The sequence below is a fragment of the Phoca vitulina genome, unplaced genomic scaffold (genome assembly GCF_004348235.1).
Source record: "Phoca vitulina isolate PV1807 unplaced genomic scaffold, GSC_HSeal_1.0 scaffold3, whole genome shotgun sequence".
Taxonomy (NCBI): Eukaryota; Metazoa; Chordata; class Mammalia; order Carnivora; family Phocidae; genus Phoca; species Phoca vitulina.
Window position 1 is genome coordinate 15407438 of NW_022589706.1, and position 143222 is coordinate 15550659.

At 40.5% G+C, this 143222-nt stretch overlaps 3 protein-coding genes across 7 annotated transcripts; all 3 read left to right on the forward strand.

The window, feature by feature from the left end:
* Positions 1-421: 421 nt before the first annotated feature.
* PI4K2B (phosphatidylinositol 4-kinase type 2 beta) lies at positions 422-30479 on the forward strand. Of its 2 annotated transcripts, none has more exons than XM_032400115.1 (10): positions 422-900; positions 8417-8553; positions 10214-10414; positions 11034-11165; positions 12796-12949; positions 14711-14772; positions 16339-16438; positions 20425-20558; positions 21119-21178; positions 27621-30479. In XM_032400115.1, the coding sequence occupies exons 1-10, from the start codon at positions 591-593 to the stop codon at positions 27792-27794; spliced, it is 1464 nt and encodes a 487-aa protein (XP_032256006.1). In that variant the 5' UTR covers positions 422-590; the 3' UTR covers positions 27795-30479. The 2 variants fall into 2 exon arrangements, with proteins under 2 accessions (XP_032256006.1, XP_032256007.1); XM_032400116.1 differs by lacking the exon at positions 422-900 and adding an exon at positions 6036-6722.
* A 13760-nt stretch (positions 30480-44239) lies between these two features.
* Positions 44240-88777, forward strand: ZCCHC4 (zinc finger CCHC-type containing 4). Of its 2 annotated transcripts, XM_032400117.1 has the most exons (13): positions 44240-44370; positions 45150-45268; positions 46047-46129; positions 58726-59001; positions 59459-59539; positions 68882-68954; positions 72922-73072; positions 74286-74386; positions 81761-81882; positions 82118-82193; positions 83770-83821; positions 84337-84481; positions 88115-88777. In XM_032400117.1, exons 1-13 carry the CDS (start codon positions 44244-44246, stop codon positions 88248-88250), a joined length of 1542 nt encoding a protein of 513 aa, XP_032256008.1. In that variant the 5' UTR covers positions 44240-44243; the 3' UTR covers positions 88251-88777. The 2 variants fall into 2 exon arrangements, with proteins under 2 accessions (XP_032256008.1, XP_032256009.1); XM_032400118.1 differs by lacking the exons at positions 44240-44370; positions 46047-46129 and having other exon boundaries at positions 45189-45268.
* Positions 88778-97273: 8496 nt separating this feature from the next.
* On the forward strand, positions 97274-135141 carry ANAPC4 (anaphase promoting complex subunit 4). 3 transcript variants are annotated; one of them, XM_032400120.1, is made up of 30 exons: positions 97274-97379; positions 97471-97609; positions 100446-100551; positions 102219-102351; positions 104785-104859; positions 104994-105020; positions 105110-105154; positions 105815-105899; positions 106574-106678; positions 108539-108622; positions 109741-109827; positions 110240-110304; positions 111017-111059; positions 111174-111250; positions 112913-113013; positions 113094-113145; positions 118911-118966; positions 121469-121515; positions 122364-122420; positions 122762-122818; positions 124950-125043; positions 128476-128573; positions 129155-129216; positions 129295-129333; positions 129432-129533; positions 130363-130437; positions 131300-131473; positions 132115-132238; positions 132733-132983; positions 134331-135126. In XM_032400120.1, exons 2-29 carry the CDS (start codon positions 97481-97483, stop codon positions 132958-132960), a joined length of 2427 nt encoding a protein of 808 aa, XP_032256011.1. In that variant the 5' UTR covers positions 97274-97379; positions 97471-97480; the 3' UTR covers positions 132961-132983; positions 134331-135126. The 3 variants fall into 3 exon arrangements, with proteins under 3 accessions (XP_032256011.1, XP_032256010.1, XP_032256012.1); XM_032400119.1 differs by having other exon boundaries at positions 132733-135136; XM_032400121.1 differs by lacking the exons at positions 97274-97379; positions 97471-97609; positions 100446-100551; positions 102219-102351 and having other exon boundaries at positions 104446-104859; positions 106609-106678; positions 132733-135141.
* The last annotated feature ends 8081 nt before the right edge of the window (positions 135142-143222 follow it).

Here is a 143222-nt window from a genome sequence, read left to right on the forward strand (position 1 = left end):
AGACAGCTTTTTGAAAAAAAAATTTTTAATGATAAACTTCTTGCTAAATTAGTCAGGGGAAAAAAGAGACAGTATACAAACAACCAATGTCCAGGATGTCTGAACAAAAGACAAGGTCTCTACTCTCGTGGGCTTATAGTGGGGGTAACAAATGTTAGTCACAGAAATAAATGTGTAGGTATGAATTGTGGTAAACTCGACGAAGGAATTCTGCGGTGGAGGAGAAACTGATTTAGATTGGACGGGGGCTCCTGGGCTGAGGTAAATTAATGCTAACCCAGGCGCTCCTCCTGGACATCCACCCCACCTCGCGCCTCCCCGCTCCTGCCGCTGCAGGTGACGGCCCCGCCCCGCGCCGCGCCCACCACCGCCCCCGCCCTTCCGCGCAGGCGCAGGGTTGGCGCGAGGTGGGGCGCGACTGGCGGCTGCGCGGGGACAACCGCCCGGCTGGCGCTGAGCGGGGTGGTACGCCTGTGAGGTGTCCTCGACCTGACCCAGCGGCTGCGGTCCCCCGCGATGCCGAGGCCAGAGGCGGGCAGCTCGCCTCTCTGAGCCGGTCTCAACGCGGAAGGCACAGAGGGAGGCAGGCCATGGCGGAGTCCTCCGAGCCCGGGCGGCTGGCGTCGGCGGACGGCGGCGGGAGCCTGGAAGAGGAGGACGACGAGGAGCGGGAGCCACTGCTGCCTCGGATCGCCTGGGCCCAGCCACCTAAGGGCGCCCCGGGGAGCGCCGTCAGGCTCGTGGAGGCTGCGGGCGAGGAGGGCGCGGCCTCCCCTCGCGAGGCTGGAGACAAGGAACTGCTGCTCCCGTCCTGGGACGCGCCCAGCGGGCCCTCCGGGAGCGTGAGTGGCCTCCGGAGCTCGCCCACCCGCCCGAAACGGAAACGCCCCCGAGGTGCAGGTGCGACCCGGCCCTTACCACCACCCCGCAGTCCTCCACGCGCGCGCGTTGCCGTCGCCGCCCAGCCCCTCCGGGGTCCCATCTCTGTCCCACACCAGCACTTGCCTGGGAGGAAAGGCAGCCAGCCAGGCAACCCTCCCCTCCGGAGCACCGGCCAGGGGGCGCGTCGCCGGTCGAACCTCGGAGCCCTCGCCTTTCTCTCTGCTCCCCTGTTTCCTCGCACCTTTTCCAGGGGGCACTGGCCACGTCACCTAAGGCCTGTGGTTGTCACGGAACTGATCCTTGGGGCCTCCCCTAAGAGTAAGCCTAAACTTTTGAAATCAGACCCTGAGAAAAACTTAGCACGATAAAATGACGTAAGTTGTTGGCTCAAGTTTGGACTTGAGGTTTGGATTAAGAACCCTGAACTATCAGGAAAGTTCCCCGGGTTGTGAATTTGCAAGGCACATGGATGACAGCAGAGAGATGCACAGCAAGAATATCTAGGTGCCATTGGGACGCGTTTTCAAAACTTTTTCTGGTTAGTGTTATTGTGACGTTAGCCAGAGGGGGCAGAGGCAGTTGAATTTCTCTAGCTGCCAACTCTCTTGCAAAGTTTTCTTTCTTGAGTCATTTCTATTCTTATACTAAGAGGTGGACTGGTAGCCTCAGATGGAAAAGAGGGTAATTGATATGATGTTGAAAACTAGTAAAAGTGTAGGCATGCTCTTGCAAGCATGGGTATTTGTTGATAAAGTAAGTTTTTTGGCAAGTTGAGTCGAGGTAGGCTACTTTGATAGTAAAATAGGGTGGAATTGTATGAATCGTAGCTGGAGATGAGACGGGCTAGTCTGTAAACTTATGATAACATCTGTTTGTTGGTGGTTGGGATGGTTTAAGTGAGATGGTGTGTGCACTGTGCCTGTAGTAGAAGTCCATATGTGATGGCTTAAAGAAAAGCCACAGACAATGTCACTTTAATTAATGCTGCTTAGTTTTCCTGGAGTTTTTAGATTGTACATGTCCTGCTACCAGTACAGTAATGGAGCTCCTACAATTTAAGGAATTTGGGATAGAATAGATTATTCAAGCTGTAGTTGAACTTACATTCAAACATCCTCTCAGGCAGGTAAATCGAAGAGGCCCCAGACAACCAAACTTTCCCCTTCAAGTGTTTCATGAATAAAGCTTTAGCAGACTGGTCTGACATGCATTATGCCATTATGTTAGCTAACAGGTGCATGGACAGTACAACACTGAACAGAACAAACATGATGATCACAAATGGACCCACATTCACCTAGCTGCGTAATTTGTTTCTGTATTACCTAGAATCGCTTCTGTAAAGTAACTAAGATCTGTGTGGCTAGCTTGCTTTTTTCTACCCTCAAGTTACCTGTGTAGCTAGATTTTAAAAGACCCTAAAACCTTGAGTGTGTTTATTCTGTGAAAGTGAGGTTTTGTAAAAAAAAAAAAAAAAAGTATTAAGGCTAGAAAAAGTAACAGTGGAATAGAATATAGTACTCAGAATACAAATGGGTTACTAAAGAGAATTCCTCCCTTTTTAAATGGTAATAATTTATTTGTATCACAGTTTACAGTTTGCTAAGATCTCTTTTTGTATAGTTCATTAATTCTCACAGCAACACGACAGGTTGTTATTCACCCTCATCCATGTTGTGAGGATTGAAAATGAATAAAACTGTAATGACTAGTCGGTCATAGAACTTCTGCGGTGAGCCAAAGTCAAGTACACAGGAAGTGGTAAAGCCAGAACTGAGCCTAGTTCTTCTTCTTATGTCCTGCACTTTTCCATTTTGCTGTAGATCACAAGTATTATAAAATAACTGTTACTTGTGGTTATTAATGGATTTAAAATGGATTTTTAATGGATTTAAAAATAGTTTTTGAATTGTAAAAAGTTTTTACAGTCTCCAAATAGTTTTTGAGTAATATAACTAGATTTTTAAGTTATTTTTTAATGAGTCCATTAACTTTCTTTGCCCTTTACCACCCAATTTCCATGAAGCCACCTCTCTAGTTCTAAGAAATTCCTACCTTTAGATTGATATTAACATCATTTATCTTATGCTTAATGCAAATGCATTTATGCTTAACTATTTTGTTTATGTAAATAGGAGCTTTATGTACTCTAGCCAGTGGAAGAATGTCTGTAACCTTCACTTGAGCAAGACACTGACAAAGTCTAGAACCAGCATAAACATGGTGGTGTTGGGTCATTATCAAAGTGGAAAGATTAGTGGCATTCCTTGTTCTAGTTGTCATTTTAATCAGTGAGCTGGAGAGTAATAAAGATGATAATAGTTAATACCTAGGTAGCAGTATGTGTAGGGCATAGTTCTATGAGCTTCACTTATATTAATTCATAGCTAACCCCATGAAGTGACTACTATTTGTTATTCTCATTTTAAGGAAGCACAGAGAAATGAAGTGACTTCTCAAGGTCCCAGTTAATACAAACCAGGAGCACTTAACAGTTTTGTTGGAGAACCTACAATTAGAGAATGGTGTTAGAACACACAAAGAACTACCAAAGTAAAAGGAAGTGTGTATTTATAAGCCTTTTAATGATTCATGGTGCCTTATAAATGTATGAACAAAATAACATCATTTAAAAGTAAGGAAGAGAGAGGTGAGTGGGAAATAAGGTGATGAAATAAATAAGATGGAGGTTGGAATAAGAGTACACAAAATGCACGAGACGCTTGACGCAGGCAGCCCAAAAATCTGTTCTTTGAAGTTCCCGAGGAGGCAGCTTGAGAGGAGCACAATCAATGTGCCCATAAAGTTAAACTAATTATTTGAATCAAAACAGACGAAGGAAAACCTGTCATGTGTCTTTTGGAGAAGAGACTATATGATGAATAGTATCTTTGTAATAAAAGTGATGAGTTTCATAGGAACATTTCTTGTAACTTCCCTGAAGCCCATTTTAATAGAAGAAAATTCTAATGGGTGGTGCTATCAGTATTGCTGGATCCGTATTCTAGACACTGATAAGCTGGCTGAATTTAGAGGAAGATATGAGAAGAGTAGATGCCCTGTGTGTCTTGACAGTTCTCCATAGCTGAGCTTTTGAAAGATAGTGAGCAGCCACTTCTCCCTGTCAAGAGGTCATTCTTCAACCAGTAATGAGAAGATACCTACTCTTTGTTTTCCATTTATTGCCGAGATACATCATTCTCACATGCTTGAGTGCCTGCTGGGTGCCCGTGGAAATTGAGGCCTTGGGGAAACAGTAGTGACCAGATATCAGATGCATGTTCAGTCACTAGCCTTGTCCCCACATAGCTTTATAGCCTAATAGTGGAAATGGTCAATTAAAACAGTTCCAACAGCCGGTATATTTGGATGGGGAAAACTGAGGGTTCCATTGAACTGTGCCCTGGATTTAGGGACCAAGGAACACTTAGCAGAGGAAATAGTATCCAATTTGATACCTGAAAAATGGTTGGCCCTGGAACTCGCAAGGGCAGGGTTCCGATCACCAAACTAGTGAGCTAACCACTTTTCTTTTTAGAGAATATTCCGGTCAGTGGGTAAGATAGAATCCCAACCCCTCAAGTGAGTAGGGGCTCATTTTGGCTTATTTATTAAAATGAGAACTTGATAATTATCACCCATACCTATATAAAAGGTTTATAAAATGGATTCTCTTATTCTGTTTTTAAGTCTGGTTACTAAAGGACCAGTGATAACCCTTATGTGTGGTCAAGGGGATAGTTTGTTAATAAATAATTGTCAGATTTATCGAGGGCCCACTATGTACCAGGCACTGTTTTTAAGCACTTGGAGTATACCAGAGAGCAAAACAAAGATCTGTGCCCTTCTGGAACTTAGATCTTTTTTTTTTTTTTTTTTTTTTTTTTTAGTGTTACAAGTGAGGAGATGGAGTTCAAGGATCAATAAGAATTAGCCCTGGGGAGGAAGCTTGGAATATACATGGGGAATAGCATAGGCAAATGTTGAGAGGATGTGCTGGATATCTTAGGAAAAGTGAGGAGCTCATGTAGGACTGGAACTTGAGTAGAAGATCACCACATCTTAGAGGAGACCGAAAGGGAGTACATAAACAATACTGCATTTATTCAATTAAATATATATTAAGTACCCACTAAATGCTGATCCCTCATCCAGGTGCCAGGGATATACAGTGAATAAAGAAAGATAAAGTTCCTCCATTCTTAATTACTTTCATGGGGTAAATGAGAATGATTAGGAATTAGCATATCAATTGTATTGACATAACTACAATACTTGGATTATTTATTCGTCTTTTAAGTAAGTTAAATATGCCCAATTGCCCTTTTTGTAGTATTTTTCTTAGCACATACTTTTTTTTTTAAAAAAGATTTTATTTATTGAATTGACAGAGACACAGCGAGAGAGGGAACACAAGCAGGGGTAGTGGGAGAGGGAGAAGCAGGCTTCTCACCAAGCAGCGAGCCCGACGCGGGGCTCGATCCCAGACCCAAGCTGAAGGCAGACCTTCAAGACTGAGCCACCCAGGTGCCCCATTAGCACATACTTTTAAAAATAAATAACAGTTTTATTTCTGCCTAAATTAAGGCAAATCTTAAATTAAGGTAAATTTATGTTTTGAATTTTCATAATGTTGAATGCATGTAATAGCCTTTAAATACCTTCCAAAGTATGAATAATTTTTGCCTTGTGTGTCACTTTAAATGATTAATTGTTAATTCATTCTGCAAGTGTGTATTGAGTGCCTGTTATGTGCCAAGAACTATAAAAGTTCTGGGCATACAGCAGTGAAAGAAATCCTTGTCTTCTTATAACTCACAAAGTAAATTATGTATTAGGTGATAAGTGCTAAACAGGAAAATAAAGTGGAAGTTGGGGAAGATTATATAGGGCCTTGGGGCCATTATAAGGACTGGACTTTTAGTGAGGTGGGAAACCGTTGGGCTGTTTTATACAGAAGAGTGACACGATCTGACATTGGGGTTTTTTTAAAGATTTTATTTATTTGAGAGAGTGAGCATGAGCCAGGGGATGGGGGCGGGGGGGCAGAGGGAGAGGGAGAAGCAGACTCCCCGCTGAGCAGGGAGCCCAACTGGGTCTCAATCCCAGGACCCTGAGATCATGACCTGAGCGGAGGCAGGCGCTTAACCAACTGAGCCACGCAGGTGCCCCAAATCTGACAAGTTTTAAAAGGATTACTGCTATAGCTTCTCTGTCGAGTATAGAGAAGGCATGGGTGAAAGACGGAGAGTGGTTAGACTTATAATTATCCAGGTGAGAGTTGATGGTCACTTGAATCACATTCTCCAGGAGAATGGAGATGGTTGGATTCTGGGTGTTTATGTAAGGTAGAGCCAGGCAACCTGCTGATGGCTTGGATGTTGGAGGTGAGAGTATAAGATCATGGATGATTCCAAGGTTTTTGGCCTGAGCAGCTGAAAGATTTGGAGTTGCCAACAACTGAAATAGGGAAACCTGGGAGGGAAGCAGTCAGGAGGGGTGACGAAGATAAGAATTGAGTTTTGGGCAGTAAAGTTTGAGCTGTCCATTAAACGTCCAAGTAGAGATGTTGAGTATAGTAGTCTGGAGTTCAGGGCAGAAGTCCAGGCTTGAAATATAAATTTGGGAGTCATCAGTGTTGATGAAGAAGAGAAGAGGACCATGAACTGAATCTGAGGCGTTGCAAAGTCAACCTGTCAGGGAGATAAAAATGAGCCAGCAAAGAGACTGAAAAAGAGGAGCCAATGAAGTGGGAAAACCTGGAGAAGGGGGATCCTGGAAGCCAAGTGAAGGAGGAGGGAGTGACCAACAGGGTCATATGTTGGAGTTGGGCAAGGAAGGTAAGTTCTAAGGTTAGATTTAGCAATATGGATGACTACATACCCCAACAAAAGTTTTATCAATGGAATGGTTGGGACAGAAGCCTGATTTAAATGGGTTTAAGAGAAAATCAGGGAAGAAAATTTGGAAATGGTAAATATAAATAACTATAGAGGCCTTCTGCTATACAGAGGGTCAAAGAAAGTGAGGAAACATCTAGGAGTATTGTGGGAGTTAGATTTAGGATGAGAAGAATTACAGCATGGTTTGTATGGTGATGGAAATGATCCAATAAAGAGGGAAATATTGATGTAGGGAAGAACTGCTGAAGAAATGCCCAGGAGTCATCAGGAAGAGATAGGGTCTGGTACACAAAGTGAATGAGCTAATCTTGGAGCTTAGGTGGTTCATCTATAGTAATAGGTGGAAGGCAGAGGATGTCGTGGGCAGATGTGGTGCAGAGGGCTGATGATAGTTTTTTCTGATTGCATCTCATAAGGCTCATCTGAGAGAGAGGAGGTGTTGGAAATTTGAGAAGAGGGGAGGGTGTGAGAGTTGCCCAGAACAGTGGGAGAGACTATGTACCGCGAGTTGTGCTAGTTCAGACTGCTAGAACAAAATATCATAGATGAAGTGGTTTAAACAACTTATTTCTAACAGTTCCAGAGACTGAGAAGTCCAAGATGAGAGTGCTGGCATGATCAGGGCTGGCTTCCTGGCTTGCAGATGGCCACCTTCTCGCTGTGTCCTCATGTGACACAGGGCGAGAGAGAGCATGCCCTTGGCACTAATCCTGTCGTGGGGGCCCTACCCTCATGACCTCATCTAAACATAATTACCTCCCAAAGACTCCGTCTCCCAATGCAATTCCATTGGGAATTAGGGCTTCAACATATTTTGGGAGGACAGTCTGTCCATAACAGGAATGTGGTATGCTTCCCAGGCACCATGAAGGGCCCACCTGAGATTTCTGGTGATGAATTTAAATTAAAGTGAGCCATCGGGCATTGTGTTTGTGTATGTTTGTCTAGTCGAGTTTAGCTCTCCGGGCCTAGGCATACTTAGCAGACAGTTGAGTTTAACCAGGACTGATATTTTTCCAGGTGACCATGATGAGGGGAGGGAGGAAAGGAAGAGTGATTATGTGATGACTGACCATAATTTAAGCTGGCCAAGGAGGGACATAAGAACAAAGATCAGTTGACAACATGGTAGATCAGTGCTTTGTAGGCCCTAGGGGGGGTGGAAGAATTTTTGGATTCAGGGTACCAGAGGGAATGAACTAGGAGATAGAAGGTGCTTGAAATTGAGAGGTATGGAGAGGTTGCAGATATTAGTAATGACAGATCTGAGGTATGACTGTGCAGTTGGAAGTTGAGATAGGCTGGAGAACAAAATCACTGGAAGAGAGGAATTCAGAGTAATGTGAGATATTCATTAGTGTGATTATTTCAACAAATAGGGATTTTGTTTTTCATGTGTTATTACTTGAAGTTTAAAGAGAAGTAGGGTTAGGGGAAAAAAAGGAAGGATCCAAGCAACCCATACAATGTTTGATTACATTTTTTTTCTGTACCTTAATATCCTAATGCTAATAACCTAACCCAGTATTACAGGTCCCTGTCATGAGCATTCTCATAGCTGGCCTTTCTGTTTTCTTCATGTTCTATATTAACATTGATTTTTTTTAATGCAATAATTGTTGATTCTTCAGCATTGAATACATTCTTGGATGATCCTGAATTTGCTGATATTGTGTTGAAAGCAGAGCAAGCAATAGAATTTGGAGTTTTTCCAGAAAGAATCTCTCAAGGTTCAAGTGGAAGTTACTTTGTGAAGGATCCTAAGAGGGTGAGAATTTCACAGATCTGTAGTATACATAACAGAAATTTTGGAAAACACTAATTTGAATGTGAAATCACTGTGAGCTTCTGAAGATATTTTCCTAATAAATCTGATTGCACCCTTTTCAAAAATAAAGATCAGGTTTTTGTTATTTTTAACTAAAGCACTCTACTATTTAGAAATAAAGCTCTTCATTTTAAGTCATAGTTTGCTGTCCTACTATTTTAATACTTGGTTTCAAGCATTTATGGAATACTCATATTCAGCAAAGGATTTGTTGAGTTTATATTCATAAGTCCTTACTTTACAGTAACTATATTAGCCAACCAAAGTAGAAATTTAAACTTTCAGAACGTATTTAATGTCATTTCCAGATCTTTTTCAAAGGCTTATTTTGCCCTAGGAGTATTTTTTCCTGCATTATGCCAGAGGAGCCTGGGCAGTCTGAAGATTGAAGGCATTGGAATGTGACATAGTGAAATGAACCAAAGTATAATTCTAGGGCGGAAGAGAGAAGTTGATATGGGACTTTGTTCCACTTAGTCTAGAATTTTTCAGAAATCTATATTATTATCTCTAAAAGCTTTCTGAATGTTACATAGCCAGCAGTTCTTTTTTCAGGAGTAAAAAAGATTATGATTTCATCCTAATATTTTTTGCAAAGATCAAAGATGTATTTTAAAAAACAAAGTCTTTTTTGAGTTTTAAATGTATATGTAGGTAATGTCAATCTATCAGCCTAATTCCAAGTATGATTTTGTAATTTGTTCTTGTTGACTTTTTTACTAGTGACTTAGACTTTATTACATTATATAGCAATTATATACTTAAAATTATAAAGCAATTATATACTTAAAATTTTAAATCTTGTCTAAGGATAATTCACCCTCTAAATTTAATATGAATATATTTTATCAGACCAGTAATAAAGATTATAGACTTTAGACATCCATGAGCAATTTTTTTAAGAGGAGAGAATTTATTTAAAATTGATTCATAAAAAAAATGGAGAACGATTAGGGTAGGAGAGTCTCACAGCATACATATTCACATATAGCTATCATTACCTTTGTATTTTAGAGACTACTTTTTATCATGGGATTTATTAGATCATTTAACAAATGCTTGAACTCCTACTGTGTACCAGGCACTGTTCTGAGTACTTGGGATACAGCCCTAAAAGGAAAGTCTCTGTCCTTTAGAATGTACATCTAATGAGAAAGTAGATGATAAACAAATAAACATATAATTTTGATATTTAATAGATAATGAATAATAACATCGTTTGACCTAGAGCAGTGGGTTTTCAAACATTGTAAATCAGTGTAACCCTTTCATAACTTGGAAGTCCAGTAACAAAACAGATGAAGTCAGAGTTGATCTAGTTAAGTGGCATGGGGTCTTAGAGCCCTCTCTCATCTCCACTCTCACCTTCCCTAGTGTTTCTCAGAGCACAGTTTGAAAACTACTAGCCCAAGGGATTATTGATTTTAGATTGTTGGATGAGAATGAATATAAAAATATAATTAAAACTGAACCTCTTAATATGTAAGGGTAATGCCCAAATCTGGTGGGAAGAAATACAAAAAGATTTCTCAAAATGCATTTTATGGATTATTGTCTCTCTATATTAAAAATCTAACAAAATTTCTACTTTTTTATATAGAAAATTATTGGTGTGTTTAAACCCAAATCAGAAGAGCCTTATGGCCAACTGAATCCGAAATGGACCAAGTATGTTCATAAGGTCTGCTGCCCTTGCTGCTTTGGTAGAGGCTGCCTGCTTCCTAATCAGGGATACCTTTCTGAAGCTGGCGCCTCCCTTGTGGATGAAAAGCTTCATCTGGGCATTGTACCTAAAACAAAGGTAAAGGAGTAATTGTTTTTAATTATGTACTTCTAATTTATAATCTACTTCTCTGTGAACACTTTAGTAATATTTCTAACGACAGAGCCTAAAGTTGAGCCCTTGTTTTGGTAATCCAGAGTCATGAGTAACTAATAAATTGATTCTAGTGGAGATCCACAAAGTGTCCAAGGGGAATATCCCTTGCTCATACAAGCTTCGGTGGTGCTGACAAGAGGGAAAAAAACTAACATTTAGAGAGCAGAAAAATATCGAGGTTCTAGATACTCTCTTGAAGGTAGAGATAACTAATGCGCTCAAAAGACTATTTTTTTTCTTTTTAGCCTTTATAAATTTTTACTTGAAGACTTCCTCAGAATATTCATTCCTAATTCTACATCTCTGGACGATTACTTCTTGCTTCCACTGGCCAGTTTTAGGCTGTCCCTCCCAGAAATATATGCCATTTAACTGAGTTTGCAAAATCCCTAAGCCTTTCTATTTTAGATTCTCTGAGACATTTAGTATAGGGTTAAACTCTGTTAATTTACAGTTTTAGAGTACATTTCATGTAGTATATGAGTAGAAATACTATAATGCAAATTCTGATAACCATTTTTCTAAAACTGTATGTTTCCAGGTGGTTTGGCTTGTCAGTGAGACATTTAACTACAGTGCAATTGACCGTGCAAAATCTAGAGGCAAAAAGTATGCTTTAGAGAAAGTGCCAAAAGTAGGTAGAAAATTCCATCGGATAGGACTCCCTCCTAAGGTAAATTACTGTGCTAAGTTTTATTTTGGGGGGCAATTCAGCATGTATTACCTGAGCACTATGTGCTGTAGGCGCAGATATAATAGTAAATAAAATGGGTTTTTCATACTCAAAGAGCTTATAGTGAATAAGCCATCTCAGTGCAGTATGATAAAGCTGTTAGGATGGTTAAATGCAGGAAGGTTGGAGATTTTGGGTTGTCTAACTCGGTTTAGATGGCTAGGGAGTGTTTTCAAGAGGAGTTTGCACCTATGGCTTTTTAAAGTAAAGGCTAAATGCACAGGTCAAGAACCAGACCTGGGTTTCCCTCCCAGCCTCTCTACCAGTTAGCTCTGAGACCTTGAGCAAGTCCCCTACTCTCTAAGCCCTAGGCTCTATAAAACGGGGGTGAGAAAAACTACCTCCTGGGGCTGTGAGATTAAATGAAGAAATTCATGTCAAGTCCTTGGTATGGTACCCGGCACACAGTGTAGTAAGTGGTAGTAATTATGTTACTGGCTACATACTAGATTTTATTCTTTCTTACCACTTTTAAATAAACCTCAGGAATGATTAGCAGCTAGCTAAGCAAGAGTGGGGAGGATTAATGGGAAAGCATTCTAGAAAAACTTTAGGCTTTTTTTTTTTTTTTAATATATTTGTGATTTTCTTTTGTGGTTGCAATGCATTTGTCTAGATAAAAGAATTTGAATAAAAATTCATGGTTAACATAAATTGTTTTTATAATTGTACTCCAGGTAAGCAGGAAGTTTGAAAATTTTTACAAGGCCTGTTATTCCTTGGATATGCTGAGATTAAGTGTGACTAAAGAAGGATATTATTATTTCCATATTTATGACTACTAGGACTTAATTATAAGTGCTTTAAAGAAAACCTTTTAGAAATAGTTAAAATTTCATGCCAACAACAAGAACATAGTATTAAGATAAGAAATAGATTTTCTTTGTGGTAGTTTGTATTTATGAGACCAACTAGGTGACCTGTATGTCCTGTGCTGTACATACATGCATGTAGTAATTTTAGTGACAGAAATGCATTTTAAAATGGACATATTTTCAGGGAAAGGATTTTCTTAAAAACCACTCTAGAGTTTATGGTTGATTGATTAGTTATTTAAAATTTATGACAGGATCTGTAATCTGCAAAGTCAAAGAATGCATTCTTTTGTAAAATAAGGCTATATTCTGTATTTTATGTTGTAAAGAAAAAATCCTGAAGTATTTCTTCAGTAAGATAAAATTGCACTGTTATTAAATGACCAGGAGAGGTGTACTATTTGGCTTCCATAATTAAAGTCATTTTAATGAATATTTTTAGAAAACAGCTTTCTGAGTTGAGATTATCACCTTGAGAGGCATTTTCTTTTTTAATTATCCTAAAATAGTCTCTATGCTCCTTAAAAGCCTAGGGTTGAGCATTTTTAATTTGCTATGTATTCTTTGTGTGATTATTTAAAATCAGTGTATAAAAATGGTTTTGATAAATGTGGCTTATCTAAATTAGTGTTAACTCTTTTGTTTTTCTTACCATGTTTATATAGCATATTTTATGATGATACTACTGAGAAATTGAAAAAGTAATCCCTTTTTTCTTGTACTTTCTTTTCTAACTATAGTTCTTAAAATTATAGATTGGTTCCTTTCAGTTATTTGTTGAAGGTTACAAGGAGGCTGAATATTGGCTTAGGAAATTTGAAGCTGACCCTTTGCCTGAGAATATTAGAAAAGAATTTCAGTCACAATTTGAAAGATTAGTTATTTTGGATTACATCATCAGAAATACAGGTATTGAAGTTCTCTTATTCGTTCACTCAAATCTTGTTAGCTTGCAAATTGTATTCAACTCTTTATTTTTTTTAATTTTATTTATTTATTTGAGGGAGAGAAAGAGCAAAGCAGGGGAAAGGGCAGAGGGAGAGGGGAAGCACACTCTCCCCCGCTGAGCAGGGAGCCTGATTCTGGGCTGGATCCCAGGACACTTGAGATCATGACCTGAGCTGAAGGCAGCCGCCCAACTGACTAAGCCACCCAGGTGTCCCCATATTCAACTCTTGATGCAGAAGTCTTGAGGCTACTTTTTCTCTACCTGCCTTGGAAAAGAGATGTAGTACTAACTCCCCTGGGCAAAAAGTTAATCCTGTACCGGAGATCCTAACTCCTAGCAGGCTCCTGCCCCGGTGATAGAAGTCAGTTCCTGTCCCTACTGGGGAATTTCTGGGCAGTAGGACAAAGCCAGAAACATTATCTGTGTAATATGAATAATTAAAACTTGATTGTGTAAATTACTTTAGATGCTTATTTTGATGTTAGGTAACTGTTGGTATAGTCTATAAATACATTATACTCTTAATTTTTTCTGTTCTAGAAGGGAGCAATGATGTAGATAATCTGAAACAGTGGTTCCCAAATGTGGTTCCCTGGACCGACTGGGTCAGCATTATATGGGGACTTGTTACATTTACATCTTCTCAGAGGAGTGCACCCCAGCCCTACTAAAGCAGAAACTCTGCAAATGGCAGCCACCAGTCTGTTTTAACATGTCCTCCAGATAATTCTGATGCACTCTGAAGTTTGAGAACCCCTGGCTCAAAATGCTTGCTCATTTATATTGGTTTCTGAAAAAGCATTATTATACTTTTCCAGAGTTACCTTTTTAATTAATATGGTCCTGGATTAATGTTAAAATTGATGTCGAGACTAGAGAACTTCTATATAGACATTAGGTGAGAATCTACCCAGAAATTTTGCCTGGCAATAGAGGTAGATGTTTTTTCTTACTAAGATGAAGAGAAGTTATCCTTGATTTTAACAAACTTGATTTAATAGTTCTTTTTTTTTTTTTTTAAGATTTATTTATTTGAGAGAGAGAGAGAGAGCAGGCACTGAGCAAGGGAGAGGAGCAGAGGGAGAGGGAGAAGCAGATTCTCCACTGAGCTGAGAGCCCGATGTGGGGCTCAATCCCAGGGCCCTGAGATCATGACCTGAGCAGAAGGCAGACACTTAACCGACTGAGCCACCCAGGCACCCTGATTTGATAGTTCTTGATAATAATTATACATACCTCACAAAGTGGTTGTGAGGATTAAATGAATTAGTACATGTTAAGTACTTACAACAACGCCTGGCACAGAGTAAACTCTCAAAAAGTGCTAGCTAACATTTGTAAGTATTTTTTAGTTTGTATGTGTTAAATTAGAGCTTTTAATATGTAAACATAGGCCACAGATAACCAGTCATGGTCTTAAATATCAAAAGGCGACTAGAGGGCGCCTGGGTGGCTCAGTTGGTTAAGCAACTGCCTTCGGCTCAGGTCATGATCCTGGAGTGCCAGGATCGAGTCCCGCATCGGGCTCCCTGCTCAGCAGGGAGTCTGCTTCTCCCTCTGACCCTCCCCCCTCTCATGCTCTCTCTCTATCTCATTCTCTCTCTCAAATAAATAAATAAAATCTTTAAAAAAAAAAAAAAAAGGCGACTAGATTATTCCTTTTTCTGTTAAGCTCTGATACCCATAAAAAATGAAGTAACAAATTTGTTTTGTCTTGAAAGACAGGGGAAATGATAATTGGTTAATCAAATATGAAAAGCAGAAACAGGGAAAGGAAACTAAGGTAAGGAAATTTCAAAATTATACACATACACACACAATCAATTTCTGTAAAAGATTCCTTAAATTTTGTTATTCTTCATTTCCTTCACTTAGATCCTTGATTTTATCTCCTTTTTCCGTTTTTCTCATCTTTTTTTCTTCCTCTGTTTACATTGTATTTTTTAAATTCTATTTTTCTAAATCTCTATGTAGCTTTTATGTTGTATTTTTTTAAAACTTTTTTTTTTAGAACTTGTGAAATTTGTTGTAGAACCACTAGATTTATTTTGCCTTTATGTAATAAAAATAAAGGCTTCTGGTATTTTTGGTCAGCATGTTTACATTTTAGTAATTCGCTTCTTTCTGAGTCTTAAGACTACTCAATAATGTGGATGAATCTCAAAATCCTGCTGGGTGAAAGAAGCTACACACAAAGGGAACACACTGTCTGATTCCACTTATATAAAAATCTAGAAACTGCAAACTAATCCCTGGTGACAGAAAGCAGACCGTGGTTGCCTGCAGGTGGGGCAGAGGGAGGGAGGGACTGCAAAGGACACCAGGAAACTTTTGGTGAAGGTTTCACATCTGCAAATGCTTATCAAATTGAATACTTTAATATGTGAAGTTTATTGTGTGTAAATTATACCTCAGTGACATTGTAAATAGAAAAAAAAGAAATGGCAATTGTAGCAGAAATGGGTTTAAAATACATAAATATACACATTCAAAATAGTTTCTAAATATATTTTATTGGTATATCTTAAGCAATTAGATTTTACTGAAAACTTCATTCTTTTAAGTATTTTGTGCATTTTCATTGAGGTCAGATATTTGATATAAACTAAAAGAAACAAACCAGACATATATCAAACAGACTTTCATGCTAATACTTTTAATTTTATCTTTTTCACCTTTTGTTTTTATGTTGGCCACTTAATAATGGCAGCCATCTATCTTTACATACTCCTTAACATGAAAACCCTCTTGCTCTCAAGGTCTTTGTTTCAGCTATGGAAAAATGTAGAAGAAGTTAGGAATGGCCTACATTCTGTAATGAATAGCATCTTGAGATTCCTTCTACTGGACCTTATTATATTTGGTCTTTGGGTAATTTTATTTAGAAACATTTTGTATTTGGACTATTTCTAGGGGACCCTAGGAAAGACTAAATTTTTAATAAGGTAGCTTTGTTAAGTTCTCTTAAAAATATCAGTATTTTGCAAATGTCATACATTTAAGCAGTGCATATAGCAATAAATTACCTGGAACAACATATTGTTAAGTCTTAGCATTTCCAGGTCCTCTTCCCCAAAGAGGAAAAAAAATGAAACCATTACTATCTAAATTTATAATAACAAATTTAAAAAAAAAACAGTGATTATGAAATTCTTACTGATTTATAAGACAGTTTCTTCCTTTTGAAGGTAAAAATTTATATTTTCTGGCAACCTATTTTTTATTTTTATAGGTTCTTCCAATGAAATGTCTTTAAACCTTAGTAATTTTTAAAAATTTATTTAATACTTGATCTTTTGGAAATACTCATACAAATTTTTTATCAGCAGACCATTTTTTTCTTCTTTAGGAAACGCAATGGATTGATAATAAAGAATCACTTATTAAAATAGCTGCAATTGATAATGGTCTGGCATTTCCTTTTAAGCATCCTGATGAATGGAGAACATGTGAGTATTTAGAACCACCTATAGATTCTGTAATTACCCTTTTCCAGAATAAGAAGGGAACAAAAATTACAGATATCAAAAAAGGAGAAGAAAACCTGGGTGAAGGATAACCATTGATTAGGGCTGTGGTCTAGAGTCTGGGGATGCAGAAATGTGTATTGCGTGGGCCTTGCCATGTATTGTTTGCTTAGCTTTGAATGACTGGGTCTGGTCTTGGTTTTTTGGCTTGTGTTAGTCTTCTAGAATAAGTTTTTAAATATTAACAAATTGGGAATCATCTATTTTAATATTTGGGTAGAATTTAACTTTAATGTGTTGGGTAGTATTCACTTACAAACCAGTTTAGACTTACCTACCCCCTTCCAAGTGAGTAGTGTTTTATCTACCTTTTCATTCTCCTCTGGTTACTGGTCTGGTTTGCTACATCTTCTTGAGCTAATTTTTGACATTTTTATTTTGCTTAAAATTGTTCATGACAGGGCGCCTGGGTGGCTCAGTTGGTTAAGCGACTGCCTTCGGCTCAGGTCATGATCCTGGAGTCCCTGGATCGAGTCCCGCATCGGGCTCCCTGCTCGGCAGGGAGTCTGCTTCTCCCTCTGACCCTCCCCCCTCTCATGTGCTCTCTCTCATTCTCTCTCTCTCAAATAAATAAATAAAATCTTTAAAAAAAAAAAAAAAATTGTTCATGACATCTTGAGATCTAGATTTATGGGTACAAAGTTTTTTATAGAATTGTCTTATAATTAAAAAAAAAATCCCCTCTATGTATATTAAGTATTCAGGTGTGAAAGGAAATGGTATCTAATTTGCCTTAAAATATTTAGGGGGAGGGAAAACAGGGATAGGTGAAACACGTTTTGTAAAAATTTGGGAATAGTTAGATTATTCAAAATATAAGAGTTATTGTACTAGTTTTTAAATTTTTTTATATTTCTGAAATATATGTAATATATTTTTAAAATAATCTCTTTATCGAGGCACCTGGGTGGCTCAGTTGATTTAAGCATTCAACTCTTGACCTTAGCTCAGGTTTTGATCTCAGGGTCGTGAGTTTGAGTCCTGCATTGGGCTCCACGCTGGGTGTGGAGCTTACTTTAAAAAATAAGTAAAAAATAAATAATCTCTGTATCTATGACTGTGCCTTTTTAAATTCCTACTGTTTATTAGTGGGCTTTTTTTTTTTTTATCATTAGGCTTGCCACAGACTTGTAAAGCATTGGCCTTTTTACACTTATTTATTTTCTACTTTTTTTTTTAAGATAATTGGCCTTGTTTTTTTTTTTTTATTTTATTATGTTATGTTAGTCACCATACAGTACATCATTAGTTTTTGATGTAGTGATCCACGATTCATTGTTTTCGTATAATTGGCCTTGTATTGATCAGGTTTTCATTTTGTTTGCTTTTTGTCTTTCATTGATTTGTGTTTTCCATCGTTATTCTTTTCTTCTGTTGTGTTCATCCTATTTTGCTTGCCTATGTATTTTTCTGTAGGTATCCTTTTGGCTAAGCCATAGATTAGATAGGGGCTGCTCTGTTGTTCTGCTCTGCATATTCATACTATCAGATTTACCCTTTGGCGGGAGTAACTTAGGAAGATTTTGTTTGGTTTTAGATTTTCTATGTCAATTGATTTAAAAAAAAAGAATCGCCCATTGTCATTTTCAAGTTTTATTGCTTTGTGATCTGTGAATGCAGCTGCGTGAATTCTCTTTGAAATTTGTTAGTAATTCCTTTATAATCTTGTAGATGGCCAGTTTGAAGGCACTTGAAAAGAATGTGTTTGGACACAAAGTTCTGCATCTGTCTATTAATTAAAGTGTGTTAGTTGTTAGTCAAATCATAATTTTTTTTGATCTGTTAATTTTTGAGAGTTAGAGTTGAAGTTCACTGTGACTGATTCTGGCAATTTCTTATTGCATTTCTATACGTTTTTTGCTGTGTATTCACATACATAAAGGCTCAGCATTTTATCTTGCTGGTGGCTTGTTCTTTTATTAGTGTGAAATATATCCCACTTTATCCCTCAGTGTTTTTTGCTTTTCTTATTTTATCTGTTGTTACATTGCTACACCTCATTTCTTTTTATTAGCATTTACCTGGTATTATTCTATACTTTTATTTTTTACTTCCATCATTTTGTTTTAAGTATATGACTTATAAACAACACTTAACTGGATATTTTTTTTACCCAATCTGAGATTCTTTTAATAGGTATACTCAACCCTAGTTAAAGTCTCAATAAATTACTGATGTGTTTGAACTTTTCCTGCCATCTTGTTTTTTTCTATCGACCATAAATTCCAGTTGTTTTTTTTTCCTTTCCTATCTTTTGTTGAACTGACTTAAGATGTCTTTGTTTCGTTGTTTTTTTTCCTCTAATAGTTTGGAATTTATATGCAAATCGTATTTTAAAAGTGTTAAGTTTAAGGTGCCTACAATACATCTGGGAAATTTTGCCAAGTATGCAGATGAGAATTAAGGATCTGGAATTTAAATAAGGAATTGATATTGAGGATATAGTTTTTAAACTGTCACCGTGGTAGTGGAAGCTGTGGTGGTGGTTACTGCCCAGGGAGGTCATGGTGAACAAATACCATCACTAGGACAATATGAGATACACAAATACTCAGTAAATGTTTCATGAATGTTTAGCAAATGAAGGAGAGAAAGGGGGAATGGTGGCATTGAAGACGAGAGGAAAAGCCAGCAAACAAGAGAAGTGGCTTAAAAGATAGAAGGTACACTTTGAGAGAGTAGTATTTCCAAAGCCACACAGAGAATTTTACAGAGGGAGATGATCAAGAACAGTACTACTTGATAAGTAGCATGAGAACAAATGGGCCTTTGGAGAGACTCTTATGAAATGACTGGTGGTCTTAGGGGAGAGAGGTTTTTTGTTTGTTTTGTTTTTTATTTAAGGAAAGAGTGCACTTGAGCAGGGGAGGGGCAGAGGGAAAGGGAAAGCCGACTCTGCGCTGAGTGCAGAGCCTGATGCATGGCTTAATCCCACAACCCTGAGGTCATGACCTGCGCTGAAATCACGAGTCAGATGCTCAACCAACTAAGCCACCCAGGTGCCCCTAAATGAGAGAGTTTGAATGGTGATAATAGAAATTGAGGGATAGGGATTGGAAGTAAAAGCAGGCTTGGAATAGGGCTTTTATGTGATTGGTCAGGGAAAAGGAAATTGGATATAGCTTCAGGGAGATGTGGGCCAGAGGAATGGACAGTGTACTTCCCACAGTGTACAAGGATATAGTAAAAGAGAAGTAAGAAGGAATGACTGTAGATACAGATTTTTTTCCTTAGGGCTTTCTAAGTGGTAGGAGCCATCAAAGCTGGAGGTTGTCATCATATGAACCCACAGTGGTTTTGTGGGTGATCATATTGTTACAAGCCTTGCACTTTCTTGCAGGAATCTGAAAATGCACCCTCTCTAGAAGATTCTACTGCTTTACAAATCTTTCTAATCCTAGTACTGCATATATTTAACGGTCTTCTTAGGAGAAAACTAGAATTAGCCTGAGTAATGGATCTTTGATCCCTTAAAGCCACTTACCTATTTACCTACTAATGACTTAAAATTTTGGAACATCATATGTTTACGTGCATATGCAAGTGGTCAATTCCTGATGATTTGTGAGTAAGAGGGCAGGGAAACGTCAGCCATGGTATTTGATCTGGGGCTGTGAATAAATTATAGGTGTCCCGTAATTTCCAAACTCAGGAACCAGAGATTCAGATATATTTTTGATGTAGGGCTGTTTGAGATAGACTCATTATTGAAATTCTTACCCTTTACCCTTAACAGGAACCTAATTAATTAGTTCCAGTAATACCTTCCTGTGCTTTACCATCTACACTTGATCTTAGCCAAAAGGCTAAGAAGTGATTGTGCTTTACCGTCTAAATTAACCAACCAAACTTGGAATCAGGATGATCATTCTCTGATAACTTCTTTCTCTCTCTCTCTCTTTTGTTAGATCCATTTCACTGGGCTTGGCTTCCTCAAGCAAAAGTTCCTTTTTCTGAAGAAATAAGAAACTTAATTCTACCATATATTTCTGACATGAACTTTGTGCAAGATTTATGTGAAGATCTTCATGAACTTTTTAAGGTAAATTTTTAGTTAATTGCGGAAAATGAAATAAATCTTAGAGGAGATTTTCTTAATAGAGCTAATTTGCAATTTACTGCTTCTGGTATCACTACTTGCACTAGAACCTGACTTAAAAAGGAATTAACAGTTTTACCTTACAGGAGCATAAATTTGTGAAGTTACACTGATTATGAGTGTTCTCTGAAGTGAGATTGTATTAAAACTTGACAAGTTGTTTTCTTCAAAAGTTGATTTTTTACAGAAGTACTCTATAATTTATAATAAATGCTTGGTGAGCTGCTAAGATTGAATCCTCTCAAAAAAGCCTAAACCCATTGGCTGGAAGGTCATTTTAAATCCTTTTGGAACCAGTTGGGAGTATAAATATTCTTGTCATTCTAGAGGCATCCAAAAATAAATCAAAGAAAAATACTCTTTAAAACATTATTTTATCTGTTAGGAAGGCTTCAAAATGGCCTTACGTGCTAAGTTGAAGAGTACATTTCTTTTCAAATGTTTGTTTCAAAGATCTTGATTTTTGGAATTATAATGTGGGGTTTTTTTCTGTTCCATGAAAGACCGACAGAAGATTTAACAAAGCCACTTTTGAAAGTCAGATGTCTGTGATGAGGGGTCAGGTAAGTTAACCTTTTTATGATCTTGTTCATTAAGAAAAAAATCTCTTTGAAACAGTTGTTAACATTTTTCTCCATGGTGACCCAAAGATGCAGTTCTTTTATGCTGAACCAAAATAGCTCATGTGATTAAAAATGAAGTGGATTTCAGTAGCGGCTTTCCTTGTGTTCTAAATTAGATATTTTTTTACCTTTTTGTTTATTGTTTGTTAGCCAGTTTCCCCTCCTGTGAATTCTTTGTCCTCATTTTGATAACTGTTTTCCCGAGTGTTACTATATTTTTCCTCCTCAAATCTACTTGCTTGGATGTTTCAATACCAAGTTCCGTTGCCTGTTGATTGTCTTTCTCATAGAATGTGTTTGGCCTTTCCTGGAGCAGTCAGTGAATCATCACATCACCAAGGTTGAGCACTGATTGAGGCATAAAAGTACTGATTGTAACTCAGTCCTGTCACTCCTTACCTCCTTTACTTAGGGATATAAGGTGTTAGGTCTGCTGGTGTGGACCTGTAGGCTGGCTGACCTACCGATAATGTCTGGTCCTTCCACTCTATTAGTAGTATTTAGATTCCAAAAGGAAGACTTGACATGAAAATAAATTAATGTAAATAATTTTGTAAATATTGTAAACAAATAAATTACTGTAAACATTGTCTTTTAGTGACTTACTAATTAACTTTTTCTTCCTAAAGTACGCATTTAAGGTAGCTGTTTGCTGCATGCATACCTGGGGCAAAGAAGTCTAGTTTTTGTACTAATTATTACATTATATAACTTTAACAAATATATATAATTAAATTAGAAAATCATTCATTCACCAAACATTTATTGACAGAACTAGTGCCAGAAAGTGTTCTAGTGATTGAAATAAAACCATGAGCAAAACCCAGTTCCTTCTTTCCTGGAGCATGTGCTGTGATGACAAGGCCAGGAGTCAGGGAAAAGAGATGGATTATTACTTCATACACCTCTCTGTGCTCCACTGTATGTATGCAGTCCTTTGCTGGAATCATAAGTTTTAAATAGTAAGCGAAATGGCTGGAGAAGTAGGCTATAGCCAGATCTTGGAGGCCGTAAGTGCCAGAATACAGATTCCATGTGGAAGGGATTAGAGCCGTGAGAGATTACCATTCAGAAACGTTGTGTGATGAGACAATATTTCTAGAGAGGACACCTCCTGGATTGCTTTTGTGAACTACCTGAACTTCTGCTAAATTCTGTTTATATGTGCATTTTAGGGTGGGGGATAGGCAATAGGATTTATATGTCAGCAAAAGGAGTCTGTAACCCAAACAGAGATTAAGGATCACTGCAGAAGGTGGGGCTGGACAGTGAGGTGTAGATTTGCTCAGCAGAGGAGGCGGCTGAAGCCAGGGAGCCTTGCAGGGAGGTGAGTGAGGTAATTCAGGCATGTATGAAGGGCTCAAGTGATCGGTGGTTATGATTATGTTGAAGAGTGTTACCATCCCAAACTATAGTTGAGCTAAGTTTTCTGGCATAGATAATTATCCCCTAAGTTGACCCTTTCGCTTGAAACAAAATTGATTTATCAGTATGCTCCATCTCCAAGAATTCTCTTATCCCTAAAGATATATCTTAGGAATTCTTTTTAAGGAAAAGCTGTAAATAATTGTGTCAGCTTTAATTATAGATTAAAGTCAGTACCTGAGGAATTTAAATATAAATTTTAAAATGCTTGTCTGACAAGATATGGGGGCATTCCAGTTCTGAGGTCTGTCACAAAGCTAGACCAGAGGCTACCTGCTATTTTAAGTTTATTTATTCATGTCCTGTCTCATTCACAAATGAGTTAAGGTATTACACAAATGTGTATAATATGTAAAAATGACAAGCTCAAGATCTGGGGAAAGAAAAAGATAAAATGATACCTTGGCTATATGTTTTAATTTGATTTTGTTTTGGTTTTTTAAAATTTTAATTTGGTTTTGTCTTTCTGATAGCCAAAAAGAATAAGGTACCCTGACCATGTACATGATTATATATATATAGCTTTTTGGTTTTAGCTGTTTTTTAAAAAAAGGTTGTTTGAAAAGTTAGATAGTATTTTATGTCCTAAAGTAAATCAGTGTTTTGAAACAGAAGCCTAACAAACAAAAACAAATAACAGCAACCTATGTTCCCAGCAACAAAATCATTATTCAGCTGGTTCCTTAAATAAGTCAAAATACTTATTTTATTTCTATTGTTTGTAATTTTCTTTAAACCTCTTTGCCCTCCAGTTTTCCACTTAACTTCAGATTTGTGCTTTGGTACAACCAAATCTTTTGCCCTAGTTTATGGTAAGTTTTTAGTTTTGCACACATAATCAGTGACATGTTCTAATTCTTCTCATAAAGATGTGGACTGGAACTAAGAACTTATATGAAGGCTTTTTTTTTTTTTTAAGTCTGGGACTGGTAATGTTTATTAAAGTTAAAGATTTTGAATGTTACTTTAAATACAGTAGGTCATGGGGCACCTGGGTGGCTCAGTCGGTTAAGCCGCTGCCTTCGGCTCGGGTCATGGTCCCAGGGTCCTGGGATCGAGCCCCGCATCGGGCTCCCTGCTCGGCGGGGAGCCTGCTTCTCCCTCTCCCTCTGCCTGCCTCTCTGCCTACTTGTTCTCTCTCTCTCTCTGTCAAATAAATAAATAAAATCTTTAAAAAAAAAAAATACAGTAGGTCATGATCAGGGTCAGTAAGATCGTTCATTTTGTTTTATTATTTTTTATGTTTCAAGTTTTTATTTAAATTCTAGTTAGTTAACATGTAGTGCAATATTAGTTTCAGGAATAGAGTGTGGTGATTCATCACTGACAGACAACACCCAGTGCTCGTCACAAGTGTGCACCTTCGTACCCATCCCCCATCTAGCCCATTCCCCACCCACCTCCCTCCATCAACCCTCAGTTTGTTCTCTGTCTTTAAGAGTCTAAGGTCATTCATTTTGTGTTCTATCTATGCCAGGCATATTACTATTACTGCGCCTGTTGGGAACACTGGACTTCGGGACATATTTATGTGAAATGTATTTTACATGTGGTCTGAAAAAATGGCAGAAATAATAAATAAAACTGCCCTAGGAATACACAGTGAACACCTATTCAGTGACTTTTAAACCAGAAGCTCATTTGCAGATTCAGTAATAAATGATGTTGAAGAAAAGAAAACGAACACTTGAGTAGCTCCTGAGTACTTTACCCCTGTGATGTTTGGTATCACTTATCCTTACAGCAGCTCTTCATAGTTCTCTGCGTTTTATGTGGAGGAAACTTGGCTCAACGGGGTTAAGTAACATGTTGAGTCTGTAAAATAAGGAGCTCTTCGTCTGGCACATCAGCTGCATTTAGGCATTGCCTCTGCCTGCGATCCTTCCCATCTCTTCTCTGGATTTAATGATCTTGTAAGTCGTATCCTGACCTCTTCTCCTGTCTTTCACAGTAGTCCAGAACCATCTCTCTAGAAGCACATCTGATCACGTCTCCTGTGACTTACGACTCCATGACTCCTGGGTGTGCATTGGTTCCAGTGCTGACTTAGAGCACAGGCCACGGGACCTTTGGCACTCTTCCTGCATCCATCCCATGCACCTGCCTTATCTCTGGGCAGTGGTGGCTTCCCCTAAGCCTGACCACTCCTAGCCATCCTTCCCTCCCGTTTCCCATTTCCCAGTGGCGCCCTCATGTGCCTTCTTACCACTCCTCAGTTGCCTTTTCTTCTTCCTCTGGAGGACGGTTTTCCTTCAAGCTCCAGCCCTATCTTCCTAGGCTCAGAGTTCTGTTTTCTGCAGCACTCCCTGGAAATACACTGGTGTCAGCCTTGACTCAAAAATCCGATGTTGAAACAGCATGTTGTGCATATTACTATTGCTTACTATCACTTAAAATCAACCAGAAAATAGGTGTGGTTTTACATAGTGCAGTAATTCTTATACCCACTAAAATTTGAGGACCAGTGAACTAGTCTAAAGGAGAGCAAAGTCTGTATGTGGAAGTCTGTGAGTTTATATCATCTGCCTTTGGCCTAACCATCACATCCCTACCCAGTTCTCAAATGTGGCATCGATGGAGACTAGAGTGTTTCTCCTTGCCTGCAGTGCTTAGTCTATTTCTAAAAATAGTCTTCTCTGATTAAATGTATAATAATATATTTGTTTGTTCTTTCAGAAATGAAAAAATGGGTGATATCTAGGGGTGGGGGTCAGATTTTAAGTCAGGGCATAGGTCCACTGTTGTTAAAGTGTTCATTGCTTTTTATTCTAGTTATTTGTTCATATGGCTGTTTGTTTCTAGAATGTGTGTACTTTAAGGGCTCATATGGGTTTTTTTCTCCTGTTCAGTCTTCTCTCTGCCCCAACACAGTGCATGCACCATAGATGTTTCTTTAATAAGTAAATCCAAGATCATCAAGTGTCTTCTCAACTTTCAAAGAAACATTAATATTTAGGATAGGTTTAGGATTGAGTAATTTTTGCTATTATATATTTAAAAATTGTTAAGCTTGTAGAATGACTTTCATTTTCTTTATACCATTCTATTTTCCAGATTCTCTACAACAATCATGTCTTTAGAGTCAGGAAAATATTAGATATTACTTAAATTAGTGTGTTTAGACTAACGTTTTTAGAATAGAATTTTTAAAACCAGAAGAAGAAACTAACCAGAAGAAGAAACTAATAAATGTGCCCACATTTATTTTCATGATAAAAACAATGCTTATAACTGTGAATTTCATGAATTCTTTGTGTCTTGTTATCCAAGTATAGCCAGCCTAGAAGATTTTAAGGGAAGAACTTAAAAGGGATCCTAAATACAGTGAGTAACTACTGTAGCTAGTAAAGATTTATTTCCCTGAGGTGTTAAATACTTCAGATTTTCTAGGATCTAAACCGTCCAGTTTTATACTATTCAAAGTATTTGAATTTTATTTATTAGTATGGCTTTATGTTGAAACCTTTATGCTATCACTATTAAATAATCTTTACAGGAACCATTAAAATATATACTATCTGTATATTAAATATTTTCAAATACCTGAAGGAGACATCTTTGTTTCTAAAGTACATAACAAAGGGAGTTTTTTACCTGATATGCAGGAAAAAAAGAAATGAATTATTAAAATTTTATTTTATTTGAACAGAGGAGAATAGGCTGTAAGCTATGCATTGAGTTTCATAACCTTATTTATGTGGTCAAGTAGCAATTCTGAGAGTATGTTTAAACATGGAATGTAATATATTTTACTCTTCCTAGTTTTATCTTTTCTATTTAAGAGTAAACTCTTAAATGAAACTTTATTTTAAATGGCTACCTTCCCTAAATCTTTAACCCCCGGCCTTGCCTCATGCTTTCCCATCACACTTTTACCCTGTAATACTTGGTATAATTTACTGATTCATGCTTCATGACTCCTCCCCCTGCTAAAATGTAAGCCTTATGGAAGCAGGGGTTTTATTTGGTTTTTTCCTGTTGTAGCCCCAGCGCTTAGAGCCTAGCACGTAGTAGGCATGCAATAATTTTTTTATTGGATGAGTGGATAAGGCAAGTATGTAGTTAAAAGCAGACTATTTTTTCTTTAAGTTTTTATTAAATTCCAGCTAACATACAGTGTAATATTTGTTTCAGGTATACGATTGAGTGATTCAACACTTCCATACAACACTTGGTGCTCATCACAAGTGCCCTCTTTAATCCCATCCCCTATTTCCCTCGTCCCCCCACCCACTTCCCCTCTGGTAACTATCAGTTCTCTATAGTTAAGAGTCTGTTTCTTGGTTTGCCTCTCTCTTTTTTTCCCCTATGATAGTTTGTTTTGTTTCATGAATTCCACATATGAGTGAAATCATATGGTATTTATCTTTCTCTGACTTATTTTGCTTAGCATAATACTCTCTAGCTCCATCCACATCATTGAAAATGGCAAATTTCATTTTTTCTTGTGGCTGAGTAATAATCCATTGTATATTTTATATATACATATATATATATGTTCCACATCTTCTTTACCCATTCATCAGTGGTGGCCGTTTGGGCTCCTTCCATACACTGCTGGTGGGAATGCAAGCTGGTGCAGCCACTCTGGAAAACAGTACGGAGGTTCCTCAAAAAGTTAAAAATAGAGCTACCCTACGACCCAGCAATTGCACTAATAGGAATTTACACAAAGAATACAAAAATACTGATTTGAAGGGTTACATGCCCCCTGATGTCTATAGCAGCACTATCAACAATAGCCAAATTATGGAACAAGCAGACAACTTAGACCCGTCTTCGTTTAGCTTCTATGTCAAATGGAGAATGTGGAGCCATTTACTTTACTCGGTCTGTTGGGCATAAATGGATGAAATAAAAATTGTAGTTCTGAATAAATGGTTAAAATCACGTCAGTGAACTGAAGGAAGGTTTTTTATCTTACTTGAACTAGTGAAAATCTCTCTTCTTCGCACAGATCTTAAATCTTACGCAGGCGCTGAAAGACGGGAAGAGTCCTGTGCAGCTGGTGCAGATGCCGTGTGTGCTTGTGGAGCGCAGTCAGGGTGGAAGTCAGGGTCGGGTCGTCCATCTGAGCAGTGCCTTCACCCAGACCGTCCACTGCAGGAAGCCGTTCTTTTCCTCCTGGTAGCAGACGTAAGAGTAAAAGAAACAAACCGTTTGGCACAATGTCGTTAAAACAATACAGTAATGCAAATCTGCTGTTCAGAGCTCCCATTGCCAAAACCTCAAATAATGTAATTCTTTTTAAAAGGTTATCTTTTGAATGTAATCAAAAGTTTACAGTTTTTTTTTGTCCAAATATTAAATTTCTATTTCAGGGAAGCAGTGATAAATCTTCTATATTGTATTTTTGTAGAAAAATTGTATTTTATGTTGTTGATGTTAGTTTAAAAGGTAATTTCATGGTTTATACGTTCTGAAATGACTGTAACTACTTTAGAATTCCAAGTAGAAAAATAAGGTATTTGTTGACTTTGAATAACTTTTTATATTCTTTTTTAAACATTGAGAAGGATGTTCATGTTCACTCTTCTTACATTATAAAAGGCCTTCGAGGGTGAAACTGCTCTTACAAACTTTAATAAGCGGTTAATAGAAAAACAGGTAAGAATAGAGCAATGTTGCCTTAATTGAAAAAGCTGCTATTTTAGAATTTGAATAAGTCCCTAAAGTGACCATTGTTAGGGACCAGAAAGTTATATTTTGGTTGAGTAAAAAGTGACCATTTTATTTTCTGTACTTCAGAATATTTTTGGTCAATTATTTTGTTATAGTAAGGAAACAAATCTAAAGATATTCCCCCTTCTTTTAAAAAAAAAAAAATGGAAACACTCAACTGAGACTGGAGGGGACTAACATGAAATTAAGGCAGATCTCCAATATTTTGAAATTCCAAAATAGCATTAAAAGTCCCTTTTGTTTCTTGCATGGGATCAGTTACTTAATCAGTTAGTACTTTAGAGTACTGATATTACTCAGTTTAGTAGTTCAGTTGGTATTAACTTCACTGAAAAGTAAACCATACCTCAAAGTGTATATTGGATTGCATTTTGGGGTTCTAGGGCATAAGTCCTTAAAAATAACAGTCATGTTGTAGGGTACTTGAAATTACCAGTGTTAGTTTAATTAACAGTCAACTTTAAAATATCAGCCCTAACTAACGGGGAACATGACAAAGATAACCGTAAAGTCATTTATATTTGATTTTGAAAATCAGTATACCAGACATCCTAGGACTTTGTAGCACCTTTAACTCACCAAGTGATTTAAATTGAGACGAGCCCAGTCCAAAGATTTGATTACAAGGAACCAGAAGCTTCATTCTTTTCTTCAGGCCCAAACAAGTAACATTACCACTCAAACTAAACTGGCAGTTTGAGTTCTGGGCCTTTTGGTTTTTTAGCTTTCTGTCTTGTGATTTTTTTTTTAATTAAATATTTTCGTGTAAAAAATATTTCATGAAGGTTAAATTAGGACAGAAGACAGGTCTGCAGATCCCCCTTCCTTCACCTCTTTCTCCTGGTCTCTGTGGATGTGGCGAATAAGAACACTGCTGTCTCAGTACACGCCCCCTAGACACCGTGGTCCCCTGCCTCCCCCGACCTCCTGCCGTCTTCATGCTGAGAGCATGGGAAACTGACTGGAAATTCAAAACTCAACTACCATCTTCAGATAAATACTAGTGATTAAAATGTGCCTTTTGAAGATGTGTTCTTAAAGAAATAAGTTGTTACAATGTGAGTACTGCTTTCATAAAATGGTTTTTTTAGTATTTTGAGAATTGCTATATTAATTTTTATAATGGAAAACTTAGTAAATTCCTACTGTTTTATATCCTGAAGTTAAAAATAGTGTGGAACTATTTTTTAAATGGCCTCATCAGGCTAGAAGAGTAAAGTTGAAATATTTAAGATATGATCATAAGTCAGAGTATCAGAGTACATTGGTTATATTTTGTAAATTTTCATGAACTTGATTCTTATTTAAATATTGTGTTAATTTTTTTCAATGAGTATATTTATAGTGTCAAACTTGGTAGACTAATCATTGCTTAAGGTCACGGTTCTCCTGAAGTACGTATATTGAATATTTAGAATATTTGTGAACACATTTATGTTTATGAATGATGGCAAACCACCATTTCCCTCGTATATTAGTGGTATAGTTTAATTCTTTAAAATTCTAAAAGCCATATTTAACTGGAACCTTTATAATTGGAGACATTTTACTTTTGTTTAATTATATGCTTTCTTATTCTCCTCCGAATTTGTCAGCAGTTGGAGGCTGTGGAAAACCTGTGGAAGGTTTTTTGCAGACTTGAAAACAGTTTGAGTCACAATTTTTTTTTTTTATTTAAAGTTCTGTACTGATGGAATTAAAGCCTTATTAAAAACAGATAGCGAGTGTTCTTTAATCACATTACATCCGAAATCCTCTTACAGACGCATGAAGAGCTAGGCAGGGTCTTACGTCTGATAGTCCGTCTTTTCTCCCAAGGTGCTTGGGCAACGGTACAGAGTTGTGGCAAAGATTGACAGAGTGTCGCTCTGCCTCTGCCCAGCCTCTGTTGCAGTTCGTCCAGGGCCAGTGACACGTGGGGACGAGTGATTGACGTGACTTCTGATCTGGCAGTAAAACTCACTGCCTTCACCTGCAGTGGCCATGATTGACCACCTCTTCTCTTCCTGTGGGCATATATACAAAGAATTCACAGAATGCACACGGCCGGGGCCTGTTGGTCACGGCTTAGGGAACCACCAGGAGAGCGCGCCGACTGACGTGAGCAAGAAACAAGCGCTTGTGTTGAGTCACGGAAGTCTGGAATTTATGTGTTGCTGTAGCATAGTCTGCCCTATTCTGGGCATCATAATAGAAAAATACAAATCATTTTAATATAAAAAATCACTTTTAGGAGGCGCCATGGTAGCAACAGCAGGTGGTTTTTTAATCTCCCCAAACCCCCAGGTGCTATGTTATAGCAAAAGAAGAAAACACCGTGACACCATCTTCACTAAAATTAGGTGGTAAGTAACCCTGTGAATCCCAGAATCTGAGCAGTTTGGGCTAAAACCATCAATAGCAGTAAGATCACAGGGGAACAGAGGTTTTAGAGGAGTGAGCAGAAGCAAAGGGGACTAGTGGTGGGGAAACAGACAGGTCTGTTGAGCATTCGGCTGGCAGCTGGGAATAGGAGCCCACAGAAAGGTACGAGAGTGCTAGGGCGACCTGGTCTGCAGAGTTCTCAGAAGTAGCCCCGGGGAGCACGTGGGCCTGGCCTGAGGGAAATGATGGGTGTGGAGCACACATTGGCAAAGGAAGGACTGCGCGGGAACAGGTAAAGGAGAGAAGGTTCGGACGCGGGTGGAAGAGGGGACCCAAGGAGACCGAATATGGAAAGTACTAACGCGGTACACAGAAAACCATGTTCTCCAACCCTGCGTAGTAACTGCAGCAGAGAGAAGCCTCGAACCACAATTAGGAGTCTACGGCCATCCCACCCTGAACGCGCCCGATCTCGTCTGATCTCGGAAGCTAAGCAGGGTCGGGCCTGGTTAGTACTTGGATGGGAGAACCACAATTAGGAAACTATTCTGGCCCACCTCACCTCCTACACAGGAATCTTCTAAAAAGACAGGGAAATCCGTCTCACTTAAACACAACCCACATCTTACACTGTGCTCTAAGAGAAGGATAACGACCTGTGTAACATACCCACAGGAAGCGAAGATACCCAAAAACATTTGCAAAGCAGAGGAAATAAGTGATCTAATATTTTTAAAAATTATGAAGAAATTCAAGGAATGATAGAAGCTTAAGAAAGAAGGCTGTAACATCAATATTGGAAAAGCTCAGATTAGATAGCAAGCAACAGGAGGAAATAAAATGAGAGCTGACAGGGCTCAGAGCAAATATTAGAGTTAAAAATACACTTCAGAAATAAACTGTAAGGAATACAAGAGCAAACAGACAACAAATCCACAAAAACCCTACGGCAAACATCATACTGTTGGAAAGTCTCAAGGATCTGTGTTTGTTAGATTGCTGCTGTAATAAATGGCCACAAACTTTAGTGACAAAACCAATACAGATCCGTTATTTTAAAAGTTCTGCAGGTTTGAAGTCTGATGCAGGTTTCACGGGGCTAGAATCACGGGGTGAGCAGGACCGCATTCCTTTCTGGAGGCTCTAGGGGAGAGTCTGTTTTCCTACCATTGCCGGTTTCTAGAGGCCTCACACATTCCTTGACTTGAAGCCCTCTTCCTCCCATCTACAAAGCCAGCGACAAGAGGTTGAATTCTTTTCCCATCACATAGCTCTGACACTGACTTCTGCATCCGTCTTGCATTTTTAAGGACCCTTGTGATTACATTGGGTCCACCCAGATGACCTAGGTTTTCTCCGTATTTTAAGGCCTGCTGATACACAACCTTAATTCCATCAGCAGCGTTAACCTCCCTTGGCCATACAACATGTTCACAAGTTCTGGAGAGCAGGACATGGGCATTTCGGGGGCGCTATTATTCTGCCTTCTGTACTTTCCCTCAGAGATTGGTTACGTGGTAAGGATGCCTGCTTTCGTTGCTCTTGCTCAATATTGTACTGGAGAGCCTATAACCAGCGCAGTCAAGGCAGGCAAGAGGCAAAAGGCAGGAGGATCAGAAATTAAGAAATGAAACAAGGAAACAGATTTCCTTGAGTTGGGATCCAGTCAAATTTTATTCATTGCATTTGTTTGTTCCATCTTCTAATCTAGAACAGTTCTTTCACTTTCCCCACAACAGTAACTTTTGGAACATCCTCCCTTCTGAATTTGTGTAATTATTTCCTCTTACTGTTTAGCTTGATCTTCTATTCCCTACATTTTCTGTAAACTGGAGGTGAGATCTGAAAGCTTGACTCAGTTCAGGTTAAACATTTTTGACAAGAATATTTCATAGATGACTCTGCACATTTCATACTGCATTTACATCAAGAGTTAGATAAAAGAGATCTCATTTTTATTGAAGAATTCATCATGGTAGGGGAGGAAGTCCCAAAGGAGCCAGAGAGCTATGGCGGTAGGAACTCTGTTCACAAATCAAATCATCTTGTCTGTGTAGAGGATGGTTAGATTCCCCCCGCCCATTTCTTTGAAAACTTAATTTTTGTCCCATCTTCTTTATCAATGACTTTTTCTAAGTTAGCTCTCTTTTCGATGATGATGATGATGATGATGAAGGATGGATGATAAAGATGAGTTGGTTTTCATCAAGCAAATGTACTAATCTGTCACAATATCAAAAGAATATTGTCATGAGTGATATTCATTAAGCCTAAAATCTCAAGAATAAAATTCATAACTTAAAACAAAGCTGTATTTCACTTCTGTGAGCTTTCATTCTTTGCTGTGAGCTATTTTGCTATTTACTCGGTGCTTTTCATAGGAAGATCCCTAAATATTAAGTGGGCTCATGGATTGAACAGTGTAAGTACATAACAAAAATGAATTTATCTAAGCAAACTGCATTATTAATCAGAATCATTTTATTCAGTAAGTTTTTAGCCTGTTTCAAAATCCATGTAAAGAGTTTTTTGAGAAAGTAAATCCTAACCTTTAGAGTTTTTATTCTAACACCAAATAATGCAATAGATTTGACTTTTGTCATTTCAAAATACTGTAAACTTACTTATGTTCTAATGTTGCGTATCTTCAATAAATGGAAAGTCTGCCACGATTCTCTTTTGACTAAGAATTTTAAATTGGAATAGACCTGTATTTAAGTCCTGGTTCTGCCCCTTATTAGCTCTGTGTCCTTGGACAGAACTTGCAAATCTCCCAAACCAGCTTTCTCGCCACATGTAAAATACACAAGCTAATGGTAACTTCAAAGGTTTGTAACAAGGACATTTAAGACACATTTTGTGAAAAGTGTGGTACAAATTCTGGTAGTTAGCGGCGCCTGGGTGGCTCAGTTGGTTAAGCAGCTGCCTTCAGCTCAGGTCATGATCTCTGGGTCCTGGGATCGAGCCCCACGTCGGGCTCCCTGCTCAGCTTGGATCCTGCTTCTCCCTCTCCCTCTGCCTCTCCTCTGCTTGTGTGCTTTTTCTCTCTCTCTCTGTCAAATAAATAAATAAAATCTTAAAAAAAATTCTGATAGTTACGGATTGGGTTTCTATCCAAGCATCTGCCTGTATGCATTAATGGCATTTTTGGATTTTCGGCTTTAGATGATGAAATAAGGCTATTTCTGTGTTTATGGGTTTGGATTATTGCATAAAGAGCGTATGTGCACGTGCAAATATATGGATTTGAAAAACATCTTTCCTGGAGCATTGGCCACAGATTTGGAATGAAAAGGCTATCTTCAAGCTCTCCGTGGTGTGTGAGAGGGAAAGGCACCTGAGGTCACTGGATAAAAGTAAGCGATTTCTCCAAACCTGATCCTCTGAGAAACTAAATGACATCTCAAAAGGTATTTGTTTCAAATCCTGACGCCAAGTTCCAGCCAGTGAAATGCTCACGTGGCCGTCGATGGCTGTACTTCTGCCTGTGGGTTTTTTAGACCTAAAAATTGAAAGCATGTGAAATCAAAAAGAAGCAGCGAGTCTACTCTGTATACAAAGAGGTGTTCATTTTTCCTTTGACTCTGAGAAGCCTGGCTGCTCCTCGGCTCTGTTACACAGTTCCCACCTGACAGTTCAGGCCTCTGAAACTACAGAGGCTTGCGGAAAGAGTGGGAAAAGCAGATAGCCCTGCCTTTCCCAAGAGTCAGACAGTCGTCCACACATTCAAGGCTGATCCCTTGGCTGCCAGGGAACTGGTTTAACCGGATTCAGAGATGCTCATGCCTGAATGCCTGTCATGACAAATACGACGGCCTTTTATCTCAATGGGGCTTTGGGACCAATCCAGAAAGCTATTCTATCCTTCAAGTGCTTGTTTTAAATTGCACTACTTAAAGGTAATCAGGAACTGTATTTAAACCAAGGTACTGGTTTAATCCAAGGTCGCCACTGCCCTAGCATAGGTTGTTTGTTTTTTTTTTAAGATGTTTATTTATTAGAGAGAGAGAGAGAGAGAGAGCATGAGCAGGGGGAGGGGCAGAGGGAGAGGGAGAAGCAGGCTCCCGGCTGAGCAGGGAGCGCAATGCCGAGCTGATCCCCGGACCCTGAGATCATGACCTGAGCTGAAGGCAGACGCTTAACCGACTGAGCCCCCCAGGCGCCCCCCAGCATAGTTTCTAAGCGAGTTAACATCTATAGCTACACTTGCTATCCGTGCTGCGCGAGAGGAGTTGGAAATGCCGAATTCCCGGAATCACTAGCTAAAATGCTGCTCGTTTTTCTGGATGGCATCCCCCTTGATATGTTTCAAGGGTAAATATTATGAAGTTTCAAACATCTGTGGTTCAGAGAGGGCAAGTTTCATTGTTGATACAGAAATTTAGCATAATCTGTAGAAGAATGCAGTTAAAAAAAAAAAGTCTTTTGACTTGGACTTGGAAACGTGTTTCATATGTAAATGCTTAGCATGACCTCATTGTTACATTATAACAAAGTAGTCAGATGCACATGCTTTCTTATAATGAGTACACTTAGATTTAAGATAAGTAAGGTTGAAAGGTAGCAGAATAGGCCACTCCCAAATATGTCACTTTGGCATAAGGATGATCTTGAGCTGAAGGCAATTGAGAGGATGCAGATCTAAGAAGAGCCCTCTGCCTTCCCCCTATATTTGCCTAAAAGCAGGACATATGTAAAGATGCCACCCCCTCCCTCCCCCACACACACCTACAAGGACAGAACTTAATCAATGCAGACAATTCTAGACCCTTACCATTGTTTCCCCATATCCTTGCTTTCCCCCAGTTTGGAAAGCTCAAAGTCCTTTTCCTTTGTTTTGTCATGTCTCTAAAAATACACTGTTCTTTTGTGAAGGCGCTGTCTAAGCCCCATTTCTAACCAGCCCTTTGAGATACTCATCTCTGAGCTCCCCTGTGTATGCTGGACACACCTGCTAATGAACTTCCGCTTGCTTTTTCTCTTGTTAATCTGTCTTTTGTTAGTCTAATGTATGGGGCCTCAGCCAGAGAACCCAAGATGGGTAGAAGAAAAAGATTTTTTTCCTTCCCCTCCAAGGTCAACTAGATTCTAGTGGAGGTTCTATTCATAATTTGGGGTGGTATTTGAGTTTCCCATGCATGTATGTATGTGTGTACGTGTGAGTGTTTATCTAACAGCGCTACCACTTATAAAGTCCTTACTTTGCCATGGGCTGTGTGGAGTGTTTTTCATGCTGGACATCTTCTAATTGCCCATCCAGATCTGCTTTCCACTTTTCCCCTCCTGCTCTGTGCTCTGGCAGGCTGACCTCCACGGACGCCGTCAACAGGCACCCCCACATCTCATCTCTGTTGGTTTTTGCCAGTAGGAACCACTGACAGATGAAAGCTCTGGGGTCCGAAGGGGGAGAGTGAGGTTGGAGTATTTACCCCTGAGCTGCTTCCCTGTGGGCTTGTCATGGTTGACCGAGGTCCTGTGCTGAAGGTCATGGCTCTTGTAGGCCTGCCCCTTCCATGTCTCCCCTCGGCCCTGGAGACCCAGGGGTGGGAACGGCACTCTGCTGCTGATAGCCCTAAGAGAATGCCCAGTCCCTGGGGAGCTGAACAGAACTTAGCCCCTAAGCTGGTGAACAGCCCCCTTATAAAACACCCCTCCACTTCCCCACTGGAGCATGTCCTCTGTTTCCTGCCAGGATCCTGAATGTCCCACACATGATCTCATTCCATTCTTCTGGCAAGCAGAAGATTTGTATTATTACCCCATAGTATGCCGGAGAAAGTCTCGGAGATGTTAAACAGCCTGTCTGAACTTACATAATTCGTTTGTAGGTGACGGGGCAGGATTCGAAGGAAGGTCTGTGTGACTCAGTCGTGCTGCCTGCCCCTCACCCACCTGCACGATATTGCATTACCGCTGTGGTCCCAACCTTTTCCCTTTGTCCTCTTTCTGTAAAGAACGCTTTGTAGACCCCCTTGATTGTCGTAAAATGAAGTCATACATAATAGATCTACCTCAAGGCCTAATTTTAAATAAAATACATAAAATTTTTTTCTTTTGTTCTTTTCTTTTTTTAAGTAGGCTCCACACCCAGTGCAGAGCCCAACATGGGACTTGAATTCACGACCCTGAGATCAAGACCTGAGCTGAAATCAAGAGTCAGACGCCTAACCAACTGGGCCACTGAGGCACCCCTGTAAAATATTTTAAAATAAGAGGACAGTTACTCTTATTTTAAACACATATGAAAACATGTGTTTCATATGTAAATGCTTAGCATGACCTCATTGTTACATTGTAACAAAGTTAGATGCACATGCTTTCTTATAATGAGTATACTTAGATTTAAGATAAGTAAGACAAAACTGAATTTTTTACTTATACAGGACATTTTTTTTAAGACTTTATTTATGTGAGACAGAGTGTGTGAGAGAAAGAGAGCATGAGTGGAGGGTTGGGGTGGGAGTAGGGGCAGAGGGAGAGGAAGAAGCAGGCTCTCCGCTGTGCAGGGAGCCCGATGCGGGACTCAATCCCAGAACCCTGGGATCAGGGCCCAAGCCGAAGGCAGGCGCCCGACCGACTGAGCCACCCAGGTGCCCCTATATAGGACATTTTAAAATCAGAGCTAAATTAGGAGATTCGTGTAGGATCACTCCTAAGCTGGACTCAATTTTTTTGCTCAAAAATATTCACTCTATCCCTCCACCTCCAAGGCAGGAGAATACTTTTATTTTTCCAACCCTTGATTTTTGGGCTTGCCAATGTGGCCTGCTTTGACCAAGTGGCATAATAGCAGGCAAGACTGGAATAAGGCTTGAAAGGTGCTGTGCAGTGGGACTTGCCCTCTTGTACCTCTGCCCTGATCGTGAGAGGAGCTCCTCCCAGCTATCTGCTGGCCCTGCAGCCTGGGCCCATGGTGAGACACGTGGGGCAGACCTGAGCCCGACCCAAGTGCGGAGCCAAGCACAGCAGACTGAGTCTGAAGCAGAACCACCCAGCTGAGCCCAGCCTAGATCGGCCAACCCCCAGCCAACCCAAGATGCATGGGGGAGAATGACTGCTCTTTTTAGCCACTTTGCTTTGGACTGGCTTGTTCCCCAGAAGTTGCGGACAGATATAATATGGTGACTGTAACAGCTATAAAGGCAGGTACAGAGGGATTGTTTGGGGGGCACTCAGATAACATGAGCCATGTGGCTATCGTTCATGCGAGTTTTCCACAAGGGTGAACGATTCTTTTTTTTCTATCTGGACAAAAGCAAAGTATAATTTCCCCCTTGATATGCACAGCAGTTGCATTCCTGGCATATTCAGGTATGTTAAAATGGTACAAAAATATTTTGTGTTTGTGTAAATCAAAGTTAGATTCTAGGTTCAAGTAAGTAGCAATATATTATTTGCCTACATACATGTCTTTCCAGATTCTAAAAAAAAGTTGTGCAAGACTTAGTGGCATGGGACTGTCCCAACTGTTACAAATCATTTGGCACCTAACCCCTAACCTTCCAAATTCCAGTAGGGCCCCCCCAAACCCTGTGACGACCAAAAACACCTCTGCACATTTCCAAAATGCTCCCTGGGAGGTGGCATGGCCCTTTTTGGAATCACTAGATGAAGAGACTCAGTGGTCCCTTCTGAGTCTGATTTTAGTTGTCATTTAATCAGTAAATATGTATTAAATGTCTGTTAGGTGTCAGCACCGCGGATAGAAGAATATACAACCATTGCTGTCAAAGGGCTTACAGCGTAGAGGGAAACACAAGCCAGCAATCAGACAATTGTAATGTGGAGTAATAATTAAAACCACTGAGGTACATTCGGGCTGCGGCAGGAGCACCTAGGAGGAGCACCCAACCTGATCTTGGGGGCTCGGGGCTAAATAAAATCCTAAAAAAAACCAAAACACGCAAGTAGCTTAAATAGATGAGGGTTTATTCTCACATAAAAGAATTGTAGTCAGACCAGTTCCTCCTATCTTTTTGCCTTCTTTCTCTTGGTTACCTCAAGGTCCAAAATGGCTGCTGGAGCTTCAGTCATCACAACTGCATTCCACCAGAAGGAAGGCAAAGGGGCAAAGAATAAGGAGATAAATCTCCCAGTGGAGTCAGTTCCTTTAAGGGTCTTACAGGGGACGTCTTCGTAGTCTGGGGTTGGGATTGACTGATGGTGGGGTACAGTAGGGCTCCCCTGAAAGCAGGCAACGCCATGGGGCTGGTCACACACCAGAGCTCCCTGTGCATCAGGCTGAGGATCAACTCCGGCTGCAACGACATCTCTGCCTCGGCTCTACCCTTGCCTTTCCAGCTCCCCTCACTTCTTTACAGGGTTTTTCCTTCCAAAGGCCACTTGCGAAAGAATCTACATCCCAGGGTCTGCATGCAGGAACTCCATGTTCATTTTTAGCCTAAATCTGCCTTCTTATAATCTCACCTGGGATCTGGAATACATGGAATTCTCTTCCTTATAGGGGCTCCCTCAAACATTTGAGCACAGCCATAAAACAATAGTGTAATAACTAATGTGTACATATCACTGGGCTGTTGACAGAGTGCTCCGCGTTCTTTCTGTCATGTCCTCCAATGCGCCCAGTCCTTGATGGTAGTCATGGTTATTTCTACAGGTGAGGACACTGACGTTCAGATAGCGACCTCCCCAAGGACACTTGGAAGATAAACGGCAGAGCTGGGCTCTCTGGGAGGAGGACTTAAAGCACCCGACAAGGTATATTACTTTGCTAGGGCTACTGTCACAAAGTGCCACAAACTGGGGGGCTTTAAACAACAGAAATGTATTCTCTCAAAGCTCTAGGGCTGTCAGCCATGCCATGCTCCCTCCCAAGGCTCGGGGGGACGATCCTTCCCTGCCTCTTCCTAGATTCTTGCCACCCCAGGCGTCACCTGGCTGGTGGCCGCAGGACTCCCATCTGTGCCTCCCTCTGTCTTCATGTGGCTTTCTCTGCGTGTCTCTCTGTGTCCTTTCCGCTCCTCAAAAGGTCACTCTTGTCAGATTTAGGGCTCACCGGAATCCAGTAGGATCTCACCTCTATCCTTAACCCATTACATCTGCAAAGACCCTATTTCAAGGTCACATTCTGAGGTTCTGGGTGGGTACAAATCTTTGGGGGAACACTACTTAACCCACCACCCATGGAGCTTTGCTTTTCATAGATTTATTTATTTTTAAGTTTCATTTCTTTTCTTTTCTTTTTTTTTAAGATTTTATTTATTTAAGAGAGAGAGAGAGGGTGAGCGAGAGAGCACAAGCAAGGGGAGCAGCAGAGGGAGAGGGAGAAGCAGGCTCCCCACTGAGCAGGGAGCCGGACATAGGGCTCGATCCCAGGACCCTGAGATCATGACCTGAGCTGAAGGCAGTCGCTTAACCAACTGAGCCACCCAGGTGCCCCTTAAGTTTCATTTCTCTGTGTTCCCAGGACCAGTCACTGTCTCGCACGTAAGCACACATTCTCTCCCGCCCCTTGTTCTCAGCTCTCATGCTAGAGGGGCGAGCGCAGGCAGGAAGAGACGGGTTGGTACAGCCCCTTCTGAGCTCGGAGTGCTTCCCAGGGGCTCCTTGTCTCTGCTGTTCTCTGAGGCCCCTTCCCCCGGGGGCTCCTGTCTGTCTGGCCCCAGGATGCTGGCCAAGCCCGCATCTCAGAAATGACCAGTGAGGCTCAGTAGCTTATCCAAGTGTCCTTACCTTCAGGGTGTTTGGTTCAGCGTGTCCTTGCTGTTTTTCAAAGATCTGAGGAAAACCGCACAAAGTCCCTTTGGATCCAAGTCCTTCCCCAACCAGGTTGTCAGAGTTCATGCTTTCCAGGGGTGGGGAGAGGTTTGGTGAGCTTTTCCCTCAGAAATCAAAGCAGAGAGGGAAAGTCAAGGGGATGCATGACTCTCTTGGTCAAGGGGTTGCCACAACAATACCACAGACCCGTGGCTTAAGCAGCAGAAAGTTACTTCTCACAGTTCTAGAGGCTGAGAAGCCCAAGATCAAGGTGCTGGGAGATTCAGTCCCTGCTGAGAGCCTGCTTCCTGGCCTGTGGGTGGTCTGCTCCTTCCTGTGTTCTCACAGGGCAGGGGGAGAGAGAGAGCCAGAGAGAGAGAGAAAGAGGGAGGGAAGAAGAGGGAGGGGGAGAGGTATGGAGGGCGAGCAAACTCTGGTGTCTCATCCTCTTCTTATAAGGGCATCAGTCCTATTTGGGGGCTCACCCTCATGACTTCATCTAAACCTAATTATATTCCAAAGGCCCCACACCATAACATTGGTGGTTAGAGTTTCAACATATGAGTTTGGCGGGGTTTGGGGTGGGGGGGACACAATTCAATCCATAGCAATGACCCTGTGAGCAGGGAAGCTAGGATCCATAACCGGAGAGCAGAGACAGCCACGGTGAAGTCTTTGTAGATTTCCTTCGTTTTTGATGGTCTCCCCCGACAGTTTTCCCTTTAAAAAGAACTAGGTCTGTGGGGTGCCTGGCTGGCTCAGGCTGTAGAGCATGCGACTCTTGATACCAGGTTCGTGAATTGGTGTAGAACTTTAATAATAATAATAATAAAGTAGGTCTGTGTACTTGCTTTGGGGCAGCAAGAAAAAGGGCAGGTGGGGAGACAGGGTCCCATGACAAGGGCCAGAAAACATAGCTGGGGAGAAGGACAGGCAGACTGACAGGGGGTGTGGCAGGGAGAATGGAGAGCAGGGTTGGCTGGTCTTGACTGGCAAAGGGTTTCGAGGCATATTAATACACAGATACATCCATCCCATATAATGGCTACAGCCATAGAGCCATAGATTTGGCGTTCTTGGGTGGTGATTGATAGAACCAACCCCATCTCAAACTGGCTTAAAGAGACAAAGGAATTTATGACCCATATAAGGGAAAATTTCAGGCATGGCTGGATCTAGGTGCTCACATGGTATCCTCACACGTTCCTATTTCCTAGTTCTGCTCTGGCTTTTCTGCCAAGGCAGGTGCTCCTTAAGTGGTGGGAAACCACAACAACCGTAACTACCACAAAGACAACAGCCACGTGGTTGCTGCAGTGAAAGGTGCTTCAGGGACGGACTGTACCACTGGCCTCACCTCTTCACCCCCTTCTGACCCACGCCCTTTGCCAGGCTTGCAGCGCTTGCCCATGTGACTTGCTTGACCCAAAAGCATATGGCGGAAGTGACAGGGGCAGCTCCAAGCCTAGGCCTCCCGATTCTTGTCCCTTTCTCTTAACTCTTGTGCTCTGGCCATTCCCATGAGAAAGACGTTTCCAGGCTGGCCCACTGGTTCCAGGAGGGGGATGAGAGACACATGGGGCAGAGACGACTTACCCCTGCCAAGGCAACCCTAGACAAGCCAGTCACCTGGCCCAGCCAAGATGGGAAGGCTGAACCTGTGTGACACGTGACCAATCAACATGACAGATGCCACTAAGATGACAAAATTTAACTATTGTAATTTCTTTCCTAACCATTCCAGCAGAGGCCCCCAGTCATCTGCCCAAACCCAAGCCAGCCCCTCTGGCCCTTTGTATTTCTCCCACTACATGGGCTAAAACTGGGGAGGGTTGGATTTCCAAAGGTAAACTGGGGGTTGGTTATAGAATGCAGAGAAGTCGCTCAGCTGTGACTTACCAAATGCTCCTCGGGATTGAACCATTTTCTCTGCAGTAGCTTTGGAGGTGGGAGTGCTTCTACCCCACTAACCAAGTAAGGAGTGAGTCTTCCTCCTGTCCTGTGGGAAGCTCAGGGGTTTGTCCACATCCTCCAGAGGGGGAGTCGCTGAATCCGAGCTCATTTTAGTGGCTTCAGGGATTCTGCTCTGTGAGATGGCGCGTACCCAGGGTCTGTCTCTGCGCTCCAGCCTCAGGGGACCCGTTTCCAGCTCTGCCACTGGTTTCCTTTGAACCTCCCGCTGATGTCCCTCAGCTTTCCTCTGCTCAAGGATTTTCCTGTACAAGTAGACAATAAAAAGAAACATTCCCAACTTACTGTTGTGAGCTCCTATTTATGCCCCTCTCAGCAAATATTCAGCGTACATGACTTTTACCGTATATGTCTGAATTATGAGGTGAGGTGGTGTTTGTTTGGTTTTTTTTCTTCCCAAAATTATGCCCCAGAAAAGAGGGAACTGCCTTATTTTTGAAACCTTCACATTCTCTCACACTAAGGGGTACTCTCTCATTTGCCTTATTTGGGTCAACTCTTGTTGTACTTTTACTGTTTGGGGAAGGTTACCTGTAAAGCCTGCAAATCCATCCTGGTTTGGCCTGCTTCTATAGGTCACCCCACAGAATCAGAGTTATTTCAGAAAGATTCAGAAAATACAGATTCAGTGACTATTTTTGGTGGTATGATTTTATGAACTCAACCACAAATTTTGTAAAGAAGTCTTTCAATGACCACAAATCTGTACCTACAAGAAATTTTTTTTAAAGATTTTATTTATTTGAAAGAGAGCAAGAGTGAGAGTGATCACAGAGGGAGAGGGAGAAGCAGACTTCCCACCGAGCAGGGAGCCCAATGCGGGGCTCCGTTCCAGGACCCCGAGATCATGCATGACCTGTGCTGAAGGCAGAAGCTTAACCAACTGAGCCACAGGCACCCCGGAAATTGTATTAAACTTGTACATGCACTAAACCTGGGGAGAACTGACATCTTCACTATGTTGAGTATTCTTAACGTAGTGACACAGTCTCTACATTTATTTAGATCGTTGATTTTTTTCATTAACATTTTGTTGTGTTCTGCATACAAGTCCTGTACATATTTTGTTAGATTTACACCTAAGTACTTCATTTATCTGAGCAGTTGTAAGTGGTGTTTTATTTCCAGTTTGGGTGTTCATTGCATCATTCCTAGTACATAGAAGTATGATTGGGTTTTGTGTTTGTTTACCTGGTATCTTGCAACCTTGCTGAACTCAATTTCAGCTGGAATTAGTTTTGCAGATTCCTTGGCATTTTCTAAGTAGACAATCATGTCATATGCAAAGAGGGAGTTTTATTTCTCTCTCTCTCTGATGTATAAATGTTGATGGATATGCAACTATAACGTGCAACAGGTAGCGTTGCCCAAGAGGTAGAAGAGAACAGTGTGACTCTGACTTTGGGGAAAAAAAGAAGAGGACGTTTTCCGCAAACGCGGTTGCTGCAGCCATCTCTATTGTCAGGTGCTGGTGGTGGTGATGCTGCCTTTTGGTCTTAAAACCCTACCAAATCTTTTCTCCGAAGAGTCATCTCATCTTCTGGCTGTATTCTTAGGAGAGGAGGGTACTTGCGGTGCTGAGGGTAAAGCAGAAAATAGGTGAGCTTATTGCACAGATCCAGTAAATTGCCTGCAAACACCCCCAATCCTGTCCCCCACTCCCAAAACCCCTACCCCTGCCCGCCCGCCAGGGATCCCATAGGGGCAGCCAGGGCAGAAGGGACGGCTTTTCGGGACTCAGTTCCTCCTAGGCGCGCGGGGGCGCTGTGAGTTCTCTCCCGGCGCGGCGGCACTCTTTCTCAGCCTCCTCGGTATGCACTGAGGCTTTCGGGACGGTGGCGGGAAGATGGCGGCATCCAGGGATTGGCTGGGAACAGTGGAGGCAGAGGGAAGCGCGGGGCGCCAGGCGAGCTCAGGAGTGGAGGTGGTATTTCCTTCCGATCCCGCCACCCCCGCCCCGCTGTGTCCTCACGGTGGGTGTGCGTCTGGGCTCAGCCGAGCTATCGGGCGCGAGGGGCGGAGGTTAGCCTGAAGATGCCTTGGGCTTCTTAGGGCTCCCAGATTTGTATCTTCCTCGGTTTCACCATGTGTGATGCCAAAAAACGCCCTTTCCTGGGGACGTAGTGTTTTCAGTTTACTTAAGAAACTGTCATAGAAAGTCCTCACTGTGGTGGTTTTTGCTCCGTGGCTGTTACATTTTTCCCCCCCCTCAAGGGAAGAGGCAGAGTCTAGGCAAAGGGGATGCATGTTACTGAGTAAATCCATTGCCGAGTACTTGGGGATTTCATTGGTTGTTTTGCTGTCTTTTTATTTTAAAAAGTTAGGGGGAAGGATAGCATGAATTATTGCTCAGAGACCAGACCTAGTTTTTCTCTAATCTGTGGAGAGAGGATGTGCCCACATCCGACTCCAAAAGCTCAGATTTTCACTGAAAGGATAACTGGGTGGAGGTGGCAAAGTGCTCCGTTCTCTGGATCCCTTCCGTATTTTTCGTCTCAGGACCCAGATCATTCACCATGTAGACAGCAACTGACAATGGCATTTTCTTTCTGCAGAGACTAGTTTTCAAGAGTTACGCCTCAAGTAATCAGTGCCTAAATGTGATGGGGGGGAAAAAAGTAAACAGAGTGGGCTTAATTATGACAAATTGTGCATAAAACCAAATCAAGTTTTATTTAAGGGCAGTGAAAACTAGGAACTTGATGTAGATGACTATTGTTTGACATGTTTTTTTTCCCCATTCTGGAACTAGGACCTACTCTTCTGTTTGTAAAGGTGAACCAAGGGAAAGAAGAAACACGGAGATTTTATGCCTGCTCGGCCTGTAGAGATAGAAAAGACTGTAATTTTTTTCAGTGGGAAGATGAAAAGGTATATCAACTTTTTAGACATTTTTTAAAATTTTTGATGTATGTGACAATTTGAGAATGTCTAAACCAATAAAAACATGCAACTTGAGCATTAAATGAGGTAAATCTCTTCAGATAGATGAAGATACTATGCTTTTTGATTCGACAGACTGGAGTTTATACTTACTCTAAACTTACTCTGAGTGCTGATGTTGTAAACGACTGTCTCAAAGACCGTTCCCTTTTAAGACTCTGAGGTGTCAGTACTGGGTGGCTGATCTTTTATTTGCAAATACAGATTTCTCCCTAAAGAGTTTAGGTTATGATCATTCCAGGCAGTGTTTTAGAAAAACATTTTTTTTTTTTTAAACATTTGCATTGAGCATCCATTACAGCTGCTGTATAACGGATGAAGGCACTTAGAGATATAGTTATGAGCTTGGTATCCTCTTGGTATCTAACTCAGCTCCAGTTAAAGTTTCTGAAAGTTTTGTTTAGAAAAATTTCAGCTTTGTTAGGTTTATTAGAAAACCGTCTTGTTTACAACTCTTCTGCACACCTGTTAAAATCACCATGTGTAAGATAATCTCTCAGTGCTTTAATATGTTAGGTATTGCTTCATGCTCCTCTAGAACTTTCCCAGTTTAATGTGTTTTGTTTTTGTTTTCCCCTGAAACAGATGCTTGTTTACAACATGGAGCTGCTTTAATTGGCTTCTTGATGTCAGAATATGATACCAGTTTTTCTAGGATGATAGCAAGTTTGATAGTTTATTAAATGGTGCTTTTATTCCTTTTCAGTTGTCAGGAGCTAGACTTGCTGCCCGAGAAGCTCATAACCGAAAATGTCAGCCTCCTCTGTCCCGAGCGCAGTGTGTGGAAAGGTGCTGATGTGTTGTCATTTTTATTTATTATTTTTGTTTTGTTTTGTTTTTCCCTGTGCCTTTGCACTTACTTTCATTTAAAAAAAAATTTATTGTGGTAAAATATATGTAACATAAAATTTGCCATTTTAATATTAAGTATACAGTTCGGTGGCGTTAATTATATCCACAGTGTTGTGCCATTTCCACCATTACCTATTTCCAAAACCTTTTCATCACCCCAAAGAGAAACTCTGTTACTATTAAGCAATGACTCCCCATTCCAATTCTTCCCAAACCCTGGTAACCTCTACTATACTCTATGGATTTGACTATTCTAGCTACCTCATGTAAGTGGAATCATATATTTGTCCTTTTATGCCTGGCTTATTTTACTTACCATGTTTTTAAGGTTCATCCATGTTGTAGTATGTGTCAGAACCTCCTCCTTTTTATGGCTGAATAATATTCCATTATACACACACACCCATCTTGTTGATCTCTTCATCCATCAGTGAACACTTGGGTTGTTTTCCCCTTTTGGCTGTTGTGAATAATGCTCCAGTGAACATTGGCATACAAATATCTGTTTGAGTCTCTGTTTTCATTTCTTCTGCGTATATACTTAGGAGTGGAATTATTGGATCATATTGTAATTCTGTGTGTAGTTTTTCGAGGAACCACCAAACTCTTTTCCACAGTGGCTGCACCATTTTACATTTCCCGCCAGCAATGTACGAGGGTTCCACTTTTTCCACATCCTTGTCAACACTTACTATTTTCTGTTTTTTTGGTTATCTTAGTAGTTGTGAAGTGATGTGTCATTGTGGTGTTGAATTTTGGGTCCACAGTGAGTAATGATGTTGATTATCTTCGTGTGCTTATTGGCCATTTGTGTATGTTCTTTGGAGAAATGTCTGTTCAAGTCCTTTGTTAATTTTTTTTTTTTTTTTAAAGATTTTACATTATTTGAGACAGAGAGTGAGAGAGCACAAGCAGGGGGAGCGGCAGGCAGAGGGAGAAGCACGCTCCTTGCTGAGCAAGGAGCCCGATGCCAGACTCGATCCCAGGACGCTGGGATCACGACCCGAGCCAAAGGCAGACGTTTAACTGACTGAGCCACCCAGGCATCCCCCTTTGTTCATTTTTAATAGGATTGTAATTTTTGTTGATGAATCATAGGAGTTCTTTATATGTTAAGGGATGTTACACCCTTAACAGATACACGATTTGTACAAGCTCTCTCCTGTTCTGTAGATTGCCTTTTCACTTTCTTGATGATGTCCTTTGATGCACCAGAGTTTTTAAATTTGATGAAGTCCAATTTATCAGATTTTTGCTTTTGTTTTCTTTGCTTTTGATGATATAGCTAGGAATCCATTGTCATATCCACTGTTAGGAAGATTTACCATAATGTTTCTTTTTTGAAATACTAAAAGAACTAAAACATTTTTTGGAAGTTGTGAACATCTCTTTTTAAAAAAGCTACATTGTTGAAATGCTTTATTGGGTGACTGGGAATTGAATCCTAGATTTAATTCTTTGGAGACCTGTGAAAAGCCACCTTCTCCTGTGTCATAGGCCTTGTTCGTAAATGCTGGGAGAAGCTCCTTAAGAAGGCCCTGGTCTGGGTTGCTGGTAACGAATAGGTTTTTACTCTCAAGGCAACTCCTTTAGTTACCTGGGCTGCTGTGTTCAGGAGGATTCTGAGGTCTTATCTATGTTAAGTGGAAAGGAGAACTGGGCTCTATTAAAAATACCTTTCTAACTTGTTACATTGTGAAGTCTTTTGATAGAGGAGGCTGTTTCTTAAGATAACTTGATCACTCCTAACTAAAGTACTTAATCAGTGATAACTACTTGCTATATGGAAATTCAGTCAACAACAAAAAATATTTACAAGGGAATTAATGTAAATTGAGCACTACTGTGAGCCAGCTAGTGTGCTGTGTTTGACAGGAGAATTATGTAATCTTGCTAAGGTGGGTCACTTAGATGAGAAAATTGAGGCCTGGAGAAGTTGAGTGACTTCATTAAGCTATCACTATTAGAATGACTTAGCAGTGACTCCGACTTATGCCTCTGATTTTAAAATGTTGTTTTTAGACATAAAAGCAGATAGTAGTTAACATATGGTGCATAATGATTTAAGGAGATTTAAGAAGATAAAACATGAGTTACATAGAGATACAATGAGATTATCATAATGACATAAAATAGAATATCAAAGTTGCAGAAAGTAGAAAGTAGAAAAACATCACCCATTGTTTCTCCCTTTGAACCCATCACCTTGTTCATTTTGTAGTATTTTCTCCTGGCCTTTTTTTTTTTTTTTTTTACCTGTGCCAAAGTTTGTTTTACAAGATCGTAGCCATAATGTATACATAGTTTCTTGTACTTTGCCTTATGGATTTTATCTGATAAGCCTTTTTTTTATGTTATGACATAAGGATATTGGTAATTCAGTTAAACTCTATAAGAAACTCTAGGTGATCTTGTTTCCTTGTGTAATAAAATTTTAGTCGGGAGCTAAACCACTGTTCTTTGTACTGCCAGGGTGTGTTTTTTTGATAATAATTTTGGAAATTCATATTTCATGTTAATTAGAAAATAAAAACACTGGCTAAAATGTGAAGTATTAAAGAATTTTCAAAAGGTCATTTCTTGGAGGTCATACTTTCATCTGTAATCTAGTACTGATTCTTGAGAGCAGGTCTTAATAAAATAATCCTCCACATTTTAAATCATCTGTAACCCATAACCTTGGATTTTGTTGCCCAAGCTTGCTTGCTTACTTGCTTCCTTCTTTCCTTCCATCCATGTATTCATTCTTTATTGAGGGCTCAAAAAGAACTTAAAATGCTGGTAGTGGAGTTGAGATATGCAAAGATAATGCAATGCTAAGAAGATTGTGCTAAATGTAGAAAATATTGATAGGAAAAACTGAGTGCTCTGGAAAGTCAGCAACGACGCAGCTACCTCGTGCTGTCGCCAATCAATACAGTTTAAGGACTGGAGCAGGTTTTGAAGGGTGGGGAGAAGTTGACGCTTTTTGAAATGTATCATTGATTTCGCTGCCTCACTTTGGGATTGATGCGGTCATGCTTGCTTAGGGGCCTTCTGTGGAGAAAAACATTTGAAAGCAGGCATTCCTCTAAAAATTTAAACTTTTGGCTTTTTAAAATCAAAAGTTTACTAACTTACTTATTCCGTGTTCCTAAGTTCCCTCTTCTCTTAGATGAGAAAATGGAGACTAGCCGTTCATCGTTGTGTGTAAATGAACCTAAGGATGATGTACTATTACTTGAGATTGTAACAGTTTTCAAAGTTAACTTTCTACAGCTCATTTATAAATTATCTTATGAAATAAGTAGTCCATTTGAAAGTATTAAAATGCATTTAAACATGATTCCTGTTCTAAAATGCAAACCTTCATCTGTCGCTGTTGAAGTCACAATAGCTTTTCATTGATAATTCCTTCTCCAAATTGTTAGAAAGGAATTGTGGTAGCTAGCAAGATAAATTGGCCCGTGTTACTTGATTTTTATGGAGCTGGCAGTGCTCCGCAGACGTCTGCGTGCTACAGAACAGGATTTGATATTCGTTTTTTAATCTCACTCTTTGAACCATGCTTTATATTTCATGTGTTCAGTTGACAGATTTACATCTTGTGTCTGAGATTTGACTTCCTGATAGTTTTTAGCTGCCTCTTAACGCCCTGAAATGTCATTCTGTTATGTAGTATGTTGGCACCTTATTGTGACCTATGAAGTCTTAGGGAAGATATATTTTAATGCTAAAATAAGCATTAATTTATGTGCATCCGTATAGTTTTGTTTAGTTGATATTTCATTTGGTTATGTTTTTTCAGAGCTCATTTAAACTCAGATTTTCAAGGTCTGCTATTAGGGAAATGCCATAAACATAATTCGTCTACTCCAAGAAAGGCAAATGGAACATCAAACGGAGATCAATAAAAATGACATTTCAAAATGCTAGCCTGCAAATTGTGAATCATGCTGAGCCATGCAGTGGAATGAATTTCCTCTGCCCCTCGGGTATGTGTAGAAAGTACAATGAGGAGAGAGCGCTGAGTAAGCCTCAGCCCTTACGCTCTCATGTTCTTCCTACCATACTTCTAAAAAACCTTGTTTCTGAATGTTAAATTTAAAGCAGTATACTTGAATGATTATGATGTGCTTTTGAGTAGAAAGAAGTATGCATGAGATCTCCGTTTATCTTTTGTCAAGAAAAGGTTAATAAACTAGCAGGAAAGCTTTCTGAGAAACGGTTTTGACAAGGCACAAAGATATATAAGTGGAGGTTCATTTAACAGTATTCTTCTTTTCCTTTGTTTCAAAGTAATTAAACTTGGTGTCCTAAGCACCGTCAGAGAGTCCTGTGTATGAGCGAATTGTACCCCAGTCCTTCATGGTTTCAAACCGTCTTTCATCTCTTCCTGGTGATTTGGCAGCTTCCCCTGCCCTCAGTGGGCATCACTTGGTGAGGGATAGGCAGTCCTTCTGATTGTGTTTAAGTAACAGAACCTGACACAGCTTTACCTGTGGGGATCTTCCTTCTCTTTTTTCCTTTAAGGCCCTTGATTGTTGTTGTCATTCTTTGAAGGATGAGTGTTTGCTTCCCTAATATGAAACGTACGCTCTGTTGCTCCGTTTTAGTTCTGACTACATGTATAATACTTTTGCGTTTTGGGGACTGAAATTGTAGGTGATGGCAGTGACCCTCGCGTGTAGTTCCAACAGTGCACTGTGCCGAGTTGAAGAGATGACAGCATGAAGGCCTGGGACAGGTTTGCACGTGGGGGGACCATCCCAGCTACGTCATGACCTCTGTCTGGCTGATGGCATTACATATCATATCTCAGTGTCATAGATGCTAAAATGTGAAAGCATATGCGTCTTAGAAGCGATGAAATGGAGGGACTCCTGGGTGGCTCAGTTGGTTAAGCGGCTGCCTTTGGCTCAGGTCATGATCCTAGGGCCCTGGGATCGAGTTCCGCATTGGGCTCCCTGCTTGGCAGGAAGCCTGCTTCTCCCTCTGCCTGCAGCTCCCACTGCTTGTACTCTCGCTCACTCTCTCTCACCCATGCTCTCTCTCTCTAGCAAATAAATAAATAAATAAATCTTAAAAAAAAAAAAAAAAGAAGCAGCGATGAAATGGGATGGTTGGATTTTGCTTTGTGATCCAGTCTGATAGGCTTTCTTTTCGTGGGTAGATTTAGCTCATTTGCAGAGTGGCTATAACAGACATGCTTGATCTTGGTTTTGCTGTATTATTTTATGCTTTCTGGTTTTTTGCTTCTCTGCTCTCTTTCACTATGTGGCATATGTTTTCTTTTTTTAATGTGTATTTCTTCTATTTTTTTGTTCTTATGGTTGCCTTTGTAGCTTTTTATGCTATATTTAATCCTTCTGTTTTTTTTTTAGATTGTCTTCATACATCTAAAAATGAGAAATGATGAACTTGTATATTTCATCTTCTCATCTCTTTCTCTACAGTCACTATCCAGTTTTGGTTGATTATTTTTAGGGATAACCTTTATGCCTTTCAATATTGCTTACAGCTTTTACTTGATCTTTCAGTTTTAAATGTTATCTTTTGGCCTCTGACTCTTAACACATGAGAAAATCAGTATACTTACATGATCTCCCACTTTCTCTGGGACTTCCCCCACCTCTTATATTTGGATTTATATTATTTACATTTTATACTGTAACTGTTATACTCATATTGTTCTGTTTTTATTCTGTGGTTAAATGGATTCGGTGCTTACTGACAGCCCCTTTGCTGTAGTTCCTTCATTTATCTCCTATTTGGCTAAAATTCATCCTCTAGTGTTTTTTTCTTTTTAAATAAAAGTCTTACGGTAATCAGAAGTTTTATTTATTTATTTATTTATTTTTAAAGATTTTATTTATTTTTTGACAGAGAGAGATAGCAAGAGAGGGAACACAAGCAGGGGGAGTGGAAGAGGAAGAAGCAGGCTTCTCGCTGAACAGGGAGCCCGACGTGGGGCTCGATCCCAGGACTCTGGGATCATCACCTGAGCCGAAGGCAGACGCTTAACAACTGAGCCACCCAGGCGCTCATAATCAGAAATTTTAAATCAAAATCCCTATGTGGCTATTGTATGGTTCCGTTTACATGAAATATCCTAAACAGGCAAATCTATTAAGACAGAAAGTAGATTCGTGGTTGCTAGAGGCTGGGGGTTGGGGAATGGGGAGTGACTGCTGATGGGTACAGGGTTTCTTTTTGAGGTGATGAGATTGTTCTGGAATAAGATTGTGGTGATGATTACTCCATGAACGTTCTCCATGAACATTCTAAAAACCACTGAATTGTACACTTTAAAAGGGAGATTGTATGGTATGTGAATTAAATTTCAGTAAAAAAATAAAATCTGTATGTGGCAATGGAATCAAATAGTTCAAAAACTAAATAGAGGCTTTACAAAGAACAACACCCCTGCCTCCACCTGTGCATTTCCCCTTCTCCAGAAGTAACTATAGTCAGCTCTTTTGGCTAATTATTTTAGAACTTACCTTCCTGTCTCTGAAATATAAAACATGCTCATATTGCTACTTCCTGATTTATCAAGTTTTGAAATTATCTATTTCCTATGGAAGTTGAGGGTTTATCTTTCTTTCTCTCCTCTCCTCCCCTCACCCCTCCATCGCCCCCCCCATAATCCATACCTTTTTCCTACCCCATTTGAATATGGTTATATCACAATTTTGGTTAGATTCATGTTTTAGTGTTTGCGTTATTATAACCATATAAGTGCTGCTCAGAGTTAAACCATGTAATAAATCAAAATAAGTTTTTTCTTTTCTACACAGCTTTTTGTTTTCTTTGGAGTTAGTAATAGTCTTGGGTTTTTTATTATTGTAGCTGCTATTGGCTTATTTATGTGCTTATCCCTGCTTCAACTGCAAACTCTCTGCCAGTTGTCTAAATCCTTTAAGAACATTCAGATATAGCATAATCAATCCATTGGTTTCATCTTCTTAGAGAAATCTGTCCTACGGCTTTCAGAAATGCTCTAGTCTGGAATGTCCTCTTTACCTGGCACCCAGCTGTCCATCAGTTTCTTCAGTAAGGACCCAGATTATATGATTACCTAACCTGAGTTCTTCCAAGTCCCAAAATATTTGTTTACTTCCTTTATTCTTGAATGGCACTGATCCAACTATAAAATTATTCAGATTCCATGTTTTCCTTGGGGCAATTGCGGGATTGCTTCACATCCTCCAGAGCAGTACTTCTTAAATGATCTCTGTGAAAGGATCAGTCTTTTGTTTGTTTGCTTGTTTTATGTTCTTGTTTTTATTCTCTACCCATTGGGATCAGATACTTCTGTAAATATAATGAAAATAAATTACTAGAAAATAAAATGAAAAAAAGAGAAGACATACAGACTACAAGCCCACATTTTTTTATTAGTTTGAACAGACATAAAAGTGCTCTAATTGGTATAAAAATTTCTAAACGTAGACTCTTGATATCTGTCTTTGTCTCATCAGGAACTGGTAACAGTTGACCGCCAGCACTGGTGCGTGGCCAGTCTGTGAGGAACACTGTTCTAGAGTTAAATTTGGTTTTACCACCCAACAATTCTGAAATCTGCGTTTCTGCAGATACCTTTATCTATGCTGATACTTGGTTGATCCCTATGCAGATGATGGAATTCTAGGTTGGAAATATTTTTCCCTCAGGATTTGGAAGGCAATGTTCCATTTACTTTTGTCTTCATTATAGCTGTTGAGAAGTTCAAGTTCAGAAAGTTCATTCCTGATCTCATAAATGATCTGTGAGCCATTTGATCCCTTTGTCTTTTTTTTTTTTCTTAGAATCTTACTATTCCTACAGGTGTGACATTTCATGATTACCTATCTTGATGTGAGTCTGTTATATCCTATTTTGCTGGGTATTAGGTAAATCCTTTCAAACTGGAAACTCGTGTCCTTCAGGTCTGAGAAATTTCCCAGATTATATTCCTGTTGCCAAAGAATGAAAAACCAAGTCGCATGTGATTTAGGGCTGAGTACAACCCATTTCTTGCTTAGTATTTTCTGGGGTCCTCTTTGCTTGTTTTCAAAGCAAGCAAATTCTTGCCTTTTCTTTAAAGCACTTTTAAAAATCTTTTATTGTGGAAAATTTCAGGCATATACAAAAGCAGAGAGAACAGTGTAAAGAATCTCCCACACCCACACACAGCTTCATCAGTCATCAGTATGTGGCTAATTTTATTTCACTTATACCTTCTACCCTGACCTTCAGTGTAGATATTATATAATTGTACCCATAAATATGTTTCTATGTATCTCAAGAAATAAGGCCTTTAAAAAAAACATAATCACAATACTGTTAAAATACCTAAAAAATGAAACAATTCTTTAATGTTACATAACATGCAGTTAATATTCACATTTCTCAGATTAGCCTGTAAATGCCATTTTATAATTGGTTTTACAAATCAGGATCCAGACAGGGTTTGTGCATTGTAATTTGTTGATATCTTTAATCATTTGTTGAAGAAACAGAGTAATTTGTCCTATAGAATTTCTCACATTCTGGATTTGTTGATTGCATGCTGTAATGTTTAACATTTATTCTATCCCTATATTTCTTGTAGTGCTATTATCAGACTCAAGTTCAGTTTTAGGGGGCAATACTCTTTTGTAAGTAATGGGGTATATTTCCTTTTGTATTACATAGATAATGTCTGGCTATTCACTTTGTGTGATTTTAAGATTGATCATGTGCACATTAGCCAGTCTATAAGCAGTACAATTGATTTTGTATATTAATCTTTGAGTTTACTTACTAGTTGTAGCAACTTATTTATTTATTTATTTATTTATTTATTTATTTATTTATTTATTTGACAGAGAGAGACATAGCGAGAGAGGGAACACAAGCAGGGGGAGTGGGAAAAGGAGAAGCAGGCTTCCCGCCGAGCAGGGAGCCCGATGTGGGGCTCGATCCCAGGACTCTGGGCCCATGACCTGAGCCGAAGGCAGACGCTTAACGACTGAGCCACCCAGGTGCCCCATCAACTTTTTAAAAAATATTTCCTCAGGACTTTCTACATATATGATCATGTTATCTGTGAATAAAATTTTTATGTTTCCTTTCCAGTCTGTGCCTTTTATTTCTTTTTCTTGTCTTATCAAAGTGGTTGGAATCCCAGTCAGTGTTGAATAGAAATGGTAAAAGTAGACATCTTTGCTTGTGTCCCAGTCTTGGGAGGAATGTGTTCAGTCTTTTACCAGTATGGTGTTAAGCTATAGGTTTTTCTCAGATGCCCTTTATCAGGTTGTGGAAGTTCTCTTCTGTTCTAGTTTTCTGAGAATCTTTCTCGTAGATGAGAAAGTGCTTTTTTCCTGCATTTAATGAGATGATATATATATATATTTTTAAGATTGTTAATATGGTGAATTGCATTGATCAAATGCAAACATTGAAGCAGCCTGGCATTCCTGGGCTAACCTGCACTTAGTCATGCTCTTTTACCTTCTTTATATATTGTGGCTTTGACTTGCTAAAATTCCATTAATTTTTGAGTTTGTGTTTATGAGGTTTATTGTTCTTTGGTTTTCTGATAACATTTTTTTTCTGGTTTGGTATTGGGGTCATGCTGGCCTAATGAAAGGAATTGGGAACTGTACTTTCCTCTTCAGTGTACTGGAAGAATTTGTGTAGAATTGGTATTGCCTCCCTGTCTTCTTTTTGGCATTGTTTCCAGTGAGAAATCTGATATTATTCTCTTAATCTTTGTTCCTCTGTACATGTCTTTTTTCTTCTGATTTTAAGATTTTCTCTTTTTCACTGATTTTGAATAATTTTATTATGATGCATCTTATAGTTTTCTTTGTGTTTCTTGTACTTGAGGTTCTCTGAGCTTCTTGAATCTTTTGATGTAATTTTTGGAAAATTTCAGCCATAATTTTTTCAAAATTTTTTCTGCCCACCTCCCTTGGGGGTCCATTTTCATGTATTTTGGTCCCTTGGTGTTTCATTTTGGATAATTTCTAAGGCTGTTCCTTCATATATATTGTTCTTTTTTCTGTGATGTCTAAATTGCTGTTAATCCCATCTAGGGTATTTTTCAGCTCAGACAATTAAAAAAAATCTTTCAAGTTCAGTTTGGGTCTTTTAATATTTTCTGTGTTTTTACATAATAAGCTCATGCTTTTTTCTACCACTTGAACATGTGGAGTGTAGTTACAGTAAACGGTTCTGATGTCTCTGTCTACTGATTATAGGTAGCACCTCTGTCATCTGACTCAGTATCAACTGATTGGTTTTGTTGGTGTTTATTTTGCCCCTTGTCATGGGTCATGTTTTCCTGTTTCTTATATCCCTGGTACTACTTGATTCAGTGCTGGCCCAGTGTCCATTTTACCTTCTTGTATCCTGGGTAGTTTTTATTCCTTTACATATTTTTGAGCTTTGTTCTGGAACACAGTTGTTACTTGGCTATAGTTTGATACTCTTGAGCAGGATTTGGCACACTACAGGGCGCAGGCCAACTCTAGTCATGCCTGTTCATTTACATTGGGTTTGTAGCTCCTTTTGTGCTACAATCACAGAGTAGGTGTGACAGAGAAACCAGATGGCCTGCCAAGCTCAGTATTTATTACCTGATCCTGTACAGAAAAGGTTTGTTGTTCCTTGCTTTTGAAGGCTCACCTTTAAGCTTTTTGGCAAGACTAGAGCACTTTGTGGGGTAGAGTTAATTGCCCCCCCCCCCCCCAAGTTAGTTACCCTCTTCAGCACCGTACCTGATGCTTGTGTTTTATGAGGTTTCTCACTCGGGCACGTTGGTAGACAACCATTCTGTATCCTGTTGGGTGTCTGGTGATTGTCCTACCTGCTCCTTTCTAGTGCTTCTCTCCCTCGTTCTGGGTTCTTCCTTCACATGCACGTGCTGCTCAGTACTCAGCGACCGACTTGAGGGGAATCACGGCAAACCGTGCAGCTCTCTCTCTCAGTGTCCTGCTTTCTGGCCTGTGGGCTCCATATATGTATTCTCTAGTACTCGGCCTGTGAATTCCAGCCGCCCTCGCCTCCACCACTTCTCAGCTCTGCCTCATCAGTTTGTTGAGCCGTGTTTGGGTTCTCCGTGCCCGTGACACTGGCTCGTCACAGGCAGTCAACTGGGTAGGTGTAGACTCCCTCCTCTGGTCCCTTCTCTTATTCACTGTTGGACTTCGGTTGTCCATTATGTTACTTTGTCTGTTTAAAAAAATTTTGAGGGCCAGGATGGTAAATCTAGTCTCTGTGACTCTATCATGGCTGGATATGGAGGTCTTCGACCCTTAGCATTTAATAACGGAAGGTAAATTCAGTGTTTCTGTTGCTGGAGAATGTCCTGGTTCTTTCTGCTGCATTTCGTGTCTTAGGGGCCCTTTTCTCTACTGACATTCTTACTTTGAATTACTATAAAATTTCCCCTGATACCACTTTCCCTTTTCTTCCCAACCATTGATAAAGCTGTCAGAAGCACAGTTATCATGGAAATAGAAACATTTAAATTACTGGCACGATAAGCTTATTTCTTGCTGTAGCCATTCAGAATATCGATTTGTCACTGCCTTGGGTGCTTTGAAGTGAAGCTCTGCTTAGATATAAAAAGTTTTAAAACCCACTTTGATTCTATGTGAAGTTCACAGTTTTTACAGTGCAGTTCTAGAGGTTAGTTCAGTTGAAACTCTGTGACTCTTCTTAAACTGTTAAGAATCCTTTAGTGCACTATTTGACATGCTTAGATTTAGACATTGCCGACCTGCTGTAGGCCTCGATACTGTTGTTTGTTTTTCTTTGGTTTTCTTACTCTGACTTCATATCTGGTACACCATATACAATATCAGCAGTTTTAAAATAACGTACCGTGATTATTTTCTCTCTGTAATTATCTCTAATAAAATGAAAGGAAAAAAAAAACCAAAGTGGTAACTTTGAAATCAGATAGGAGTATGACTTGAAAGAGATCAAATGGGCTATCAGTATGGGTTTTTTTTAAGGCTTTGGATATTGTCTAGCTTTTTGGGGGATGAGCTTTTTCAGAACTGCTTTCCTCAGTGCTGCTAAGAATAGAGGAACTTTGTAGGAACATTTTTTCTTTTAGGAGGTAATTTTTCTTGCTAAGTATGCCATAAAAAATTGAAGAATGACCTTAATTTCTCATTTTAAAATGACTGTCATATTGAGCCAGACTATTTAACACTTCAAAGTTAGAACACATGGATTTGTCAATAAATTTAAACGTGATAGTAGTCTCCATTACTACTAAGTTGTTTGAGTAATATATTATGTTCACATTTTAAATGGATATTGATCCTCATTCAGTGACTGAATTGGAGCATCTCAATTCTTATAAAATTGCTGATTCTTTTCTACTTTGTAGGTATGCAGCTGGACATAAATTCTAGCCAACATTCCACAGATTTTTTTTTTACCTTGGCTTCTTTACACGGTACTCTTAAGGAAGTAATAGTACTTTGTGCATACTAAAAATAGCAAACAGAAATTGTCTTTAAGACCACAAACTTAAAATATATTACTTTGTGTTTAATTATGTCTTGAAGGTACTTGAAGTTTATTGAGTTGTCCCTGTCTCAGAGAAAGTTTTGTCAACGATGTCAGCAATTGCTGTTGCCAGACGATTGGGAGAAGCATCAGGAGCATCGAGTAGTAGGCGATATTTCTATCACCCAGTTGAAAAGGCCCAGTCAGCTTCTTTATCCATTGGAAAACAAGAAGACAAATGCTCAGTATTTGTTTGCTGATCGGAGCTGTCAGTTCTTGGTAGACCTACTTTCTACCCTTGGATTCACAAGAGTACTATGTATTGGAACACCAAGGTATGTTGTATGATTTTTTAAAAAACTTCTACTATGCCCACTATTTAAACTGTAAGAAAAAATTATCAAGTAGTTATTTATTATGTTCTGGGACATAGCATTGCAGTTTTAAATATACAAGAGAAGTATAAAGCACGGTCCCTCTCTTGAGGAGTTTGTAATCTATATTACATTTGAGAGAAATCTTTATAGATTTCTGATATATGATAGGAGATTCCTTCTGATTTGATTTTTTAATTGCTTATAATTTTAGACTTCTCCTTTTCAAATAAGTTCTGCCTTTTAAAAAAATATTTGAAAAACTGAAACCTTGGTTATATCCGCCAAATTCTCTTCAGTGTTTCATTGAAATATTAGAAATACCAGGAGAACATTGGTGGGGTTGTTTTGGTTTATTTGCTTATTATCTGTGGCATTTGTAATTCCTTATTAAGTTTGCTTTCATTAATTGTTTTAGGTTGCATGAGCTGATCAGATTGAAAGCATCAGGTGAAAAGAAGTCTAACATTAAAAGCCTTTTATTGGATATTGATTTTAGGTAGGTTTATAAAGTATGATATTTATTCTTATTCATTGTCTCCTGTTTCTGTTTAATGTTTTTCTCTTATTGTTTATTACCTATTACAATCCTTTAATGTTCAGAAGTAGTAATTGGTTAGAAGCCACCTTTTTAGTCATCATATAAACTCCCCTTGTAATCTTCCGTATTTCAAACAGGAAGGCAGTGGATTTCTTTTTGTTCTTTTTTTTTTTTGCTGGGTGTGCTTCCTAAATTTTTTCAATGAATGTGTCTCATTGACTTGGGCTTGTAATTTAGAGATAAATTCTTACTGAGTGAAATTTCTTCTCATACACTTATTTTTCAAAGATAATTCTTTGAAATTTTTCAAAGATAAATTCCAGCATTTTGTTTCATCATGATGTTTTAATATATTTATTTTAATATTTAATTAATTAATTTTAATTCATTTTATTTGTTCTCATTCTTTTAATATATTTTATTTTAACACATTTTATTCATTGTAATTTATTTTAATATATTTTACCAGATGATGTGCATATTGTTTTTCACTGGATATAGCCTGAGGTCAAGGGAGTGCAACCAGGGAACAGACAGGTCTTAAAGCAGAGGATTAGCAAACAGATGGAGTCTGTGGGAGAGGGTCAGAATTAAATGGCATCTGACGTGTTGGGACAAACAGCGATGAGACTGCTGGAGGAGCACAGGTTGTGGCTCCCTTTAGGTGGTAATTTGGTAGCATATGTGTCCATCCACAGTCTCTGGGATCCTATAAACTTGGAGTAGTCTTTCTACTTTCTGTAGTTGTTTGAATTCCACAAGATCGTGGTGAGACTCTAAAACACTGTGTTGTTAGTATCTTTTACCGGTTCTTGAATATATTGAAGGAGGCAAGTACTGTGTTTCTTTTTATTTAATCTGACAGGGTCTGTTTGGCTAATATTCCAGTATTTGTTGGAGAGAACCTATGAAATTACATGTGCTTTCTCTCTAAAAACAAGGTGGACAGATTTTTGACGTGTAAAAAGTCACAAGAAGAAGAACAGCTTTTATAATTTATTTTTTATTTTTTTTTAGATTTCCAGGTCAACTTTAGGGTGTCTAATAGAATCAGCTACGTTTCTCAGAAAGAAGCCACACTTTCTGTAGCCTTTCATTCCCTGTTAACAGGACTAGCACAGTTCACTAATCTCTGCTTAACATGAGTGATGCTTGGCACAGTGGAATTCCATAGGTGATAATACAGACTTTTTAAAGAGAAACTCAGTTTCTTTTTCTTAAATTGAGATACAGTGCCCTGAAAACCCACCAGGTTAAGGTGTATATGCCAGTGGTTTGGGGTGTATTCATTATGTTTTGCAGTAATCACCCCTATCTGGAACGTTTCTATCACACTGGAAAGAAGCCCTCTCCCCACTTGCCCTGACGATCAGTGATCTGCTTTCTGTCTCCGTGGGTCTGTCTGTTCTGTGTGTGTTCTGTACATGGCATCCTGCCATATGTGACCCATGCTTGCATCTTCTTTCACGTGTTGCTGTGTTCGTCCAGCTCACAGCACATAACAGTACCTCACTTCTTTTGTGGCTGTATTAATGTTCCACTGAATAGATATATCAGATTCTTGTTTTACATCCCTTTCCTAAAGAATGACTGTTGAATTATTGTAAATGTATTATTTTAAAGGTAGAAGTTTAACTTTGGGGTTCTTATCGTAACAATACAAACAATAAATGGTGTTTACATTGAGTGCTAGTCCCCTGTGAAACCCTGCTCTACCTCAGTCAGTCCTCACAAAAGCCTCTCCTGTACGGTAGATGCTGTTACCCTCCTCATTTTCCAGACGAGAAAATCAAGGTATGAAAGAGGTGAAATAACTTGACCTCACAGTGATGAGTGGCCAACTCAGGATTCAAACCCAGTCAGTGTGGCTCCAAAAATGAAGATACCCTCTGGAAGTAACTTTGCTTTTGAACTTGTATATAAGCCTTTTTTAATATAGCCCATTGCTCTGGGGCGCCTGGGTGGCTCAGTCGTTAAGCGTCTGCCTTCAGCTCAGGTCATGATCCCAGGGTCCTGGGATCGAGCCCCGCATCGGGCTCCCTGCTCTGCGGGAAGCCTGCCTCTCCCTCTCCCACTCCCCCCGCTTGTGTTCCCTCTCTCGCTGTGTCTCTCTCTGTCAACTAAATAAAATCTTTAAAAAAAAAAAAAAAAAATATAGCCCATTGCTCTTTTGTTGTCCTAATGTCTCTCCCTGTCTCCATCTACCCCCATGCCTATTCCACGAAGATTCACATGAGTCAATAATGGGTTTGCAGGTTATTCGTATATTTAGAATAAGGCACTTCTTTATCAGGCACGTTTCATTGGAGCCCTGGAAATCTGTTTCTGTCGAAGAGGACGTATTGGCTCACGTGATGAGCCTAGGATATAGCAGACCTCGGAGCAGGCGAGAGCCTGGGCTTTGCCCATTGTTGTTCGGGCTCTGTCTTACTCTCTCCAACCCTCGTTTTGTCTTGCGCTGGATTGGCTCTCTGCTCCAGTTGGCTTCATGTTCCCTGCCAAGGATTTTGGCAGCAGCAGCTTTCAGCTTCTGTAGTCTCAGCTTAACTGTCCAGGAGACATGGCTCTCTTTCCTGAGAGCCCCAGCAGCATAGCTTCCAGGAAGGACTGGCTTGACGGGGGCCATATGCCTGTTCCAGAACCACTTCTGTGGCCTGGCAGGTAGGGTGCCCACACGTGGAGTGGGTTCACCAAAGGAAACCCCTCTCTGACCATAGGTGCATGAGACACACACATACACACACACACACAAGTCACATGTCCAAAACCGAATTATTTAACATAATGTGTCTCAGTTGTCAGTAGCACTCACCTTCCTCCCTTTGGGACTTTCACCTCAGTGAAAATGGTACAGTGTTATCTAATAGTATGGTTCTTTGAAGTTACCATACAATTTGTATTCCGATTTCATTCAAATCAAGCTTTTTCTAAGGTAGTTGTAGTGGACTGGTTTATACACAACCCAGAAAAAAATCAGTGATTCATCTTGTTCAGATTTCAAGGATCTCTGGTTTACTTTTTTTTTTTTAAGCTTTTTAAAGAGACATGATCTTTAATTCTGTCACCCAAAACATTGTGGATTTTGGCCTTTTAGACCTTTTTTATGCATATAAACATTTTAAAAAGTAAGAATCAGATAGTCTTTTTTTCCCCCACTATGTATCAGGCATATTTTTGTCTTTTAAATTGAGACATATATATTTCACATAGAAAAAAGACGTTTTTAGTATTATTCACAGAGTTGTACAACCATCACGACTACGTAATTCCAAAACATTTCCATCATCTTTGATGGAGGTGTCTCCATCAAAGTGGTCCCAATTACTGACCTCTCCTCTTTTCCGAAACCCTCTCCCAGCCCTTGGCCACCACTAATCTATCTTCTGTCTATAGATTTGCTTATTCTGGATATTTCATAAAAATGGACTCATACAATATGTGGCTTTTAGTATCTAGCTTCTTTCATTTAGCATAGTATTTTCAAGGTTCATGATGTTATACCTTTTTGTGGCTGAATAATACTCCATTATAAGGATATACCAAATTGTGTTTATCCGTTCATCAGGTTATGGACATTTGTGTTGCTTCCACGTTTGGCTACTTTGAATAATGCAGCTGTGCACATTTGTGTGCAAGTTTTGTGTGAATGTAGGTTTTATTATCTTTTGGGTATTGTTTAATTTGTTAGGGCTGCAATAACAAAAGAGCCATAGATTGGGTGACTTAAACAACAATAATTCATTGTCTTAGTTATGGTGGTTGGAAGTTCAAGATCAGGGTGTCAGTAGGTTTGGTGACTTCTAAGGCCTCTCTCCTTTGGTTGCAGTTGGCCTTTTTCTTGTGTTCTCACATGGTCTTTCCTCTGTGTGTGTACAGCCCCGGTTTCTCTTTGTGGGTCCAAATTTCCTCTTTCATAAGGACACCAGTCATCTTGCATCACAGTCTCCCCTAATAACCTCATTTTATTTTAATCATTTTTTTAAAAGCTCTGTCTCCAAATAGAGTCATGGTCTGAGATACTGGGGGCTAGGGGTTCAATAGATTAATGTTGAAAGGTTACAATTCAGCCCATAACAGGTATTTATCTTAGGACTGGAATTGCTGGGTCACGTGGTAACTGTACATTTAACTTCTTGAGGAACTGATAAATTGTTTTTTAAGGTGACTGCCATTTCACATTTCCACCAGCAATATATGGGTGTTCCAAATTCTCGACATTCTTGTCAGCTCTTGTTATTGTCTGTCTGTATTTTTAAATTATTTATTTAATTTTTTGAGAGAGAGCATGAGTGCACACAGGCAGGGGGAGGGGCAGAGGGAGATGGAGGGAGAGAATCTTAAGTAGGCACCATGCCCAGCACGGAGCCCAACGCAGGGCTTGATCTCACAACCCTGATGTCATGATCCTGAGATCATGACCTGAGCTGAAATCAAAAGTCAAACGCTTAACCAACTGAACCACCCGGGTGCCTCTATTGTCTGTCTTTCTAATGTGGTATCTCATTGTGATTTTGTTTTGCATTTTATTGATGGCTCATGATGCTGAGCATCTTTTCATGTGTTTACAGGCCATTTGTTTATCTTTTTGGAGAAGCATCTCTTCAATCCTTTGCCCATTTTTTAATTGGTTACTTGTCTTTTTTTTGTTGTTGTTAAATTGAAAGAATAAATATATTCTGGATACTAGACCCTTACTAGATATATGATTTATAAATATTTTCTCCCTTTCTGTGGGCTGTCTTTTCACTTGATTATGTCCAGTTTTCGTCCTTTTTCTTTGGTTACTTATGTTTTAGGTGTCATATCTTGCCAAATTCAAGGTCATGAATATTTACACAGTGCTTTCTTTGAACAGTTTTATGATTTTAGCTCTTACGTTTAGGTCTTTGTTCTGTTTTGAGTTATTTTTTTTATATATGGTGTGAGGTAGGGGTCCAAGACCTTCATTCTTTTGCATGTGACTATCCAGTTACCTCAGCACCATTTGTTGAAATGATTATTCTTCTCTCATTGAATTGTCTTGGTACCTTACTGAAAACCAAATGGCCACAAATGTATGCATTTATTTTTAGACTCACAATTCTTTTCATTTGATCTATGTTTATCCTTATGCCAGTTCCACACTGTCTTGATTACAGGTGTGAGTCTTCCAGCTGTATTCTTTTTCAAGATTGTTTTGGCTATTGTGGGTTCCTTGAATTTCCATATGAATTTTAGGATTAGCTTGTCAAGTCCTACAAAAAAGCCAGCTGGAATTTTTATAGGGATTTCGCTGCATTTTTTTTTATCAGTTTGGGGAATAGTTTTAAATATTAAGTCTTCCAGTTCTTGAACATAAGAGGTCTTTCCATTTATTTAGGTCGTTTTTAATTTCTTTAAACAATATTTTGTAGTTTTCAGTGTACAAGTCTTGCTTGTCTTCTTTTAACTTATTCCTAAATATTTTATTCTTTTTGTTGCTATTATACATTAAATTGTTTTTTAAATTTCATTTTGTATTGTTCATTGCTAGTGTACTGATTTACTTTTTTAAAAAAATTGTGGTAAAATACACATAGGTTAAAATTTACCATGTTAGTTATTCAAGTGTACAGTTCAGTAGTGTTAAGTAAGTTAAATGCCTTCACATTGTTGGGTACAACCATTCACCAGAACTCTTTTCATCATAGCTGAATTACTTTTAATTTGAAAGATTTACATGGACCCTTAACTCTTAATTTAAGCTATATGTCTTGTAGTTTTACCTTTTTTGGGCCTGTATATTGAAATCTCCTGCACAGAGTAGGGGATGTGGATAAAGTTATTTTGTAACTTATTGAATATACTGATATTTTTTTTCTTATCTTATCAATAAACTTCTGTGTATGTGTGGAAACAAAAACTGAAGGGGTTGTATTAGTTAGCTTAGCTTCTTTTATGCTGAGTCAGTTCTGTAAAAGGTCGACATTGGGTATTAAGAGAGAGCTCGTTGGGGCACCTGAGTGGCTCAGTCGGTTAAGCGTCCGCCTCTTGATTTCAGTTCAGGTCATAATCTCAGGGTTGTGAGACTGAACCCCCAGCGTTGGGCTCTGTGCTGGGTGTGGAGCCTGCTTGGGATTCTCTCTCCCTCTCCCACTGCCCCCCCTCCAATAAATAAAAAAAAGAGAGAGAGAGCGAGAGAGTGAGCTCATTTATTGAAACATGTTAGTGGCCAGAATCAACTGAGTCTGTTGCCTATACACACAATATTATGGGGTGTGGAGTTGGTTCAGATTTCTCACAAGGACCACAATTAAATCAGGAACAAATTCCTATGTGATAGAGAGTGACAGTGAGTAGTTAAGTTTTGGCACTTTAACTTTGGTTTATTGTTGCCCTACAAAAGGTCTGTCCAAGGCTTCAGGAAACTACCTCAACTCCAGTGTTACATATGCTATAAATATCCTCTTCGGGGGGTCTAAAATATGAAGTTAACATTTGCTAAGATGGATTTTTAGATGCTCTAATTTTAGCATGAAAGATGTGAAACTCTATTTGGCAAACTATCATCCAAATAAAGTTATATCAAAAAAATGAATTTCTTAGGTTCATTTCATGGACTAATTTTATTCAGCTCTTGATTACATTTCCTGTGTATAGAGCATGTTTCACACTTGGTAACTGACTCTCATTTAAAGAGAATGAATGGCCAAATTAAATGAATGTCCTTTTGCAGTTTTCAAGTGCATGCATTTCTGATTGGTTTTGTTTGCCTTATTCAATAGAGAGAATAATTCTTCGAGGCCAATTTCATTTTAAGAGGGTAATGTTCAGTGATTTTTCATAATTTAAAATATGAAAAATTATGCTCCCTTGTTTGTATCTGATGGAAACTCAAAGCTGAAATCTTGGCTTTTTTCTCTCTCTGACTCTGCCTACTGCTGCCCAGAATGTTTTAGACAAGTGTGCTGTGCTGAATTTTATGTAAATAAAATTTCTTTTTTAATTTTTAAAAAATAGACTATTGTGTCTTTGAGAAGCAATACGAAAAAGTGGAGAGGGGGTAGAAATATATTTTAAAAGGGATTGTATTTTCCTTTGCTCACACTTACAAAGCAATACAAGAAAGAAGATCATCAAATGATAGTTGATCCACGGCAGTACTGCTACTGAGATACACCTGTAGATAACTGATATACCTATATTATCAGTTACTTGGAATTGAGTTAGTTAGGAAGACATTTGCTTACGAATGCTAATTGACATTTTCCCACAGGTTTTGGAATGTTCATCAGGTTACAGTCTATAGTTTAAATGTTTTCAGTTATCTAAACCTTTTGTTTATTTCTTCAGTGCAAATTTATGTTTTATGAAATCAGCAGATGCACTAACATTATCTCAAATGATATTAAGGGACATTGTACTTAGAATGAACAGCTGTTCTTCTGTCTCTACAGAACAAGAAGAAAGGGGTTTAGATTATAGGAGGAGAAATTTTGGTTGGACATAAACATGATACCCTAATATGAGGGGCATTAAGACATAAATCTTTATAGCTGATACTTATTAAAATAGCGATGCCTAACATTTTAGTATATGGTATGTAGCTGCTTTGTATTAAGCACTTTACATATATTATCTCACTTATATTTACCAAGTCCTTTGGAGTAGACACTATTATTTCTTCCATTTTGTAAATGAAGAAACTGAGGCTCAATAGGTTAAATAACTCACTAAGGTTACATAAGTACTAAGTGAGACACCCAGGCTTTTTTTTTTTTTTTTAAGATTTTATTTATTTGAGAGAGAGCATGTGAGTGAACACAGGGAGGGGCAGGAGGGGAAGGAGAGGGACAAGCTGAGCGCAGGTCCTTTTGTGGGGGCTCAGTCCTACGACCCCAAGATCATGACCTGAGCCAAAATCAGGAGTTGAATGCCTAACCAGCTGAGCCACCCAGGCGCCCTAAGACCCAGTGTTTGAAACCAGACCATCTGACTGTAGAGCCTGTACTTTTTTTTTTTTTTTAAGATTTATTTATTTATTTATTTGACAGAGAGAGACACAGCGAAAGCAGGAACACAAGCAGGGGCAGTGGGAGAGGGGGAAGCAGGCTTCCCGCGGAGCAGGGAGCCCGATGCAGGGCTCGATCCCAGGACCCCGGGATCATGACCTGAGCTGAAGGCAGATGCTTAACGACTGAGCCACCCAGGGGCCCCTAGAGCCTGTACTTTTAACCATAGTGTAATATGAAGAGGGTAAAGCAGGGCTGCCTGTTAGACGAAATAGTCACCATGGGTGGTCAGTTATGGACAGTAAGGGAGGAGTAGAAGTAGAAGCAAAGTGCTGCTCTCACGATTTGGTTAAATAAATTGTGTAAAAAGCATGTGTCCCTGATTTTTTTCACTAGGTTATGAATTCTGTAGAAGGATGGTGTGATTCATATGTGAATTGTTTATAGCAAAATTTTGGAAGTTCAGAATCCTATTGTGATAACAAACATTATACAAAAAACTCAAGAGTTCAGCCAGAACTACCAAGACCCATATATGTAAAAATGGGGAAAACGTAGAGACAGACAATTAAGGTGTAAAGAAAGCTCAGTCTTATAAGAAATCAAATAAATGTAAATTTAAATCATAATGTGCTATGAATTTTTAGTAAATTAGCAAAAATTTATAAAATGTTAATGCCCAAAGCTGGTACTCTCATTCATTACTGATTGCATTTTAAAGTAGTATCTTAGAAGAATAAAATGTTTCAATCAGTAAATAAATATCTCTCTTTCCTGGTACTAATTCAGTAAATATGAAAGGCACATACTTATTTTTCTTATATATTGAGAAGCATATTTTATTGAGCTAATCTGCAATAGACAAGAAATGCTTTGTATTAAATATTTTTTTTGTTAACCACAGAAGAAAATAATTAACAGCTGTTGAGCAGAAATGTTGATTCAGTGTTTTTCTTAAAATTATTAAGTATGAAATGTATTTTAATTGCCAACCCATCTCAAACTTAAATTGCATAACAATCTATCAGTGATCTCATTGTTTCTGTATTATTCTGTGGTCTGAAGGAACATGTGAACTTTATATATGAGTCTTCTGTAGTTTTGTCACTAGCTTATTAACTTGGGAACATAAAAATTTAAGTTTGATATTCATTCATTGTGACTGACTCCCTGAGATTTTGGAGAAGTATTCTTTATATTCCAAAACACTAAGGAATGATGAAATTGCTTTTATTAAAGGTGTGATTTCATAGTTTTAAAATTTAGTTTGTATTTACTTACTATATAGCCATAACTGGACAAATAACTACAGTAATAAATTATTTTACAGGTATTCACAGTTTTATATGGAAGATAGCTTTTGCCATTATAACATGTTTAACCATCACTTCTTTGATGGAAAGGTAAGAATTATGACCGTTATCCTTCTTACTGTGGAAGAACAAATTCCAGAGTACCCTCTCTTATTTTCTTAGAGTCCCTCAAGATCAAATCATGGCTGTTCCACCATTTATTGATGGGCATTTTTTTTCTTCATCTACTGAGTGTGTATCGAGCATCTAGAAGTGAATTGTGCTGTTCTTCTTTTGTGACTTTTCACTGCTCTTTGGATACAGACCCACTTTCTTACCAAGGCCCCCAGGGCTCTGCCTGATCTGCCACCCTCCAGTCCGTCTTCTTGTTCCCGCTCTGGGGTTTGTTTGTGTTCTGGATGTATGGCTTTCATCTGGGACTGGCTTTTGGCTTTTCTGCCAAGTGGGCTTTTGCCCATGCTGTTCCCTCTGCCTTCTAGTCTTTGTTAACTTCACCTCGTCCTTCAAAGCTCTGTTCCAAGTCACTTTCTCTAGCCTTCCCTGACCCCCAGACAAGGTCAGGCTCTCCTCTGTAGCTATATGATACTATAATTAAAAAATTCTGTGGATAGTTGTTTGATGTCTGCCTCCCTGGTAAATGTCATGTACCAGTTAAAGGGATTTATAGTTTTATTAAACTAATTCTTAAAAATTAGACAGAGTCAAGAGTGACCCCTAATCTGTTAACTCTGGGTGATAATGATGTGTCAATGTAGGTTCATTAGTTGCAGTAAATGCACCACTCTGGTGGGGGATGGTGATAATGAGGGAGGCCGTCCATGGGTAGCAGGGGGTAGCTTCTTTCAATAATACGATGTTAGTAATGTCACTATAAATAAACAGCATAGCAGAGCTGATACTTCTAGTTTGAGCTCTTTGCCAGTTGTATTACAAAATAAAAACCATACCCAACCAAGTAATCACACCTGACAGGAAGCTGGCCGCAACTGTTTGAAATGATCAAGACTACCTGAAGCACATATCCATATATGCACGTGTATCAATTTTTTCAAAAACTGTAAACCATGTATAAGTATATATTGTGTTTTAAGATGTTAATTAATGATAGAACAAAAACCAAGCAAAACTAAAAAGCTACGTATCTAGGAAATGAAAACAAATTTTAAATTGTTGGTTGGGATTGGAAAATGAGTCTCCTGGTTCAGTCTAGCCAATGATGCACTCCTTCCATGAGACTCAGTCAGCATTGAAATACATATTTTTTAGCTGTGATAGCCATGAAAACCAAGTATTGAAATAAATAGCAGTTTAGAATTAGACATAGTTAGTTTTCCGAAGGGCTTATGTGCTCGATAATTTCTAGGATTTAAGAACTGATTAGATGAATGTGAAGGAGAGAGAGGAATTGCAAACTCACCTGATAACAGACGCTGGTGGACTTCTCAGCTAGGCCAGTGGTGATGAAGAAATGAGAGAGGTGGGTTCAGTAGGCATTTCACAGATGGAAACTGGAAGACTTGGTGGTAAGTGTACTGGGGGAGAAGTCAAAGATGACTTAGTGGTCCAGCCTGGCTTTGTATTTCATTCTTCAAAACAGGGTAGGAAAGGTTGGAATTGAAAATTGGAAATGTTGGGTTTGTGGAGCAGGTGGAATATTGATGTAGAGGTATTCAGTATGGCTTCTTGAAACTCTGGGGCCTCAAGCTCCAGGGTGTGGTCAGGGGGCAGGTGCAGTCAGGGCCGGCGTCAGAGTAGGTGAAATAACCACGTCTGTATTACTGCTGGATGCTGCAGCCGTGCGTCGGGTTTGTTCATGTGCTTATTTGTTTTTCATACCACAACTTTGCTTTCTATCTTGAACAGTAATGGTGAGATAAGAGTGAAATGATGTTGGAATACCTAACAGTTGGCTAACCGTTGTTTGTATTTTAAGAATGTAACATGTAATTAGCCTTTTTCTAGAAAATTCTTTTTAACTTTTATTGAAAGCTTATGGAATTACCTTATAAGTTTCTAAAATAATGGTTGGAATAAGCTGCCAAGACTGGGCTCCACTTTATTTTTCCCAGAAGAAAACAATCATCTAGCTCAGGCTTTCCTTTCTCTATATTTTAGGAGCGGCCTCTACATAGCACTGCGACTGTAGGGATTGATCTACAGAAAACTATTGTCTTGGATGATTTTACTCTCTGCCCTTTTTCTGCCTACTTCCTGAGTCAGGGTTTTCAGTGGAGGCTTACCATCTACTTACCAATCCCTGAGTATTGAAGCGTCTACCAGGTGCCTGTGAAGGTGTACAGGGTGCTTTGGGGGATATGAGCTTCTGTTGAGGCCCGTAAGCACTTCACAGCGCACTGGATTAAAGAGCAGGAGTTCCCTGTGCAGGATTTTCTCATAGAAAATCATATAGTCTTTCAGGTATTAGAAAATGTCATATGCCTTAATGGTCAGGGAGGTTCAGGTATGTACAGGGGATGGTTATTTAAAGTACCAAGCACTTTTGGGGCGCCTGGGGTGGCTCAGTAGGTTAAGCGTCCGCCTTTGGCTCAGATCATGGTCCTGGGGTCCTGGGATCGAGCCCCGCGTTGGGCTCCCTGCTCAGTGGGGAGTCTGCTTCTCTCTCTCTCTCTCTCTCCTTCCCCTTCTGCCCCTCCCCCCGCTCGTGTACACACCCACACACACTCTCTCTCTCTCTCCCCCAAACAAATCAGTAAATAAATCTTTAAAAAAAATAATAAAGTACCAAGGACTTTTTTAGTGATGATTGAGATGGAGGGAAGAGGTAAGGCACTGTGAACGCTGGTGGCATAAGCAAGCACCTGGTTTCCATAGGTGGTCAACCTTAGGACCCTCAGCGGGTCATGACTGGACGTCACACCATTGATTCTTACCTGGAAACAAATGTACTCTATGGTTTTTTAATTTGGTAAGAGTGTAGGTTTCATTTACTTGTTTATTTTCTTTTCCTACCTTTAAGTCTAAGGAACTGGAAGGTTTTTCAGTAACATCATCTGTATTTTAAGTCCTTGTTCATGTAGGCAGGTTAAGGAAGTGCCAGGCAGCACTTGAAAAATGATTAACCTTCCTGACACAGCATCCCTCGCTCTAGGACTTCCAGTAGGAAGTTAATAAAGACTCTCCTCGGGAAAGCGGATTAGGATGTTGTCGTTTTTCCTGTCATCAGCTGAGTCTTCTAAATTGATTTAGTAGTAGAGCAATATATATTTTATTATAAAGTACATATGGGTTTATTAAAGTTTAAAATGCCATTAAACTTTAAAGTCTTAGGCTATTTTGTATACTGTGCTGATTTGCTTTTATAGGTGAGCACTTGAAAAGGACTACAGAGTCAGTAGACTGGAGTTAGTATTATAGGTATATCTCTTATTACGTCTTCTCCCGAAGCAGAAAATAATAAATAGACAGTGCGTAATGTTAATTTTACAATGACTAAAAACACTCCACTTGGTCTGTTGGGAAATGTGTTAATAGCCTGGTTTCATGGCCTGGCTGAGCCTTGTTATTTGTGGACTCTCATTCATTTACTTACCGTGCGTGTCCGAACACGTCTGTCCAGTAACTGCTGCTCAGCAACGTGTGCGAGGTGACTGATAATGTGTGAGCTCGTGGTGCTGGACAAACCAGGCAGGGAAAAAATAGGTCTTATTTGTCTTTGTGTCTCCAGTGTTTAGCTCAGTCCCCGCTTCTGTTTGTGGGATTGAATTCAGCATTTTAGATAGTCTTCGTGGGTAATGAGTTTTTCTCTCTCAGGTTACTAAATTTAGTTTTTTAATTTAACCATTTGAAATGTGTAGTCCTCTGATAGTGATGGTGCTTGAATTTGCAATTTTAAAAACCCGCTTATCAAGGAACCCAAAAGATAAAATCTCTTGGGGGCTGAATGGGAGAGGCTTCAGGACGTCACTGAGGGACTCTGGGGTGGCAGGACGGGTGAAGTTTCAGTACAAACAGTGGGAGCGAGCCTAATGCATTCTCTGAATAGGATGGAGTGTCTCCCTGTAGTCCTCATTTAGAAATGAATTTTTATTTGTTCCAGGCTGCCCTTGAAGTATGCAGAACATTTTTACAGGAAGATAAAGGTGAAGGAGTCATTATGGTGACAGATCCTCCTTTTGGTGGCTTGGTTGAACCTCTGGCTGTTACATTCAAGAAGTTAATTGCTATGTGGAAAGAAGGTCAAAGCCAAGGTGTGTAATTTATTACTTACTGCAGAATAAACATGTATCTGTGTATCTACTTCCTGTCAAATATTAGCAGAGCTCAGTGAATCGGAGCTCTGATAAAATATACATGTCTTGGGTTCTTGTGTTTTTTTGTGTGTGTTTTTTGTGTGTGTTTTTTTTTTAACAGGCTTATTTGAGAATGTGGCAGACTTCATTATCATGATACACTTTGTATTATCCTAATCACGTGTTCTCAAAATGACTAGTAGGTGAGCTTAAGGGGACATTATGAAGAATAGCAGTAAACTATTGTCATTTATTCAATAACTATTTACTGAGTGGCCCCTGTGTACCAGGTACTGTTTAGGTGCTGGAAATAGAGTACTGAACCAGACGGACACATACTCCTGCCCTCATGGATCTTACATTCCATGTTCCTAAAGTCTTGCCCACTAAGAGGGTGCCCAGCCTCTGGCTCAGAGCTCTAAACTGTGCCAAGATTTGGGTAGGAAGATCGGATATGCACCAGCCTTACCGTGGTTATCAGTGACAGATAGACACCCACACAGTAGAGGTGGGTTAGTGGCTGGGGGTTATTATTCAGCTTAAAGTGGCTTAGGCCTTCAAAATATTTTATTTAATTAATTGTTTAATTAGTTGGTACAATCATTTTTTAGTTTCCAGCTTGCAAATTGATGAACTGTAAGAGTGTCAGGAATTTGTGATCGAGCTTCTCCTTTAATTGTGCTACATAAATAGTGTGCTTTGGAGACAGAATGCAAAAGAAATCCGAAACATGACTCCGTGTTAAGTATTCCACTTATTTTCAGTTCTTAAGTCCACTGATCAGAATGGATACAGTCAGTGTTACTGAGGAAGCAATGAAGAACAAATTACTTAAATCTTATGGCTTCAGTTGCCCTGTCTATAAAATGGGATTGTTTATTAATTAGTGATATCTTTGCCTTTACCTAGAATATAGTGATTATATGTGTAAGGATTACTTTTATATACCCTTTATACCTGCGTTTAGGTGTAAAAGAATGTTTCCATTGACTTTTGGGAAAGGTCAAGTTGTAAATGGCATTCTGGTAAACGTTCTCTTCTTTTGTATGATTTAAGTGCATTGAACAATTGCAATTTCTCCCAATATTAGAAGTATTTCAGTTACAGCTCTTTTATTTTTTTTAAAATACCAATTTCTTATTTTCTTTTCCTTTTTTTTGTGGTCCATTAGATAGCAGTCACAAAGAACTACCCATATTCTGGATTTTCCCTTATTTTTTTGAATCCCGAATTCGTCAGTTTTTTCCAAGCTTCTGCATGCTGGATTACCAGGTATAGTAAATATTTTGTTTTCTGGCACAGTTGATGAGTGGATATTCCACTTAAATAAATACTCTGATCAGACTGTCCATCGATTTTAGGAAATGAAACTATGATAAGCTGTATTAAACACTAAAATTGTACCATGCATTGCTTAGTCCACAGGTTCCTAAATGTAATTCTTAGGGGTGTTTATTAAAAATATAGATTCTTGGGCGCCTGGGTGGCTCAGTTGGTTGGGCGACTGCCTTCAGTTCAGGTCATGATCCTGGAGTCCCGGGATCGAGTCCCGCATCGGGCTCCCTGCTCAGCAGGGAGTCTGCTTCTCCCTCTGACCCTCCCCCCTCTCATGTGCTCTCTCTCTCCTCTCATCCTCTCTCAAATAAATAAATAAAATCTTTTAAAAAAAAAAAAAAAAAATATAGATTCTTAGGTACCAAAATACACCTACTAAATCAAAATTAGAGGGTAGAGCCCCAAGAAAGCACATTTTACCAAGCTTCCCAGGTGACCCTGCAGCACGGCTAGGTTTTAGACCCACTGACCTAACTGACCCCGGAGTCATTGTTATGAACAGTTTTGTCTGTTCAGAGATTGTAGAGAAGTCAGTTGCTTTTTCTGGTCAGTGGAATGTCAAGTACACTTTACTGTACCACTCAGAGGATGCTGGCAGCCCTGAAGGGAGGTGTGTCCAGGGTGGCAGGTGGCAGAGGAGCAGAGAGGCTGAGGCCTGCGCGTGGGGGCGAGTGTGCTGATGTCAGGGTGGAGCTGACCGGCCCTCCCTCCCACCTCTGCCCTCAACTCCTGCTGCTTTAGTGTCCACTTCCTTCTATTCATTTCCTTGGGTTCTGAAGTTAACCCCTGTCACCAGCACCGTGTGGGGTCGCCAAGTGGCCATTGCTTCCTCTTTTGTAATGACATTTTTCTGTTTGAGCTTTCTGAGCAGTGGACTACCTTGATGAAGGCTTTTCAGCCCCGGAACTGAAAATGAACATGTCTTCACTACCTGTTCCAAGCTAGCACTTGGATCTCATCTTTCTAATCTTGAAGGCATTTACTATTAGGAAAATTATCTAGAAATGCTGAAAGAAACAATGTTATCAAAAAAATGAGAGGACAGACCCCTACCTGCCATTCACCCCAAGTAGCAAATATCATAATTTGACACGTTTTACAGGTTTGTAATTATAGCAGATGAATCCGAATTTCGCTTTCTTCACTGTGTCTTATGTACATAAGTGTACATTTTTAAATGTAGCTCCAGAGTCTTTATGCTTTTAATCACTTTATTTTTTTTTAAGATTTTATTTATTCATTTGACAGAGAGAGAGCAAAAGCAGGGGGAGGGGCAGGCAGAGGGATAGGGAGAAGCAGGCTTCCCACTGAGCAGGGGGCCCAGTGGGAAGTTCGATCTCAGGACCCCGAGATCATGACCTGAGCCGAAGGCAGATGCTTAACCGACTGAGCCTCCCAGGCACCTGATTTTAATCACATCACATTATTTCATTAGCAGGTTATATTATCAATTGTTAGCATTGTTTTTCTTAGACACACAGGTTGCTTCTGCCTTTAAGGTACTATAAGTAACACTGCCATAAACATCTCTTATTACATAACTTTTTCCATATTTTACATAACTTCCTTAAAATGAATTTCCAAAACTGAAATAGAATTCCAAAAATTATGTTATCAAATTTAATGGACATTTTTATGGCTACTGAACCATATAACACTTCCTTTCCAAAGTTTATAGCACAAGCCATTTTAACCTTAACTTCTTGAGCTCTGCATTAGGCAAAGTCCACATCATAATTCTTCCCAAATCTGGTTTACTTTCCTTTTTAGAGCACATAGTTTTCTGTTTCTTGTCTGAGGGGTACTTCTAGTATTGACATTTGCAGTGCAGAGATAGCAGACATATCCTAAAGACGTTAACTAAATAAACTATTTTCAGTTGGCAGGAGCGCCTGCTGCCTTCGACAGTGAATAATCATCTAGAACAATGTCTGGTACAGAGTAGGTGCTTTACACTTGTTGAGTGAAAAATAGCATGAACTCCAGAGTTGGAAAGGAACTGGGTTTTAATCCTGGTTCTGCCACTTACTAGTTAGGCCTACACATTTTATCTAACTCCCTGCAGCTCATGTGACCTGTTAAATGAGCAGAGTAATAATATACCTGCCTCATAAGGTTTTAGGAGTTATATGAGACAATACATGAAAAGGCTTAGCCTTGTCCCGAACACACAGCAAATGTAGACCAAAGGTTATTGCTCTCAGCACTGTTGAGACCATTCAGATAGTCCCCGGGTACGGGTAAAACTCTTTTTTGGGGCTTTCTTTTTTTTTGTACAGTATATGAAACATAGGGTCCCTCAGAAAACTGTTCCATGCACATTTAGAAATGCGTTTTCACTGCGGGCACGAGTTTGAAATGGCAAGGAGGCCAAAGAAGGCAGATCCAGAGTAGAGTGGACGAGAGAGGTTCATGTGGAGAAACCAGCCATGGCTTGTTTTGACGGTCTGTGTTACTAGAAAGGAACTTGTGGAAATACTGCAGTCTCAGTTTTGAGAAATAGTTCCAAGGTCCAAGCTTATTAAAAAGAATTATACAATTCAGTGTATTGGTGAAGAAAGTTTCTAACTAGGCCTTATCAGACAGGGTATCAGACAAGGTGAAAAGCAGTCTTTTTAGTAAAGAGAAAGCCAAACTTTGAAAGGAAAAACTAGAATAAAATCTGTAAAACAAAACAAATCTTTGTTTTTCCTGATTTCTACTAAAGATAGGAACACTACTTGCCCATTGCATGCTCAGTTGGAGAAACTGATTTTATCATATCTTCTATTGTGTTCATAAGCCTTATTTGTTGTACCTCACCTTGATGATCGGTCTTTCGTGCTTTTCTTAATTTCTTTCTTTCTTGAAAGTTTCTCTGGATTTATTATTATTATTATTCTTTCTGAAACTTTTGCTTTTTTCCTTTTCTTGTTATTTTAACCTTATTTTGTAGTAATTTCTTTTCTTGTATATTAGCTGCCTTCATCAAATGAAAAATTTGAAAGTCTCTTGTCCTCCTTCACAGGTCTTTTGCTATACACCTTGATTAGACCTTCTTTCTCACATTGCCTAAGGTGATTATGAGCCCCCAAACCACAATGCAGTAAAAAAAAAAAAAACCCAAATCACTAAATCTCTTTTTTGAAATACTTTTCAGGTAATAGGGAGGCAGAAATGCCGCAGATCTTCATAAAATATAAATTATGTAGACTGTTCAGTGATAAAGCACTTGATGAGTACAGGATAAAACAGTCATCAAAGACCTAGAAAAGCAAGAGTTTTATTAAGGGCAGATTAGAAAGGAAGGATGTGATAAGGAAAAGAAATTTTGACCCAGAATCAAAAGTGTGAGTCCTAGCACACTGCCTTTTAGAGGCTCTTTAATCTTAAGAGGGAGAAGTCAGTTTATCTTTCTTGGCCTCTGTTTCCTTACGTATAAAATAAAATGATTGAATCAGGAAAGAGGTGGCAGATAAGTTTCACTTTTAGTGCTTTAGTGCTAAGCCTGATAAATTGGTAGTGACTTTCTGGAGAATTTGTGGAGAATACCAGGCTCAGTGGCGGAGGGGGTAGTGTATGATTGATTAGTGATGTCTGCCATTGGCCGGGTTTGGGCGTGGTGGAATTCAGGTCCTGTATTTACCATATCTGAACTAGATCTCACTTTCCTTCCACCAGGAACATGCTATGATCTCTTGTTCCTACTTCATCTGGGGCATTTGTCTGGATTGTTAAAAGTAGAGCTTTTTTTTTTTAAAGCTGTCCCTTAAAAAATCATCCTGTGTAGAAAACTGTTTTTTGAGGTTAGTTTCATGTTCAGAAGTGAAGATATTTTGACAGGAATTTCTGACAAGTGATTGCAAGTTACAAGATGACAGCTGAAATTCTTAAAACTTGATGTGTAATAAACACAAACATTTAATGGGTTTGGAGTGACAAGGGCCATAATATATATATAATATACATACATATAGATATAATTTTAAATAATAGGTAAGTGGGATATGGGCAATATGACTAAAAGACCTTTTTGCTCTGGTGGAAGTTGGCTGATGGCAATCTTTTGATGCACTGAAATTAAATAGAACACAATCCCGAGGGAGTTAGGAAAATACAAGTACTCTGTCTTACTTCATCTTTGTTTCCCGACCGGATGCCTAGAACATAGTAGGTGCAAAATAAATGTCTGTTGACTTGAACATCTTGGTTTCCGTATAACTGGTTTCAGTCTCATGTCACAGAAGAAATTTGCGTATAGATAAAATTAAAAGTTAAGAATTGCAGAGATTCTTTGCTTTCCCTCATTTCTATACAGTACTTCATCACATTAATCAGTTCCATGGGAGAAATTTTCTATTTGAAAATGCCTCTCATCATCATTGTGAGTGAAATGTCAGAGATAATGATGGGAAAATGGTGTATCAGCTCTACCACTAGTGATATGCAATTTGCAAAATTGTGTTTGCTTTACAGCGCTTCCATAGGACGTTTATTTGTGTGGATGAAGCTATGAAATATGGATGTATGTTAGAGGTACATTAATTTACCCTAGCAGCATGCGTTTTACATACCATATGTTTATAGTTAATTAGCACAACAAATCCGCATTTAAAAATAATAATAATCTCAATTAGGTTATGCAAAATCAAGCAATCAACCACCTTCCTGACACATACGTTCTCCGACTCCTTGGGTAACCATAAAGAGATTGTTCTTTCTTTCCTTCTCTTCCATCTGCTATCTATTGTATTGCATGGAATATTCCATTTACTAGAAATCTTTTTAAGGCCCTCTTTTCCAACATTTGAAGATCTTTGAAAGGTTTTCTTGGGAAGAATTTTTTTTTTCTTATGACACAAATGTTCAAAATATCTTTGTTGAATTTAATAAAGTGTCATATATTTATAAATTACATAGAGGAGTGCATTAGGGAAAAATTATGAATTTAAATCATTTTTAAAAAACTACTTAATGGTACTATTTTAAGGTGATTTTGAAGTAAAATCTGCTTTTGTATCTTAGCCTCTAACAGGTGACATATATTCATAGAATTTTATTTTATTTTATTTTTTTTAAAGATTTTATTTATTTATTTGACAGAGAGAGACACAGCGAGAGAGGGAGCACAAGCGGGGAGTGGGAGAGGGAGAAGCAGGCTTCCCGCGGAGCAGGGAGCCCGATGCGGGGCTCGATCCCAGGACCCCGGGATCATGACCTGAGCCGAAGGCAGACGCTTAACGACTGAGCCACCCAGGTGCCCCTATTCATAGAATTTTAAAGTTGGAAAGAACCATGAGGGGTGTACCATAGGCTGACTTCCCACCGTAATAATCCTCTCTGCTAAATTCATGACAAGCCTCACCCGGCCTCACTTGAATGCTTTCAGCGAGCAAAGTCCTGCAGCCTTACAAGGCAACTCAATTTATTTAATAGCTCTAATCGTTAGAAAATTTTCTCATATTGAGATAAAATATGCTCCCTATTAACTTCTAACCATTGGTCCTACTTCTGTTCTCCAGAGCAATAAAGGCTAAGTCTCATTTCGATTCCACCGACACCGCTTCAGTTATAAAATAGCTATCAGATCCTCCTAGTTTGCGCTTTTCTGAATAAACACCCCCAAGATGTTAAATGACAAATCCTCTTCCCATTACTTTCGGTCGAAACGAACTGGTTTTATCAGGGTCTCCCTTCAAATGCAGTGACTGAATGCAGGGCTTCACATGTGATCTGACCTCATCCTTTGCTTGTTATGATATTACACTTCCGTACAGGGCGGCCGTGAGCCCCTGACAGCTTTAGTACAGTTAGCCAGACTTTGGACTCACCATGCTGACAGTTAACCAGAACCCCCAGGTTTGGTTTGGTTTGGTTTACCCACACTGTCCCTTGTCTAGCTGGGTCTCCTTGTATGGCACTTACTTTTCCCCCCACTGCTAAAGCTTATTGATCAGTCTTCCTGAACTCGTTCACCTGTTAAAGTGGTAGCCGTGGGCAGGGCCGTACGGAGAGCTTAGGAATTTCTCATTAAAGCCCTCTCTTTCCATTGTCAGTAAGTCCTTACATTTTTGTGGTTTGCTTATTAGATAGAGCTAGCTTTCGAGCCAGTTCTTTTGAAAAATTCTTAAGTGTATTCTTGTTTAGAATCTAAATAGTTCATTATAATGTATTTGAAAGTTGGGTTCTACCTTTACTGACTTCATAAAAAACTCACCATATTCTTGTGGATAATCTAGAACAATGGTTCTCAAACTTTAGTGTGCCAGGAGGGCTTGTTAAGAATACAGATTGTGGGGCCTGACCCCCAAGAGCTTCTGTTTTATGAGGTCCTTTGGTGGGGCGATAATGTGCTTTTCTAACAAGCTCTCAGGGGCGACGCTGGTGTTGCTGATCCAGTCCCCGCACTTGGAGAATTAGTGATCTAAAGAAGGATGGACTTAGTGACCAGGTGGATTCAGAGCAGGCTTAAAACCAAAGTGAGAACGTGTGTGGATAGCAGAGAGGTTGGAGAAGGAGACGAGAGCAAGAAGCTAATAGACATTGAGCCTGTTAGCTCCAGCTTCCTTTCAGGATGATCTGCTAAGGCTGAAAGCTGAGGTAGGGGTCTTGAGGAGAGGTTAATGTCCGAAATAGTCACAACTGTTGCTGAATCTCTCTCTTCATCCGCATCTTTCTGTCTCTACCATATGCCAGGCCCCGAACTAGGCGTTGTACACACATTGTCTCATGTAATCTTCCCAGATCTCTGGGGCAGGGCTCAGTAACCTCTGTTTCCAGGTGAGAATTATGTAAATTTGCCTCACGGCGCAACAGCTGAGTGGCAGAGCCTCTCTGGTCCCCAACCCTGTGCTCGGCCAGGACGTGAGGGGTCAAATGGTGAATGGTGGGGGGCGTCAGAGTAAGGCTGTACTGAGACTTGGTGACCTGCGAACTGACAAGTAGCCCATCTCACACACAAAAATGAAAAGCCCCCACCGAGGCATCACATATCTTCAACGGTGGAATTCTTTAGCGCCAAGAGCCAAACTTGTAATTCCATAATAGGCCTTCTTGCGAAGTCTGTTGTTTTGGATAAAAGATTACAGTTGTTCTCTTAAGACCAGGCAATATGAATTTATAACAAAGTTTACCTTTTCTATAATGAAATTTCACCGCCATAGAGGCCTCTCTGTTGATTAATAAGTAAACTCTTGCTTTTAAGAATTTCTTCTTAAATACTTTGGTTTAATTCCTCTATTGGCATCAGCTTGTTCTTTATTGGTTAAAGAATCTTCATAGATGTTGACTCCTTTGAGTAAATTTTCTTTTTCAATTTTTTAAACTTTCTAGGTAGATTATGATAATCATGCACTTTATAAACATGGGAAGACAGGTCGAAAACAGTCTCCTGTGCGTATTTTCACCAATATTCCACCCAACAAAATAATCCTTCCTAGCGAAGAAGGGTACAGGTAAGATCCTAGTGGGGCCTTGAGATATACGAGTCACTGAGAATAAAGTTCCATATATCCAACATGAAAATGCTTTTAATATTGACTCATGTAGTTCTTCTGCTACCTTTAAATTCGGTCTATAATTTTGAATTGAATTTGGATTATACTCCATTTTTATAACAAGTGCCATTTATCTGCTCTGTGAATCTTCTTGAAAATATGCAGCTGATTTAAGTCTTTCTTTCCTCCTTAGATTTTGCCCTCTGTGTCAACGATATGTTTCCCTAGAGAATCAACACTGTGAGCACTGTAATTCTTGTACCTCCAAGGTATAGTTTCTACAGAATGCATTTTTATTCATATATATTCATTTTAGTTTAGCTTACTTGTTTCATTACATTTGCTTAATGTTATTTTTTTAAGAGATTTTTTTATTTGAGAGAGAGAGAGAGAGCACGCGCACAAGTGGGGGCGAGGGGCAGAGGGAGAAGCAGACTCCCCGCTAAGCAGGGAGCCCGAAGCGGGGCTCAGTCCCAGGACCCGGGGATCATGACCTGAGCTGAAGGCAGATGCTTAACCGACTGAGCCACCCAGGCGCCCCTAAATTCACTTTTATGTGAGGTACTGTATGACTGTATGACTGCTAAAATCAGGAATATTTCAAATAAGGCATGAGGTGAGTGCTAACCTTTGTTGAGGGTAAAATTAAGATGTTTCAAATAAGGAACTGAACTATGAGATACCGTCCCCATTCTGATGAAATAATAAAGAACATATACTGTGCACTTTTTATGTGCCAGGACCTTCCCTAAGGGCTGTACATGGATTAACTGAGTCACTCTGCACAAAGCCCTAGTAGATAAGTACTCTCCAGTTTTTATAGGTCAGGAAGGACAGGGACACACCTCCTACTTATTGTTTTAAGGAGGTGGGATGACCCGTAAGGTCGCCTATTTATTTTAACTAAATCCAGTCAGAAAGAACAGGTGAAGTTTAGTTTGGCTAATACGCACAAATGATTGTCCAAAGGAAAGGCTGTATTTTTATAACTATCATAAGATACATTTTGCATAACTTTACAATTTTATTATTGGTTATACTTGTTTTTAACTGTGGTAGCACATCTGATTACATGTATTTTCAATCAGTTTAGATATTATCTGTGTTCTTTATTTAAAAAAAATTATGCCCAGGTCATTTTTATAAAGCTCGAAATGAGGAAAACAAAACTTTATTATTTACCACATAAGTGGTAAAAATAAACAAAAGCAAGGAAGTGACCATCACAGAAACCAGAGTAGGTGTTACTCGGTGGGGAAGAGGAATGCTGGATTGGGAAGGGCTACCCGAAGGAGTGTCTATGGGGCTGACAGTGTGCTCTTGACCTGTTGGGATTCATCAATGTGTACTTTATAAGACTCATTAAACTGGACATGTAAGTGTCTTATATACTTTTCTGGGTAGTTTTGTTTCACAGATTTAACATTACCCAAACAGTACCCTATAATCTGTATCTTTTTAAATTATATAAATTTCTCAAATATGAATTTCATTAAGGATTATGCTGCATAGACACGTAAAAGTTATGAATCATTAATTCTCTTGAAATTTTCATTGAGTCCTTCTTTGTGCCGATTGGGTTCCTTGAACTGGAGTGGACTTTCAAGATCATGTAGATAAATCCCCTAGTTTTCCAGTTAAGGAAATTGGGGCCCATCAAGGAGGCATTTGAGTTGAGTGGAGAAATGCATAGATTAAAATCAAAGTATTTAATTGTGAAGCCCAGGAAAGTGAGAAATAAGGAATGAATAATTTACACAGATTTTAATAGGACATTTTAATTTTTAATTTTAGAACTTGATTTTTAATGATACATTAAATATAATTTAAAAATTATTTTTGTAGGATGGCAGGAAATGGAACCATTGCTTTCTCTGCAAAAAGTGTGTAAAACCTTGTAAGTATTTAGACTCAGTGTTTGAGATCCTATGAAAACATTTCAGAGTTTTTCTTCAGCTAAATGGGATTTTTATTTGTTTATAAGAGAAAAAAAATTAATATAAAGACCTGCATTGATTTACTTGCTTTTTAATTTTGGCACTTGCCAAAATACACACTCTCTCTTTCATAGGGAGACATGACTTTGTAACCTGTTCCAGTGTGGCATTTGGTTTGGCTCATTTTATTAGGGCTTTGTGTCACTCAGCCAGACCCCATTGTGTCAGTGGGGCTCTCTGCTCTTGACTCATTGAGGAAGGGCTGCATTGGTTGCCATGTATCAGAAAGAAGTTAGTTGCTTTATGTGGGATTCCAGCCTCTTAACCTTGGCGCTTTAGCCAAATTATAACCAGCTATGCAGACCGGTCACAATATTTGAAGTAAACACTATTCATGCTTCCCTGTCATAAAGGTTGATCAAATGAAAAATTATATTAAATGAACTTCTTCTAAAACTTAATTTTTATTTTATAGCCTGGATCCACTGTAGCATTTGTAGTCACTGTGCTCTTCCAGATCATTCTTGCGGGGGCCCTAAAGATGGCTGCTTTATTTGTGGTGAATTAGACCACAAACGTAGTACTTGTCCTAAGATCGCTACATCTAAGAAAGTGAACAAGTAAGTTGAATTCTTTTATTGCCTAGAAAAAAATTTTCCTTGTGTGATTTGTGTAAAGCAGTCCTCCACAAAAGTATACAATAGAGGATTCAGAAGTGCTGAATTATTTGCTGTTTTTACTGTTACTTACTGTTTGCATAGATGGGGGGGTGGGAGGGCACGAAGATGAGTGAAAGAGCTTAACATTTTACAGGTAAGACATGAAAATCACCAAAGTATAAGGTAGAAACTGATTAACTTTTTATCTCCTGTGGTTCATGTGAAATTATAATTTGTGGGGAGAGAGTCCAGCCTCTATTGATGGACATGATATTTAAGTCGGGACAGATCAGATGCAGACATGTGACAGCAGGCAAGGCTGGAGAAGGCATTTCAGGTGGAATGTAGTGTGTAATCCCACAGTGAACACATCGGAAAATGAAGTTATCTCTTTAAATTATATCAGACTTCTAAAAAACATTGACTATTTAAATATGTAAAATTTTAATTTTTACTATTTTTTTCTATGCTTATTTTCACTTCTTCCACCAATATTTGGTGTTGGTTATCACTCAGAACAAAGTTATACCAATGACAACAGCATATTTAGAAAAACCATTGCTATTTCAGCTGGGCTCATTTGAATAATTACACTTAAAAAAAAAAAACTAAAAGGGATGATAGTTGAGACTTCTTGTTTTATTGTTATGAAAACCAGATAGCCAAATTTAACATTATGTGAGAATTGGGATCAGCATAAAATTTTTGAGCTATCTTATAACTTGTGATAAAAATAATTTCTTAGTATTAGAAATATCTGATGTTACTGTAACTATTTATGATCGTATTAGAATTCTTTTCCATTTGTTCATTTTTTTTTGGTCAATGGCAATTAGTTTTTCCCATTAAGGCCCAGGCATTTGAATTCTACCTACTGTTTTATTTTTCCATTACTTTTCATCAAATTTACTTTAGACAGTTATTTCCACTAAGTAATCCAGGGTAGAAATGGAAGTTTCTAAATTAAGAACTGTATTGAAGAATCCTATAAGAGATTTTTTCTTAGAAAGCTTTAAGAATAGAGGACCACCGAATAAGCTATTGGTCTGGGATTGTTGCACCAGGTACAGGGTAATTCTGGTTGCAAACAGAGTTAGTGACATGCTCAGACTTTCAGTCTGTGATCTTATGATACAGGGAAACTGAATTAGTATTTTGGTAAGGTATTGTAGGCTCTTTGTTGGTCCTCCATGGCCTGGGCTAGTTGGCTTGGTGGTATTCTGTTGTTTTCATTGAAGGAAACCATTTAGTCTCTTTCAGTATTAGATTTTATCAAGTTTAATTCAAGGAGCAAATCCATTAGAATGCGGTATACCTGAAAAATCTTAAATAGCATTACTTTTTTCTCTCAGAAAAGACTCCTAAACTCCTGTGAACAGTTACCTTCAGGTTTTGCTTTCAAAAAATTTTCCTAATGAAATTGACAAGGCAAAATGTTTTTTTTTTTCTTTACAATAGTAAAAAATAATTCTAATCATCTTTTTAGCATATATGGCATAGAAGATACCTCATTATTAACTTGTTTTTCTTGAGTTTAATTTGCCTTTTCTCCTGAACTGGAATGGTGCTGGCTCCCTCTTGTGGTTAATCGTTTTTATCATTACACGAATACCTATAATTTAGAGGACAAACACTAGGTCAGTTCAATTTTAAGGCAAAACAAAACAATGAATTGATTTATACTCAGGCAGTTCAATTTATACTCCGTTGACAGACTTCATCTCTGGAAAGTTTGTTTATTCATATTAAAATGAATATTTTCTTTTGCTTTTGTTTACATATCCACTAGTGAGGTCTGGTTCATGTTTAGTTCTTCTTATAAGTGGAAAAGCCAAAGAAAACGTGTTTAAATTTTTTATACATACACACACAGCTTCATTGACTGTGCCATCAAGAGGTTCTACTTCATTAAATTTGCTAAATCATCACTTATCAGGACATAAGCCTTCTTAAAATAATGGCTGGAGGGAAAGGAGATTTATATAACATACCCAGAAGAGTATAAAGATGGCTGTGGTATTTGTTTTATTTTTGAACTGATAGTCTATAATCCAAAATCTAAATATGGAAAAATGGAAAGTTGTCAAGCAAAATTCTGAAGAATAGTCATGTGATGCCCCTAATAATAGCTAATATTTGTTTAGTGATTACAATATGCTTAGCACGTTACATATCTGAATAATTTATAGCAGAGTATATAGTATCAAGGTAATTAAGAGCACAGGTTCTAGAATCAAGCTGGTTCTGCTACTTCCTCATTGGAGGATTTCATAGCCTCAGTTTCTTCCCCAGAAAAAGAGTTGGAGGAAGGAAAATGAAAGGTGACATTCGCCTTGTCTCAGTCTCCCAGATCCTTGGAGTCAAAGATGATGCCCATTCATTTTTGTATTTCCAACACTTACTATGTATGTTGTGTGAACCAAAAGTGAGGCCAGAGTTTGCTCCATCGAGGGATTATATTCTGCTTGTGAATCACAGATTTGGGTCCTGGAAAGATAAAGAGTAAGCTCTTCCCCAGGACTTGTGGTTCAGGAGAAGTGAATCTATGATATCGCCAGTTACCCGTGGGGATTTTCCAGGTTTGCTGGTGCTGGCAGCCCCAGCCTTCTCCTCAGTTCACCGTATGATAAATTGCATGATACTGCTAGCTTGGAGAAAGTGAATGAACAGACCAGTAATCTTTCTCAGCTGTAGATCATCTGTAACCTAGTTCAGAGAGCACCAGAAGCTAAAGATCTGTTTTGTTCTGGTGTGGTTTAGTGTCTTTAGAGTGTGAGTTCCAACTCGTTCATTGTGAAGTTAGTCTTTCAAGAAGACAAAGACCACAAAATGTGGACATCCTGTGTGGCACCTGTCCAGACTTTTAGACCCACTGAGGAAAGGGAAATTAGTGGTAGGGCTTATAAGATGGGCCTTTGTAAGTGTTGTCCATTTTTCCATTGTGCTATTTCATTTCTCTGCCTCTGCTAACTGGCAAATGTATCGGTCCTTTTCCTGAAAAACGTCATTCAGGGATTTGGAGACTGAAGTGCTGAGCTGAGCAGTACAGATGTACTGAAACCAAAACAATAGCAAGGAAACCTCCTAACTCATTGGCTTTCCTATTTTTAAAATTTAAATAATACATATCCCAAATGTTATTCGAACACACAATCAACATAAAAATTATTGACAAGATACTTTGCATTCTTTCTTCAACATCTGGTGTGCATTTTACATTCAGAGCACTTCTAACTCGCTCTCACCACATCCCAGGTGCTCTGTTGCCACAGGGACTGGGCTAGAGGCTACTGTATGGTTCAGCACAGCAGTGGTTTTTCCTGGCTTGACTCTTTACCTCTGTGGTGGGTTTGTCCCAAATAAATCTGTAGTAACTGTCTTTCAAAGAAATTTCTTTACTCAAGCATTTTGCTTCGTGAGGCCTCTCACTGTCTCCTTGTCATTATGGTTAGGATCCTGAGGATTTATGCTTATGATACAGTAAATTCTTTTCCTTCTGTTTTCTTATTTGGTCAGCTGGTTAATTAAATTCCAACATAATTACATAATTCACTATGCTTATTCTACAAAATAATTTAGCACCTTGTTTTTCAGAGCTGTCAGAAAGCAGAAGCAAAGAAAAAGTAATAAGATGAAAATGGGGACCACTAAAGGACAATCCATGAATCATACATCTGTTACAAGGAAGAAGAACAGGAGAGAAAGAGCCCATCAATATCTTTGCTCTTAAATGTCCAGTGACTTGAGAATAAGAAAGATTTATAGTCCAACCTTTGATGCCATTTTCTGAAAGTGCCACACTGGACTTAAATTCTGTTGCTTTCAAAGGTATGCACCTTTCTAAGGCAGATAATAGGCAGGTGGTATTTGCTGGTTTATGGACCCCTCTCCAGCCTCTCTGGGGACCTGGGGAGGTGTTCCATCCTGAACTGGTTGACCAGATCTCTCTGTGTGCCTTTTTTTTCTCCCTTTAAATCTCACCCAATCATATGATTTTGGCCTCTTTTGAAAAATGGGCATGCATGTTCTTTTGCAGAAAGTGTCAGAAGAAAAATGAAAGTGAAAACTTGAGGTCTTGTTTACATTGAACACGAGTATATTAAATTAGGTCCAGAAATGTTTTAAGTTAAATATCAAAACATTGTGTGATGACTTAAACCCCACTTGCAAAGAAAAGTACAATGAACAATTATTTTTATTTTTTTAAAATATTTAATTTAATTTATTTATTTGTGAGAGAGAGAGAGAAGGAGAGCACAAGAGGGGGCAGGGTCAAAGGGAGAAGCAGACTCCGTGCCAAGCAGGGAGCCTGATGCAGGACTTGATCCCGGGAATCCGGGATCATGACCCGAGCAAAAGGCAGTCGTTTAACCAACTGAGCCACCCAAGCGCCCCTAAACAATTATTTTTAGACAAAGATGATGGGAAGAGTTTTGACAAAGCTAAAGATATAAGATTATAATTATGATTTTATTATTAAATATTTGTTTCTCAAGTACTTTTTTACAGTGTCCTTTGATGTAATAGAATCATTTAAATGTTGTAGGATGAATGAGACATTTAGAATTATGACTTGCTCTGTCATCTCAGTGTCTTTTAACCTAAGCAGTTAAGGTTATTTCTTTGTAAAAGTAATAGCAGAAGGCAGGAGAGTTTGGGGATTAAAACCTCTCATCCCTATTGGGACGAACCCTTCCTGACTCTATGTCCTTGACCAGGTCATTCACTGGCAGCCTGTAATTATTTTATTATATAACAGTAGTTATACCACAGGCTTGTTTTTGTGGTGGTGACGTTAAATGAGGCACATGTGCCTGGCTCTCAGTTGTGTTGGTGAGAAATGTTAACAAATGTTAACCAGCAGATAGCTGGAGCCCTCATGGTAATCATCTGGTGGTCCAGGATCATAGCCCGGAAGGGACTGGGCTTGAACTCTGAGAACAAACAGTTCGTCTCCCCATTTCTCTGCTAGGTACCTGACATGATCGCCTTCAGATTGCATACTTTTGAATTGCTTGCATTTGCATAATGACTTTTCTCTTATTCCCAAACAGCTGCTTTAGAGCAGGTTTGGAGGCACGCTTGCTTGGGCTTAGCTAGAGCCCTGGGAGTGAAAGTACAAGAGCTGCACCCCATCTGGCCTGGAAATTCCATCTGGTCTTAAAGTTAGGACTGTTGGATGCTTGATGTGGAAGGCACAAGCGTGGCCCTGATCAGTGGGTAGGGGCGTATATCTGGCGACATCAAAAGATGAGCTAAGCCCCCTGGATTTAACAAGCATCAGAAAACCCTTCCCTTGCCCCCTTTTCCACGTGGGTTGCTATGGTGATCAGAGGGGTGGATTCAGAGGTGACTGGGTGAGATATGAACCTTTTGCAGAATCATTGTGAGTGTTCCCTCCCACCCCCGATTCAGCCACAGGCCTAGACTTTACCTGACTTTCATGGTGTCCCCCAAAACCATGGTAAAATCTCTTGAAATCTCCCCTGAAACTCAGACACTTGAGGGACCATGATTCCTGAAGAACTGGGTCCTGCTGGCCAGGGGTTATCATCACCCCATTTCCTGAGTTCTAAGGTACCATCAGTTGTAAAATGCACTGTTGATGTGATTGTAGCCTTTCAGGGGGAGAAACCCCATAGCTCATTAATTGTGTATATTAAATTTTAGGGGTATCCTGTTTCAGAAATACTGAAATGTGAAAAAAAGAATACACCTTAGAATTGAAATAGGGTATTACTTATAATCAGGAATTATGTACTTTAAAACTTTAACTGCTTAGGAAGTTAAAAATAAGAAATTTGGTGATTCTGGGGCCCCCTGCGCGGCTCAGTTGGTTAAGCGTCCAGCTCTTGATTTTGGCTCAGGTCATGATGTCAGGGTTGTGAGATTGAGCCCCGTGTTGGGCTCTGCATTCAGCGGGCAGTCAGCTTGAGATTCTCTCCCTCTTCTACCCACCCCCCACCCCTGCTGACAATAAATAAATCTTAAAAAAAAAAGAAGTTTGGTGATTCTGTTCTTTGTTCAATTAATACTAATTTTAAGGATTTTCTTTTCTCAGGGAGTAAACTAATAGGATGTAAAAATGTCTCTGGGAGGTAAAGTGGGATGGGAGATAAGGTCATTTGTTCTAATTAGAAATCTGCATATCTGAACATTAAGATACCTACTCAAAACAGTAATAGAGGAAAATCCCTAAATTCGACACATAAAACTTTCTAAGCTTTTTAAAAGGATGTTTTTCTGAAATTATTACAGCTAAATTTCATTGCCCTTCTTGCTTAGGTTACAAAATTTGAGGAAATCCATAGTTACTTTGTAGGCCCTGAATGATCAGATTTCAGGTTTTTCTTACATTTAGTTTGATATTTAGACTAATTTATTTCTTCAGTATGCCCCACTGTTTTCATCTCACCCTCTTCTTTCTGTTTGGAGTGTTTCCTCCATATGCCATCTATTAAAGTCTTATGGAGCCTTCAGGCCCTGGCCCAAGTCCCACTCTCTTTGGGAAGTCTTGCCTGAGTCCCCGCTACCAGCCGGTACCTTCCTCTCTGAAGCCTGGGTGTTCTGCAACCACATTTGAGGCACTTTTCGTGTATTATTCTGTGATTAGATTTACAGATTCTACTTCCCCCAAAGATTTCAGTTTCTTAATGTCAATACCCATTTTATACCATCTTATATCTCTCATGCATTATAGGTGCTCAATAAAAATTTGATGAAAGCATGGAATTTTCTAGAAGTTTCCAGATGGTGGGTGCATTAGTTTGCTAGGGCTGCCATAACAAAGTATCAGAGACTGGCGGCTTAAATAACAATAATTTATTTTCTCCCAGTCCTGGAGGCTGGAAGTCCAAGATCAAGGTATTGGCAAGTTTGGATCTTCTGCTGCCTCTCTCTTTAGCTTACCTTCTCACTCCTCCCATGGTGTTTCTTCTGTGTGTATGATTCCCCGGTATCTCTTGTGTCCAAATTTCCTCTTCTTATAAGGATACTAGTCAGATTGGATTAGGGCCCACTCAATGGCCTTATTTTACCTTAATTTCCATTTTAAAGGCCCATCTCCAAATTCAGTCCCTTTCTGAAGTACTGGGGGCTAGGGCCTCAGCATCTGGATTTAGAGGATACAAGTCAGTTCTTAACAGTAGGCGTGCCTAAGATATGGAGAGGACTTGGTCTTTTCTCTTTCTTCTTTTATTTTTCATTTTTATTCATTTATTTTTGTTAAGTATGTGGGGCTTGAACTCATGACCCCTAGATCAAGAACTGAGCTGACATCAAGAGCCGGATCAAGATCAACCGACTGAGCCACCCAGGCTCCCCTTGGTCTTTTTTCCTATAAGGACTGAAAAAAGGAAAACAGACCTAAACAATATTGGCAGATATTTAGAGTCAGTAGGAAGACTGTCTTGATACTGAGGGTTTAGATGTGTGTTTAAGGTTGGGATGTGCTGTGTGAGCAAGATTGACAGCCTTTAAGCTTAGAATAATTCAGCTTCCAGGGTTATTTTAAGAAAAACACTTAGGTTGATGTCTGGTCCCTTCAAAGTCATCTACAAAATACTAGGCATCTAGGAGAAGTTTGACTAATTTTTAAAGTAAAATCACAGCCCACAAAAGGTCCTGGTATGATGCTGTCTCCTTCACAATGTCCTTGTTGGTGTCTCCACTGGAATAGTACATCTCTTGCCAGTGAAATAAAAATGTGTTTGTGTGTCTTTTCATTTCTCCTTCTTTTAAGGTACTTCAAGTATGCTCTGTATTAGATCGACGTTTTTGTGCTTGTTTCCCCTGTACAGATTAGAAGCTCATTGGTAGCAGGGGCCTGCAGGCACCGTGGTGTGTGTTCTCTAGCTCCTAGAGCTGTGCATTGCACACAGTAATGTCCGAGACAACCAACTGCTGCCCACGTGACTTCACCAATCCCCCCCGCCATGACCCCGGGAAGCGGGTGGCCAGGTTGACACATTTCCTCACCCACCAAGTGGTAGCTGCTCGTAAATCGGGACTGAGTGAATAGAAATGCCATGTCATATACTGCTTGAGGTCTCAAAACCTTAACTGTGCCACATGAGGACGAAGCTAATATGCTTAGAGCTGCCTAGGTAAGGAAAGCTTGCACAGACTGCAAAGGAAAATCCAATTTCACTTATTTGATGTGATTTTAATTGGAACATTAGGATAGGGGTCAAATTAGTCAAGGGTCAGCCAAGAAGGTCATTGCAATCAAGTGCAGATAAGATCTTGACAATTGGATTTCAGGCGATTTAGTATAAATGTTAACTCAGCAAGACTGAGGGAAAGAAGCACCCAACAGCAAGCAGATCTCATAGCTCTGAGGGATGAGTTTTATCCCATTAGCTGGACAGTCACAAGATTCTCACCCTATTTAGTTGCTTCGTACCACTGCAGATGAGAAGTTTATTAGCTGCTGGTCTCTAAGAAACTGAGCCTGAGGAGATGGGCCAGTTTCTTCACCTGTGAATGTAGGGGCCAGGAGTAGGAGAAACCAGAGAAATCAGACTTAAGTCAATCTCTTATGGTTGGACATCTAAATTGTTTGTATTTTTTCACTCTTGTAAACAACCCTATGCTAAACATTCTTATGACCAAATCTTTTGTTTCCTTAGAATAAATTTCTAGACATATGAATACTGGGTCTGCAGCTCTTACTAGAACCTCTTTCTTCAGATTGGAATTTCATCAGTTGGTCTCTGAATTTCTTTTGCAGAGACAAACAAAACACCCCGGATTTAGACTCTGCCAGGATGGATCGTCTCCCAAATGCCTTTTGTACTTAAAACTTAGGTAATTGTGATTGATTGTCCTATTGAACAGTGTTGATTGGTTGCATCAGCAGGATCTTTCCCATCCTCTCCATCGTGTGCCTGCCGTGGGGTTTGGGAGAGAGATGACTGATATCCTCTCCAGCTCTTGGGGAGGACTTTTTATTGGGCATAATTCCATACCCCTTACCTGTGACTGATTTCAGGTAGGCTCATGATAGGGGTTGGTCTAATTACAGCAAAACTCAGGACTTCAGCCTTGTGATTGGTGAAGAGGTGTTCTCTCTCTGAATGCAGATGCATGTAGATCCAGTTGTTGTTGATAGCTTTCCAGTGACCACGTGGGGAGCCAGACTTATGATGATGTACGCCCTGAGCTTGGTCCCTGATGACTCCAGGTTCCTGGATCTAGCCTGACCTGAAGTTGGCCCTACTTCTGGACTTGTAATTTACATGGGCCAATACATTCTAGTTATTACTTCTGCCACTTTAAGTTGGGAATTTTTGTTACCTAATAAATGCAACCATGGTAGGGCAAGAGATTCTGACACCAATTTTCTACATTTATCTCTTTCCAGCAAATTCGGTCAATTTCTTATTTTGTATGTTTCACCTATTTTATGACTTCAAAATAGACCTCTCACAATAACAGCCTCTCACATGGCCTAGATTAGTCACATCCCACATAGTTCCATCTCCCATTCTTGTATACAGTGACTCCCACATCTTTGCTCAGGCCCTGACTTTTCCCTTTCAAACCTGCCATTCCAGGTGCCTGTTGGTCATCACAGATTTGCACACCACACCTCCACCTGAACATAGTCCTCACTCAACTCCTTTCCTCTGGTCTGCTTTCCCTCCCTTCCCCTTCATACTTCCTCATTACCTCTGCTCTGATCCAGCAACAACCATTTCTCTGTTCCCTGAGTCTGCATACCCAAATATCCCAAACTTAGTCTTGACTATTCCCTTGCTTTCATTCCCTCAGTCTAATCAATAATCAGTTCTTAGTGTTCTACTTCAGAAACGTCTGGAATTGTGCCTCCCCCATCCCCACCTAACTAGTCTTCCTGCCCATCTTTACACCTGCAGTCATCACCCCTGTCACATGAGTTCAGGTCCTGAATAACCAATGAACCAGTGTGATGCAACCAACAACTCCCCCCCCCCCCCCAGTAAATCTGTTGACAGCTGCCTGGCCCTTCAAAAGCCAATCCTATACCATTTCTATCTCCTGCCCTTGCCTCCTTAAAAAGCACCTGGGTATTCTTCCCTTTTCCTCTTGATTCTGTACCACAGAAGCCTAAGTAAACCAATTTGCCAAAGCAATGTTTTCCTTAGAGAACGGGGAAGGCAAAGAAGAGGAGTAAAGCCCAAAATATCCTTTATGGGTCAGTGGGAAAAGAAAAGGCTGGAAACACTGTGTTAGTGGCTACTTTGTCCTATGGCTACTTTGGATAATTTACAGTGTCCCCCAGTCCCACCAGTATACATGAGGTGCTACGGCCACACAAAATCATCTGCTGTTTCCTGGCCACATCTGGAACTCCACTGCTACGCTGGTTCCTGGGCTGTAATACCTTCTGGGAAATTCTCCTCTGTGAATGCACTACTCTCCTCTGTCTGGTAGCACTGAGTGTATACCCCTATTAGTCCTTCTCGTGTTATATGAGGGTTCATAATCAGGGTAAGTTTCAAGAAAATGGGCATTCAATTTCCGTAAGAATGTTAGGTGGATGGATGTTGCCTACCCCCTATCCCCCTCCACCCCAGCATCCAGATTATCCATTACTGCCACCCCAGAACATTAAATAATGCCTAAAAATGCATTTTATGAATAATAAAGGCAAGTCCATTCTCACCTTAGAAATGTTGCCTCTGAAACAGTCAACAAAACCAGAAGACAACCGACAGAATGGGAGAAGATATTTGCAAATGACATATCAGATAAAGGGCTAGTATCCAAGACTTATAAAGAATTTGTCAAACTCAACACTCAAAAAACAAGAGATGGGCAGAAGACACGAACAGACATTTCTGCAAAGAAGACATCCAAATGGCCAGCAGACACATGAAAAAGTTCTCAACATCACTTGGCATCAGGGAAATACAAAACCTCAATGAGATACCACCTCACACCAGTCAGAATGGCTTAAATTAACAAGTCAGGAAATGACAGATGATGGCGAGGATGTGGAGAAAGGGGAACCCTCCTATTCTGTTGGTGGGGATGCAAGCTGGTGCAGCCACTCTGGAAAACAGTATGGAGGTTCCTCAAAAAGTTGAAAATAGAGATACCCTACAACCCAGCAGTTGCACTATTGGGTATTTACCTCAAAGATGACAAAGGTAGTGATCCGAAGGGGCATGTGCACCCCAATGTTGATAGCAGCAATGTCCACAGTAGCCAAACTATGGAAAGAGCCTAGATGTCCATCGACAGATGAATGGATACAGAAGATGTGGTATATATATACAATGGAATATTACGCAGCAATCAAAAATTGAAATCTTGCCATTTGCAATGACGTGGATGGAACTAGAGGGTATTATGCTAAGGGAAATAAGTCAGAGAAAGACAATTATCATATGACCTCGCTGATATGTGGAATTTGAGAACCAAGGCAGAGGCTCATGGGGGTTAGAGAGGGAAAAATGAAATGGGATGAAACCAGAGGAGGAGACAAACCATAGAGACTCTTAATCTCAGGAAACAAACTGAGGGTTGCTAGAGTGGAGGGGGGTGGGAGGGATGGGGTGGCTGGGTGATGGACATTGGGGAGGGTATGTGCTATGGTGAGTGCTGTGAATTGTGTAAGACTGATGAATCACAGACCTGTACCCCTGAAACAATAATACAACAAAATAATAAAAGAAAAATGTTGCCTCTGGAAGAATTTGGGGGTCATGCTAAATTGCAGCAAAAGCAAGGGGAAAAGCCTATCTCTTGAGAGGGAAGCAGGGTAGGCATCAGGTAAGAACAGGGCCACAAAACAGTGCCTCGAGTATTTGCTGCTGAATCAATGAATCTACCTCTGACACCTACTTCCCAGGGGCTAGATCCAGATAGAGGGCAAGAAGATGGGGCTTGTTAAACTTGAAGATTCTACCACTTTCTCCTTTGAATAAGTGAAAGGTAGATGGTTTTCTACCATAGATTTTAAGTTCAAGAATCACAGGATGATATGGTCACATTCTCTTAACCGGGGTCATAACTTATGTCAACTTTTGAACATGCTAACATTTAAATTTGTCCTGCATAAAGCAGCATCTTATTGTTGACCAAGCTGAACTATAAGCCTTTTAGGGCAGAGCCCATGCTCTGCGCATTTGTGTAGCCCAGATTCTTTCAGATTCTTTCTCCTGGTAGATCCTCAGACAGCTGTAGGATAAATCCTGGATGAGCCCACAGCCCTCATTTATTGCGGTGGGGCTACTACCACCAATAAGTTGAGGCTTAATGGGATAATCAAGGTATTTGCCTACTCAGAGTTTTGGGGGCAGGGCCCTCCCACCTTGGCTGCAAACTGGACTCGCCTAGAGAGTTAATAAATACTCGCTCGCATTCCTTATCAATTCTCTTTTAATTGATCTGGGGTGCTGCCTGGGCAGGGGAGGGGTTTAAAAAATAAATCTCTCCAGGTGCTTCTACTGAGCAACTGGGACTGTTAACTACCCGTTTAGAGGCTGTCAAGGGAGACTCCAGCCGATCAGAACCTAGTGTTTGCGTCCCTTTTCCTCGAAGTCTCTGAGGCCTCACCCCCAAACCTATGCCCGCCCACTGACCCCCTAGCAGCGAATTTCCCGGAAAACGTACGAGGCCGGCGGGCGCGCGTACACACGTGGGACCACGCCTTACCTGCGGGCGGGAGTGCGGCCTCGGGAACGCCCGGCGCGCCCCCGCCCGGCGCGCCCCCGCCCGGCGCGCCTCCTGGTCCTCTCGCGAGGAAGTCCGGGCGCCGGAAGTGCCTGCAGCGCGCGGCGGCGGGCCGGCGGGGCGGCGCGGGCGCGCGACCCGTGGAGGGAGGGAGAGGCCTCCGGGACCGCGTAGGCCGCGGAGAGGGGTCTCCCAGGTACCGCCGGGGTCGGAGCGCTCGGGGGAGGGCCGGGGGCGGGGCGGCCGCGGGAGGCCCCAGCCGGCCTCTGACTGGGGTGTCATTGCAGGGCCGCCCCCATGTTGCGTTTTCCGACCTGTTTTCCGTCCTTCCGGGTGGTGGGAGAGAAGCAGCTGCCGCAGGAGATCATTTTCCTGGTCTGGTCACCCAAGCGGGATCTCATCGCTTTGGCCAACACGGCGGGCGAGGTGAGTGAGCCCGACCCGACAGCGAGCGCGTTGCAGCCTGGCCCAGCCTCAGTTTCCCCTTTTGTGGACTCGCTGGGCCGCATGTGGACCCCGCCCCCTTCCTTTCCAAGCAGCTGTAAACCTTAGGTGGAAGTAGAAGGGAGCATATACGGGGAGGATCATTTATGTGCCCATTTCCCGTATTTCATGGCGAAAACAACAGTTTTCACACAGCATAGTCGCACAGCCCTGCTTTCCCCGAGTCTCTTTTAGTCATTTGTTAAATGGGCTTTTTAAGAGCCCATAATGTGTCAGTCATCAACTAGAAATAGTAGATCCACAGACCCAGCCCTGAATTCGCTTACGGTTTCGTAACAGGAGGAGGATGAGTTACTGTCATACCGGAGCTGCGAACGTGCATGCATGTAGCTGCCGCAGAGGATAGGTTAAAAAATCCAGAATCCCTTGTCCAGGTTTCCTACTGTGGACCGGATCGCCACCTCCTATTAAAAATACCTTTACATTTAGGAAGGGAGTGCTGCTTCCCTGGGGTCCTGACGGAGTGTACATGAGTGTTGTCACTTAGCGTTTCTAGTGCGTATCACACTAGGCTTCTATACCCGCTGCTTCTGCCTTCCTCCTGAGAGGCCTGGTTACCTGGCAGCCATTGTGTGAGGAAACCTTCGGCTCTGCATCTTTCCTCCTCTGGCCTTTGGGCAGGTTTCCTGAGAGTTACCTGGCCAGGTGAGAGTTGTGTTGTGTGCAGACCGGCGTGGCCACCAGGTGGTAAGGAATACTTAGCAGCCTGCAAAGCTGCCTCACTCTGTTGACTACTAATAGCTTCTCATCAGGCCTTGATGGCTCCTTTCTCAAGGCCCTCCGTGATGTCTTCTGGTCTCCTTTGCCACTGCGCCGTGGAACTCTTCGTGCTCTAGAGAGGAGAGCCAGAGCAGCAGGCCAGAAGGGAGAGGATGGGGCGTCGGTGCGACTAGATGTGTGGATGTAATAGTGGGCACTTGTTTCCACTTCCTCAGTGAAGAAGAGAGAGTGCTGTCCAGGAGTGAGGATGGAGGAGAAAATATTGGAAGTTTGAGGGGAAAGGCGGGGTATGAAAAGCTGACAAGGCAGGCGGACTAGGGACACTTAATAAGATTGCTGGTCAGTGGTAAGAGCCACGGAGGTTAGTGGTCTTGTAGTTTGAGGGAATCTAGTGAGCACGGTTGTGTCTGCTGTTCTGTTCGACTGGGTGGGTGTAGGCATGGTTGGGTTTCACCAGGGTTGTTGTTTTGCGAATGTGACATAGCAAGAAAGATGCAAGGGAGTTAAAGTTACATGTCAGAGGGGCGATGGTAATGATGATCCTCGGATTAAGTATGGAAGTGGGGGCATGTGTGAGTGAGGGACAATGAGTAGGTGGGATCAGTGGGTTGTAGGACTTGGTGAGGTTGAAGAATTGAAGTTGGGTATTAGTAGGGATGAACTAGAAGGATAGAGACAGTGATGGAAGGTGGGAGGTTTGAGACATTATGGCAGCACTTGTAACTGTAGGGACAAGGTCAAGGGCATGACCCCAGGAGTGACTGAGGTGAGTAGAAGACATGACCATTGGAAGAAAGGTAGTTGAGCACTGAAAAGCCAGGACATCGTAGCTCTTGAAATCACCAAAAATGGGGATGAATAGTGTTGGAAAGCATGAGTGAGTCACACAGGAGTCCAGATCTTCCAGGAATGAGGGGGATGGCCTAGGGGTCTTTAGGGAACTGCAGTTAAGAGGGCTAGTGGGTAGTATGGTGTGATTGCATATGATTCAGAGTTAGAGGATTTTAGAGAAGAAAAGTCATCCAGAAATGGCATCGGGAATCAAGGAGGAAACCACCTTCATCTCCTGGCCCAGTAGAATGGGGAACATGGGATGCAGCACGGCTATTACCTGAGAATCCTGCTGGAAAGCGGTGTCCTTGGGTGAGAAACACATTTCAGAGAAGAGAAGGGAGATATGGGCATCTTTTTTTTTTTCCCCCAGTAATTTTTTTATTGTTATGTTAATCACCATACATTACATCATTAGTTTTAGATGGATATGGGCATCTTGATGATACCTGGTTGTGAATTTCAGAGGGCACAGAGGAAAGGTTTTGGAAATAAGGGATGGCAGAGACAGGCTCGGAGAAGAGCACTGTGTTTAGGGAATGAAGGATTCCCTGTGGGGGCCAATGTACCAGGAGTGAAGAGTGCTGTGAGCTAAAGGTGGGAGAGGTGAAGCTGTGAGTGTGGGGACCTGAGGTGTGGGAGGGTCTGCAGGGATGCATGCAGTTCCTTATTTTCAGTGGTTGTGTAGAGGATGGAGTAGGGGCAGCCTTATTTCTGAGTCAGAAGGAGCTCTGGGGCACATCTTGACCCTAGGAATTTTCCCATGTGGAGGTGGAAATTTAGAATGGCTAAGTGACTTGCCCAAGACCTATGGCCAGTAAGCAACACAGCTGAAATTCCATCCCAAGGTGTCTGATTCCAAGTTTGGTGTTATTTGACTATTACAGCTACTTTTCTGCTTTTTATGTTCCTTATTTCTTTTTCTGTCATGATCTTCTTAGACAACCTTATTTCTTTCTAAAAGATAAGTCTCTTATTGACGTAGAAGATAGGAAAATATATAGAGTACAGGGTTAAATTAGGTCTTGTTTCACCCATCGCTTTGAATATACCTTCAGTTCATTCAGACCTTGTTGTCTTCTAATTTCTTCTGATAGCTAAATATTATGCTTGAGATTATATTTAAAGATTTATAGTGAGGATCTAGGTTTATTTCAGTTTTGGAAATGGATTTTTAATTTTTTGCCATGTATCTGTTTTGTCTTAGGTTTTACTTCACCGACTTGCAAGTTTTCATCGAGTTTGGAGTTTTCCACCAAATGAAAATACAGGAAAGGAAGTGACCTGTCTGGCTTGGAGACCAGATGGCAAACGTAATGATAGGATTCTTTGAAGATACATTATTATTATTATTATTATTAACAAAAAAAGTATTTTGTAAAGAAAGCTTATTTCCTGAAAGAATTTATTGTTCTTATTATATTCTTATTGTATACTAAATATCAGCTTGGGAGCTTTGCTTTTTGGAAGCTTTGAAGTGTTTTCATAGAGTTGAGATTAATTTTACTATGTTGTTTCTTGGCTGAGATCTCTCTCAAATGAAATTTGACTTCTTGGCAAAGGTAATGCTAGAATAAAATCTGTGGAATGTACAAAATACTTAGGCTTTGCTCTTGGCGCTGTCTTGTCCCGCACTGATGGCCCACATTCCATCTACCATTCACTAGTCCGTCGAGTACCACTGTGGTCTTTTCTCCCCAAAATGTATGTTAACATTAAATGTGTAGCTCATAAATATTCTCTTGGCACGAATGCTTGTTTCACCTGAAGGACTATCAGCTCTGACCCCATTCCTTCCTCTTTCTCCGCGTGCCCTTTATTTTGTAGCTTCTTACGCTTCCACCTGTTGTTTTTGCAATGACAGTCGTGATTTGAGCTGCTGTACCCAGAGTCAATACAGTAAAATGCTATAAATTATACAGCTTAAAGTTCATCTGTTATCATTGGTGCTTTAAGGAAAAAAACTGAATCATTTTTGTAAAATGATATGTATTCCTTATTGCTTAATTTTTTTCTGGTAAATATAAATGAGTCTGTAAAAACACCCGGAAAGCCTGTTCAGCTCTCGTTTTATCTTTTAATAAAAAAACAAAAAAAGGGTATGTGTAAAATTAGAGGACTGTTATAAGTAACATCATGAGATCTTGCACTATTCATCCAAAAACACCAGAATCTCAAAAATAAATCATGAAAGTCTGTGTGTGTTGAAATGTATATAAGTAGATGAATTTTTTATCATTAAAAAAATATGCCTTGTGTTTTTGGACAGTGAAATAAGGTTTTTTAGGTAAGGATTATTTCAAGATTGCTTTAAATTGTTTGAAAAAGAGGAGATGTGGGTTGCCTCACATCTTGCAAAATTGTGTGTCTTGGTATACCATGAAATGCATAGCCCTCTACTTAGAAATTCTTAATTTGATGTGTTAGGAAGATGTTAGTGACCTGTGTGGAGAAACTATACTAGATAATTCAGCCACAGTGAAAGAAACAAGACTCATCAGCATTTGATGGTCTCGTTTCCCATTAAGGGTTAGGAACAAAAGGGAATACTGAACTTTCTAAGAACTAAGCAGATGGAATCACTTCTCACCGTTAGGCACGTTCACAAGACCAGCATATCTTGGTGATAGGATATTATTGTTTGTCTGTTGAGACCTGTTCTGTATCTTCTGCTTGGAAGCAGGGCTCCAGTCCAGAGGCTTTGATGTGTAAGATGTGTAAGACGTTAAGTGCAGTACACGAGAAAGTAGTCGGTCACTCATGAGAGTTTGAGCCTTTGAAAATAAGCTTAGATGACAGCATAACATGTAAAGATAGCTTTCCATTTTTAAAAATATTATTTAAAGGAAGGATTTTTAGGTTAAATAATTTCTATGATGATGATGCATTTAAAATAGTAAAACTGGGCAAGAAGTGAAATAGCCATTTCGTTTTCTTGACTGTTACAGTAAGTTGTCCTCATCGTCTCTTCTTGTTTCAGTTTTGGCCTTTGCTCTTGCGGACACCAAGAAAATCGTTTTGTGCGATGTAGAGAAACCTGAAAGCTTGCACTCCTTCTCTGTGGAGGCCCCAGTGTCTTGTATGCATTGGATGGAAGTGACTGCAGAAAGCAGGTAGAGGAAGGATTGGAAGGACGACTCCAGCAGCCGCCGTGGGACAGCTGTGCGCCTGCCGGGATTAAAACGGACACTTGGGAGGATCTGAGTGTTGAGCATGGGCACGCTGCATTTAACTTTGGGTTTTCAGTTTATATGCCTGAAGGGCTAAGATTTTTCTTTGTTATTTTTAGTAGTTAATATCAGTGCTTTATACTTTCTTCTTTCTTTCTTTTTTTAACTTAAATTCTAGGTAGTTAACAGTGCAGTATTTGTTTCTGGAGTAGAATTCAGTGATTCATCACTTACATACAACACCCAGTGCTCATCACAAGTGGCCTCCTTCATGTCTATCACCTATTAACCCATCCTCCACCCACCTCCCTCCATCAGCCCTCAGTTTGTTCTCTGTCATTGAGTCTTTTATGGCTTGGTTCCCTCTCTCCTTTTTTTCTTCCCCCCCTTCCCGTGTGTTCATGTTTTCTTCCTTAATTCCACGTATGAGTGAAATTCTATGGGTAGTGATTTGTACTTTCAAGTAATAGAAATTAAAATTACTGATTAGCAAATTGAGGTTCTTTGTTCCTTTTTGCCACCCATTTCTTTCGGAGCTTGGGCGTTTTTTTGCATCTTCGTAAATATCCTCGGAGTACAAAAAGTGCTAAGTTGAGCATTCTGGGGTTTTTTGTTTTGTTTTGTTTTGTTTGTTTAAAGATTTTATTTGAGAAAGAGAGAGAGGGAGCATGAGCAGAGGGAGGGGCTGAGGGAGATGGAGAAGCAGACTCCCCGCTGAGCAGGGAGCCCAATGTGGGGCTCCATCCCAGGACCCTGGGATCATGACCTGAGCTGAAGGCAGATGCTTAACTGACTGAGCCACCCAGGTGCTCCTCAGTGCTTTGTTTTGATGTTGAATGAGTTCTTTCTGTGTCTGTGGTCTTGATAGTTTCCTGGTCTCATGAAAATAACTTTGCCTTAGTCTACATTCAAGTCATATACCAGGTTTGCAGTCAAGATGGCCTAAAGAATAAATGGGTTTACCTAATACTGAAAATAAAATTTTTTTTTTTTTTTTAGGAAATGTGATAATTTTCTTACCAATAGTCTTTCCTTTCTTTCTTTCTTTTTTTTAAAAAATATTTTATTTATTTATTTGACAGAGAGAGACACACAGCGAGACAGGGAACACAAGCAGGGGGAGTGGGAGAGGGAGAAGCAGGCTTCCCACCGAGCGGGGAGCCCGATGCAGGGCTTGATCCCAGGATCCTGGGATCATGACCTGAGCTGAAGGCAGACGCTTAACGACTGAGCCACCCGGGCACCCCAGTTTTTCCTTTCTAATAAACTTTTAAGTTAATTTCAAATTAACTAAAGGGGGAGTCTATAAAAAATTGAATAATAAGGATCTCACCTGGTGTTTGAAATTCACTATAGATAAAACATTTATCTATAATTAATGCATCATCAAATAATCCAGGGTTGCAAATGGTCATGTGAATTTATCAATGCTTAGAGGAGCAGAGTATACCATGTCATTTCTATCCCATTCAAGGTACCTGCTAAGTGTATCCCTAACATACTTTCTACTAATAGTTTAGAAATATAATGTGGAGATTCCAGGATCTCTCAGGACACCAAGTTTGTGTTAAAGTGGGAAAAAAACGTGTGCCAAGTCACCTTTTCACTCATTTATTACCACGCTTATTTGGAGGTAAAATTGAGAAAAGGGAATAAGCAAGACTATTTCAAAATGCATGGTGTCGTCTTAGATACTTGCTGGATTGTCAAATCCCCAAATGTATATAAGCCGTAGAACCCACAGTTAAATGAGATAATTACTGCAGTGTTCTTTAAAACCCATTCACCCTTGGTACTCATATATGTTTAGATGGTTCTTAGATGAGAGTTAAAAAAAATCATAAATTCTTGGGATGCCTGTGTGGCTCAGTCGGTTAAGCATCTGCCTTCAGCTCAGGTCATGATGCTGGGTTCCAGGGATCAAGCCCCATGTTGGGCTTCTTGCTCAGCGAGGAGTCTGTTTTTCCCTTTTCCTCTGCCCCTCCTCCTGCTCATGCTCTCTCTCTCTCTCTTGCTTGCTCTCTCTCAAATAAATAAAATCTTTAAAAAAAAAAAATCCTAAATTCTTAGTATCTAATACTGAATACATAGAGAAAATTATTTATTAATATTTATTCCTCTAAGTGTAAAGTGGCTGGGTTTTTTCCCCCCAGAAACAAGGCCCCTTGTAAATGAAGAATTTCCTATTTTTTTGTTTGTTGTTTGTGATTATTACAATGACTGTTTTATAATAGTAAAGTAGGTGTGGCATCTGTTTACTTGGTAATGTATATAATATGTAAAACTGGGCAGTTTTTAAAAAAAGTACTTTTTAATGGAAAGACAAGTAAAATCTTTGGTGTTTTAGTAATGCTTCTTCTTGGCTTTTCTTTTCAGTGTTCTAACATCCTTTTATAATGCTGAGGATGAATCAAATCTTCTCTTACCTAAACTGCCTACCCTGCCAAAAAAGTAAGTATCAGAGTTTAATTTCATTGGAATCCATCTTGCAGATTTCTCTTTCCTTTGACGCTGTGATGATTTTCTCATGTGTTTTTAAAAACATATTTCTATTGCTTTTTACACTAGTCTCTGTTTTTCTCTAGTTACAGCAACACCTCAAAAATTTTTAGGTAAGATATACCTTTTTTGTTTTCAGGTAAAATAATCTTTTATTAGTTGAAAGATGTTGAAAGGTAACCCAATTATTTTTATATTTTAGTGAAGAAAATTCTGATGAAATTATTAAGCTTTTGGGAGACGTCAGGTAAAGTTTGTAAATATCTTAAATAACAAGTCTAATTTCTTAAAGTTGGTGTTTGATATTTGAGACAAGAGTTCAGAGTTTCAAGGGCAGTTCCTTTATGTGTCATGTTATTTCCCTGCTGACAAACACCACTGAACAATATACAGACATTAGTGTCTATTATTTACTTGTTTTTATTGTATGGTCTTTGATTGTGTCAAGTTCAATAATACTATAATGTACCTTTGTTTATTTTAATAAGTAAAGGAGGATAGATGTTACTAGCGTTTCTAAAATCAAAATTAAATATTTCAAGTTTTTAAAGCCCTTTTAATACATTTAGCATCAGAGCCGTGAAACAACTAGCGGCACTTTCTATTAGGTGGAAAAAGGATTGTGTTGTTATTGACAGTATATAAATACAGTAGTTGTTAAAATACTATAGCCTTATTTTACTATAAACCGATGTTTTTTAGGCTAGGGCAAATTTATGTTCCTTTGAGAAAAGGAAGAAGCCCAGTGTGATTGAATATTGAGTATTGGTGAATTTGTTTGGGGTTTCAGTTTCCCCACAGGGAAGCCTTAGCATGCAGATTATCTGAGAGCAAGAACAACTTATATCTTGGTTTAAGAACTCGGTCTTCTCTGATGTCCTCAGCTTGTTACATTCCTTTTAATTAGGCTTAATATTCTTGTCCTCGGAGGAAGCTCTGGATTTATCGAGCTTTATGCGTATGGAATGTTCAAAATTGCTCGAGTCACGGGGGTAAGTTTTCCTTTAAAATTTTCCACGTCATTTCTCTTAGAATATACCACCTAGAATATACCAGCTAACTGATTTATGGAAAAAAATTAAAACACTAGGGTATTTTTCTCAGTTTCAGTTATTGGAGTTACTCATTTTTAAATGTTAAGAGGATAATTTTATTACTAAGATAAAATAGTGGTGATAGGGTATCTATGAAGATCAGGTACTATTAGTGGAATTAATCAAGTTTTTCTTAAGAAAAAGATTGACATGATACACTTGATTATGATTCAATGGTTTTCTAGTCTGTAGTCAGGGCTAGAGCTACAGTTTGTGACTGGAACATGATGAACATCATGAGGAGCGATCTTCTACTTAGGACCAGATCTGTGCTGGTTGCTAAGTCTCGGTCTTCTCCACAGCTTTTCCGTCCTATTCTTGCCATTTCTGAGGGGAAGAGGATATATTGTAGGCTCTCCAGCACTTGATTTGGGACCCCCGATGGAGGGGTGTGTGTCCATGAGGGGTGTGGACTGGGGGGACACACACCTTCCCTCCTGCACATGCGTGGAAGGCGTCAGGCGTGTGTGTTTCTGCTTTAGAGAGTTCCATCAGTTTCTGTTGCCTGTATTATAAGCAGGTGCAGACTAGCAATAATACTAAATGGACCAAGGGATTTGACTCTCTTACAGATCGTTGGTACTTGTCTTGCATTGTGTTTATCCAGTGATTTGAAATCATTGTCAGTGGTCACAGAGGTTTCTGCTGGCGGTGCTTCGGAGGTCTCATACTTCCAGGTAAGTGTGGAAACCTGGTAGCAGCAGACAGTAAATTCATTTTTTAAAGGTGTTATTAAAACAAAGCAAGGAAAAAAAAAAACCAACTTGGAGCTTCTAAATCTCATATATAGAATCTTACTCTAGTGAACACTTCATTATTCCCAGGGCCCAGTATAGTTTTCATAAAAACAGTGTTTTGATAGTTTATTAATGACCGTGTTAATTGGTTGCTATACCAGTTTATCTTTGTACCAAGTATTCTTTTTTTTAAGATTTACTTATGTATTTGAGAGAGACAGTGTGAGCAAGGGGAGGGGGAGAGGGAGATGGAGTGAGAATCCCAAGCAGATTCTGTGCTGAGCGCAGAGCCTGTCATGGGGCTCCATCTCACCACCCATGAGATCATGAGGGGTTGGACGCTTAACTAAGCCACCCAGGCACCCCTCTATCAGGTGTGTTCTTAGGGCTCTGATCCTAAAAATAATAAAAGCTAATACTTATCATTTGTTTAATATGTGCCAAGTACTGAGTGATTCAGTATAATTCATTTGAATCCTCACAGCAACCTAATAGGTAGGTCCTATTATTATCTCTATTTTATAGATAAGTAGAAACTGCAGAACTTGCTCGGTATCACTCATATGGAAGTGATGCTGGGCAGGGTGGCTCCAGAGTCAGTGCTCTTCACCAACACATTGCCTCTTGTGTAAGGTGATCAATTAACGTTGGGAAAAACTGGGGTGCCTGGGTGGCTCAGTCGTTAAGCATCTGCCTTCGGCTCAGGTCACGATCCCAGGGTCCTGGGATCGAGCCCCGCATCGGGCTCCCTGCTCAGCGGGAGGCTTGCTTCTCCCTCTCCCTCTGCCTGCCTGTCTGCCTACTTATGATTTCTCTCTCTCTGTCAAATAAGTAAATAAAATCTTAAAAAAAAAAAAAGTTGGAAAACACCTTTTGTACTGTATGCTGTGTATATTGTAGGTTGTGGAAACTGTGTGGGCTCCAATAGAGTATTTAGATTGTAGCCTTGCCTTTAGGAAAGTCTTCCCTAGATTTTTTTTTTTTTTAAGATTTTATTTTTAAGTAATCTCTACACCTAACATAGGGCTCAAACTCACAACCCCAAGATCAAGAGTTGCACTCCACCAGCTGAGCCAGCTAGGCGCCCCTTCCCTAGATTTTCATGCCAAATAACCCAGCTACTTAGCTTAAGGATGCGCAAATTCTCAAACAAAAGTAGAACAAAAAGATGCAGGATGCACTGTGTCTGATGCTTTCCAGTATTCATTGTTGTATTCAGAGCATCAGGGAACTCTTGACGTCCTGATTCCCCAGAATAGTTGGTCATATTTACTCTTCATCTTAAGGTTCCGTGAAAATATGATTTCTAGGATTGCATTTGATGCTGTAATAAAATGATTCACTATTTCTTTGAAGTTTGTAATGGGTATTTTTTTTAAATAACAGCTTTATTAAGATAATTCTTACACTGTTGTAATGGATATTTAGCTTGTGTTTATCAGTAGCTTATAGTTCTTTAAAAACTTTTTATGTATATTTGTAATCATTTCTTAAATTTCTCATAATAGTGTTACAAAATAGATTATTATATTTATCTAGCTATGGAGATGGCATTGCTAACCTAGAGAGGGGTGACCTGTGCACACTTAAACATGGCAGATTAGAAAATCCTAAAGTTCTGTTCTTTTAGTCTCCAAAGTATTAGGCTCAAAGGTAGCAGAATTCAGACATAGTCTTTCTGATACATACTTAGACCTTGACTCTTCTAAATTGTAGGATTTTTTTCTTTTTTTAGCTGGGACTGATTTATCTTTAAAAGAAGTGTGTGTGATTGTAACTCACTTTATTTTGATTTTATAGCTTGAAACCAATCTATTGTACTCTTTCTTACCTGAAGTAACTCGGATGGCTAGAAAGTTTACTCACATTTCAGCACTTTTACAGGTATTTATTTGTAACTTGTTTTATGTGAATATTTACTCTTAAGTTTCTAACAGTCTATAAATAAAACACTTGCAAATTTTATTCTGTAAAGCTGTCTGTGGTATAAAGTGTCTATTCTGATAATCTTATAATGTCCGTTAACAAGAAAAAGGAATTTAATTGAAAATCTATTCCCACCAGAAAAGAAAAAAGTAGTTTAAATCTTTTAAAAATAATCCCCTAAGTGAAATAACATTTTGGAATTTGAAAAAGCTTGCTGCAAATCAAGCCTTATGGGAAACAGCCATCATATCAGTTCACACTTGTACATAAACACCCAACCCAAATTAGCCATGGTTCTGTAGGTCAGTGTCTTAGTCAGTCCACAGTTTGGGCTGGGCCAGCTAGAAGGTTCTGCTGATCCGGGCCAGCTTCAGCTCATCGCAGCCTGGCCCGGTCGTGCGTCAGTGGCCAGCTGGCTGGTCTGAGTCTCTCTTAGCCATGGTGGCTCCCCGTGTGCCATCTCCCAGTAGGCTAGCGCGGGCTCGTTCCTGAAGTGGCGGCCACAGCAGGGGTGTCAGGACTGCAAGGGGGAACGTGCAGAGTCTTTGGAGGCCTTGGACTCGGTGTCCCTTCTGCTGTGTGTCGGTCACGGCAAGACTCAAGGCCAGCCCAGATTCAGGGACTAGGGAGATGGAGTCTGCTTCTGGATAGAGGAGCTACAAAGAACTGTGGCTGTTCTTTTTCAGTCTGCCACAGTCCCTGGCTTACTTGATGTCAAAGATTTCTGCACATCGGTGTCTTTTTAAGGATTCTGTTTGAAAATTGAATAGCTGACTCAACCAGCATTTTGACAGTTCGTGTACATGAAACATACATATAAAAAGCTGGAGGATGTCTGTTTTACCAGATAAAAACTTAATTTCCGAATGTTTGATAGTTAAGTGGTTATCAAGCATTAGCTGTGGTCTTCTCTTTCACAGGGTGAGTTAAAAATGATTGAAAGTAAATTCTGGATTTCTTTGAGATAGTTGGCAGGAAGAAGCATATATTACTTAGCAAATTGATTTATGTAGTTTCTTTTTTTTTTTTTTTTTTTACTATTCTGATAGCTATTTTTTTTCCCTTCTTGTTAATAGTATATAAATTTGTCACTAACGTGTATGTGTGAAGCCTGGGAAGAAATACTGATGCAGATGGATTCTCGTCTCACCAAGTTTGTACAGGTAATGTTTGTGAGGTTTCCCCTGGAAGGAGTGGAAGTGGGCACGCTGTCCTCATTGACTTTCCGAGCTACCTGATGGATACTGGTCGGGTTTGTAAAAGGTGAAGGTCAAGCTTTCAGATGGCTTGGTCTGATCGCACACTGTTTCCCCAGAGAGGCAGGGCTCTCCTCGCATCAGGACAACCTAGGTGGGTCTGTGAAGTGGAGCAGGTGGGGCGTGGAGAGTCAGGACGGGTGTTGGAAGAGCTGACTGTCTACTCTCCATGAACCGATGGTCAGATAATCAATTTAAATAAGGATTTGAAGGAAGCTTAAGGAAAAGGAAGGGAGTCATGCTCCTATAGTTTTAATTTTGAATTATACATGGTTATAATTTTAAAAATATATATCATGATGTTATCCATTTTGTCTAGGAGAAGAGCACAACCACGTCTGTGCAAGATGAATTCATGCACTTGCTGTTATGGGGGAAAGCAAGGTAGTAAACTCATATTAGGTGCTCTTGCTTTTTCTTCTTTTTTACAGTAGTTTTTTATTTTGAAAGGAATTCATATTCATTGTAAAAAAAATAGAAAATTCTGGTACATAATAAAAAATAGTATTTATTTTTCTAGATTTTCTATGCATTTTTTGTAAATGTAATCATTTTCTATGTCTATAATACATATATGTTTTACTAAATGTGTAAAAAAATTTCTAGTTTTTTATGGTCCCGTCAGTCTTTTCCTTTATGGTATCTGCCTTAGCATTATTCTTAAAAAGACCTTTCCCATCTTAAGAGTATTCAAAAGATTGTGTTTTCTTCTAGAGTTTTTTTATAGTTTATGTTTTATTCCATCTACATGTTCCAGATGTGATGTATTTGGTTATATGCTATGGAAGACTAACTTCTTTTTTTCTGAAGGTTTAGATAATTGCCCAGCATAATTTATTGGGTATTACACTTTCTCCTTACGGATTTAAAATGCCATTTTAGCATTCAGTACATCTTAAATACACTTCAGTCTGTTTCTGGACTTTATTTTTCCTGTTTTCTGTCCCTTTTTGAATACAACAAAGTCTTAATTTTTGTTGGGCTATTTCTTTTTGTTTATTTTGCTTAAAAATGTTGTTTTTACTTTTAAAAGTTTTAAGTGCTGCATTCACATTTTGAATAGAGAAGACTAAAAATACTTTCTTTTTCATTGTAGTGCTGAACTTCAGACCCTCTTAATGAACCAGTTAACAGTAAAGGTGCAGCTAAAATATCTTTGTCTTTAAATGGCTTATGTGCACATTCTTGATTTTTTTTAGAGCAGCATGCAATATCTTACTTATATGCTAAATATATTTTTTTCTCTTACTTAGGGCTTAAAGAAGCTTGGCCAGTCTATAGAGTCATCATATTCTAGTATACAAAAATTGGTTATAAGTCACTTACAGAGGTATGAAGGTGATGTTGAATCTTTGGTATTGTGTCTACATGTACTACATGTGTCGGTGTTCTTCATCAGCTGGCATTCTCTCTTTTTTTTAGCCTTTTCTAGCTAAAATTGTTGCATTGGCACTTGAGGGGAATCTTGGAGTGTCCAAGATATAAAGAGTCAATAATGGTAAATCTTGAAATAATTTTCAAACATCTGTTCACCGGGTTAGGCTCTCTGTCTGGGCTTTTTTTCCCAGCCAGACAACCATGAGGTATATTTTGAAAAGGCATATACCTTTTTTTGTTTTTTTTAAGATTTTATTTATTTGTCAGAGAGAGAGAGAGCGCACAAGCAGGGGAGCGGCAGGGAGAGGGAGAAGCAGGCTCCCTGCTGAGCAAGGAGCCCAATGTGGGACTCGATCTCAGGACCCTGAGATCATGACCTGAGCCCAAAGCAGATGCTTAACCGACTGAGCCACCCGGGCATCCCCATATACCCTTTTTTGAGCAGAGAAATTATATTTATCATTTTACAGTGTACAAAGCATGTTACGTGTTTTTGCATTTAACACTTTGGCAAGGTGTTGATTATGATTATCCTCCTTTTACACAAGAAGAAACTGAAACCCATACTGGCCTGAAGTTACTAAGTGTCATTGCCAGACTCTGTCTCCGATCTTCAGGTCTCATGCTATTTCTATCCACAGCTCCCTCAGTGAAGCAGTTTGCATGTGGCTGCTCGGAGTTTGACTTAAATTTTGATAAATCCCTTTATGCTGAGTTCCCTAGCCCTTACTACATCACCTCAGCCTTGGGTCACTGCAGTGCCCTTTGGCCTGGTTTCCAGTCCACAAATATATATGTGCCCCTCAAATGTATTCCCCACAGCAGATCTGATCATGTTACTCTTAAAAACTTCCAGGGCCTTCCTATTGCTCTCAGGAACAAGACCTTTGCATAGCCTTTAACACATCTGCCTCTGCTTCATGTGCACTGGTGGGCTTACCAGACTTGACATTTTTTTCATCCTACTCAGGGCTTTTGTGCATCCGTCTTGCCTTCTGGAACACTCCCACCTTGCTCTTTACTTGAACCCCTTAGCTAAAATCTCACTTGTTCCAAGAGGCCTTCCCCAATTCCCCGGATTAGGTCAGGTTATTGAATTACACCTGCACTCGTGTGCATTTCCTTCTAGGCATTTATGATAGTTGGAATGATACACTGTCTGATGTGGTTATGAGTGTCCTCCCCCACGATGAGACTGTCAGTGCCGTAAGGATCCTTTCGCTTTGTTCACTGTTGTGTCTGCAGTATGTAGCACAGTGCTGACTTAAAGCTAGAGCTTAATACATGTTTGTTGAATGCTAAATACATAGCTTTTGGGTGAATAAGATGACCATATGACTGTCTTCAAAGTGCCAGGGCTAACTGTAGAACATAATGTGATCTTGTAAGATTAAATCTTACGGTCATGTATTCATCTCAGTTGTCCGGATGGCCAAATGGTTCTGTTACGGCTTTTAGAGAAAATTTTGAGAAATGATCATTTCTCATAGAAAGAAAATTGAAGTTACTTTCATTTTTTATTTCTGAAAATTTGGAAATATTTAGGTGAGGAAGTAGCTGTCTGCCATCTTGATGCTGGTAATGATAGTAACTTACTTCTGCTCTGTTTTGATAGTGGCTCCGAGTCTTTATTATACCATTTGAGTGAACTGAAAGGAATGGCTTCGTGGAAGCAAAAATATGAACCTCTTGGACTAGATGCTGCAGGAATTGAAGGTAGTAATTTAATTTTTCAATAGAATACATTAAACACACTTTACTTACTAGAAAAATGATGTTTATTTATTTCTCTTCAGATGCTATTACCGCTGTGGGTTCTTTCATACTCAAGGCAAATGAACTTCTTCAGTAAGTATTGGGGATACCTGGAATCATTGACCTGAGAATATTTTATTCTTATAAGCAAGAACCCAGCAAATTGTCATGATTTTCTTAAAATGGGTTTTATATGCTTTTATCAAAGTTATTACCTTTACGTGATTCAAACAAGCCAATAACATAGCCGTCTCATCAGTTAAAGCGGTATTACACTCTCCCCCACCGCCCCCATCCTCACTCCAGTCCCCTCTCCAGGGGGAATCCTTTTAACTCCTGTAACTGTTTCTGTTTGTAGTTCTTCTGCAGCTTACCTCCATACTTCTAAGTTGTATAACTGTACTGCATTTCTTTTATTTATCCAGTTTTAGAAATTCTTCTTCTCTGTGTTTGTTTTTCCTAGACTTTGTTTTCTTCTTTCTGCCTTTATCACATCCTTAGATTCTCCCCCTGTCTGCAGGGCAGGATCATGCCCTGGGGTCCCCTCAGTCCCTGATGGCTCCTCCTCTGGCCTCCTCCCCGCCCCCCCAGCAGCCCTCAGGCAGGCACTTGGGTGCTTTTTCTTAGGTCCGGACTTCATGATCTCCTTTGCTTCATGCTTCCTTTAATCACTTTGTTGGGAAACATCCTCCAGTAACTTATTCAGGAAGTAGCTACGAGACGATAAACTGTGTGTCTTTTCTCCTACTTTCACACTTTATTGATGGTGTCCAATGGGTATAGGATGATGAAGGGGAAATCATTTTCTCAGAGAAGTTTGAAAGTATTGCTTCATCGTATGCTGGCCTTTTTGTGGCTGATGGAAGGTCTGGTGCTTCTGATTCTCATCCCTCTGTAGGGGTTTTTTTGTTTCTCATCTCTCAAAGCTTCATTCTTTATCCTTGATATGTTGAAATTTCACAGTAGTGTTTTTGGATATGGGTCTTTTCATTACGCTGATAATAAGAAAATACCATTTGAACCTGAATTCTGTTATTATTTTGGTAATCTCCTTTTCTTTTTTTTTTTTTTAATTAGATTTTTGTTCTAGAAACTTGGTTGGTCAGATATTAGGCGGTGAACTGATCTGTGTCTTCTGTTTTTCCTCACATATTTCTCATATCTGTGTCTTTGCTGTTTCCTGAGACATTTTCTTGACTTAATTACCCAACATTGTCATTGATGGTAGACATTTATTGAGTACTTAACTATATTTTAAACATTATTCTAGATGCTGAGGATATAGCAGTGAACGAAACTGGTAAAATCTTTATGGATCTTATATTTTAATGTGGTGAGATAGACAATAAAGAAATGAATGATTAAAATATATAGCAAGGCAGATAGTGTGAGTAGTGATGAGAAAAACCAAGCAGGGAAGGGGGACCTAAGGGATGCGATTTCACATAGGGCAGGCCTTGCTGAGATGATGATGTTGGAAGAAGTGAGTCATTGATATTTGGTAAAAGAGACAGCAAGTGTGAAGGCGCTGAGTTTGGAGCATGCCTCGAGAGCCACTGCTGAAGTGAGTTGAGCAACAGAGGGTGAGAGATAGAGGATGAGTTGAGAGAGGAGGATGGGCCACGTTGTGTAGAGTCTGTAGGCAGTTGGAAGGACTTTGGCTTTTACTCTGGATATAAGAAGAAGCAGTTAAGGTCATGGAGTGAAAGGATATGACAGGTTTTTAAAAGATCCTTTTGTTATTTGCTTAGTTTTGAGAATAAATTAAAAGAGGGCAACGACAGAAGCCAAGAGAGAAATGGTGGTTAGGATCCAAAGAGGTCAGAATCTGGGTATGTTTTCAAAGTAGAAATAACAGGATTTGCTGAATGATTGTGTGTGGATGGTAAAATATAGGAGTCATGGGTAATTATGAGTTTAGGTCCTGAGCACCTGGAAGAGTAGGATTGACATTTACAGAAATGGAGAAGACTTGGGAGAGAATATATAAACTGTATATGTGTATTTTATGTTCCTCAATATGGGTTTATCTGGTATTTTTATGATTAGATTCAGGTTATACATCCCTGGCCAGAATACTACATAACTGGAGGAGTGTCCTTCTCAAGGTGTCACATCCGGAGGCAAGCAAATGATGTCTGTGTCTGCCCTTCCTTAGTGATGTGAATTTTGATGACCTGGTCAGTGTGTCAGCCATATTAAATCTGAAATGTCTGTTAGATAGCCTCATGGAACTGTCCAAAACATTGTTGATCATATGAGGCTAGTATTCAAGGGAGGGGTCCAGGCTGGAGATGTCAGTTTGGGAGCCATCAACACATTGGTGTTATTTTGGGCCATAAGACTGGATGAGGTAGTAGTGAGTGTGCTTAGAGAAGAAGACAGATCTAAAGACTCCAGAGATGGACATTCCAACATTTAGAAATGGGGCTGATGGGGAGCTAGCAGAGGAAGCTAGAGAGGCAGAAAGACTAGGAGAGTGGGTGTCCTGTAGGCCGAGGGATGGAAGCGTGGTAAGAAGGAATGAGGGATCGGTTGTCAGATGCTGCTAAGTCAAGTAAGATGAAGACCAAGAATAGAACAGATAATCAGAGTATTACTAGAATCGATTATTGGTGACCTTGATCGGAGCCACGTCATGGAGTCGTGGAGCTGTTGGGATACAGAATGAGAGCAGATGCAAAGAAACAGCAGATGTTGTGTCTTGAGGAGTTTTATTGTAGTTGCAAACAGTTGTTGGGGTTTTTTTATCTTCTTACGATAGGAGCAGTTAGAGCATATTTATATATGATGGGGTGTTCTGGAAGGGGAACAATTGATGGTGGAGGGAGGAGAGGATTGCTGGAGTAAAAGTACGGGAGGGGATAGCTATGTGGGGCATTGGGGAATGGGCTGGAAAGATCGTGTATCCACAATTGCGGGAGAGAAGGCTGCAGAAACGGTCACAGACGCTAGTATCCGGGCCCATGGGGGCTTGCGGACGTTCACTTCCAACTGTTCTTACCATCTTAATGAGATGAGGCAACGTTCTGTCAGCTGGAGGTTAAGGGTGGGAGGTGGTTTAAGAATAAAGGAAAAGCTGTGAGCCGGTTGTCTCAGGCAGTGGGAGAAAGAATGGGCGAAATAGGCGGATGCTGCTGGTGCTGAGGGCCACTTGGGGAGCCCTTGTGAGAGTAGGAGTGACCCCGGTCAGTGTGGCTGCTGGCTTTTCTCCAGTCGGGGCCAGCCAGGTGTGCTGGGGCACAGAGCAGATGAGCACTTAGATTTGCTAGGCTTCATGACCAAAGTGAAGCCAGAGTGGGGCAAGGGAATTAAAGCGAGGGTATGATTCAAATGATCCTGGAATTTGAGCTCGTTTGGGGGGGAAGTGGGGACATGGTGTGAGTGGGAGACAGGGAGGAGAGGTGGGGAACCAGTGGGCAGTAGTCTTGGGGAGACGAAAGCTGAGGTGCTGGAGAGAGGTCCCTGGGAAGAGAGGTGGTTGTTGGTGAGTGGCATACTTGACATTGAGAGTCAGAGAGGGGGCGCCTTGGTGGCTCAGGTGGTTAAGCATCTGCCTTCCGCTCAGGTGGTGATCCCGGGGTCCTGGGATCGAGCCCCACATCGGGCTCCCTGCTCGGCGGGAAGCCTGCTTCTCCCTCTCCCACTCCCCCTGCTTGTGTTCCCTCTCTCGCTGTGTCTCTCTCTGTCAAATAAATAAAATCTTAAAAAAAAAAAAAAAGTCATAGGGTTCACGTTGGCAGTGCTGGGGTCTAGGCTGTCAGCTTTGGAATCGATAGTCAGGTGAGGTGGAGGACATGACCATTACTGGAACCTTTGCATTGAATTCTTTATCGCGGCAGCCCTAGTCTTCAGTTTCCAAATGTGTTTTCTTACTTCTTTAATCATTTTTCAAAGCTGTGCTCTTGCTTTGTAGAAGACATCTTCTCAAATCTCTGAGGACATTAATTAGATATTTTTAAAAGCCTGCCGTTCCCTGAATGATCTCCCGTTCCTGGGTCACTTTTCTGTCTGTCTTGGTGTCTTGTTGCAAGCTCTCTTCCGGTACCTGCTGCTCTGGTGTTTACTCATGTTTATTCATGAGGCGATTTGAAGTTGCTTGGAATCTGTGCAGACAGGGGCAGCAGAAAGCCGGCTTCGGTGCCCTGCCCGGGACGTGCAGAGCTGTGCCGTGGGCCACCAGCGCCCGCACGGAGCTACCTCGGTTCTTCCCAGTTTATGTGCTTTCTTGGGAGAACCCCGTTCGTTCGTTTTCGTTTGGGAGATAAACCCGTAGGCGTTCACGTTTTGGGGGAAAGGACATACTGACTGCTCTGTATTTCAGTTTGTCCTCCTGTGTCCAGCCCCGCGTGTCATCCCGAGGGCTGCTGTCAAGCCTGACGTTCCCAAGGTTGAGTGTCCCTGGGATGTCGCAGGCCGGAAGTCTCCTTGCTGGATGTCCTCTCCGTGTCCTGCGTGCGGCCGCCTCTGTTGAGCTTCGTCAGCCTCGTGTCCTTTCTGACATTTCTGAAATTAATTTCTTTTCTACCGTCCTTTTTGTTTTTGTGAGTTTATAACACACCCCTCCCCACCGGTCCATTATCATTTTAATGGAGTTTTAGAAGGTAGAGGTTGGAGACACACTTGTGTTCAGAAGACAAAATGAGAGGAGAGATGACATTGCTTTTCCCCTGTTGAATTATTTTTTGGTTCACCGTATTTGCAGAGTAAATACAAAATATTAAGCTTTTTGTGATCACTTTTCAATATGAATGCAAGGTAGTTTATTTAACTTCTTGCTCGCTGGAAGTAAGTTGAATGTAGCATTATTATTTTAGATTATAGACGAAGAAATTGAGGCAGTGAGAATTTTGACGTTCACCTGTGGCAGAGCAGGGACTGCCTGCCGGGTGTGGGGAGGGGTCAGAGTATTGACTGGGAAAGACAGAAAGGAACTTTTCTTCCCTTTTTCCATTTTTGCCGTAAGAGAGTTTTGATTATATTGCTTGGTAACATCAGAAATGTCGCAGTCTTTTTATGTCAAGTGTTTTGCTCTAGAGAGCTAGATTAATGGTACTGACCCACCTCTCCAGTAGTATGAAGCTTCTTGCTTGGAAAGGGCTTTGAGATTTAGGAAAGAAAAGGGCAGGTGTTACTTGCTTAGAGTAATTATCTTGTAGATGTGAGCTTAAAGAGATTTTTTAAGCAGTGATACCCCTGTCCATATTTAGAGGCAGTTTCATCAAAATGAACATGACTTCCACTTATAATACTTAAATTTGGGGGGTCCATTTCTGTAAAGCTCAAGGAAGTTCAGTTTTTGAGATCAGTTACTATAAGCATCAAAAATCAACTTCCAAAAATAATGTCCACTGATACCAGAGGCGGTGACAGTACAAATTTATAATCATGACATTCTGTTGGCGTTGATGTTTTTTCTTACCAGTGAGTATTTTTTTAACTGAGAATAATGCTGAAAACGTTTTTTTCCCTAACTTCTTTTATTTGCAAAGTTGGAAAAGGATTTCATACCTTACTGAATGCTGGGAAAGGCTATTACACAGTTTGTGGCAAGGCTGTTATAACCAGTTAGAATCTGAGTCATTTGCTTTATTTTTGAAAAGAACCAGGATTTGCTCTTCTGAAGCTTTATTTTTAGGTATGTGTTTGATTTGTAAAATCAAAGGTTTAAATGTCCTCCAGATAGGATAAAAGAGAATGGTAAGGAGTATTATATCCCACAGCAATTGAATGATGATACATGAACCACACATCATAATTTTATTTCTGATTTCTTTTAGTTTTATATTTTCAGAGTTACAGATAGTAGTATGAAAAACCTCAAGGCGTTTTTTTGCTGATTTCTTTTATCTTTTCAGAGTTATAGATAGTAGTATGAAAAACTTCAAAGCGTTTTTTCGCTGGCTTTATGTGGGTAAGTTAATTGAATAAAGCATTCTTGTTACCTTAACACTTCTTTAAAAACTGTGGGAGTATCAATTTAGAATATTTCAGTTATTCTGGTAAAATTTCAAGTAACCGTACGAGTAGAGCGAATGGTGTAAATGACCCCTCTTGTACCCTTCACGGGTGTCAGCGGTTTCAACACGTGGCCCGCCTTCCTCCTCCTGTACCACCAGGCCCAGGCCCCCCCCAGACGTCACTTGTAGCACCGATTGTCCCTGTCACTCACTGCTGATGGTTAACATTTTTTTTTTTTTAACCTTGTAACTTCTCCTTAGGTTAAAATAACACTTTTGAATCTCTGCTATGTATTAAGCACTGGTAGGTGTTAGGTTTTTTAAAATGAGAGGGGGGGAAAAACAAAGATCTGGCCTCTGCTCTTGAGTAGCTTATTTTCTGTTCTGTTTCTTGATCTTCTGTTTCTAGATGTATGCCATCCGTTAGGGTAGCCAGTAGCCACCTGTGGCTCTTCAAATTATTTGAAATTATAGGGCACCTGGTTGGCTCAGTTGGTTAAGCAGCTGCCTTCAGCTCAGGTCATGATCCCAGGGTCCTGGGATGAAGCCCTGTGTCAGGCTCTCTGCTCAGTGGAGAGCCTGCTTCTCCCTCTCCACCGCTTGTGCACTCTCTCTCTCTCTCTCAAATAATAAATAAATAAAATCTTTAAAATAAATAAATTAGTTGAAATTATGTAAGTTACATGTCTAGTTCTTTAGTCACGCTGTGCACATTTGAAGTACTCTGGCCACACACTGTCAGTGCCACATTGAACAGCCCTGAACAAGAAGTTTCTAGCATCCTCTCCATCAGACACTAATGCCCTGGCTAACTAGGATGCAGACCACTCGTTGCCTTTGTGTCTCCACAGTGTCTTTTCATTTGTAGGTAGTTAACCAGGATTTATTGACTTGATAGTGTTTTAATGCTTACTCTACAGCATGTGCATATTTTATGTAGGTCCATTTGTACTATTTTTGTGACCCCCCCTTAATATCTTTGAAATAATCCAGCATACATTCCCTTCCAACACAGGCAAAATTTAGTTTTAAATGGGATTTATCCCACGTTTGTTAAAATTCTAAAGAGTAAATAAAATAGAAGTTAAATTATCTGTAATGTGCTCATATCTTTTAAACAAATGCCCAAATCTTCAATTCCGATATCTTATAAACAGACTTTGTATTTGTCAGCCTAATGTAATTGCTTGTGATAAAAAAAAGAATGGGATCCGCAGATGTTGGCATTTAAAATTCTTCATTTTTTTCTCAAAACCGTACCAATGCTAGCCAGAATGGGGAGCCAGAGTGTTTATCAGGCCAGCCTGTTTAATATCAGAGATGCTGATTAGAATAAATTACAATATTAAAACTGAATGAGGTCTTCGAAATAATTTTCTTTTACAGAAGAGGTTTGGTTTTACTTGTAATTACTGGAGTAGTTGAGGCAGTTTATATTCTTATTGCATGTGCTAACTCTAATGAGAAGTCTGATTAGAAGAGAAATGAATTACTGCTCAGTCCTTATCATTAGAGCAGGGCATTGAGAAAGCACGCTGGATTGGAGAACCAGAGACCTCATTATAATCCTGGCTCTGCCACTCGTTAGCTGTGCAGCCTTGGTTTGCTCCTTTGGAAAATGTAGCCTCTGTGAAGGCAGGAACTTCTTTTATACCATTGTATCCCCAGCACCTGTAGTATGCTCAGTGAGTAATTTTTGGACAGATGAATGAATGAGTGGACTAGATCATGGCTTGCTTTTCAGATAATTTAGAAGTTTGAACTAATTAAGAACAGTTTCTAAAATAATCTGTGTTTGCAGAATCACATCCAGCATGCTTATTCCTGACTGAATGCAATTAAGAAGGATATTCAAACACTGTGCAGAAACACGTGCAGTGTTCCTCTTGACTTAGGTGAACATAATATAAAAACACAACCCTCAAAGTACAAAATGAATATTAAAGAGTCTGTAAACATATGTATATATAAGTGTATGTATATACACAAAAGTCTTAGTGCAAATATCTTTGTGTAGCAAAAGACCCAGGGGAGAGAAACAAGTTTGTTTGGTATTCTAAGGCTTTTGGAGGAACGAATTGCTTGCAGATTTTAGGAGAAGAAACGCCATGTGTTAAGAGAGGAAAGAATCCAATCTGCACACATCGCCTTCGTACAAAGCAGCCGTCACATCGGTCTGTCCAGAGTGGCAACGGGTTGAGTTGAAGGAGAAAATAAAAAATAATAGTTTAGTAGGATCGTTAGACCAGCCATTTTAAACCTGAAAATACAAGTAAAATTTAAAGTCTTCATGTTTTAGTATTTAGAAGGAAAATGTTTTCCTTGGTGAAAAGATTCCTTTGGTTGAATATTGAAGATTTAGTCCAGTGAAACATATTTAGTCTTTGAAATGTATCTATATTAAAATTACGTTTGTAGCTTTCCTTTAAAGACAGTTTTTTGATTTCTGTTGCCAGCAATGTTGAGAATGACGGAGGACCATGTGCTTCCGGAGCTGAATAAGGTAGTATGTGGTAGTACGTTTTCCAGCGTGTTAATGCTGCTCTCGCTGAGCTCAGCGTGGCTGCTCATCTCGGTGTTCTTATACCGTTGCTAGTTTACAAGATGTCAGGCTGTGGATGCTAAATACAGCTTAGTAAGCCTTTTTTTTTCCTTTAAGAAATTTGTTTTTCATCACAAAATACCTTTACCATGGCTATCTAATTTTATAATTTTCATGTTTATGTAAGATTTTGTAACCTGTATTATGTAGGGTGCTTGTATTCTTTACCTTCCTTAAGTTTTGAATGCATTTTTATTTCCTTGGAAATCTGGTACTTTAGATATTAGTCCCAGTGCTGATGTCTGGTAAACAGTGTTTCTGACTACAAGGATTGTGACAAGTGGCCGTGGACTTTCCTTTAAGTAAGAACGTTCAGACTAGGGCAACATTCCCGCCTGATTTCTGTGTGAGCATCACTGTTGAGTTGTAGGTCTTCACTCAAGTCAAGGTGACTCCTCTGGACGTACAGTCTCCTCTTCCAGAGCAGGGACCCTGCACACACAGTCTTAACATAAGGCCTAAAATAAACAACTTTAGGCCATAAGGAATTCTGTAGCTATTAGATTAGCTGATTGGAAAATGGGTTTAAAATGTTTAATTACATGCTTGTCAGAGCCTCAAGATTTCATATTTTCACAGTTGCGTAATCTTTTGGATTTCTGTTGATGTTTCTTTGAAGCAATGTTGCCTCTTGCATCATGGCTTTTAGTAGATAGTAAAAAAAGTCACATTATTATAAAAATATAAGATCTATTGGGAAGCTTTCTTTTATCTTGATTTGTTTTTCTTTTCCTTTTTGGTTTTGATAGATGACTCAAAAAGATATCACGTTTGTTGCCGAATTTCTTACTGAACATTTCAATGAGGTAGGAAATTGGTATTTATATAATGTTGTTGTTTGTTTGTTTGTTTTTTAAGAATTGCAATAAACCTGGGTAATGGTGAGAAGTAATCACATTTAATCTAATTTAATTGACATTTTTAGCAGTTGTACTTTTTAAACTATTGAACTAATTAATGGCAATACTTATTTTAGAGCCTTTATAAATTCAACTTTTGTTTGGATATGTGTCATACAATCAAAAAGAAAAAGATAACTGCCACTAACAGCTCTCTTAAAAAATAAAGGCTTTCGTTAAGCTTAAGAATTTTTTTCTTTCTCTTTTGTGAGTTGACTTAAGAGTTAAACTATGTTTATTCTTTCTAGGCTCCAGACCTTTATAACCGAAAAGGAAAATACTTTAATGTTGAAAAAGTTGGTCAGGTATGGGCTTTTGATTAAACTTGGTTATTACTCTTTTTTAGAAATTATTAAAAACTGGGGCGCCTGGGTGGCTCAGTCGTTAAGCGTCTGCCTTCGGCTCAGGTCATGATCCCAGGGTCCTGGGATCGAGCCCCACATCGGGCTCCCTGCTCGGCGGGAAGCCTGCTTCTCCCTCTCCCACTCCCCTTGCTTGTGTTCCCGCTCTCACTGTGTCTCTCTCTGTCAAATAAATAAAATCTTAAAAAAAAAGAAAGAAATTATTAAAAACTAATGTTAAAACTTTAGCAGTGTTAGTCTTTATTATTCAAAGTTTCTGGAAAATAATGCAATGCCAGCCTACACAGCAGCCATGTTCTTTTAGTAAAGTAACCAAAAAGGAGCAGTTTTTAGACTTTTGGTCTCAGAACTCTTATATTCTTAATAATTATTGGAGACCCCAAAGAGTTTTTGCTAATGTGGGTTATATTTATCAGTGGTAGATGTTAGTAGGCATTAGAAATGAAACAGAATACAAAATTATTTAAAAGTAACAATAATTCCACTTAACCATTACATGTTAACGTAAATATTTTTAATGAAAAATGACGGTGTTTTATAAAACAGCTTAGTGAAGAGTGGCATCGTTTTGTAGTTTTGCAAATCTCTTTGCTGTCTGGCTTAATAGAAAACAGCTTCTCATTGCTTCTTTAGTCGGTTGTGTTGGGTTTCTCTGGTCAATGTATGTAAAGAAAATCTGGCCTCACGTAGGTTTTAGAAAGGGAGAAGTATTGTAATGGCTTTTTCAGATAATGTGGACGTTTTTTGATATTATACCAAGTCTTGATAAGAGATAGTGTCTTAAAGGTTGGCTTTAATGTGGAATCTAAAATTGCATCAGTGAACTTTTCATACTCTGATATATTAAAATCCATTCATCTGTCTTGTGCTTTCAATGGATCTTTTATCCGTGCATGATTTTGTAATACTATGTATTGGTCGTTTGGAAAATACTGGTTCACTGAGTTATGCAGATCTTCCAAATGCTGACACATTTCTCCATGCAGTATCCAAAAGTCAGATTTATGAATATCCATACCAATATCATCAGAAAATCTTTAAGTACTGTGGCTGTCAAGCACACAGTGGCAGATTTAGATTTTCCAAAATTTTAATTTTTGTTTAAATGTTTAAATTTTATCACTGGCAACAAATACTGCCAGTTGTTTTTCTTAAAGTGACAGGCTTGCTTTATTTTCAAGAAACTGTCTACCAAATACCCATGTACGAATGATCATAGCTTATCTGCCAGTCATTCTTTCAAATAAAAATGGAATTCCGTTAACAGCAACAAAGTGCCTGACTTAACCCACAACTAAAACAATTTCTTAAATGTTTTTCCTCATGGTCGCCATTGTACTTTGGTATCAGCAAAAGTGCTTTATGTATACTTCCCAATTCTCTCACAGAGAACAGTAAAAAGATTTGTACTCCAGGGTTGAGATTAAATAAAATTAATTATTTTAATAGCTTCATTAAATAATAAGTGAAACCGTCAGTAAGTGGCAGAAAGGAATACAATGCCCACTAGTATGGCTTGAGGCCACCACCTTGCCTCCCGGTACCAGCAGTTTTCCCCACCTGTGCTTTTGACCCTCAGTGCAGACGTCAACACAGTTGAAAGGGCAAATACCATTCTGACGTTATGAAGGTAGTATTGACCGCATTATTCCTTAAAGCATCTTCGGGGCTCCCAGGGGTCTGTCGACCACACTTTGAGGGCTATTGCCCTAAAGTAGATCGACAGTTGATACTTTTAAAATTAATTTATAAAAAACGCACACACATACACACACACATACACACGCATATAAAAGATTAAAATGTCCTTCATGAAAATGGAACACAAAATTTAAACTCAGTGTGTGGTCTCTGCATCCGTAGCATTCTGATCTTCCAGAAGTTTGCAGCTTGCTAAGTGGCTTGGCATTTAGTGGATTTTGGTCACTTCACTTGGAATAAGAGCAATGCAATTTCAGAGCACTTGGCAGTAAAACAGAATCACTTTTTAAATAGAAGAATGTTAACTATAAATTCTGTGAAGCCTTCTTCTTTGTTTACAACACTTAAAATTTTGATTTGGTGTTAATTCTAGTACTTGAAGGATGAAGATGATGATCTCGTGTCACCGCCTAATACAGAAGGAAACCAGTGGTATGATTTTCTTCAAAATAGCAACCACCTTAAAGGTATTTAATGAACTTAGTGGATTTTGGCCATGTTTATACTTGCTTTGAGACTGCTGTATTAACTATGATGTTGCTGGACAATTACTGAATATTTATTTCAGGTCTTTAGATCATTTGTGCCTATTGTTTTTGATTAGAGAAATAGCAAAATAACAAATAGTCTATGACATTACCATGATAGAAAACATTCTGAAATTAACTGCGATGGGGTAAGATCGCTTATTCTCAGGTATTCTTATATTGTCTGTTTTGTACTCTATAAAAAAAGTAGGATATTGGGAAGAAAATTATAGAACCTGCTAGTGAGAGAAGTCTGGCTGATTCCAGTCTGTTAACTCCTAAAAGCATAGTGATGCTTAACTGTTCTCCTGAGATTGTAGGTTTGTGTGTATTTGTGCCTTTCATTCTCTAGGATCTTGAAATGTTGGTATAGGAAAATGATCCAGCATTACTCGGGATGCAACACAAAATAGCAACCACTAAATATATCAGAACTTCACTATTTTAGATGCAGATATTTTTGAAGCTGTATTTCTTTGCTTTCTCACAGAGTAATCTGATCACAGCCTGTCAGTTTCTTAGGTCCCTAGGGTAATAGCCCTGTGCATGTAGTTCCTCCCGTAATGCCCCCAGGAGCCTAGGGTAGGCACCTGTTATCCCCATTTCCTAACAAGGAGGCTGAAGGTCAGAGAAGGCCCAAGATCACACAAGCTGGTACCTGGTGGAACTAGGGTTCTGCTGACCTCAAAGCCTGAGTTTTTACCTCGACTCAGTGGTAACCTCTGCCACTCTGTCTGGTTGCTGTTTATCTGAATAAATGAATGAATGAATGAGGATGGATGGGGGAAGGAGAGAAGTCTCTGAAGCTCAGAACTTGGCTTGCTGCTCTTTTGTTTTAATGCTAGAAGTCCAAATTCTTTTTCAGAGCAGGACATTTTGTATTGGTTGAGATCTATTAATGTCAGTTAGTTATTGAATGGAGGGAGAATAAAGCCATTGCTGTTTAATCAGGATGCATCCCCAGCCTGAGGAAGGCTCATGGCAGTGTGCCAGGAGTGGTGGCACCTGAACCCTGTCTGGGAGTGGGCTAATACTGGTCCTGGGAACTTGGATGGGCTAAAAATAGGCCCTACCCCTTTTCTCCTCACATCTTCTATGACTGAACAGGAACGCCTAATCTTAGCTAGGGGCATCATATTTAACCAAGATAACACTTCGTATTATTAACTCCCTCTCTTAAATGCTCAAGGTTTTGTTAGTATGTGAATTGGGACAAGCTCATTAATTCTCCAGTTTCTTAGTCTAGTGTGAAGAAATACAGACTCTCATTATGGAACTGTTTCTGTTTTTGTTTTTTTTTTTAAGATTTATTTATTTATTAGAGAGAGTGTGGTGGGGAGGGACAGAGGGAGAGGGAGGGAGAATCCCAAGCAGATTCTGGGCTTAGCATGGAGCCCAACGCAGAGTTCAATCCCACAACCCTGAGATCACGACCTGAGCCGAAACCAGGGCCCAGACGCCCCACCGACTGTGCCACCCAGACGCCCCATCATTATGGAACTATTAAGAAAACTTTCATGAAACTTCTTTCTAGCACTTTGCAAAAATCACGTGCTAACTATCTGCTACATGTACTTTCTCAGGGTACATGAGGGAGCGTCGGTGTTGTACGATGGGTGAGAGTTGGTGCTCTGGGCCGCGGGGGTTGGAACCTGCTCTACGACTTCCTCGTAGTGTGGCTGAGAGCAGGCCGTCTAACCTCTCTGTGCCTCAGTTTTCTCCTCAGTAACACGAGGACAATAGTAGTGCCTCCCTCAAAACGCTGTTGTGAAGATTCAGTAAATGTAGATAGAGCACTTGGTGCCTGGCTCATGGCTCCTGAGCAATCACGATGTTAGCATGTGAGCTGTCGTTACTCAGAACACTTCTGACACTAAAATGGGAGGTTTTTCCTCCTCAGACCAATTCTGACACCAACTGGGTGTCCTGCAATCGCGTTCTGATGCTCACTACCCAGACTCCACAGCTTCCATGGCTCAGTCCCACAAGACTGCCTCTGCTTCCGACTTCGGTCCTAAGGATCAGGTCCCTGGGTGGCCCACATTTCTGTCCTCACAACCCCTCCCCGCCTTTCAGGTTGGTAATTTGCTAAAATGGTTTACTGCTTTATTATAAAGATACAAGTCGGAACAGCCAAGTGGAAGAGATGCATAGGGCAGGGTATGGGGAGAGGGGCTCAGAGCTTCCGCGTCTGCTCTGGGCATGCCACCCTCCCAGCAGCCGGAAGCTCTCTGTTCAGGGGTTCTTTATGGGGTGCGATGGATTAAATCATCGATTACTGGTGATTGGACTCAACTCCAGCTCCTCTCCCCACCCTGAAAGTTGGGGGATGAGGGCTGAAAAGTCCAGGCTTCTGTCGGGGCTTAGTCTTTCTGGCAATCAGTCTTCATCCTGAAACTACCTAGGGATCTACCCAGAGTCGCCTCCTTACACCAAAAGATGTTCCTATCACCCTTATCACTAAGGAAATTCTGAGGGTTTTAGAAGCTCTGTGCCAGGAACCAGGGACAAAGACCAGATATCTTTCTCTGCTCCCACAGCATCTGTCACCTGTGGGGAGCTTAAAATGTTAACTGATTAAAACCCATTTTGTCCAACATAGCTGGGATATGAGATGCCTCGAGTGAGGGAAGCCTACAGAGCTCAGGAGAAGAGGGTGGTGGGCCTGGGAGCCCGAGGGTTGGAGTCACAGGTGTGGATTCTTCATCATTTTCACACCGGGCAAATTGCCCAAACCTCCTGAGCCTCATTTTTTTTAATCTGTAAGTTGGGGAGCGCGGTGCTTACTTTTACAGCTGTTGTGAGCAATAGAAGTAACAGATAGAAAGGAATCTAGCGGAGTCGCTACCAGTGAACGCTGAATTATGTATTACTTTCTACTGGTAAAGTAGCCTTTTGAAAAGTAAAGTGCTTATTTACACAGCACTAGGGTCTTGTCTCTTGTTTCTGTTTTTAGTATTACACTCTTCCAAAACATTACTGGACTGCTGTTGTCACACCACTGTGGCAGAGTAGAGAACGAACTCTATTATGTGTCTTGTGGTTCCCAAATCACCCCTTCCTTCTTATACCCAGGGGAAGCATACTGTTGGATTTGGGTGGGGAAAATAGAAAAGAGAGTATCAAGCTGCTAGGACTCGGCCTGCAGTGGGTGTGGTGGGTTTTAGTGGGCCGGCAGCAGGGGATGAGGAAAGAAAGGCGGGAGGCCACAGTCATGCATGGTGAGGTTGTGTGAAGGGATAATGAAGCGACCAGGGAGATCGCTGCCGCCAGAGATGCGGTGCGGGCTGCCTCGGACAAGAGATTCTTTTCTCCTAATCATTTGGTTTACTATAGCTTTGTGTTTTTGTTTCTCTTCTTGTTTGAAACCAGAAAGTCCTTTGCTGTTTCCATATTATCCTCGAAAATCATTGCATTTTGTGAAAAGGCGGATGGAGAACATTATTGACCTGTGCTTGCAAAAACCAGCAGTAAGTTTGAAAAAGAAATACTTGCCTTTGTGGAGGAGTGAGAATCTCTACAATATGGGGCTCACTTATGTAAACGATAACAGTTATTAAGGTGAGCCGTATGAAAATGCTGCTATTCACCTTTTGGCTAACAAAAATGGCAGGCTCGTTGGGCTCACCCTAACATTTCCTCTTATTGTTAGTTTCTTACATAAACTAAAAGGTAAACAAATAACAAGGTTATTGAGAGTGTTGGCATCCTTATTATCTTATTTGTTCCCAGAACAAACTTCTTGTAAATGGTCTTGGCTAGAGAGCTGTCTTGCGTCTAGCTCACTGCCGCAGGAGGGCAGGTCGGTGCCTTGAGACAAGGAGATGGGCTGGGAGTTCTTAGTCTGCGCTTCTTTCCCGTGTCCTTTTCAGAGTTTCTTCTGTCTCTTTCCCTTGCTGTTAGGACTGTCATTGAAGTTTCTCATGTGAAAGCTTGGTGATCTGGATGGTTTTTTACTAGACTTGAGCAGTGAAGGTCAGGGACTTTCTGTAGAGTACCTGTGTGTATGTAAATGCTTTAATGGGGTATTGTTTTAATCTATTTTATTTAGGATGTCATTGGAAAATCGATGAATCAAGCAATCTGTATTCCATTATATAGGGATGCTAGAAGGTAATTCTGTTTACTTTTTGGGTGGTAAAATTCAGAGGCCAATTTAATTTTTTCTTACCTTTTTTTCTTTTGTTTTAGTCAGGACTGTACACGCAGATTATTCAAATTTCCCTTCCTGTAAGTGTGTGTTTCTCCCCATCTCATGCGAGCAAAACAGTTTTGTTCTCTGCTGTGACAGCTGAATATCATGTTTTGACATTAATTTTTTTCCTTAGGTGGAATAATAAAACCTCAAATCTACATTATCTTCTTTTTACTATTTTAGAAGATTCACTTTATAAAATGTGCATCTTAAGGAGACATACTGATATTTCCCAGTAAGTATTAATCTAAAGTTTGAGTTTGAGAATGAGATTGTATTATTTTTAATAATAAACATACAGTTTCCCTCCCCTACATTTTGGGGTTCAGTTAAGCTACCTTATGACTTTAGGCTTGTCGCTGAACTGTTCTTAGTCTTAGTTTTCACATCATTAAGAGGATAATGCCAAATCAGGAAGCTATATGATCCCTTCTGATTCTAGATTATTAATTTTGTACAGGTGTAGCTGTGACTTGCAGGATTTCTTTAGCGTTAGGAAAAATACAACAGTGGAACACTCAGGATTATATCTCATGAACTTGTAGCGGTTCAAAACTGTGGTTTGGGTTCCTTATAGGAAGAATTTTTCCTCAGGCTAGGTATGCCTTTCATTAAACAAGAGGCCTGCCTATAGAGACTTCTTTTGAGAATCTGAAGTAAAAGTTCTAAAAAATAAAGCACATACAGAATACGTGTTTCTCAATGTATTCGTTTTTAGTATCTCAAATGGTTTTTAATGTGAATTTGAAGGAAATGTTTTGAGACCCAAGATGGGGCCAAAGAGAAGTAATTTAGTTGTCCCAATTGTCCTTAATTTTATAAGGTATCTAGCTACTTGAGTGACTGAGATTTTAAAGCAAGTTGTAATTTTGATGGAGGTTTGTCTATCCAGGTGTTTAAATCAGCTGTTAGTGTTGCAGAATGAGCATAATGGTATTTTGGGTCTGGGACTTGGCTGTTTAGGTAAATATACTAACACTGACAATCATGTTCTTTCAAGCATTTCGATCATTGGCTATCCAGGTTGTTCCACAGTCTCTTTTTTCTCCCCTTCTTTCTTCAAGATCTGTAAGTAACGGTCTAATTGCTGTTAAGTTTGGGAGCTTCACATATGCTACAACCGAAAAAGTGAGAAGAAGGTAAGTCTTGAATCTTGTTTGGATGAGATTGTTCACATGTACAAATGATCTGTACAGAAATGTGGTTAGACTCAGTACAGTGATGGCCCACGAGGCCTTTGTAACTTGCACCAGAGGACACAGGATTGCTCACATAGTTTATACTTTGATTGACTTCACAATTGAATAGAACCTTACTGCCCTTCAGGGGTTTATAGAGCCCTGGTTTCCCGTGATTGATGCTTCTGAGCTCCTCTGTCTGTTATGAAAGCAAGGTGGCTCGAGGGGGCATGTGGCTGAAGTTCTTGTTATGACCAACACTAACGTGAGGTGGCCTCATTCTCTCTGCTCTGGGATGTTCTTAGGATATAAAAGGGTAAAAGTACCAGAGTCGTCCCTGAGGCTGTGGGGTGGACACTCATCGCAGGCCAATTTTTTTCTCACTCTCTTTTCCTTACGTAAAAGGAGATTTTTATGAGAATGTCTTTGAAGTTGTTGTGACTTTTCCTCTGTCAGTCTTATTTTTACTTCTCAGTCTAGTCAGCTCTGTTTGTTTAGGCGGTATATATCTACAAGGTGCCATTCGTGGAATTTCCACAGCCTTAAGGCCTGACTACGGGTATCAGGAGTTTTCTGGAACTGGACCAACCTCACCCTCCCAGATTTTTCTTTTTTCATGATGACCTCTTTTTAGGGCCTAGTTCTATCTGTGAATAATCACTGCAATCGGTAACTGATTTTAGCACAAACTAATGATGTATTTTTAGTGTACTAGTATAGAATGTCACCTGGTTTTTGTTGTATTAATTTTTTGTGTGGTACCACAGTACTTTCTCAGTAGTCCTGATCATCTGTGATGTAACAGAACGTCCTTCACTTCTAGTGCCTACAGCTGCTTAGACGCACAGTTTTATGATGATGAGACCGTAACAGTAGTTCTGAAAGACACTGTGGGGCGCGAAGGGAGAGATAGACTCCTGGTCCAGTTGCCGTTGTCTTCGGTGTATAACGGCGAGGACGCTGCAGAGTATCAGTTCACTGGGGCTTACTCCACAAGGTAACTAAGTCATCAGTAAGAAAGTCTTGCTGACCTAACAGTTAAATGCTTCTGAATGTGTATTGTACATTCTAGCTCCTCAGGTATGCTAGACAGTGCTTACTAGGGATAGGAAAGTCAGCTGAGCAGACGTACTTTTCTTTAAAAAAAATGCTGGCTTCAACAGCTCTTCTGCCCTTTTGCTTTACAAATAAATCAAGAGTATTTGCTCAAATAAGGTGGGGAATTACTTGGAGTGGTGAATGGGACTTCTGTGCTATTTTTAAGGGTAGCATTAACCCCAGTTAATGATAGAATTAGTTATTTTAGATTTGCTCCTAGTGGTTTCCTTCCAGAATTAGGACCTCAGTAGCCACATGGAGGTACACAGCTAACTCTAACCCTTCTCTAATTTAAAAAATGTGTCTGTTTGCTTTCCTTGAGCTGGAATCAGAAACCTTAGTAAGATGCCATTCTGGCTATTTGGAATTGCAGTATTTTCCTAGGATATAGGAAAATACTTTTTAAACAGTGGCTGATAGAATTATTTTGGAAATGGGAATATTGGTAGAAATCGAACCCATGGTGGATCCTAATACTACCCCTTGTAACCAGGGAGAAGATCGCCTTTTCATTCCGGGGTTGGTTTTTCCCCTCTCCAGGCTAGATGAACAGTGCAGTGCTATTCCCACACGTACCATGCATTTTGAGAAGCATTGGCGATTACTGGAAAGTATGAAAGCTCAGTATGTTGCTGGGAATGGTTTTCGCAAAGTGTCCTGTGTGGTAAGTATTTACAGATTGTTTACTGACTGAGAGTAACAGGAGGAAGTGACTTTGGGTCTATAAGGTCCTTTCAGAAAGTGTAAACATTTCGTGGTGTATTGCCTTTATTGATTACGAACATGTTGTGGTCTTAGCTATGTAGCTTTCTCATTCTGAGAAAGCTGACTGAGGAATACAATTCTAGATGTTACTTATTTATTTATTTTTTAAGTAGTCTCAACACCCAACATGGGGCTCGAACTCGTGACCCTGAGATCAAGTATCTCATGGTCTTGCGACTGAGCCACTAGGCACCCCTAGATTTTAATTATCATGAAATTGTCACTGTTGTATATAGAGATCCTTTTACAGCAAATGAGGCTAAGTTTAGTGATTTTGTTGTAAATTGATGGGAAAATAACTTTGATACAAAACCATTCTTCAAGCTTCTCATTTCTTATGTATTAGTTCAGCCATTAATTTAGAGAGTCTTTATTTGACCTTTTCTTCTCCAGTTAAGCTCAAACCTCCGTCATGTAAGAGTATTTGAAATGGACATAGATGATGAATGGGAGCTTGATGAGTCTTCGGATGAAGAGGAGGAAGCCAGTAATAAGCCCGTGAAGATAAAGGAAGAGGTGCTGTCGGAGTCGGAGGCGGAGAACCCGCAGGCCAGAGCTGCTGCCGCGGCTCCGGACGTAGTCATCAAGGTGGAAAAACTTGACCCTGAGCTGGACTCCTGATCTAGCTTGCCCTTATGTTCTCGGTATGTCAGGGAGGACATGGGATATGGACGAAGATGTTTTGGACCACTTTTAATTTTCTTTGTATAACAAAGAAATAAACCATACATTTTATTTTTCCTTATTCTGCTTCAGCTTCTTAGTAGTAGAGTCACTATAATAGACTTTTTTTTGCCAAGATTTCTTTTTAATACTGTGTGCAGAACTCATGTTTAAAGAAAACATAAATTGAATGTGAGGAAAATTTCAGTCTTTTCTATTAAAAGATAGGTATCAGGAATCATTCCTATATCAAGAAGAAATTACATTTAAATAGTCATTCATCACTGGAAGTTTTGATGCTTTAATATTTTAAAAACGTAGATAACATTTATTCCTCCTTTTCCATCTTCCCCTTTCTAGTTGATTCTCAGTCTCCAGAATGCTTTCCAAAATTATGTTTTCAAAATTATACTGCCTTACTGTGATGCTAAATAAGCCAGAAGATGGATACTGTCTTTATGATCTAAACAGCAAAAACACTGCTTGACACCTACATAATTATCTCATTTTGTTACTGGATTTGAGCTCTGAATCCTTTGAATTGGCAGCATTTAGATGTGTCTTTTTCCTCTGTTTATAATCGGTCAAAGACACATGGTGGCTTTCTGTGCAATGCCTTATGAACACAAGAAACGTGGGATCAACTAAGCCTAATTTAACATTAGTGCACATGAGCTCCTGTTGATTTCCTGGTGCTCATTCCTAAAGTTGAGTAGTATTCTCATGAGACTTTCAAAGAGTTTCCGTTTTATATATGAATTCTAGTATCAGTTCACCGATAAATGAAAGCATCACTTTTTGAAGCTTTAAATATCTTTAGGCAGGAAAATATACTTTAACCACATGAGTGGGTAACTGCCGGATTCTGTGTCATTTGTCTTTCTTTAATGTACCTGTTGCACTTGGATTTTAGGTACATCATGCTTTAGATACTCCAGGTACCTCAGTTGGTCTGATCTGTGTCAGTTTTGAAGGGAATACTGACAAGAAGCCACTGTTGTATGTATGAGCTTGGCGATTAGAACTATGATCTTCAGGAGCCCGGCTGTGCCCGCGTGCGGCCTTGCACATAGCAGGCCTCGAACATGCTTAATATGTAATTTACATAAATGCTTCTTGGTGGTTGGTCAGTTTCATGGCATTGTGCAGATGTCTTGAATTAGCTTTTGTGAGCAAGAAAGGTAATCTCTCAGGCGACATTATAGCTTGTTAGAATAAATTGCAATTTCACAATGAGCCACCAGTTCTTTATTAGACAGTAATCTGTCCCATGTGACTTCATGAAATTTATAAAGATTTTTTGATATGTGCACGCTTGCTTTCTGCAGTTCCAGCCTACGGATGAATTGAAACCGAGACTCCCAGACTCTGCCATCATCTTGAACCAGGCATCAGTACTAGTTCCACTGATGTACTAGCTATCCCTTATCATCGAGTTAAATAATTGTAAATCATTCCTAATTTTAGGAGGATAGTTTCTTCATTAATGTTGTTAATGTATATGATAAATAATTTAGGAACTGGATTTGTATTATATCAAAGTAGAAAAGTTTGAACTGATATCTGAATTCCTTTTTAAGTTTTAATAAGTGTAGTGCAGATAATCTGTTTTATCATTATATTTTTAGACGTAGGCTATGATTTCCACACTGTCAGAAACTCTGCTTTTAATATTTAGAAAGAATTTGAGCATTATAGACTATCATTTCTGGTTTATTTAGCAGCAGATGCTGCATTTGAGTTTTGAACTGAGTGAATGACAAGGAAAGTGGGCCATGTGGGATCCTGGGTGCTGGGTGTTGGCACACCCAGGCTGTTCGTGGCATTCTGGGCCCTGACCTTCCTAGACTGGAGATAAGCAACTACCTGTGTCAGGGTTTGAGGACTAAATGGGTGTCATAGAGCTTTGTGGTTGGCACATAGGGGACACCTGATAAAGATCAGCACTTATTAAAATTCTGTGCTGCTCTTTTCCAGGATAAAATGTGTTGATATTTTAGGAATTTAAATAGCCTTTTTTTTTTTTTTTTTTTGGTGCCCGACTTAATGGGATTGTGATAATAGTCTTGCTAATTCTCTGGCTTTGTAGGTTGTTTTTTTTTTTTCCTTTTGTTCTTGATTTTTTCCAAAATAAAAAATTTTACACTTAGCAAAATGCTAAAACATTTTATCTTCTTTATTCAGAGCATTTGAATATAAATGTGAAGAAAACTATCATAGTATAACCTTGGGTTTATGACCCCATAACTAGGGAAGGCCTCTTAGATACAGATACAGATACAGATGTCTGAGTTAATCTAAATACTTGCAATTCTCGAGGAAATCCAGCAAGCAAATGTGCTAAATACTTCTAGAGAATGCTGTGATTGAAATCGTGGGTTGCATGAGTTCTCCAGGGCAAATCTTTGGTACCTCTTGCATTTGTGACAATTATTATAGACTGATTGCATTTATTAGAATATACATTTGTCCAACATACCATTTTTAGTTCTCACTGAGCAGAGGGAGATGGTACTTAGGATTATACTAAGTCAAGGTCACAGAAACCTTAGAGTATGAGAGTAAGGATTATTTTAGAGCAGGAAATAGTACATGAAGTCTTAGGAATATTCAGTTTAGAAATTCTCAATTATTAAAGGGTTGGTTCTAAGAAAATGAATTATTAATATATAGATAATGTTTTTCACTTTTCTGGGCTCACTGGAACAGGATCTTCCATGAAGCACACACCCTCACATCAAAATTTCCTGGGCTGGTGATTAATAATGCAGATTTATGGGTGCCACCCAAGACCACTCAGAATGTGGAGACAGGGCACAGGCCTGCATTTTTAACCAGCTCACCTGATCTTATTATGCCCACTGAAGTTGAGAACCTTTATAGTCTATGGAAGCTATTTTTTAGTAATTAGATGTTTATCATTTTTTAATTAAAAGCTGCTCCCTTAGATGCATTGAAAACGGATATATTTTTTTCCTTACAAATGACCCTGATGTAATTAATTTTACATGCAACATGCTCACAGTTCTGTAAATCTATTTAAACAACGGTGGGCCTAATTATCCCGAGTCTGGGCACTGCAGCGTGTAGAACCCAATCCCAGAAGGCCACATTTCAGCCTTAAGCCCACGTTCCACCGGGTGGTAGACGCCGAGTGGGTCTGTGTGGGCCAAGCAGGCTGGCTAACCGGCGATTACAACTCATCAATGACACCCTCGCTCTGGGGTGTGCAGACTAAACACACAGCACCCCCAGACACTAAGTGGCCTGTGTGGTGGCTGCGGGAGAGATGGTCAGTCCGCCCCGCGGCATGGCCTCGTGACGCTGTGCAGACCGGCTCCGTAGATGTTTTCAATGTTAAAGCAAGGAGACAAGTTTGTAATTTGTGCCTCCTGCCCTTCCAACTGCCACTGTTCCCATATCCCCCCAACCAGGCTGGAAACCTTAGGAACTGTTTTTATTTAGTTCTGTATTCCTGATTTCCTGTTGCAGAGTGACCATGATTATTTTAATTTGTATTTTTTCCACTTTTCAGATAGCAGAACTGGGTATTTATTTTCCTTTTTTTTTTTTTTTTTTTTTTTTTTAAGATTTCATTTATTTGAGAGAGAGGGAGCACAGAGAGAGAGGCAGAGGGAGAAGCAGACTCCCCGCTGAACAGAGAGCCTGATGCGGGACTCAATCCCAGGACCCTGAGATCATGACCTGAGCTGAAGGCAGACGCTTAACCGACGAAGCCACCCAGGTGTCCCAGTAGAACTGGATATTTAGGAGCCCACGTAGATACTATAAACTGGCACCCACGACTGTCAGCATGTCAAATGATGCTGCGAAAACGTTCTCACATTGATAACATGTTGCTGCCCCTTTTTCCTTCCACCACTTCGTTTGCACCACTGTGTCCTGCCCGCCTGGTGCAGGAAGAGGTGTGAAGGATAAAATTTAATATATATATGGTACGGTTTGCTGTCTTAGGCTGTAAAGTCAAGATCTCTGAGTCACAGAGTGCACATGGAAGGGGCGAAGACCATGGCCGTGGGGTCCTATGGGATGTAGAGCTCATTGTCTGCCTGCTGGGGGAGGAGCCATTGGAGGAGATGTGGAAAGAGTGGTCCCTGGAAGCAGGAGGAGACCCAGGTGACGTCTTTAATGGAAACCCGGTCGGGGGAGCCTTCAGTCATGTCCAATGCTGCCAAGAAGTGGAGGAAGAGAGTGATGAGGATTGGCTAGTATGTCTGAACACTTGAGTCACTGGTGGTTGCATCTGGAGCAGCTTTCAGTCCCATGAGCACGTTGCCCCCGCAGTCTTCCCTGGCAGCCATCTCGGGACTTTCCTCTGGCTCATACTGGCTTTCTTTCCTCTTCTTGGAGGAACCGGATTCTTTCTGCCCCAGGGCTTTGGGACATGCCGTTTGCCAGGAATGGCTTTCCCTAACACTTCACAGGCTTACTCCTCACATTGAATTCCTCAGCCAATGTCTTCCTCGGAAAAGCCCACTGAGATTTCAGGAGTCTCTCCTCCCCTTCCCCGTCATGCCAGATGTCCCGATTTGCAGTTATGTCCTAATCTGGTGCTTATTTTATTGCCTAAATTAGATTATAAACCCTGTGACAGAGATCATGCCCATTTGTCTACCTCTCCATACCCAGTGCCTACCATAGTGCCTAGCACGTGGTAGTTGCTCAAGAAATATTGGATGATGGGCTTACCAAACATCCTAGCATACAGCAAAGTGGACACTGGTTTGAGATCCGAAAGAAATTATCCTGAAATTTTAACAACATTACAGTGCTTTAAATTTGTTCACAAATGGGTGGTACCCCCAAAATTGCAAACTGACAGATTACATTCGTCTCCATAAAAACTATCATGGTTGGTCCAGGCTGCGCCCACTGAAAGTGACGATTACCAATCTTCCGGGAGCCTCCCCTCCACCCAAATACTGGTGACCTTACACCTAGGTTTCCAAATCAGAATCCCTCATCTTCAGCTTCCACATAATTTTTAAGGCCTCTGTTTTTGTAAGCTTAAGAAATGATGTATTTAAAAGATGACTTTTAGTTAAAAAAAAAATCAGTCATGACACCGACAGGCATGGTTTCCCAGGGTGACGGTGGCAGGAGCCCGGTGGGAGTGGGTGTGGGTGTGGGGCAGGGGTGAGGTGAGAAGCAGAGCTGCCCACGGGGGCAACGCATGAAGAATTTTGCTGCAAGAGTAGGAGGGGGCATGAATGGCATCAGGGAGCTTTAAAAAAGACCGATGACACAAGGCATATTTATACATCCACAGCAGTGACGTGCTGAAGGGGGAGAAACTGACCATGTCTTGAGAAAAGGGGAAGCGTGAGAGTGAAATCCTTAAGAAGGCAAAAAGCCTGAGACCCAGCGACCAGGGGAGGGCTCAGCATTGGGCTGGAGCGCGATGTCCCTTGCATCCTAACGGGGGCCGTGTGGGGACACAGGCGGGCGGTATGTACAATTTCCCCCCCGGGAACTAGGTGTCACGGTCTCAGCAGAGAGCCACGAGCAGTGACTTCCCCCTCTGCTTGCTGGGGAACTGGGAATGTCGAGGGCGCCCTGGAGACGTGGTGTACACTTCACGGGATCATTTTCTCCCGCTGGGGCATTGGGTTTAATCCGGGTTGGGGTTTTGTCAGCCCATTATGACCAGGCAGAGGGGGCGAGGGGGTTGGGAAGGTGGTACCACAGTGACAGGGCGGTGGCTCGGAGGGTGGAGAATTGTGGAATTTTGGAATCAGCGGTGGGAGCACAGGGAGAGACGGTGGCTGAAGAGGGCCATTTGCAGTGACCCTTCCAGAGGTGGTGGAACGCCGCGTTTGCCGCAGCACGACTGTGGTGCTGGGGGCTGTCCCCCCCACCCCCGGGAAGGAGGAGGGACTCACCGGAGCCAGGTAGGTCAGGAACGGAGTGGCCAGGGTTTCGGGAAGGCCGTGACAGTCACCGAACAGTGACAGCAGTGATGGTGGGGAAGGTAGGAGGGCGTGGACCTGAGGTCACCCGTGAGTGGCGAGGATAGGAGTGAGCGCGACAGAGGAGAACCGGAAGCTGTCTGTGTTTCCAAAGGCCTGGAGGGAGTCAGCGACTCACTTACGGTCACTTGGGGGCTGGTGAGGCTGGGCTTCGAACCTAGGCAGGCTGAGGCCCAGCCCGGCCCCCGAGCCCCAGGCCAACTGCCCCAGAGGAGCTGGAAACACATACCCACGCTTAGAGGTACACGGTGCAGCGTAAGATACGAAGCCCCATGTGAGCGTGGAGAGTGTTTGTGATTCTCGGATCAGCCACAGGTTAGTACTTCTTCCATCTGGGCCATCCATTAAAGGCTGTAGCCGAGGTGAGGTCAGAGGCCGCAGCTGCCCCCGCTGGCTCGGGGAGGCCGTGGCTCGGGTGGCCGTCCTGCCTAATCCTGTCCTCAGTGCACTGCTGTTGGCGGGAACAGTTGGGTGGCAGAGCATGGCGACTGCTTAGGACCGTGGGCTCGAGTGAGCCCTGGCTCAAGCGCCAGACGGGGCCCCGGAGGAGCTCACACTGAACCATCCGCCTTCCCCCCGCCGTGTGAAGGTGCACGTCAGGGTCTGCTGGCTCTGGGTCTGCAGACCTGGCCCTGGGAACCCATGGGTCTGCCGGCTTGTACGTGAAAATCCCCAGTGCTTGGGGCTGCAGGCGCTCTGGGGCCAGGTCTGAGGCTGGTCGTGATCAGAGGGTCTCTTCCTGCACCCGCGGACGCCCATCCCTTCCTCCTTGTCTACACGCGGCTTGTCGAGGTTCTCCTACGCAGACGTCTGTCCCAGAGGAGGAACAGCATGGGAAGGACCGCGGGATCCCGTAGAGTCCTCCGATTAGCTCTGCGACCAAGGCATTGCCATCCTTATTTTACAGAAAAGAAAATAAGTTCAGAGGGTTTCGCTGTGTCTCAATCGCACTCGTAGGTGGTAGAGCCAGGATGCAAAACCGACGGTCGGAGCCCAGATAACGACTGCTAACCATGTTTGAGGGCTTGGTAGGAGCCGGGCGCCGTGCCCAGCACCGCTCGTGAGTAGGGCACAGACGCCCCGCCACAGTCCCTCCCGCAAGGCAAGTGCTCCTACTGACACCATCCCTGTTCCACAGGTGGGGAAACTGAGGTGGAGGGCAGTTTTCCAACCTGTCCGTGGTAATGACACGGGCAGCAGGGGTGGGGTAGGGGTGTGAGGCCAGGCGGTGTGGTGCAGGACCCTCGCATCTGGGGTCTGTGTTGTTCCGAGACCCCCCCCCCCCACCAGCTGCCTTGCCCACAGCCATCTCCTGAGCATGGTCTTCCCACAGTGGCCTGGTCACCGTCATATCTGTGCCTCGTGGACCGATGACGACCAGGCTTCCGCTCGGGCTGAGCTCCTTCAGTCAGGATTGCTGTCAGCTCTGTGAGGAAACAGGCCGCGAGGGGGAGCAATGCTTTTTCTCCTGCAGACATGGGGTGGCATGTGGTCGAGCCAGGACACAAACCCCAAGTCCTGACCCCCAAGAGGAGGGTGGTTTCCGCCCAGGCAGTACTGCCCACAACTAGCCAACCGTGTCCTCTTCCTTTGCCTCCTGAGGAGGTTCTGGAATGTGTGTGGCCAGGTGTCAGAGAGAGAGCCGTGCTTTCTCCCCAGCAGGGCCCAATTCATCAAGATTGTGTTGCATTTTGTTGGTCTGCAGACTTGCAGTGGGTAAGGGTGCCCACAGAAAATGGAGAGCAGGCGAGCTTGGGGGCGGGGGTGGGGTGGGCAGGGAATTGATCTTCAGAATGAAAACATAGGCCGAGCAGAGGGCGGGTTTGCAGTTTGCCGTGGGAAAGCCATTCAAAGCAAAACGGTCAGCTGTGAACCCTGAGGAAGAGAGTGAGCCTCCAGGAAACACAAACTAGAAAAACACACTTGGGCCATTAACTGTAGGCTAGAAGCTGCGATAATGCAGTGTCAGGCAAACACCGGGGACGTCTTGTGTTTTTAGACAAAGTAGCTCAGAACATCACACGCCCATGATCCTTAATTTACTCACCCGACGTGCAAAGCGGGATTTGATGGGGTGAGACAGGCTGGGGGGTGGGCAGAGCGGGGCATGTAACAATGCAGCTTCCATTTGAGAAGTGGAAGTTAAAGGAACAAATTTGCAGGTTGGCTCAGCAATGCCACTCACTCAAGATCCGTGCCCCCTGGGAAGCCCTGCCCCTGAAACTGTGGGGATCTGGCCCCCCAGTCCTGTTTGGGAAGCCACAGCGCCCCCTGGTGCCTGAGAAGTCTAACTTGAGCCCCCAGTGGGCCAGCGCCTGAGGCTCCCAGCCCGCAGGGCCAGGTCCACAGAGCTGAGTCATCCAAGGTAGGAGGAACTGCTCCCCATGGCCACGGCCACGGCCACCACCACAGCCACGGCCACGGCCACATGCATTTCTGAGGGTGCTCTGTGGGAATGCCTCCACCCAGGAAGCCCAGGCACAGCATGGGCTTTCTGGCTTACGCCGGGTCACCAGGCAGTGCTCTGCCAGGGATGGACATCCCAGAGGGGGAGACTGTGTGGGAGGGTCCCCGTCCGGAGGTGGGGTCCCTGAGGTCTTCTTGGCTCGCCGGTGGGAGGATGGTCGGAAATCCAGCAGAGGGCAGTAGTTGGCTTGTTTGCGCAGTTCCGGTGAGGCTCGGCTGGGCGACAGGTGAGTGTGACCTGGGGCCTCATGCGCTGAAGGGCCAGGCTTAGTTGGGGCTAAATGAAGACCAGCCAAGTGAGCCCAAGCAAAGGCTGTTTACTCTGAGCAGGGGGTCAGCCGCTGTCACCTGCGTGTTGGCAGAGAGACTCGAAGGCGGCGGAGGGGTGGGGAAGCCTTGTAGGGGAGCCGAGGGTAGGGTCCAGGCCGGGAAGCTGGAGGCGGGCAGCCTGGAAACTGGGCAGCCTCTGGGACCCGTGCGGGGTGCAGGTTGGGCACTCTGGTTGGTGCCAAGTCGGAAATGGGAGCAAACACCAAGGAAGCTGCTGGTTAGTGATCAAGTCCCGGCCACTGGGGGCGGGTTGGTACAGGCGTTATCGTTTGGCCCCCCGGATTGTCACTAGAGAGAGCAGCGTGACTTCCTGCACGAGTGGCGGCTACCAGGCTGGCTTCCTGGGCTGAGCGTGGTGGCTGAGGCGCTGGTGTCCTGGGCAGGCTGCTGCAGGCTGTGGGTCAGCGCCCCCCTTTTACATACGGTCCGGCCGCTGACCATCCTTCTGTATGTCCAGGCTGTCACCCTGCTGTCGCCGCCTGGGGATTCTGGACAGGGGTTTCCATATTTCCACGTCACCCCGGGCCCCGCAAACGCCGTCCTTCCTGTCTTCATCTTTGGACTCATGACCAGGCAAGCTTTCGTGTGGTTTTGGGGGCAGGCTGATCGAGCTGCAGTTTTCAACTTTTACTTAGAATGGGAGATGGGACTGACCCCAAGTACTGAGGGCCTCCTGGGGGTGCCCAGGCCCGGGCACCCAGGAGAACGCCCTCGGGGCCTGGCTGACGTGCCCTTTTCCCTCTCAAGCTGTCAACCCCTCCGGTTTGCTCTTTCCACCCTGGCCTGGCCAGGCTGTGTGAGTCTGGGCCGTGTGAGTCCGCAGTGAGTGCTGGCCACAAGGATCATCTGCTTCGGCTCCAATCTTACTAATTCGGATCCCGTTCATTTTAAGTAGAGAAGTTTTGGTCTATTTTTGAAGAAAAAAAAAATTTGCTAAGCCAATGCCCTGTACAAAAAGTTTGCAGGGAGAAGGGTAATATTTAATTGGTTGCCAGCAAAATTTTCAAGGACCTCAGCAGCACCGTGTTATATACAAAACCAGTGTAAAATCTTTTTTTTTTTTTTTTTACAAGTGTAAAATCTAATTTCAAGGCATTCTTTGGCTATTCCTGTGTTGGAAGAGGTCATTAAGAGGATGTGACCTCCGGTTGACCCATGAGCTGGCCCCGGGCAGTCCCAGGCTCCCCACCCCTTCCCCTGACCTTGGAATGTACCTTCTGCCTACCGTTCCCACAGGCGGAGCTGTTTCGAGGAGGTAGCCTTGGTGTTGAGACCATCTGGATGGTCTATGTCACTGAACCACGTTAAGGCCTCCACATGGTTTTACGAATGTGGCGGGCAGAAGTGGTGGTGGCGGGGGCGGGGGGAGGGGGCATCTCCTGGTCTTGCAGCTTTATGACACCTGCCACCTACCAGCCTGGAGTGGCCTGACTT

Excerpts from the sequence above, each read along its gene's own strand:
- PI4K2B (XM_032400115.1), top strand. The coding sequence starts at position 591 with ATGGCGGAGTCCTCCGAGCCCGGGCGGCTGGCGTCGGCGGACGGCGGC. Across the intron at positions 11,166-12,795 it reads GGATAGGACTCCCTCCTAAG|ATTGGTTCCTTTCAGTTATT; the intron begins GTAAATTACTGT and ends TTAAAATTATAG. Across the intron at positions 16,439-20,424 it reads TCCTGATGAATGGAGAACAT|ATCCATTTCACTGGGCTTGG; the intron begins GTGAGTATTTAG and ends CTCTTTTGTTAG.
- ANAPC4 (XM_032400119.1), top strand. The coding sequence starts at position 97,481 with ATGTTGCGTTTTCCGACCTGTTTTCCGTCCTTCCGGGTGGTGGGAGAG. Across the intron at positions 105,021-105,109 it reads AACACCTCAAAAATTTTTAG|TGAAGAAAATTCTGATGAAA; the intron begins GTAAGATATACC and ends TTTATATTTTAG. Across the intron at positions 122,819-124,949 it reads ATGTTGAAAAAGTTGGTCAG|TACTTGAAGGATGAAGATGA; the intron begins GTATGGGCTTTT and ends TGTTAATTCTAG.
- ZCCHC4 (XM_032400117.1), top strand. The coding sequence starts at position 44,244 with ATGGCGGCATCCAGGGATTGGCTGGGAACAGTGGAGGCAGAGGGAAGC. Across the intron at positions 68,955-72,921 it reads ATCACTTCTTTGATGGAAAG|GCTGCCCTTGAAGTATGCAG; the intron begins GTAAGAATTATG and ends TATTTGTTCCAG. Across the intron at positions 74,387-81,760 it reads TCTGCATGCTGGATTACCAG|GTAGATTATGATAATCATGC; the intron begins GTATAGTAAATA and ends TAAACTTTCTAG.